Genomic DNA, 110,012 nt, shown 5'->3' on the forward strand with positions numbered 1-110,012 from the left:
ATAATTTTGTCGGATAAAATAGGATTGAACAAATCTGTCTATTGAGGATATAAAAATTGCATTAGATATCAGAGGAAGTCGGTAAAATCAGGTTCCATTTTACGGGATGATGAAATTTTATCCGTTATTACAAAATGGCCTTTAAATCAGGTGTCGGTGTAGCCCTATTTCATATTTCAGGATATAGGGATAGGTGTGTTATTAAAATAATTTAGTACCATAGGCTCTCAGGATGTCCCAAAAGACAAGTGTAAGTAAAATCAGGTTTCCCTGTAGGCGGTCATAATTTTATGTCTGATATTACAATATATCCTTATCGAGTGTCGATGAAGTCATATTTCACTTACGATAAATATACTAGTCGTATATTTCAGTATCGGACTAGGTGTGTACTTTAAAACAAAATAGTCCCACGGGCTTATAGGAAGTCACAACATACAAGTATTGGCAAAATCAGGTTTCACTGTATTATATCTGGTTTTACCAAATGTTCTTAAATTCAGATCTCGGTATGGTTTGCTTTCACTGTCGATACATATACAGTGGTATATTTCGTTGCATGGGTGTAATTTCAAATATGAATGTAAGATAAACAAATGATTGCATCTTTAACATACGGTACTAGATACAATATGCCAAAATATATCACACTGCATCATATAGCTGTTTCTTCCTCATGCGACTTGTAACATAGTCCTACTAGATTTTTTAGCACTCTACAGAGACCGACATCAGAGACTGTTTATAAAGTACACGTAGTCAGATAACACTTTTCGTCTTAACGAGTACCTTTGATTAGACAGTAAGAATGACAGTGACGTGGGGCGATGCGTTAGATCTTCTGAAAGGTTTAATCTTAGATAATCCGGTTTTACAGGCGAGGATATTTTTGATTTTCTTTTACTGTTGAACCTGTCAGTAGTATCTTTACACGAGACACACGTGATGATCCCCAGTGACAAGGAACAATGTTACTTAAACAAAATTTAATAAGCCGAAAAGGCATAGCATTAGACAGGTGTCGACATAGTTTTACAGTTGTTTGGAATGTATCAATCACATTTCGTTGTTGATTTCATAGTAGAAGCGACATTCCTTTTCATTGACGCGACATGTCGATGTTCAATAGAAAATCAGTCCACACTGGTTGGGCGGATAAATAGATAGGTACAGATTTTTATTGTATCAAAATGATAAAATAAGTATTTATCATAGTTTTGATTAAGATTCAATATTTTCCAATTTTGTTATGAAACAAGAATGGATGGTTTGATAGAGTATAAACGAATTATAGATGCCTTAAGTATGTACATTAACAAGACCTTTCCACATGCCGACTCCATAACCAAAGAGGAATGTCACATTTCTAACAGTTTATTACTTCTTCAATGATATCTCACAATTATCTAATACATTCGGTACAAAAACTGTTCGTATTTTAATTAAATTCAGTAACATGCATTAGCCGGTTTGAATGCGAAGCGCAAACGCTTCATCTCTTATAATTAGTAATGCATACTTTACTATTGATAGCCTGGAATCGGTGATACCAAGAAAACCTCGGAGAGTAAGAAGGTAACCATGAGGTAATGATCTTGTCCTCATTCCCCCTACCTATCAATTCCCCTCCCTCACATTTCTCTGTCAATAATATGAATTTCACCCATTTTTGAACCAATATTTTCTGCTATGTATATTGTTGTCTCCTTGAAAAAGGCCACCCCAGATTGGTAATAAATTGAACGATTCTTTGAATCAATATACAATGAAATATGTTTAAATTTGTTCTTGATTGATTTACGGGTTCTTTCAGTACCCCACTGCTATTGTCTGTTCGGGTTCTCTCAATATCGTTAAAAAAAGGTTTAGATTTTTCAGAGAATATCCAGTACGGTTAGCATATTAAAAGTATATTCCTTATCATAAATAGTCTAGTGACGGCTGCTGTGTTCCACCACTTGGTAATCAACAGTAACGAAGGGAAGCAATAATTACCACGCTGTTTGTAGGACTTGGCTAGAATGTAGATACGAAATGGGACCTCAATATAACATAAATATGGCACATTTATAATTGGACGTGTTCTACAATAGTTACTTCCTAGTGATAAAGATATATAAATATTTACTTCTATTTATTTAATTTTCCACTAGGTAACTATACGTAAGCTTGAATATACTCCCTTAAAGCATTGATGAGTTTATTTTTATAAAGATATAGGTTTTATCATTTGATAGGCACCTGCAATGCTTATTTTGTCTTTGTGCAACCAGAATATTCCACTACTATGGCTTGCCTTCTGGAAACTTATTCCTATTCTCTAATTTCGTGTGGGGTGCATGTCTTTCATTCGGTTTTAGTGTTCCCAGCTTCTTGTGCATCATTTTCTGTCAAATTTGAGTTCTAATTTTGATTAAGTTTACTGTTTTTCTGTCTCCTTTTTTACTATAGAAACACTTCAGGTGTATTTCTTTTCTATCTTAGCTTACATATATAACAATGAATGCAGTGAACAAATATGCATGCAATGTACAAGTAGCTTAATATAGACCTCAGTTTTGGTTCGGTACTCTGGCCGCGACAATGGGCATTTTTATCCGTAGAGTTCGTAAGCTTACATGAAACGGAGTTTAAATAGACGACAGCTTTAATATACGAAAAGAACAATAGTAATCTACGAGATATCAAAAACAAGAGGAAAGACAATAGCCGATATATTATTGTCCGTTTTAACTTTTAGATGGTAATGAACAAGGTGACTAGCATTGTTGTACTTAACTTAGGCATGGAGGTGGTACGTGGTCTTTTCCGTTTGCTTGAGAGGACATAATTGTTATTCAATGAGAACTCCTTTTGTACCAAACGCAGAAGGCATTTCAATTTTGATATTTATAATTGCTGTGTTCTTTATATCAACTTTGTATTGTTTCCTATTTTCAGATTTAAAAGGACGTGAGTATCGTTTTATGTTCTCTTCTTAATCATATTTGCTATGTAAAGGAAAGTTCGAGTATAAATCAGTTTGAATATAAATCAATACATACAAGTTACTCGATTAAATTGTTTTCTTGTTATCATAGACAATGAATTATTGCTTTGAGCTAAAATTTTAGGAAATGTGTCTTCTCAATTACCGTATCGAATATAAGAATTAACTAAAATTAAGTAGTTTACAGTATAACTCCAAAACTAAAGCCAGTCGTCTTGTAACATAAGTGAAAACTCCAATGTGTAAGAAAATTCAACAACTCATTTTCGTGATTTTTTAAAATATTTATTGATGTTCAGTGAAACCTAAACAACAGGGTAACATATCCGTAACGTATAATATAAACTGTAAACCGGATTATTTTCGTTCCGCAAAAAATATTCATCCTTACAGACGAACATTTCCCGTTTTACAGTAAAATTAAATCACAGTGGTGTATGGACATTCCACCTTTATGGGGAATGTATTACAATAAATATATACTCGATATAAAAACATAGTAAACATTATCACATAGCATGCAAATTTCTAGACAATTGAAAAAAATATCAGGGAATAAGCCACTAGTAGATGACTGAGATTACGTATTTATTCCACAACAAAAATCTTTTAATAAAATATATTGGAAATTCTTATCTCTTTCTTTTTATCGTCTAGCATATTTTGCTTTACGTAATCAATTTCAAAATAAGCTAATGGCTAATTCCATATCAATTTCACTTTTAAGAAGAATATTGTGTGTGCATTGTGTACAAAGTAGGTTTTGCTAAAAACTTTTTTTCACAATATCCATAAAATGAAGTTCTATAAACAAGCTCATTTATCAGTACATTTCGTTCATTCTCTGAATATAAATAGAATAGATCTAATATCTATATTTATTTAGCTTATAGATAAATAAATTCTAGATCATCTGTACTTTGGTTTTCAGTTTTAATTATTTCAAAAATATCACCGATATAAAAAAAAATTCAATGTATTTAAGCTTACACATTTCATACAACAAAAGCCTACAGGTCAGGTATACCAAAATATACATCAGGACCAAGTCGAAAAATTAAAAACAATTAGGCTCTGATGCTTAATATTTAATATAACCATCATACACATTAAACATTGTGATACATTCTTATAGAACAAGTATCGTCCTCATCAAATCTACATAGCAGCTTTACAAGAAGCAGTTAACATTAATTGATAATATTGTGTGCTCCATACTTAAGATAACTGTCAGCAGTGATGTAATAACATGGTAATATTCGTATATCAACTTTTAAGAAAAGATTTGCAAAATTTAGTTTTGCAATGTATGCAAACTTGGTACAACAAGAAAATAAATATCCCTTTTAATGAATCATAAAAGATGGACAGATTCAAAAGGAAAACGTTTCAAGAGGGAAAAAACTTTCTCAGTATTGCCATTCCATGTGGCTTTCTTGGTACGAAAGTTGCGTGAAAAAAACCTGGTGTAAGGTTCCCAATTTTCACTTAATATTGTAAGAAATAAAACAGTTCCAGAACTTAATATTTCACAATCACTTGATGGACCACTTATTCCACTAGATATAACATATTCTAGACATACTAGACAAAAATGGACGGAATCTTAATATAATAAAACAAATGCCTTATAGTGTTATGTCACTGGCACGACCTTGACCTGAATGGTATTTTTCGGATACTGATAAACTGTCGCATTGTTTCTACAAAAGCTAGGAAGCTTCTACGGCATCAGCCTTCTTGCGGTATATAAATGTTTTGTTCTTTGCCGCTAACTCTGCCTCTAATCTCCTGGCTTCTTCCTCGGCTGCTTTCTGTTGAATATCCTCAACTTCTACTAAAAACTGAAAGACAAGAACATTTTAAATAAAAATTATGTATATATATTCTTGCACGTTTTGAAAAAAAAACCACTTTCATTTAAAGATTATAGAGTAGATTCTAAACATGTATAATGGTATGAAATTCAGCTGCTTCGAAATGTATTCTACGATGCACGCTAGTGACTTGAGCTGTTAAACAATGGCAAACCCAAGGAACCAAACCTTCATCTTGGAGAATATTTTTGTAAGCAACTGGGTTTTATAGAATTTAAAATATCAAGAATGCATATAAATCATGAAAAGGACAGATGACGGACGTTGCGCCATTGCAAATATATCTGTCAACATGTCTAAGTCTGGAATCAGGGACAGAGTTAATTCGGGCTAACCACACATCTATCTGTCAAAATGTCTAAGTCTGGTGTCAGGGCCAGAGTTAACTCGGGCTAACCACACATATATCTGTCAAAATGTTTAAGTCTGGTGTCAGGGCCAGAGTTAACTCGGGCTAACCACACATCTATCTGTCAAAATGTCTAAGTCTGGTGTCAGGGCCAAAGAAAACTCAGGCTAGATTTTGTCCTTACAGATAATTTAGCCTAAAGTTTAAAAAAAAAATATTCGGGTATTGTGTATTTTTTATGGGAATATATCCTAAAAATGTAAAAAGTATCTCGGAGTGGAAAGTGACGAAAGGGCAAGGTTTGTGTCCATGATGACCATTAAAGTCCTATCAGCTAGGGAGATGATTCTGTTATGTGGTATAAATGTTGCACCAGCTATATGTCTGGTAAGCCAGAATTTCCTCTGGCCCCTACACCATACTTGGACATGTTGACAGATAAATCTGTTGGTTCCAAATGCATTTTGAACAGGCTGTTTACCACATGGTTCATATTTTGCAGGAATGAGCATGTTTTTCTATGGTTACCATTTCAGACAAGTACCTTAACCCTTTCACCACTGTAGACCACAATGGACTCATCTAGATAAATGCATGGTAGAGTCTACTAAAGTTGCATAGGGGTGAAAGGGTTAATGTCAACTAAAAACGATTCAGCTTGATCAGACTTCACACTAATTCTGTATATCTTGTTGAACAAGTGAACAGGTTTTTCATAACGTTAACCTAAACACTTTGAAACGTCGTAAGCTTCAAAGAAATAAACATGTAAAGGGAATTAATTACTCGGAGTCTGTGTCACACACCCCTACCGCCATCCTCGAAATCCCAGGGGTAACATTAACTCTCTGCTTGTAGGTGAGCATAACCCCTAGAAGTTTGATGATTCTACATATCAGTGACAAACCAAAGTTCAGTCATTCAATTACCCCAGCTTTATAAAATTTCAGGAAATTGTTATGATAAATGTTGTGGATACAAAGGAGTAAATGTTTTTAATTCATGTTTGCAAAAGTCTAGTGTCTTCCGAAACAGTTTTAAGGCACTTCAATGTGAGTTCATCTAGTTTTCACCGTTCATTACGACTATAACTCTTCCCCATGAAATTTAAAAAAAAAACTGGTTACATAACAGAATATTATTCAGAATGTTTTGATTTTGAAAATTGAATTATTTTTCAAAAATATTGTGGTGTCATCTTGTAACATTTTAGACAGACATTTTTTTAGTTCAAATTTCATCACCCTACTTCTCATGTTATTTAAATGAATTGCATATCAATATCAACTTGAGGTTTGTGAGTGAAATGAGTTCAGTGTCTTTGGTAGGTAAGATTATTTATTTTATTTTAGTGTAGCAATGGAAAACTAAACCAACAAAACAGCTATTCATTTTCATTTTGAAGATGTTTTCACAATCGTGGTATATTTTATTTTTTCTAAATTCTTAATTTTGAAAAAGTTCTTAATGTCAAAACATATTTTTCATGAAAGGGTTTTACAGCAAAAGCAAATCTTCAATTAAACAGCAAACAACATTTTAAATTTCATCGTAAGATAAATTTCATGAACAATCGTAAATAATGCTGATCATCATAGGGTAACACTGTGAAATCATTAATTTTCGTGTGGTTTTTATTACATTGATTTCGTGGGTAATTTCCCTCCTTGAATTGTCTGATATTAAGGAATTCTCCGTTCCCGTAATCCACGAATTCATGCACCAAAGTAATGGTATTTTTTTGCGAAACCACAAATTTAGGCTGCACGAAAATATCTGATTTCACAGTAAATAAATCCCATAAATAACTGAAAAAATCTCAAAATAGATCTAACAAACATGAAAATAACACTTGAATTCAACATTTCACCAACCAAGATCTAGAAAACTCCTTTAAGGATCTGAAAAGCATGGATTTGAGGATGACCTTAAATCATTTTAAAACTAATAATGGAAGATAAAGGGAGGTAAGTTAAATTAAAATGAATAATGTTGAAAACTTGAGTTAGATATAATTTCTTCCAAACCATTATTGTCATATTTTTAATCTATTTCGGTACAATTGCACAATTCATTTGACTTTATGTAAGATTTGAATTTCATGTGAAAATTCCCTTTTTTTATTAAATAGATTCAAAACAAAAAAGTTGAACAACCTAGCTTCAGATTCTACAAAACAAGAAACATAATACAATTTTATGTTCACCAAATGTTTTTTGTGTTAAAACCATCTTACTATCTGCTTGTTAATATGTAAATATGAGTTGTTGGGTTTCATTGCACCTCTGTAAACCTTAAAGATAATTACAAAGTTGTAGTGTCAAGGCCCACTTGTATAAAACATCTCAACTCTTGAGATTTCCTCAAGTCTAAGACTTCCCATAGACAATACATTGCTTGAGATTTTCCTTAACTTCGAGATGTTTTATACAAGTGGGCCCTGATGTATTAAACAGAAGTAAAATGTATCACAAGATTATCTCCTGGATTACATCTTGGTGAAACAGGCAAGGTCTATATAGATAAGTATTAAAGTAAAACCTGTCTAATCTGACCACTGATTATTCTGACTACTTGTCTAATATGACCCCTGATTATTATGACTACCTGTCTAATATGACCCCTGATTAATTTGACTACCTGTCTAATCCAACATAATGTTACGATTCAAATTTCCGATAAAAGTACCAAGTATGACCTGAGTATTCTATTATTCTCTCTAATATGACCGATATAGTGTGTCCCACATGATGTCAGATAACACAGGTTCCACTGCATTTCTATAAACCCATACATGTTACAGAGAAGGGAAAGATGAATTTCTAAACCGGCTAAGTTAAACAATATCACCAACATACCTCTGGTTTACGGTCATCTCTCCTGTTCATAAATTCTGTAAACGCCTTTGCTCCATGTGAAATTGATATTTCTTGATTCTGTCAGGTTAAAAACACCATACATTATATATAATTTATCTAACTAAAAAATATTGACTTTGAAAATGTTGTGTTCAGCAAGTACTGTATCACATCTAAAAAACAGCTTCATTATTTTCAGACATTTTTGCCTAACAATCAACCAATTATGCCATAATAAACCTTATAACACCCCATCCCATATAAGTGCCCCCTATCTTTATTCTGGTCCAATAATGTCATCCTTTATTCATAATTTACCAACATATATAAAGACACGTCTTTTATGGCTGTTTTTCTTATTTGAGAAATAGGGAATGTTCTGCAATCATTTTAATTTTCATAAATTGTTAAATGCCCAGGGGATTCATAGATAGTATTAATTCCTTGAAATGCCTTTGAAATATGTATGCATTATACATATGATTATTTATAAAGAAGTAGGGTTGGTATAATAATTCAACTACTATTCTTGACACTGCATTGCAATATTCTTCTTTTTTTTTTTTCGATTTTGTTTTCTCTCCAGTAAACCGCTCTAATGATTCCTAATCCAAGCTATGAGTCGGAAACCAATGTGTAGGCCATTTCCCCCTTAAATACAGTAAAAAGGCCAACACATCTGTTAATTGAAAATATGACCATTACCAATTCTTTGCTCCTCTTCTTGGCTTCAGACATTTCCATGTCTTTAATCTCTTTCGGGTCCATAAGGGGGTCGACAAATTTCCTCATTTTCCAAGTTTTAGGATCTAAATACCAAGATCCATACTTGAATTTTACCCAACTTGGTTCATATTTTCCTGTGTAGCTCTGTAAAAATAGATGAACATCTTTTTTCATTTTCATTATATATTCTGGGCAGTTTTCCCTACCACTATAATTTTTTGCACATTTGCAATATTTTTCAATTCAAGCACATATTGATTTTGTGCTACAGTTGCTGTTAACTGCTAAACTTTTGCCAAGTCAAACTTGTGCCCTTCACTGTTAAATCCATATTTGCCAGCATTAACATATCCTGCACATGTAATGAGTACAGTATGCTGGGAATAAATATTTGCTGTCAAGATGATTTTGACCATATCCAGAGGTGAAAAAAATCGAAAGTTAAACTGTGGTGAAAAATTCTTGGTATACAGTATTTTGCATAACAGAACACAGCGACTTATTATTTTAGCAGTAGCCATAATTTAGCACTTTCAAGTTAATGCAAAAGTGAAGAAAAATCGCTTACTGCTAAAATAAGTAGGCTTTCAATAGATTTTTAATTCCTATTTTTCTCAATGTTAAGTCAGTTTATTTCCCCCCGAAGATCTGTTTCTTTTTCATATGCAATTCCTGAAATAAGTATCAGAACTTTTCAGTTTAGTGTTACCTGGTAATGAATTGTCTCAACAAATCTTTAACTCACTGACCCCTGAAGTTTCATAATGAACTATTCCAACCTTTGAAGTGGAAGGGTTCAAATTCGTCTTCAGGGGTGAATGAGTGAATGAAAGTGAATTTTTGTGACTAATTTCTAAAGTCCTCTGGTGTTTTATTATAAATTTAGTGATAATAAAACTTAATGCATAATTTCAATAGTTTTACCGAGACCACTTCAACTTCTTGACAAACAAACAAAAATGAAAATTTAAAGATAAATCACCTACCCAGTTTTCTTTCTTTATCTCTGGGGGTGGTATATTTTTGTTAGTCTGTTGTGTCTGTGCTCCCGGAGCTGTGCTGCGCAGGTCCTGAGGAACGTTGGTAAGCTCTACGACGTGTATGGGCACGGATAGGGCGGGCTTGGTCTCGTAACCACTTGCAAACAAACTTGTGATAGTCGACTCCTCAATATTATTTTCCTCCCCTCCAAGGCTGGATACCCAGTCACAAAACTCTTTGGTTACTTTTTCTATGTGCTCACCCTGTAATTGGTTGCATCATAGTATGGTTTCTTGTCAAGATATTAAAGGTTTCTTGATGAGAGAATTTTACAAAATGAACAGTCAAAGTATCAAAGGATGTATGCTACCTTTCTGTCAAAGGCATCTTCCATCCGAAATAGTTCTACACTAAACAAAACCTGTATAACATCTGATATAAATGATTACTTGGGATTGATTATTTAAGATTCCTCATACCACTGTCAAAAACTGAAACAAAGTATTGGAAACTAAAAAAAATCTGGCATGACAATAGCTTTGATAATTTATTTCTGAAAAGAAAACCATACCTTGCAGGCGTTTTACGAAAAAAATAATTAAGATGAAATAATCAAAAACTATTATCTACAATATAGTGTTCTGAATGTATAACAAGTTAGCAGGATTCCACCGGGATTCCAACCCAGGCCTTCTCACTGTTATACTGTTGGTCTAACCGACTACTGAGATACCTAGTCAACGGAAGTGACCAGACCTTACTATCCTACAGTGATATCCAAACGGAAGTTTAGGGGAGGTTACTGTGTATATATAAACTACAGTGCAGTGGAACAGGGATCCTTAACTGACAAAACTCAAATAATCCCTGGTTATCAAACAAAAAGAATGAAGGGAGATAACTCTAATAATAAAATTCACAGGTAAAGTAATACCTCCATCATAAATATCTTGATATAGTGGTAATGTTCTCTCATGCTCTCATTATATGCCTTTGAAGTTTTGATGCATCTCAAAACTGCACCAATAGATATCTTTAAAGCAGATGAAGTAAATCACCTTAATCCAAGAAGGAATGTAATAACTGAAAATGAGTGAAAGGACTGGCAACTGAAACTAGAATGAGAACACCTACTCTAGAAGGGAATGACAGAACTGAAACAACACTTACTCTAGAAGGTGATCCTTGTCCACGATCAGAAGATTTCTTCTTGTCTTTCTTCTCTTTTTCTTCCTTACGAGGAAGCCATCGGTAGGGATTCCTAACCACCGTCTCATCCGTCCTGTCAGTTCAAATGAAGTTTTTGTTAAGAAGGCTCACCTGTACATATGGGAGAAACATCCTCATCCCTGAGATCAAAACCCTTGCCTTGATAAAAGTATCTTTGATCTCATTGTATTGAAATTACAGAAATCAGTTACTGCAAAACTGTTGCCTGGTTAATCCCGAAATTAATTCCAAGCAAAAATTTGTTCATTATCAGTTTTTTTGCAATATAATAATTAAGCTCAGCATAAATTGTTGAACTTATAGAGAAAACAAAGTTCATTTTGTATCTTTATTTACGGATTTTCAAATGTTTGTAAAATATATGTTTACCCCACTTTTCCTTTTATGAAACAGTCTAGCCAGAATCAGTGAAGGGGAAAAGTAGGTCACAGTGACCTACATTTGTTAAATTGGTATAAATGATGTAGAGCAATTTACAAACTCTTATGGACTGATGGGTGACCAATGGATATGGAAAACACCTACAATAATCTATAGCAAGTGTTAACAACAATTATGAAACAATTTATTTCCATTAATATTAATCACTATTGTTGGCCCAGATGTAAACATGCAGGGGCTCTTGTTGTGGGAAGAAACCAGAATACCCTGAGGAAAAACCCACGGGCAGACGATCCCATACAATTTCACATCCCATCGGGGAATTAAACCAGGGCCATCTTGGTTAGAGGCAAGTGCCCAACCCGACCACCCCTAAGTGTTTAACTCATTCACCCCTAAGACACATTTGAAATCTTACAACTTAATAGTTCATTATGAAATTTCAGGGGTGAATGAGTTAAAGGTGGAAGATTAACACTAGTTACTGGTAAAAAAATCAATTCTAATCGTTTCAAGAATCCTAACTTTGAGTTTCACAGCAACACATACATGTAGATTTTATTTTCAAATCTCATGTTTGATTCTCTGGAAATAAGTGTTCAATATATTGTAAACACGGGATCTGCTAACAATGTTATTTTTTATATGAATTCTATAAAATAATAAGAAATCTGAAATTAAGATACAAATTGCTTTATAATGAATACATTCCACACATTTATTGTTAGCGGTGCTACTGAAAAACACTGAATTTCTTTGAAATATTTATTTTTACGAACAGCTACAGTACTTTATACATATCTGACTTGAACAACAACATGTGTCCTGTGTTTGTGCCTTTAAATTATCAGAAAGATATTTAATTTTGTGACTGACTCTACACAAAACAATGTAAACACACATATTTGTAGATATTTCAATATAAAGCAATTGAAATTCAGTGCAAAAATTTATGGTATTTTTGAAATATGTGAATTTGCGATTGTATTTTACAGTAAGACTACATGAAACTAGAACTGTTGCCAGAATGCAGACTTTATACACCGGCTTGCACCAAGAAATATGGCAAAAGTTCTTTCGAGAATGTTTTTTAAACAAAGGGGTATAACTCCGTAACATTGGAGGTAACAGTAACATGTATACTTCATTCTCATCCCCCTGATGTAATGATTCTGTGCACAAGTATCATTTGAACTGGTGCTGTACGTTAAGAGGAATAGTGCAAACAACAGTTTTAAATGTAGGGAAATAACATTAAAAATAGGGGAGGTTACTTCAATTTATATACTTTATTGACATTTCCTTGATGAAAGGGTTTGGTATAACTTCAAACAAAACAAGGACTCTATATTTACCAAATACAATTTAAATCAGTGCAGTACTTTGGGAGGAATAGTGCAAACAATGTTTTTTAACAAAGGGGCATAACTCTATGAAAAGGGTAGGGGACTTAAATTTATATACTTTATTAACATTTTCAGGATGTAAAGGTTTTGTGTAATATCCCACAATGTGGGGGTTTTGCATACCAAATACCATTTAAATCAGTGCAGTCCTTTGGGAACAAAGGAATATAACCCTATTAATAGGGGAGGTTACTCCAATTTATATAATTCATTAACATTGCCATGATGTAAGTGTCCTGTGTGATATCCCACAGCGTAAGGGTTCTGTATACCAAGTATAATCTTAAGTACTGCAGTACTTTTGGAGGAGAAGTGCAAACAGTGTGTTTAAACAAGAAGGCATAACTCCATAAATGGTTTCCAATATGTCTGTGTTGTCAAATTTTTAACTCATTCAACCCTGAAATTTCATAATGAACTATTCCAACCTTTGAATTGGAAGAGTTCAAATGTGTCTTCAGGGGTGAATGAGTTAAAATAACACTGATAAGGTGACATAACAACCACACATATATGAATCACTTTACAAGTGTAGTATTTCACTATGATGGTGACATCTTATAAAAAAAATAACAAGTTACAACAATAAGAAAACAACAACATTAAATATATATCTATATATATTCATCTTCATTGTTTTCATCAATTGCAGTGTAGGTATTTTGATGTGTTTGTTCCAACATCAAGTAGAATTTAATTTGACCTTTCGTGCGACAATACTGGACAATATGTATGAGTGGCTTGACCACTGCTGTGACGTCTCACCTCATCTTGACTTTTCGGTACCTAAGTATAGGTTTAGGCCTGCGCTTAAGTTTAAGCACAGGTGGGGCATGACTTCATTGAGAAACAAGAAATCAATCACTTTTTAACCATCGTATGCAAAGTCATAAAAAAATAGAATTCTTGTTCAATAATGATACCAATCAAAAAAGATTGAAAAATTCATCTTTAATTTTCATTCATTAAGCTTTAATGAAACATTCATCTGATAAACTTTTTGATAAATTACCTGAAATGTATCTATATGTTTCAGATTCTGCAAGTGAATTCCAATTCTGATAAACAGCTATACAAATCTTAAACTGATTTTCAGTTCATATTTCTTAAATTGACTCTCTTACTTTAACTGTCAGATATAACACTGGTTTCCAGATCCCAAATACACCCTCAAAGTCAGATTTGAACCTTACCATATCAATAACTGGGCAAGTCCAGTTTAGATATGTAGGGGTTGATGAGTTAATGACAAAATCCTCATTTTTCCCATCAAAATTTCTAGTTTGTTTTTGGATACTTACTCGGGTGCTTTGTCAAGATCAGCCTCCGAAATTTTATCTCCATCCTCATCCGTCTTGGAGAAGGTGTCTTCCTCCTCATCAAAGTCCTCCAACGAACCAACTTCTGAGTCTAGGTTCATCTCAGGATCGAGGATGTCCACAATATCCTCAAAAAGCTGGGACACAAGAAATATTTGTAAACATTTTAGGGTCAACTTTCAATAAGTTAATCCTCCTATATATTGTAAAGTTTACATATGAAATAATGGTTTAAGTTTTTTGAAAGAAGAGCGTTTGAATTACTGGTAGTACTGTAACTTGCTTAATTTTTACGAACAATTATTATCATCATCTAATTTTTTGGTATGTTTAACTCGCAAATAAAAACAATGGCCAAATATACAACAAATCTGCTTGTGCCAATATTCCATTAAGAGACCACCTGTGTTAAGAAACCACTTTTAATATTCCCAATTATGATTTCATTGTGAATTAAACCTGTTTTAAAACACCACATGTGTAACCCTTTCACCAATGTAGACCATCAGGACTCATCCAGATCAATGCATGGTAGAGTCTACTAAAGTTACATAGGGGTGAAAGGGTTAAGAGACCACTTTACATATTGCCCTATAATATATATTGAGTTTATTGTGAAATGAACCTGTTTTAAGAGACCACTTGTGTAAAGAGACCACTTTTTTGAACTTCTGAAGGGTGGTCTCTTAATAAAGGTTTGACTGTACTTTCATGTGTCAAAATATATATTTGTGATATATATATATTTTATTTATCTATTAATACTCTTTGCAAATTGAAACAAAAATAAAAACAACATGGCAAATTATAGCTAATTTAAGGAAATCCAGCGTTTTACCATCAGGCTAGGGATGGAGCAGACAATTGTGACAGACATCTGATCAAGGATCAGACCTTGAGGCATACATTGTACTGTGAAGTTCTACCAGTTTCGGTTTAGCTTTTAAGCTATAGTTATTACAAAGATAGATGTAGTATATCCCAAGTTTGCAACTTGTTAGCTATCACCAAATAACAACTACTAAAGACTAAATTACTTTAGATAACTATTCTGGATCTAACACTGCAAAAAAATAAAGCCAATAAAAATAATCTTGTATTTCTGTTGACCCTCCCTACCCTAGTTTTTGTGCCTACCCTAAACATTTTATTGGCATTTATAGTGATAGGCACTATTACACTTAATTACAGGCAGAAATCCCACTCCATATAAAGAAGTCATTTTTTGGGGCCTTAACACAACTTTAAATAAAACTCATTGCTGCAAAGTGTATAGAAGTAGAATCCCAAACAGGAGCAAGGTTAATGCTGAGTGAGTGATAAATTAAAGAGGGTCCTTCATAAAAGTTTTAATAGGAAGAATGAAAAATACTCTGGTCCTTCTGCAATTTTATTCTTCCAAATGATGAAGAGACATATGTAAACTCTGAGGGTTTATAAATAAATAATGTTCATATCATATATATAATGAAAGAGATATTTTGAAAATATCTTTGTTCTCCTGCATTTCTCTTTATTTATTTACTTCAATGTGATTGAGACAGCATCAATGTGAAAACTGGCTAAAAAAAACAGTGTTTGTGAGTACCTCTGGGTTAACACTCTCCTCCAGGTGTGGGTACAGAGCCAGGGGGTGCTGAGTTAAGCCATACTCAATTTCATCAATATGATCCCTGCGCTGCTGTTGTAAGGGAGTTAGCCTTGAGTAACAGATTTGATGTTTACTGAACCGGTTCCTCACCGCTGGTTGTTTGACTACCCTGGTGTTTTCACTACTGTGCTTAACATTAGGCCCGGGTCCTTTGCTTCCCTGAAAATAAAAAAAGAAGCCAAAGTGATATACGCAATATAATCACAATTGAGGGCAGATGTCTATATATAGTTACAATCAAAGAAGTACACTAAAACCTTGCTCATTATTATAACGTCACTTGTTTTTATATTCCACCTCGCTTGCCATCAATGTGCCATCGTAGGAGCGGAAAATACACGGCCAGACCAAGGTTTGAACCTGGGACCCTCCAAACTCTAGACAGATGATCTGTACCAATTGAGCTACCCGGTCACGATGATCAACCCAGTCTAGCTCTGCTTTACTCCTCCCTCCTTTAACAAAGTCATCAACCGTAAAGACACATGAGACCATATACCATCTTTGGTGGGTATAAATATGGTAGGAGCAGAAAAATGTACGACAAGACTGGGATTTGAACCTTGGACCCACTGCACTCTAAACTGAAGCTCTACCAATTGAGCTACCTGGTCGCTAATGATAGACAAAGTCTAGTTCCGCTACAAATGTATCATGTTTCTTTTCACCTATTTTTTTTTTTTTTAGATATTCCTTACATATCTTGCTCAATACATCACCAAACCACAAAAACATCAAAATTTCAAAATACAGCAGAAATTGACAATTGGATTTATGCACCTGTTAGAAATGTTGTGTTTTTTTCCTATGGGTAGCTTAGTTTAAAAGCTGCCATTTAATTTGAGCCCTTTTTTATAAAGCAGACATATACCATACCTTGATGAAGACATCTCCTTGAACTGGCGGTGGCAAACCATCTCTAAAATCATCTAAACCGTCTTTCAGAAACAACCAATCTTTTCCCATCAAACATTTTGAAGTATCTGCTGGTTTCAAAGACTTGATGAGTTTTGTCTGTAATCTTTCTTTATACCTGAATCAGAAACAATACAAAAATAACAATGAAATGTGACAAGAATGTCAATACTACAGAACAATATCATAAAAACAGAAATGATGAGCAACAACACCACTGAATCCGGTACAATATGTAATGTTTGATTTACATCCTATATGCTGACATGTTTCAGCCAAAGGGAGGCCATCTTCAGAGCACAGTTACATGATGTTTGCAACAATGGTTCAATGACAGTATAGGTCATGTGACTAGAACAATAAAGAATAACTGTGACATCATCAAGTTGCTAAGAGTTACAGCCTGAAAGGGTGAAAAGGTTTAGCCATTTTTGATTGGTGCATAATATAATAAGTGCTAAATAATTTCAGTATGATGCACTAAAAGATTATATAAAAGTATCATAGTAAATGTGAATGTATGAGTTGTAGTATTACAGTATTTACAATGTAAGAGATGATTAAAGGAAAAGAAATAAATGATAGTAAACATAAAATTAAATATATCAAGAGTGCTCAAAAAAGCAAAAGTCTAAGGTTATTGTTCTGTCTCTTTAAGGAATGGAAATTATAATAGAAAGAATATTAAGCATGATTAAATTGTCAGAACTGTTATAAATAGAGCATAGAGTCAATTAGCGTGTGAGCACATATATGCATATCTAATCTCATTTCATATGACTTCTATACATTTATTCAGATGAAGCTACTGGCTTCTTCCTGCTGCCATTTTAAAACTGATGCCAGTTGTTCTTACATGTTAATGCAAGTAAGCCATTAGACTATACTCGGCTAATCACCTGAATCAAGGTATAGATTAGTCTTAAATAGGCCAAACAATAAGGACAGACAAACATTGAAGTTAAAGTTTTCCTTAAAAAAATATGCATTTCAGTAAGAGCGATTATGTGAAAATAATCCTGATAGTTCTCTCAAGGCGACAAGCACTATTTTGATACAAGATTCTGCTGGATGTTAAGGAAGATCATCCGAATAGCTTGCCATCAGTGTCCAGAGTTAATACTATAATCTGTGTACATTGTAAGCAATGAATATGGCAGGATGGGTTGGGGTATGTGTCATTATAACGTGGAATAATTTGAACCAACTCGGACGAGACCACAACGACATCATTTTAAATGAGCTCTCCCTTCCTTGCCGATTGATACATCAATAATATTCATGGAATATTTTGATCCTTGCGAACCACCATTATTTCATTTGAAGTATATAATTACAAGTGAATTAATGTCTCTGTATTTATTTACCATGGATGTAGTCGAACTTTCTTGTCAGTTAGCGTATTAACAAGGGCTAAATCGTATTTCCTCTCTGCCATTTTCGCTTCGACTCAACCAACCTCCATTTGTTTACACCAAATAACACAATATACCGGATACGCATAAGAGAGTCATACAAATCCTTACTTAATACAGGCTATGCAAAACAAATAAATTGTAAAATACCAAATGAATCGTAAAGACATAATAAATGTAATTTAAAAGACTATTTTATTAAAAATTCAGAAATTAACCTTTAAATCATAAAAGTTCATAACAGAAAATAGTTCTCTACGCGTACGTCTCCTTAGTTACGTGACTCTTCAAATGGAGGTGCGAATGTGGTATAACGCGGGAAATCGGAATTATTTTTTATGGTCGAAGGGAAATAACTCGTATAATGTAAAGAGGAAATTATTTTCTGTAATAAATATAATCTGAAAATAATTCATTTGTTTCAAAAGTTATGAAAGAAGGGCAAACAATTGTCAACAAAGATAAATCTTGCATTTATTTCCCGTAAATCATTGGTTCATTTTTCCTGTTCATTTTGGATACAAAGAAAATGTGTTCCTTTAGCTAGTTTTTCTTTCTTTTTAAATCATGCTTACAATATCGTATATAACAAACACTGGAAACTATAAGCTACGTCCATTTTCTTATTGAATGATATCAAATACATCGAATGTCCAGATGAAAAATGATTTATTGCCGAATTATTTCGGTACACTTATATTATCTATGTTTTGTCCTGTATATTAAAAGTATGAAGAACAATGAATAAAAAAATCACAAAGAAAAACAACGTATTTACTTTCAAGAGTTATCAAAACGCAAATTTAACACTTGCAAAATCCACGCATTCTTCTAGAAAAAACTCACACAAATATTTAAATGATAACAAATAATAAACCACAAAGTAATGACAAGAGAAACAAAATAGAGAAATCAATGAAATCAATCTAAGTTAAACAAACGGACTGACTCAATAATGGTAAAGAAAGGTACATTTCTCCGATTTCGATTTGCCAAAACTGTTATTTTTTAATGATTTTCCAATCTCTCGAGTAATCTTCTAACCGTCTAACCCCTCCCCCGGGTTTGGAATGTTGACAGCGTTTCTCCATCTGCATTGGTAGCATTTGTGCTACCCTACATGCCGAGCACAAGAAGCACATATCATCGCTGATATTTTATTATTGATATTTCATCGGTTAAGTGTAATAATTAAACTGTTTACAATGTCATGTTTGATAGTATGTTGTTACAGGTATGAATGCATGCATATCAAATACAACAGTGTAACGCTGACGCAAAATGTTCATGATTGTATACACACAGAGTTAACAAAACACATTTTTCTTTCTCGAATTCATTTTTCTCGTCTGTCTTCAAGCGTTTATATTGCAATTCCGTCTTTGCGTATTGCAGAGTTATCTCTCTCGTGAGCAGGTATTGATTGTTACGTCATTGGTTTGTGTGAGAAAACTACGTCGTTTCCTCAAAAATTGATGACGATTCTTTCACAAACAAATGACGTAACAATCAATATCTGCTCACAAGAGAAGATAACTCTGCAATACGAAAAGACGGAATATCTGAATAATGTAAGTAACATACGATCTCTTTACATTAGTAGTGTTATAAATAAATCTCAGACTACTCTTTTTTATGAAATTATTCAAGCAAGCGACTGTATTGGAAAACAAAGATCATTTGTAAACCTTTTCACGGAGGACTAAATTATGACTTTTATTTCCAGATTACCGTGTCCTTTCACCGTAAAATTTATTTCATGTTTAATTCTGTAATACTTTTCTGTATGTTAACTCATTTAAACAAACAAAACACTACCACGATCAACACAACAACAACACTTTTTTGTTGGGGGGACGGGGGGGGGGACTTATAAACATCATTATTTTAATTGAAAATCTATATACCATCAACCTAAAAAAAAGACTCTGGTCTAGTAACGCTAAATCATCACACCCAGAACACTGTTGTTGATTATATTTTGTTTGTTTGACGTTTAATTATTTCTCATAAAAGTGCCGCGAAAAAAGGAATTGATTCCCTTTCAGAAATAATTTATCAACGCCTATACCTAGTTATGCTAGAAAACATGTTCCAATACGTAGTTACGTTTTTTGAAAGCGGTATGGGGATCCTTAATTTAATAGATACACTAATAGGTCTAGTGCCTCAGAGATCTAAATTCTAAATGGAGGGGGCATGCCCCCGGCAGTCTCACCTACAGGTGCTTCGCGCTTTCGGTCGAGCATAGACTGGCTAGCAGCCCCTAAGTTTTTATGAAGAATTTCTCAACTTGTTTTAATCAGACATCTATGTGATCAAAATTATAAGAGTTATTTTTTTCTAAATAATTAAATATCTATACAGAGACATATAAAGTAGTAGATACGTCTCTGATCTGTATAATATTAGAGACGGGGTCAGTCTTGCCCGATCTGTATACACTACACAGACATAACTTTAAAAAAAAATGACCCACGTTTCATCGTTTTATTTATGCTGATTTTATACAAGATGATCAGATACACACATGAAAACTGAAATATTATTGTGAAACATACTGTAGCTTGATTTCCGGAATTAATCAACGGGGACCATAAAGTTTGTTATAATTACTCAAACGTCTCGTTGATGATGATGATCACACTTCAAAAAGATGGCGGCAGAAAAGAAAAAAGCTCATAGCAGATTCTTGTTCACCGACGACAACGGAGAACCCCTTATATTTTACATGCGGCCATGTGCCCAAAAAGTGACACTTAAACCTTTAGTAGAGGTAGTTATAAATCAGTCTTTCGTTTTAATTAATTACATCACAATAACACTAAAATATCGGACAAAATTTGATGAAGGACCCCACTAAGCTTCTCTAACATTGTTATCTGTACAGTACTGTATATATCTGTTTGATTCTGAGCGTTGTTCAATTTTGAAGGTTGGTCGTCGGACTGCTTGCTCCACTTAATCTTGCATTTGTTGCCTATCAGGTCTTTTGATGGGATGAGTACATTTCCCAATTTCATTTTGAATGCACTTTTAGGTTTTTTTCAAATCTACTGTAGAGCCACCATTTCCACTGGTTTCGGGTCGTTTCGCCCAAAATCCCGTTTGCCCCGGGTCGTTTCGTACTACGTTGAAAGAAACATTTTTAGTCCTGTTTAGTTGTGTATGGCTAATACAGTCTCATTTGAAATCTTCCTAATTTTTTTAGTTTTTTGTTGTTGTTATAAGACTCGTTAGATTCATTGTAGTCGACCAGATTTCTGCACATACAATCACGGAATGCTATCTTAGTCACCAGATATGATTGTGGATACTGTGACCAAACTTCCTCAAACACACTCACCACGAAATTTCACCCATCGTTTCAGACATTTTCAACAGCTCACTTCAAACAGGCCATGTCCTTGACAGCTCATTTAATTTGATGCTTTAAAAAGAAAAAGGTGCCAAAAACAACCCACAAAACTACCCCCCCCCCCCCCATCTCTTACATGTATACTTAGTAAAATCTTTGAACACATCCTGGTATCAAACATTATGTCACAATGTCACATCGAGATAGTCATAACCTTCTCACCCCTTTCCAGCAAAACTATCGAGCCAAACACAGTTGTGAATCCCAACTTGTTACCTTCACTACTGACATCTAAAATAACCTAGCTGATGGGAAACAAACTGATATAGCCGTTATGGATTTTTCAAAAGCCTTTGATAAAGTGGACCACCAAAGACTTATTTTCAAACTTTCTTGTTTCGGCATATTAACTGGATGAAACATTTCCTAGATAGTCGTAGCCAAAAAGTGCTTGTAGAAAATAACGAATCTAATGTCTGTTCAGTTCTGTCAGGTGTGCCCCAAGGTTTGGTTCTGGGCCCGACTGTTTTTGATGTTTATTAATGACTTACCAATTTCAATTAAAAGTCATGTCTGCCATTTTGCTAACGACACCACCATTTATATCGCCATCTCCTCTGAATCAGACTTACAAACTCTACAAAAAGACCTACAACTACTAAACTGGGAAAAGAAGTGGTTGATGGACTTCAACACTGATAAATGCGAAACTATTGGTCTCATGCAAAAGAAACCCTGTCATTCACAAATACCTGCTACACGGAAAAGAATTAAAACACACAAACTTAGCAAGGTATTTAGGCCTAAGCATCTCATCTGACTTTTTACAGAATTCACATATCACCAACATCACAAGCAAAGCAGAAATTAAAAACACCCTCAGATTTATCCGCAGAAATGTAAAAACAAACAATATCAACACAAAGAACTTGCATACAAGACATATATGTGCCCTCAACTGGAATACTGCAGTACAATATGGGACCCATGGCAAAAACATTATCAAAATCAGATTGAAACAATTCAGAGAAGAGCTGCTAGGTATGTCCTTAACAATTACAATTGCACAGACAGTGTAACAAACATGTAAAAACCACTGATTGGCCAACCCTCCACACACGCAGAAACCTTTACTCATTATTCTTGCTTTATAAAACCATTCACGGCCTAGTAGCCATTAAAAAAGACAATTCCTGATTCCCTCCCGAAATCATAAATATGTAATTCCACATTCTGTATCTAACTACCATTCTCAATCCTTCTTTCCACGTTCCATTCGCCTCTGGAACATGTTGCCCCCCGCCATTGCACTCAGCCCTGACCTCAAAACATTCAAGTCAGGACTCCAAACACACAAGCTGTAATGACCCTAAACTTTTTATCTTAAAAAATACACACAAAAAAGAACAACATTTTTTTTAACCACAAACTTTACGTTCTCCTTGACAGTGCGCCTTTGTACTATCTTCTACATATTGAAGGACACAAAGTACACTGTTGATGTTGATGCTAATTAGTCTGTGATATAATGTAGCAGTACACCAGTATTAAATTCTTCTAACAGCACAATTTGTTTGTAAAACACGAAAACATTGTTTTTAATTATTAAAAAACATTTCAACTGATATTTATAACTTTAAATATATATTTATACTAGGGCGAAACAACCTTGGGCGAACTTGGATCTAGAGCAAAACGACCCATAGTGCGAACAGGATTTAGGGCGAAATGACCCGGATCCATTTCCACTCTAGTAAAAGATACACCGTGTAATAGTATTGATTGATCTTGAATCACCAAAGACATTGCATTACAGTGGAACAAATGGAAGCTATTGACAAATAATGTTTGTTTTTATTTTCATTTTTTTTATCCACATATACACAATGCAGTTGGACAATATGTGTGAATGACTTGATGTATGTTTAATGTCCAAAACAGATTTCTCACACAAATTTTATCTTATTTTGTAATCTGAAAATTTTGCAGGATGGAGGTGGAGGGATGACGGTGAAAGTGACAAGAAAATGCATCAAGTAAGTACTCTTGTCGTGGGAGTTTTTTTCTGGTTATATATTTGGGCAAAATGTTGGCCTTATTTTCCCAATAAAAATAGAAATTTTCCTGAAAATCTAATTATTTCTTTCTTTTTACCTATAGGTAAAGATGTAACGATGATGCTGACACATCTAATGTGCTGAAACTAGTTAACGTAATTTTGATTAAATCCAGTAAACTCCGCAGAAAATTGTAATCCAGTAAACTCAGCACAAAGTTGTCATGATCATGTTTACCTATAGATAACTCTTACTACTACAGCCGGACTCGTGTATTCCTTTTGGAATCTGTCTGCTGGGTAACACAGAACTTCGCTGAACTCTTTGCAAGGACATTGGTTCTTCAAACTGTGAGGTTTTCATTGAAAGAAAGAAATTTTTAGTACAGAATTATGCAGCTTATTTCGTTTGTTCATTGCATAATATTTTGTTGTGCAGACTGGCAGTAGAGGCAGACCAAATTTCATCTGATGACTATATATCTTCAAAGTACATACATGATTGTGTGGAAAGTAATAAGCTGTTGGCTATGGACAAGTATAGGTGAGTTCTGATTGTGTGGAAGGAACACATAGTTAACTGTGAACTATAAAGGTAAAAGCTACCAATAAGTTAAATCTATATTATTACCATTGTCATAACTGTAAAAATATAAAAATCACATGTTGTGCAGAATTGTAGTTACTTGAAATTTGAATGTTTGCAAATAGAAATAAATAAATAAAAAAAGACAAGAAAACTGCAAGGGTCAAACTTTGGATATTTACATTGGAAAGCCTCTACTTTACCGATGTTGCCATGCATAAATTATACAAGCACAGCATCATAACGAGTGTCCAATTAATGGTCCGCAAAGTACAATATGATAAATTTGTCAAGGGAAGTAACTCGAAGCCAGATTCTATATAGTAAGGACATTGACACGCTGAATGAAAACCCTCCTTTGCAAATATGATTGATGCAGTGGAACACTGTACCTTAAAATATTTCTGTTAATCTTTTGTTATCTACCATAGTATGAGATGTGCTATCAAATATGCAAACAAAACATATGTAGAGTAGCGATTGGACAAATTCAGACTGTTATACTATCTATCAGCTGACAACTTGAAAAAAGGGCCTTGTCTAAGTACTTGAATGATTTACTTATTATTTAGGTACAACTAATTAGGTTTTTAAGTTACATGAACACCTGTAAATGGTTTCAGTTAAGGATCCCTGCATTATAAAACAATCAACAACACTGTCTTCAGTGTAAAAAAAATCAGCGGGGCTAGACTGAGATTGGAACCCTCAACTTTGGATTAATATGCCATCGCTCTAACCAATTGAACTATAACTGATCAGAGGAAGCATTGTGGCCCAACTGTGCAATAGTCATATCTAGACGGAAGTTAGGGGAAGGTTACTGTATATAGGAGAGATAGAGATCCTTAAAATAGAGAATACATCTGTCTTGTTGTTCATGTAACTTACAAATCCACAAAGTATGGACCCAGGAAAATTGTCAGTTTAAGTAAAATATGCTTAAGTTGAATGAATCACTTATTATTTTAAGGTTACTCCACAGGTGATTTTTTTTCTGTGATGAAACAACTTATAAAGGCTACACAGTTGAAACAAAGATTATCTCCTTGTTTTTAAAATGTATTTTGTTTTTAGGTTAAAACCTAAGAAGCGCAGTGCTGACCTTTCTGTTGACGAGATAGATGTGCCAGATGACCTCAGTCCAGCCTCCAAGATACAGAGAACAGAAGCACTTCCATTAGGGTAAACATAATCAGAATATGATTTAATATTATCTGTGAGAAAGAAGATATAGAATTATATAATTATCTTAAATCATCTGGCTGACAACTGCATGTCATTGTCAAGTTTATCATCAATCCTTTGAAAATAAATGCCTCAAGAACAACTGAAACAATTTTTGATACAAAGCATCCTTGGGCCAAGTGGTTTCTGCTTAATGTAAAAGAAGGTGGTAGTTGGTAAGTTCCACTGTAGTGATTATTTTAGGATGAATTTGGGGATGGTATAAGGCTCCCCTGCCCTAGATAAATTCTGATGTATTTTCCGCTTATCATTGCAAAAATCACTTTATTTCACCAAATTCATGTCTTTTGTGTGTGATGTTCCCGAAGTCACAAGGCACAGGCCCATGTAGAAAAGAGGTAGACCACTCACTGTACTGGGAACAGACAAGTGTGTCTTAAATTGTAAGTAAGAGTTGTTTTTCTGAAAGATTACTTCTTAAAAATAGCTTGAGATATTTATCATTCGTTGATGATACATCTTGTGTTTGTAGACGCTCCAGATATTCCTTGCAAGATGACCTGGCTATTCTGAAGCACTTTGAGAAGAACAGAGAACTTGCTTCCATGATCAACGGCCTGAAGATCTGGAAAGATATGAGTTCACTCAAGGTTGGTTTAACAATTTTATCCAGAGATTCTACTGAGTCAGCCCAATGGAGGCTGCAGGAGAAACCCCTGTAGATTTTCGCTCTTGTATACAAATGAAAACAAAATATAGGTCATATGACTCTATCATATGTAGGTATGTTGGATAGAAATCTCCCACACGAGGGTGCAGAATTTGGGACAAAAACTGAAGTTTGCCAAGGTTTTGAGATCAAATTATGTACTGGAGGGGGGGGGGGATTTTGTGATGTTACTGCAGTTTTAATCTTAAAGAATGCAGATATTGAAGATTAATTGGTAGTTGGAACCACGATAATAGAGTCTCAGCGTCTTTGTTTTCACCATATGAACAAATACTTGTATGGAAATCAGTTCCACAAAAAATGGAATCAGTTGATTTTCTTGATGATATATATTTTGACTTGATACTTATTAATTTAATTCCAGGTGACTGAACATTCAGCCGAGTCAATGAAGGACAGATTTAAGAAGCGAATTCTGCCTATCATAGATTCATACCATGTTTCCAGTAGTGTCAAATTTTTATTGACAAAGAAAACAAAATATCTTGCAGGTACCAATTCAAACAATTTTGATATTTTTCAGTTGATCAAATATTTCAAATGCAAATTTGAATGATATCTTTTGCATGAAGGTGAACTGAATGAATATTTACAAAAGTTATCAAGTAAATATCATAATAATATCGGTGAAAGTACAACGAAGTCTAGCAAAACATATTATGGAATAAATCGCAATGATATGTTTTATAACATGTGTCAGAAGGTATTGCAATCTTGGCTTAATTAAGTGGGGTTTTTTCCTTACAGTAATACAGCTTTGTCTCTGAAATCAATTATCATATTTAGATGTAGTTTGATAGTGTGCTACTTGCATCATAAGTGAATATTTAAGAAAGTCTGCATGTGGTCACAGGTACCAACGATGCATTGAGATTTGACATTACAATCTGACTAATAGTAAATACAGAGATTTAAAAGTTAGAATGTCGAGAAATTAATTAACTAAAAAAGTGTCTCCTTGCACCCTGCCCCCTAGCCTAGCCCTCATGTAAAACTCATGCTTTTGTTTAGAAAAAAAATTGTTTGCTTTGTTTCTTTTTAAATAGGCTGTATTGTTGTCAAGCTTTTAACACTTGAGGGGTAGGTTGTCCACATACTGGTCATTACTGGACAAGGTTTCAGGTACTCCCTTCCCTGTTGTCTAGTATACTGGACACGACTACAGGTACTCCCTTCCCTGTTGTCTAGTATACTGGACAAGACTACAGGTACTCCCTTCTCTGTTGTCTAGTATACTGGACAAGGTTTCAGGTACTCCCTTCCCTGCTGTCTAGTATACTGGACAAGACTACAGGTACTCCCTTCCCTGTTGTCTAGTATACTGGACAAGACTACAGGTACTCCCTTCCCTGTTGTCTAGTATACTGGACAAGACTACAGGTACTCCCTTCCCTGTTGTCTAGTATACTGGACAAGACTACAGGTACTCCCTTCCCTGTTGTCTAGTATACTGGACAAGACTACAGGTACTCCCTTCCCTGTTGTCTAGTATACTGGACAAGACTACAGGTACTCCCTTCCCTGTTGTCTAGTATACTGGACAAGACTACAGGTACTCCCTTCCCTGTTGTCTAGTATACTGGACAAGACTACAGGTACTCCCTTCCCTGTTGTCTAGTATACTGGACAAGACTACAGGTACTCCCTTCCCTGTTGTCTAGTATACTGGACAAGACTACAGGTACTCCCTTCCCTGTTGTCTAGTATACTGGACAAGACTACAGGTACTCCCTTCCCTGTTGTCTAGTATACTGGACAAGACTACAGGTACTCCCTTCCCTGTTGTCTAGTATACTGGACAAGACTACAGGTACTCCCTTCCCTGTTGTCTAGTATACTGGACAAGACTACAGGTACTCCCTTCCCTGTTGTCTAGTATACTGGACAAGACTACAGGTACTCCCTTCCCTGTTGTCTAGTATACTGGACAAGACTACAGGTACTCCCTTCCCTGTTGTCTAGTATACTGGACAAGACTACAGGTACTCCCTTCCCTGTTGTCTAGTATACTGGACAAGACTACAGGTACTCCCTTCCCTGTTGTCTAGTATACTGGACAAGACTACAGGTACTCCCTTCCCTGTTGTCTAGTATACTGGACAAGACTACAGGTACTCCCTTCCCTGTTGTCTAGTATACTGGACAAGACTACAGGTACTCCCTTCCCTGTTGTCTAGTATACTGGACAAGACTACAGGTACTCCCTTCCCTGTTGTCTAGTATACTGGACAAGACTACAGGTACTCCCTTCCCTGTTGTCTAGTATACTGGACAAGACTACAGGTACTCCCTTCCCTGTTGTCTAGTATACTGGACAAGACTACAGGTACTCCCTTCCCTGTTGTCTAGTATACTGGACAAGACTACAGGTACTCCCTTCCCTGTTGTCTAGTATACTGGACAAGACTACAGGTACTCCCTTCCCTGTTGTCTAGATACTGAACAAGACTACAGGTACTTCCTTCTCTGTTGTCTAGATACTGAACAAGACTACAGGTACTCCCTTCCCTGTTGTCTAGATACTAGACAAGACTACAGGTACTTCCTTCTCTGTTGTCTAGATACTGAACAAGCCTACAGGTACTCCCTTCCCCGTTGTCTAGATACTAGACAAGACTACAGGTACTTCCTTCTCTGTTGTCTAGATACTGAACAAGCCTACAGGTACTCCCTTCCCCGTTGTCTAGATACTAGACAAGACTACAGGTACTTCCTTCTCTGTTGTCTCGATACTGAACAAGACTACAGGTACTCCCTTCTCTGTTGTCTAGATACTGAACAAGACTACAGGTCCTCCCTTCCCTGTTGTCTAGATACTGAACAAGACTACAGGTCCTCCCTTCCCTGTTGTCTAGATACTGAACAAGACTACAGGTCCTCCCTTCCCTGTTGTCTAGATACTGAACAAGCCTACAGGTACTCCCTTCTCTGTTGTCTAGATACTGAACAAGACTGCAGGTACTCCCTTCCCTGTTGTCTAGTATACTGGACACGACTACAGGTACTCCCTTCCCTGTTGTCTAGATACTAGACAAGACTACAGGTACTTCCTTTCCTGTTGTCTAGTATATTGGACAAGACTACAGGTACTCCCTTCCCTGTTGTCTAGTATACTAGACAAGACTACAGGTACTCCCTTCCCTGTTGTCTAGATACTGAACAAGACTACAGGTACTCCCTTCCCTGTTGTCTAGATACTGACCAAGACTGCAGGTACTCCCTTCCCTGTTGTCTAGTACACTGGACAAGACTACAGGTACTCCCTTCTCTGTTGTCTAGATACTGAACAAGACTGCAGGTACTCCCTTCCCTGTTGTCTAGATACTGAACAAGATTGCAGGTACTCCCTTCCCTGTTGTCTAGATACTGAACAAGACTACAGGTACTCCCTTCTCTGTTGTCTATTATACTTGACAATACTACAGGTACTTCCTTCCCTATTGTCTAGTATACTGAACAAGACTAAGATACTGAACAAGACTACAGGTACTCCCTTCTCTGTTGTCTAGTATACTGGACAAGACTACAGGTACTTCCTTCCCTATTGTCTAGTATACTGAACAAGACTACAGGTACTCCCTTCCCTGTTGTCTAGTATACTGGACAAGACTACAGGTAATCCCTTTCCTGTTGTCTAGAAACTAGACAAGACTGCAGGTACTCTAAAAAATAAATGGTACTGATTGGCCATTTCAGGCAAAGAAATATTGGTTCCTATATATATCATGAAAAACCCCATAGTACGCATAATAGTTGAGTATAGATAATATAAAAAACAATTCATGTAAGTTTAAGTAAATTATAAAAGATTTTTTGAAATAATCTTGGAAATAATATGTTTTCTATTGCAAGAGTTAAAAAAAAAAATTGTTTAAAATTTGTATTTTAATCATTAATACCACAATTATTTAAATGTTAATTCTGTGAATGAAAACAGCTTCATATTTATAAAGTAGTTTTTGTCAGACCTGAAAATTCAAATTTCTTTGCACAGATTCAGATCACCTGATAAAAGAAAAAACACAGAAGTCTGCTCCACAAACTACTCCTAAGAAAAGATTGACTTTGAGTGACAATACAGATTCATTTGACCAATTTCTGTTGGATAGCATCGCCAATTCTCCAAAAAAGGGAAGTAACCCACCCCGAACACTACAGGTGGTGTTAAAAGATGTGATCAGTCCGAAATCAGGTAAAGGAAAGGCCTCACCTATAAAAGAAACGGTTCATGTATCCCCGTCAAAAAACAATTCAAAAGAAAATAAGGAAGCCACAAAAGAATGGCAATCGAAACAAAAACCAGCACAACATCATGACATGTTTAGTGATAAAACTGAGTCAACAAAACCAGGGTTAAAAAAACCAGCACAACATCATGACATGTTTAGTGATAAAACTGAGTCAACAAAACCAGGGTTAAAAAAAACATCACAAACATCCAACTTGCCAAAAGTCCAGTCTCCAAGGACAACAAAGGAAATTGATCAACACGGAGGGCATGCTCTAAGGAAAAGAAAGTTGACCGATACCAAGCATTCGAATGACACCGCATCACAGCTAAATAAGAATGCATCTAATGTTAGACTAAAGAAAAAACCTAAAACAGACATCAATCAACCCAGCATGGTAAGTTGGTTTAAAGTTATCTGCTTCTACTATGGAATAGTGCATTTTGAAGTAGTTTCTTGTAAATTGTCGATTCAAATATGTACAAGTAATGATTTTAGAGATCCTTCTTCAAATCAAGTACCATATTTATCAAGCAATCGGCCCATACCTTGTTTAAAAACCCATCCATATCTATTGTAGTCAAAAGATAAAAGTTATTACATTGTCCAATAATAAGCCCATGCCTGGTAATAAGCCCATCCATATATATCTATTGCAGTTCAATATGATGTCAACAAATACTTTTTCGTTTTCCTGTAATACATGTAAGCACATCTGGCTATTTTGGGTCGGAGCCCCTGGGAGTATTGGAGGCTAAATGCAGTACAAAAAATAATATTTAAAGAACATGGGAAAAAATCCTATATTTATATGATACTTGTGGAGTTTATTATAGATTGTGAATTATAAATTCTTTGTTTAGATATAGAGATGAACAATAATATCTGAATGTCAGGTAATCTATTGAACTCATTCACCCCTGAAAACACATTTGAACTCTGGGATCCTCTTATTCAAAGGTTGGAATCGTTCATTAAGAAATGTCAGGGGTAAATGAGTTAAAGACCCATTGGACCTCTTAATGTTATTGCAGATGGAATCACAGTCAGATAACAGCTTTAAAAAGAAAACACCCCCAGGTTTAACAAGGAAAAACATTTTAGATTCGAATGGACCTGATTCTACTCCTGATAAAGGTGAGATCACAATTATTGGTGTTGGCTAACAGAGCTGAGGATACACTTTGTTCTATAGCTAACAGAGCTGAGGATACACTTTGTTCTATCGCTAACAGAGCTGAGGATACACTTTGTTCTATAGCTAACAGAGCTGAGGATACACTTTGTTCTATCGCTAACAGAGCTGAGGATACACTTTGTTCTATAGCTAACAGAGCTGAGGATACACTTTGTTCTATCGCTAACAGAGCTGAGGATACACTTTGTTCTATAGCTAACAGAGCTGAGGATACACTTTGTTCTATCGCTAACAGAGCTGAGGATACACTTTGTTCTATAGCTAACAGAGCTGAGGATACACTTTGTTCTATCGCTAACAGAGCTGAGGATACACTTTGTTCTATAGCTAACAGAGCTGAGGATACACTTTGTTCTATCGCTAACAGAGCTGAGGATACACTTTGTTCTATAGCTAACAGAGCTGAGGATACACTTTGTTCTATCGCTAACAGAGCTGAGGATACACTTTGTTCTATTGCTAACAGAGCTTAGGATACACTTTGTTCTATCTCTAACAGAGCTTAGGATACACTTTGTTCTATAGCTAACAGAGCTAAAGATACACTTTGTTCTATTGCTAACAGAGCTATGGATACACTTTGTTCTATTGCTAACAGAGCTGAGAATACACTTTGTTCTATTACTAACAGAGCTGAGGATACACTTTGTTCTATAGCTAACAGAGCTGAGGAAACACTTTGTTCTATTTCTAACGGAGCTAAGGATACACTTTGTTCTATCGCTTACAGAGCTGATGATACACTTTGTTCTATCGCTTACAGAGCTGAGGATACACTTTGTTCTATTGCTAACAGAGCTTAGGATACACTTTGTTCTATAGCTAACAGAGCTAAGGATACACTTTGTTCTATAGCGAACAGAGCTGAGGAAACACTTTGTTCTATTTCTAACGGAGCTAAGGATACTCTTTGTTCTATCGCTTACAGATCTGAGGATACTCTTTGTTCTATCGCTTACAGATCTGAGGATACTCTTTGTTCTATCGCTTACAGATCTGAGGATACTCTTTGTTCTATCGCTTACAGAGCGGATGATACACTTTGTTCTATAGCTAACAGAGCTAAGGATACACTTTGTTCTATCGCTTACAGAGCTGAGGATACACTTTGTTCTATAGCTAACAGAGCTAAGGATACACTTTGTTCTATCGCTTACAGAGCTGAGGATACACTTTGTTCTATAGCTAACAGAGCTAAGGATACACTTTGTTCTATAGCTAACAGAGCTTAGGATACACTTTGTTCTATAGGTAAAGGAGTTTGGGAACAGCTTGTTATAACACATGGCAACATTTCTTAATGTCAGTTAAGTTCAATAAAAATGTTTAATTGTTTAGGACAATAACATTTCCTCACACAAACATATCCACTTTTACAGTAGGTTGATAAGGACCATAGTTCCAATCTCTCATAGGTATCATAAAGGAGGACAAAGTTCTGGTTTGTAGTTAGCTGGATCAGAGCTGATTGCTGAGTGATTACTCCAAGCTGTACGTCTAGATGAAAGTTTTCTGTTAAAAGAATTTATCATCATTAGTCCTCTCTTAGTATTGTACAAGACTGCTATAAATCTAATATTACTGTATTGTAGATGATTCTAATATTGGAAAGCTGCCTGATAATTTAGGTGATAAATCAAAAATATTTCGTATGAAGTAAATTAATATATTCATTTGTTTCAGCTAAACGGCTGAATTATGTAATGGAGAAATTCTTAGAGTCCCAAGATGGTAAGATTTTCCAACTGCAATATTTTGGTAAGAACATTTTCCTAGCTACATATTAAGTTGAAACAAACATTCAACAATCGCAAATTTGGGAATAGTAAAAAGTTTTCAAAGCAGGCTGAAAATACAAGTGAATGCTGGTGTTATTTTGTGTTGACTACCATCAAAGAGATTTATACATGATTACTAGGAAAAAGATTATTACAAATTCTTTCTTGGAACAATCTCATCTGAAATCTCATAAGTCCAAAAGTATTTTGGAAGCCAGAAAATATTTTCTGGAACAGGTGCCATTACAATCATCTTTATGATATCTGGATAGGTAACCTTTGGGTTTAAGTTTTTTGCAATAAGTTAAACAAGTTATTGAGTGAATTTAGTGAAATGAACTACCCAGCCAATGAATACAGACACAATGTAATAACAAGTATGACAAATTCATACAGTATACAGTAGAGGGTTGTGGCCATGGGGGATATTTTTGTTAAATGGCTAACCCCTGTATAATGATATGTAAAAAAAAGATAAAAATAAAACTGTACTAAAATTGGTATAAGCATGATGAAGTGGGCTATGTGAGCTTCACATTTGTAAAAAAGAAAGAAGATTTCTTTGGTTTGAGAATAAAATTTTGGCCATCATCCGAAAGGGTGCGTACACATGAAAAGCTAGCTTTACAGGAGGTAAAATTTTGACAACAGCACACGACGCAAAATTGCAAAAAATCAAGTTTTACAACTTTACTGGGACCCAGATAATTCTGCAACCAGGTAGGTAATCTTTAATTTCAGACAGAGCTTAGGAAAAAAATTACTAGTTACGGGGGTCAAATTTTGGGTTAAAAATAGCAATTTTTGCCATTTTTTGGTAATTTTTGATGTGATAACCATGGTTTTCACACAAGTGACATACATAGAAAAAAGAGGTTTATACACTTATCAGTACTTTATATGTATTGTAAATGTAATGCAGTTTACAAATATATATACATGTATACATGTTGTGTGTAGGGTAAATCCGCTGTGTTTAGATTTCCTCGACATGTGCCTTGTTTATCAGAGTCGGGCCATTTCTACTGTACACTGCTACCAATGTAATAACAAGTATGACAAATTCATACAGACACAATGTAATAACAGGTATCACAAATTCATACAGACACAATGTAATAACACGTATCTCAAATTCATACAGACACAATGTAATAACAAGTATCACAAATTCATACAGACAATGTAATAACACATATCACAAATTCATACAGACACAATGTAATAACACGTATCACAAATTCATACAGACACAATGTAATAACAAGTATCACAAATTCATACAGACACAATGTAATAACATGTATCTCAAATTCATACAGACACAATGTAATAACACGTATCTCAAATTCAAACAGACACAATGTAATAACACGTATCACAAATTCATACAGACACAATGTAATAACATGTATCTCAAATTAATACAGACACAATGTAATAGCACGTATCTCAAATTCATACAGACACAATGTAATAACACATATCTCAAATTCATACAGACACAATGTAATAACAAGTATCACAAATTCATACAGACACAATGTAATAACACGTATCTCAAATTCAAACAGACACAATGTAATAACAAGTATCTCAAATTCATACAGACACAATGTAATAACAAGTATCACAAATTCATACAGACACAATGTAATAACACATATCTCAAATTCATACAGACACAATGTAATAACACGTATCTCAAATTCAAACAAACACAATGTAATAACACGTATCTCAAATTCATACTGACGCAATGTAATAACAAGTATCACAAATTCATACAGACACAATGTAATAACAAGTATGGCAAATTCATTAACAGTTTGTAGAAGCTTGTTTCATTAAAAATTATACAAATGAGAAATGCATGATGAGAGACAAATACGAGAAGGGATATGGTTGCCCATTATGTATTAGAGGCAGAGACATTAGCTGTCAACACCAAGCATATCCGGTTTCTGTTTTAAAATCTACAATTTCTAGCATAAATTTTAAATAGGCATTTAAAAACTTGTTTTAGAATTTTAACAAACTTACAGTCACTAGCCATCACATAGCTGTTAATTCAAAATAACATCAGCCCCAGAATCTTAGAGCATCTGATGGCATCTGAACCCAAGTTTTCTGGTTCACATATAGTTTTGACTCTTTCTGTCGGAATCAACTTGAATGAAATGTCTCAAACAGAGTCCTAAATAATTGTATAAAAAGTGTTGATCTCTGACAACTCTTGGTTGATCTCCGACAACTCTTGGTTGATCTCTGACAACTCTTGGTTGATCTTACACTTACCATGTCAAATTAATTGTTGCTGTTTATTGTATAATGTAAATGGCGTAAAGTTAAATAATAATAAAAAAAACTACAACAAATAAAGAAGTTAAGAATATCTAAATATTTACGTTAAATGTTAAATTTCAGATGAGGTCACTCCACCAGAGCATTTTGTCCATGACTCAGAGAAATTAAACAGTGACGATGACGAGGATGGAGAGAAAAATGTGCAGGAGGATGAGATTGAAGACACGATCGGCTTAGTTCAGGTAAGTTCTGTATACAGGGAAATGCAATTTAATGGAGAAAGGCGAAAGTTTGACTGGGCGATACATTTCCTGGTATACAGTATTAGATGGTAATCCGATTGCTGTTTGCATTCTCACAACAGCCTTAGTCATATAAAGATGATGTCATGACACAAATTTTCCTTTATAACGCTGCTAGTCCTTGAATCTTTCTCCTTCAGTACAATTGGAGGGATTTTAACCAAATGAGCTAGGTGTAACGGCTATGGGATGTAAGGTACAGGTGATGAAGGAGATAAGTCATACTCAATCTGTGTCTCTGTTAACAGAAGCTGATGAAGCAATATCGTCTGACAGCTAAGCAGGTACTACATGCCTTCTACATCAATAATGGCCGCTGTGAGGACACTGTCAGCTGGATAGAGACCGGCCTCGACACAGCAGGTACACATTAGATTGAGGATTAATAGAGTCTATCGTATGTAGATATGTGGGATATGGACATAGAACCTGTGGTTGTATAATTTCGGTCACAACTGAGGCTTTGTCAAGGTTCTGGGCCCTGATTCTACACCTAACAGTAGAATTTCCCTATCTCAGCCTATCCCAATTTTCTGCCACCTCTTACGAAGGAAGTTTGTATATACCAACGACATCGCGAATGCAACAACAAATTTAGTAGATTTTCTAGATACTGTACCAATCAATCAAAACACTCTGTTCGTTGGGGTTTAACGTCCGCGCAACACCCAAGGTCATAAGAGGACAGTCCCAAAACATTTTTGAAAGGGCAGGAAAAGAAATTGTATACTGATGATGTTTTTTTAAAATTGAAAGAGTTTTGAAAACCATGAGGTGATATCAGATTCAGTTATATATACTACATTTTGTATGTCTATAGATATGCTTAATCTCTTCCCCATATTACATAATATTTCAAGCATGACCTTGACCCTTTAATGTGATGTACAATGGCTCGTGCACTGCAGGTTTACCAGCCTGGGATCACCGTGACGACAGGAGGCTGAGGTCTGACGATTGGAATGCTTTAGAAACACTCAAGGAAAAGTATGGTTTAAAAAGAGTCAATAATAGACTGCTATTTTTGGAGGGACTGTGACAGTTGAAAAACCAGCCTGAGCACCAATCACCAATAAGCTGTTCCTGGGGAAGTGGAGGTACATGACTGGGAAGTTTTTACCAATTGCCTTGGACTCCGTCTTCGAAATCCACAAATTCCACTCTTTATATATCTTCTCTGCTTCCCTGGAATCTGTCATTACAAAATTGAAGGCTCATGGTACGCTTTTTGATCAGTTTCAGGTATAAAAACTTTACCAATCACGAGGCTGATTGATACCTGTCCTTTGATGATGACGGGAGCTACACCTGTCGATTTTACCGTTACACTACTGCAGGGCCTTTTGATGTACGTCAAAATATCGGACCATTTTTTCTTGTATCACTGTCACAAGGTGTTGCATAAAGAGCATTCAGTTTTGCCATGACATTATCCAGGGGTGCAGAAAAGAGGTGTGGTGTATCGTTAGCAGAACCTTTAAATGTGTAGTGTAATTACGACACACACCAGAGATGCAAATTAATTATCTCAACTTAATAAACAAATGTTATGATTTAAAAAAAATCAAATGTTACTACTATTTGAACAGTTGAATACCTACTCTTGCTTGAAATAGGGGGAAACATACAGTAAAAGTGAAAAAAATCAGCGTGGGAATGCTCACATAAATTTGATATATAATTTATTTAGCATAACAGATTTCAGAACGCGAAAAAATTAAAGAGTCGGAACACACACATTTCACGCGAGAATTTCCACTTTTAAAGTAGTTTTCATGTCATTTGTACGTGACAGCTTGTCTGTATACAACTTCACCAGTTTGTGTCCAGGCCAAAGTCCACTTGTATTTTCATACAAGTTGACCTAACTTAATGTGCAATTACATATATATAGTGAAGGTGTGTCACACATAAAAACCAAGTTACAGTAAGTATAATGATCTATATTTTGTAATGCATTGAACAATAAATAAAATTTGTTTCTGAACAATTATTTCCTTGTTTTTTCTTGAAGTTCACCGTAACTCCTTTGACTGTCATATCTTGGAATGAAAGTTGTGCATCATAAATATACTCAGCAAAATAAGAAATGAACATGTTACCTTGTAGAACACCAAAATATGGTTTATTATAATTATTATAAAATCATGTTTTAGTTGTTAGTGTGTTTGGTAGAATTATTTTTCCAATAAGCTGTGTTGTAAAATATATCAGTCGGGCGTCAAATTTGGAGAATTTACATATCAAATTTGAGAATGATACCTCCATTCTGAGAAATAGCAATGACAAGAATTGTTTAAGGACAGAGGACTTAAAGCTTGCCTCTGACAAAGGGCGATTTGAATAGCCCACTTTGGTTGTGGGCTAAAAAATTCTTTAAAATGTATGATGAAGAGATGATGTTCTGGACAAGAAAAGCGATGTCTGCGCTTCAAATAATAGGAACTGTTTTTAGCTTACCTGGTATCCTCATTTAGTCTGGAGCATCCTTGGGCCATGGGGACTCAATTTTTGAATAAATGGTATGAAGCATACGGTGGGTATGACCCCACTGGGGGCAGAGAGGCGGGGCCCAATAAGGGATGTAGAGGATTGGTTTTAATTTCATTCTTCTTCAGTGGGGATGAAGGTATTTTGACCAAATTTGAACAGTAGCATTATATTTGGAAGGCAAATCAATTTTGAATAAATAGTGGGTGTGGCCCCCCTTGGGGCAGAGGGGTGGGGCCGAATAGGGGAAATAGAGGTAAAACCTTCAAAATCCTTCTCCTACCATGCATAGGGATTAAGGGATTTTATCCTAATTTAGTCTGGAGCTTCCTTGGGCCAAGGGGACTCAGTTTTGGAAGTGAAATCAATTTTGTATAAATGGTGGGCCCTGACTAATCATGTAACCATGTTTTGTCTCGCCGCCACAAAGTTGTGGAAGTGAGACTAAGGAGTTGCTTTTCAGTCGACGGCGGCAGCAGCAACGTCAACATTAAGTTTTTGTGTTTAACTTAGTTTAAGTGCTTAAGACCAACCAAAGTTTGACCATATCATCTCAACCCATGCATGAAATGCTGGATGTGCCTACCTTTCATGGTCCATTGATCACATGACTTTGTCAGCATCTCCATCAACATTAAGTTTTTAGGTCACCTGAGCTTTAGCTCAAGTGACCTATTGCTATCCGTTTTCGTCCGTCGTCGTCCGTCGTCCGTCGTCCGTTAACATTTTACATTTCAAACTTAAAGTCAAGTTCTGCTGGGCCGATTGAACTGAAAGTTGGTAGGAATGATCGCCTCATGGTCCTGACAAAGTGTTGTTATTTTTCGGGTCGATCAGAAATCCAATATGGCCGCCACGGCCGCCATTTTGAAAACCTATTTCAAACTTAAAGTCAAGTTCTGCTGGACCGATTGAACTGAAAGTTGGTAGGAATGATCGCCTCATGGTCCTGACAAAGTGTTGTTATTTTTCGGGTCGATCAGAAATCCAATATGGCCGCCACGGCCGCCATTTTGAAAACCTATTTCAAACTTAAAGTCAAGTTCTGCTGGACCGATTGAACTGAAAGTTGGTAGGAATGATCGCCTCATGGTCCTGACAAAGTGTTGTTATTTTTCGGGTCGATCAGAAATCCAATATGGCCGCCACGGCCGCCATTTTGAAAACCTATTTCAAACTTAAAGTCAAGTTCTGCTGGACCGATTGAACTGAAAGTTGGTAGGAATGATCGCCTCATGGTCCTGACAAAGTGTTGTTATTTTTCGGGTCAATCAGAAATACAATTTGGCTGCCATGGCCGCTATTTTGCTACTAAGTTCTAATAGGCCGATCTCACTTAAAATTGGTCTAGGAATGATCAGCTCATGGTCCTGACAAAGTTAAGTTAACATTATACTATTTTTTACCCAAATTGGTACATATTTCAACAACAAAAATAAATACTATAGACTCAGGTGACCGTTAAGGCCCATGGGCCTCTTGTTGTTTTTTAAGTTAGTTTCTCTGATATGTGCATTAATGGTCAAAGCGGGGCACAGGCGAGACATATCAATCTGAATGGCTTGTTTATTATTTATAAGCTGTACAGCTAGCAGGGTAAACAGGAGAAATCACTAGTTTTTTTAATCAAGGACATAAAATCTGTAAACATAAATTCTGTCAGAACAATATTACACAGATTACAACATTGTACAGATTATTTCATTTCAGTTATGTCTGCTTGTCAACCACCCATCATTTGTATGCCAATATTTTATTTGGATTGAAATTCCGAATCTCCAGCATTTGGAACTCTCCTCCGACTAATCCCTTTGTTAATAAGTTGTCAATAATATATGTTTAAACTAGAAGTTGTTATCCTCTGCTATTGATTTCGTTGCCTGCTTGATGTTTTTGTCTCAGGTTTTCTCACTATGTTACCTTGTTTTTGACATTTTTATCAACACAGTTATTGTTTTCACACAGGATGTTTATCTAAAAGGGCATCCTCGATATCAAATATTTTTTTGGAGGGGGGGGGGGGGGGGAGCACAGGGATTGTACCTTGGATATTTTAGTTGGTTGTATTTTACTATTTCCACTTTTTCTTTGATAAATTATATCCTTGATGTGTTTCATTTTTGCCGTGGTGCGGCGTCCAGCGTTTACTTCTCAATAACCAAAAGGCCCAGGATACTGATATTGGGCCTGTAGCATGCTGGGATGAAGGGCTACCAAGTTTGTTCAACCTAATGTCCTTGTTCGACATACTGTTATTCTGCCTCTAGCTGAAGATTACAAGTGTTAGATGAATACCAAGTGAGCGATGCAGGCCCATTGGGCCTCTTGTAATTTTATTCAACTGATCTGTTAAAAAAGTGTTCTATTTATATAGTATAGTAGTGTCACCTTGTGCAAACATGTTGAATGGCGATGTAACCAAACCATGTATAATAGCAGTCTTTGTTGTACAGGACTTTCGCCTGGTTCTCCAAGAGGACTCAGGACCCCGCCTGGCCACAACCTGCTCATTCAATTCCAATTCTTCATTTGTTCATTGTCTACCAGCTCAAAACTTTGATACTCACCTTATTTCCCTTAACCAGGACCGCCTTTTCCTGTTTATGGGATTAGGTAGGCACCTGGTAGGGAATCTTGAATTCATCTTCCTTCATGCTGGTAATTGCAGCCAAGACAGCCCTAAATGCAATTTGTTTGTTTGATTTTGTTCTATGTAGTATGTGTTTGCTATGCTATGTAAATTATATTATGTGTAGAACAGTGTTGTAATGTAAATACTTAGTGATTTATTTTATAATTCATTCGTAAATTTTTAAAATCTGTGTTTGTTATTGTTTATAAATGGATAGTTTCATGCTAAAATTATGGAAAGTATTTCATCAGTACAGTTGGTTTTACAAAGTAAAAGTAAGTTCAATATAGGTTATGCAGGTGGCTACTTGTGAATTCATGCGAGATTGAGTAAAGTAATGACTCTACAATCGGGTATCATAAATCAAAGTCATTCATTGTTGACATATCGTCATTTATAAGAGTAGAAACAAATTAACCTATAGGATTTATACAGTTTATTTGGTAATACACTGCGATTTCACTCCATTGGGTTATGAAAATTCTACAAACTTACAGTTCTGTAGTCTAATTTGAATAAACAATAAACGAGGATGGCGAGTCTTCCTTGTATTTCTGTTATCAGTTTCATAGCTTTGGCCTACTTTGTTTGAGGATAATATTTAACTGTACAAATAATTTTAATGTGGTTTGATGTTTAATGCCATTCTGGTCTCTGTGGTCATGTAGATAGATGTGGTTTGATGTTTAATAAAAAAAAAATATGACAAATCATTGAAAATAAACCAAAAATCAATTTTGTCAATTTGGAATAAACTGAACTATACCTAACTCTGATGTAAAAACTGCTGGATAATGTGTCCACTTTATAGACTTTATTTATACTTTATATATTTTGCTCCAGGTAAAGCTGCACACTGCAATTTTCTGCTTGTCATGTCAAGTACTTTAGTTTATGTCAGGTATGCATTCCTGGAATGTTCATCACATACTGTTATGCGTACACAAACCTGCAGATGACTTAAATTAACAAGACGCCCAGAGAGGGCCTATATCGCTCACCTGAAAATGTTTAAAATAATTGGTATGAAGTAAAGATATAGCACTCCATGGTAGGTGCTGTAAGTACATACTTCAGTACTTGTGATATAGCAAGACTAAACTTCAAACAGAGCCCCACCCCTATGCCTCAAAGGGGGGGGGGGGGGGGGGGGGGGGTCATGCCCACTGTTTGTTTATACAAAATTGAGTCCCCTTGGCCCAAGGATGCTCCAGACTAAATTAGGATAAAATCCCTTAATCCCAATGGTCGAAGAAAGATTTTAAAGGTTTACCTCTATTTCCCCTATTGGGCCTCTCCCTTCTGCCCCTAGGGGGTCCACACTTGCTGTTTATATGAAATTAAGTCCCTTTTGCCCAAGGATGCTCCAGACTAAATTAGGATAAAATCCCTTAATCCCTATGGTGGAAGAACAATTTTACCTCTATTTCCCCTATTTGGCCCCGCCCTCATGTCCCAGGGGGACCACACCCAACACCCACTGTTTATACAAAATTGGTTTCCCTTTACCCAAGGATGCTCCACACCAAATATGGACCAAATCCTTTCATTCCTACAGAATAAGAAGGATTTTAAAGAATTTTCTGTTTCCCCTATTGGGCCCCGCTCTTCAGGCCCAGACCCACCGTTTATACAAAATTGGTTCCCTTCACCCGAGGATGCTTCAGACCAAATATGGAACAAATCCTTTCATTCCTACAGAAGATGAAGGACTTTAAAGAATTTGCTATATTTCCCCTATTGGGCTCTGCCCTTCAGGTCCCAGGGGGGCCAGACCCACCATTTATACAAAATTGGTTCCCCTACCCCCAAGGAAAAATCTGCTCAGTCGTTCATGACTAGTAGCGTTTTAAAGAAAAAGTTGATGGATGGACGGACGCTACGGTATGGCATAAGCTCACCATGCTCCTTTGGAGCTAAATTTACCGTATTTGACCGCATATAAGCCCCATCCCCACTTTGGCAAATGTCCTGGGAACAGGGTGGGTGCCTGCAATTAAGCCCGTCCCTAATTTTGTCTCCATCTCAAAACTAAATGTAATCAATTTGTGTTTCTGACATAAGCAATTTAGGTAAATGGATGCAAAACAATACTACAAATATTACAAGAGGCCCAATGGGCCTGCACCACTCACCTGTAACCTCACACTTGTAACCTTAAAAGTGATAAAGCTACAGGCAAAATCTCAGTATTTATGACTATAAGTCATTCAAAAGAACCTGTTAAAAGATTTAAAAGCCATTTCACCCCTGTGACCTTAAAAGTCCAATAAGGTCACTACGTTGAACAAATTTTACAGCCCTTCATCTCAGGGTGGTGATATTTTGCAAGGTCACATTGGTCAAATATGTGTAAACATTAAAATTACCTTACCTTAATATACAAAAGGATAGGATGCAACTTGAAAAATATCACCACCCTATCCTTTTGTATATTAAGATGAGGTAATTTAAATGTTTACACATATTTGACCAAATGTGACCTTGAAAGTGGCTCAAGGTTATTCAAATTAAAATGCTTGATAGCCCTTCATCCAAGCATGCTACTTCAACATCCTGGGCATTTTGACCCCTGTGACCTTGAATATAGGTGAAGGTCATTTATTTGAACAAACTTGGTAGCCCTTCATTCCATCATGTTATGGGCCAAATACCAACATCCTGCACCTTCATCCCAGTTTGTTTCTGGCCAAATATCATCACCCTAGGCCTTACAGTTATTAAGAAGAAGTTGTTTAAAGTAAAATACTGACGTCGGATGCCAGACGACAGACGGACGCTGCACCATGCCATAAGCTCACTTGGCCTTTTGTCAATTTGTCAAATGCATATACATGTATACAAGAGGCCCAGAGGGCCTGTATCGCTCACATGTTTCTTTTGTTACATGAAACTGACATGTAGGTAACTTAAGAGCAAATTTGGTAACTAGAACACAAGACATTTTAACATCTCATAAACAGTTCTGAAGATATTGTTTGAAAGGTGGGGTCAACATTTGGCCCCCACATTGATTTCTTTTATTCTTTTGCATGATCAATAACTGCAAATATGATTATTCATAATCGCTAATGATAACCGTAGTGGACCTCCTTGCATAACACCAGGTTGAGTGACTGGGGTATCCTAACAAAACGACAGATACATCTCACAGGCGAATGTTATTTTGAAAATGAATTACGATAGTGTATAGTGTATAAAATTACTGTTTTTTTGATACTGAATAAGTCATATTGGTATACATGAAGTAAGCATAGGGAAACATGCAAAATGTTCACAAAATTTAAAATATAACCAACATTGTCAACTTGCCTATATATAGTTACAATGGCAGTGTATATTTCAAACTTCTATAAAAACTTAATATATATATATTCTGTCTACAGAATCATTTTTATGTAAAACAAGAGGCCCAGAGGGCCTGTATCGCTCACCTGAATATGTTTAAAATAATTGGTATGAAGTAAAGATATAGCACTCCATGGTAGTACATATGAAATTTCAGAAAGATCCATCCAGTACTTGAGATATAGCAAGAACAAACTTCAAACAGAGCCCCACCCCTATGCCCCCAGGGGGGTCATACCCACCAATTATACAAAATTGAGACCCCTTGGTCCAAGAATGCTCCAGACTAAATATGGATAAGATCCCTTAATCCCAATGGTCAAAGAAGGATTTTAAAGGTTTTACCTCTATTTCTCCTATTGGGCCCCACCCTTCTGTCCCCTGGGAGACAACACCCACTGCTTTTACAAAATTGTATTGGGCCCCGACTCTCTGCCTCCAGGGGGGTTAGACACACCGTTTATACAAAATTGGTTCCCCTTCACCCAATAATGCTTCATACCAAATTTGGACAAAATCCTTTCATTTTATTGGGCCTACAGAAGAAGAAGGATTTTAAAGAATAATTTGCTATGTTTCCCCTATTGGGCCCCACCCGTCGGGCCCCTGGTGGGCCAGAACCACGGTTTATACAACATTGGTTCCCCTTCACCCAAGGAGGCTCCAAACCAAATATGGAATAAATCCTTTCATTCCTACAGAAGTAGAAGGATTTTAAAGAATTTGCTATATTTCCCCTATTGGGCCCCACGCCTCAGGGGGGCCACACGCACCGGTTATACAAAATTGGTTCCCCTTCACCCAATAATGCTTCATACCAAATTTGGAAAAAATCCTTTCATTTTATTGGGCCTACAGAGGAAGAAGGATTTTAAAGAATAATTTGCTATGCTTCCCCTATTGGGCCCCACCCGTCGGGCCCCTGGTGGGCCAGAACCACGGTTTATACAAAATTGGTTCCCCTTCACCCAAGGATGCTTCAGACCAAATATGGACAAATCCTTTCATTCCTACAGAAGTAGAAGGATTTTAAAGAATTTGCTATATTTCCCCTATTGGGCCCTGCCCTTCAGGTCCCAGGGGGGCCAGACCCACCGTTTATACAAAACTGAGTCCCCTTGGCCCAAGGATGCTCCAGACCAAATTAGAATAAAATCCCTTAATCCCTACGGTAGAAGAAGGATTTTCAAGGTTTTACCTCTATTTCCCCTGTTGGGCCCCACCTCTCTGCCTTCATGGGGTTAGACAGACCATTTATACAAAATTGGTTCCCCTTCATCCAAGGATGCTTCATACCAAATTTGGACAAATTCCTGTCATTCGTACAGAAAAATTCAGGTATTTGATGAATTTGCTATGTTTCCCCTATTGGGCCCCTCCCTTCTGCCCCCAGGAGGGCCACACTCGCTGTTTATATGAAGTCCCCTTGGCAAAGGATGCTCAAGACTAAATTAAGATAAAATCCCTGAATCCCTATGGTAGAAGGATAATTTGCTATGTTTCCCCTATTGGGCCCCACCCCTCAGGACCCTGGGAACCCAGACCCATGGTTTATACAAAATTGGTTCCCCTTCACCCAAGGATGCTTGAGACAAAATATGGAACAAATCCTTTCATTCCTACAGAAGATGGATTTAAAAAAATAATTTGCTATGTTTCCCCTATTGGGCCCCGCCCCTCAGGCCCCTAGCGGGCCACACACACCCACGGTTTATACAAAATTGGTTCCCCTTCACCCAAGGATGCTCCACACCAAATATGGACCAAATCCTTTCATTCCTACAGAATAAGAAAGATTTTAAAGAATTTGCTATGTTTCCCCAAATGGGCCCCTTGGGGGACCAGACCCACCATTTATACAAAATTGAGTCCCCTTGGCCCAAGGATGCTCCAGACTAAATTAGGATAAAATCCCTTAATCCCTATGGTAGAAGAAGGATTTTAAAGGTTTTACCTCTATTTCCCCTATTGGGCCCCACCCCTCTACCCCTGGGGGCACAAAATTCAGTCCCCTTGGCCTAAGGATGCTCCAGACCAAATTTAGTCAAAATCTGCTTGGCCGTTATAATAATATAATAATATACAACATTAAATTACTCTAAGGCGCTTTACAGATAATAGTAACGGTTATTATTGTGAAAACAAACAACAAAGGCTTGCAATCACTTTCATACATTTAACAAGCAATGTGCACATAATTGAACAAATAAAAGGGTGGTATTTACATGACGTCTTTGCAAAGATTCTAAAATGCAGACGTGAAGAGGTGAGTTTTTGTGTCCCTCTTGAACTTGGCCAGGGTATTCGACTTCCTAATAGCAGATGGTAAGCTATTCCACAACGTAGCCGAAACCCTCCCAAAGCATCTGTTTCCGTAGGTCTTAGTACGAGATTTTGGGACACACAACAAAGATTCTGACTCCGACCGCAGTGATCTTGACGGCTGATACAGGGTAACAAGTTCCTGTAGGTACGGAGGAGCTGTTCCATTCAGTGCCTTGTATGTGTATACCAGAATTTTGTACTGCGACCTGTATCGTACAGGTAACCAGTGCAAGGAATAAAGCGCAGGTGTGATGTGCTCTCTTTCGAGTACGAGTAACTAGGCGTGCTGCAGTGTTCTGAACTCTGCAGACGACTAGTTAGTTTGTCAGATATACCACAGAGCAGGGCGTTATCATAATCCAACCGAGAGGTAACAAGTGAATGCACCAAAATCTTGCATGAATCTGCAGTTAGAAACTGCCGAATACAGCCGATGTTCCTGATCTGGTAGTAACAGGATTTGGTAATAGCGTTCACTTGTTTCTCAATGTTCAGAGAACTGTCAAAATATACGCCTAGGTTTTCTCATTAGTAATGAAATTTCACACTTTTCTGCTTAAAACTTCAATAAAAAGAAATTCTTTCTTGAAATAGTGTAATATTTGGTATCAAAATAACAGTTGGAATATGTTGCATATGATGACGATATAATTTTATACCCACACAGGTGTAAGTCAATGAGGTCCCATTTATCATAAAATGAATTCTGAAACTAACTTCCTGATTTAAGCTTCATATATACCTTTTTGGATTTATCTTGTTTTGAAATTCCAAGCGGGGGCCGACGCTAATGTTTAATCTCCATAGGCATTGACCCCATCTTTGAAATTTTAATTTTAAAGCTTTTAACTCACATTGACCTCTGACCCCTGACTAGCAAAGTTGACCTTTGACCTCATTACTGTAATTGAGAAAAAGATTTGCACGGCTGGTCTACATAACATACCCAAGTATCATGACTAGTCAATATGGTTCTTGGGTTATTGTTGTTTGAATTTTTTAACATATTTGACCCCTGTGACCTTGAAAGTAGGTCTAGGTCTTCTTAATGAGGAAACTTTTATTACTGTAATTTGATAAAAATATTTGCATTGCTGGTCTCCATTGCATGACCCTAGGTTCTCCAGTTCTTCAGAAGTTGTTCAAAAGAAAAAGTTGAAGGACGGACAACGGACGCCGCAGTATGGTAGAAATAAGGCACAAATTCATATTGTAAAAAATATCAGAAGTTATTATAACCTTGGATGATAATACCTTCAGTGACAACGGACGCCGCAGTACGGTAGAAATAAGGCACGAATTCATATTGTAAAAAATATCAGAAGTTATTATAACCTTGGATGATAATACCTTCAGTATGTTGTTAATTTTATAACTGTTTTATTCCAGTGTGGAAAATGAACTAAACTAGAAAATATCTGCAAGACATAAATGCCCCTGCTGCCATGTGAAAAGTTACAACCACTTTGATCTCGATACCCTGAAACATGTTCACACACAAGGTACTACACTTAAAAGTTGATTTTAATATTCATGTTTTTTCTGTATATTTTTCCCATCCTGAAACACAAGGATGTCCGAGGTATACCCACATTTGACCTTTATATGAAGTTTGACCATAATCCGTGAAACATGAGTTTTAATCAGTTGATGATTTTCTAAATATAGCAACAGTGACCTTGACCTTGGAACCCTGAAACACAACAATGTCTGAAGTATACTCATACTTGACCTTTGCATAATGTTAGTGTTTAAATTGAATCAGTTGTTGATTTTCTATATATAGCAAGTGTGACCTTGGCTTTGACCTTGGATCCCTGAAACACAATGATATTCGAAGTATACTCATACTTGACCTTTGTCAGTGTTTACATTGAATCGGGATGGGACGGGACAGGACGGGTGTTAACATGGGATCGGGACGGGACGGACATTGGCAACACTATATGTCCCCCCCCCCATTTTATGGCAGGGGCATAAAAAGGAAAACATCATGCATTTTAGAACCAATTTCATCAAGTTCATACATGACATAACAGCATATAAGACAAACAAAACAAATTTATTTATGAAAGAAAAAGATTCTGTAACTTGTTCTAGTTTACACTAACTCTTGACAATCTTAGGGGCTGCTCACTTTAATTATCTGACCTTTCAACTCAACATGCAATAAATAAATAAATAAATTGAAAGTAAAAACAAATTGCCAGGCGATCCCCAAGCTTTGAAAGCTCTACAACCTCCAGGCGACCTGAGAGGTTAGAGAATAAATAATCAGTAACATATTATATAGTCTCAAGGTATCTACTTTTATGAGTTTGACTATAGCGATAACCTGTAATTAAGGCTATTGTTCTGCACTCAACGCTAGTCTCACCTGGCCAACATGAAAATCTTACCTGTAGGTAACAAAAATACCAAATGTTGGCTAGGTGAGAAGACACCAATCGAAGAGTTTAAAAGTGCATGCAAAGGTACTAAGATTTATCAACAACATATATAAAGTATGTGATTATGTACAACATAGGTAAGCAAAAAACAACATAATTAATTTGGGGTATAATTCCCCAGAATTACATGATCGACTTATGGGGGTGTTCCCCGCCAGCCAAAATACTGGTGAACCTGATGGAGCTTAAAGACAATGTTAAGATAAACAAGACTTTAAATTACAACTTACTTACCTGGTAAAGTGAGCAACCAAAAATGTTAAACAGAGACAGAAATTCAAGAAAAGAAAATTATATATACAAGTTACAATGAACACAAATGAAAAGATGCTGCGAGCCGGCTGCCCCAACCTTTACCACATGGGTCAGGGAGGTAGGTTTATCCATTGCTCCGACCAGCTGGCCAGTGTTTTCTCACTTAGTGGCCTTATCCTAACCTAAGTACTAGAACAAGCTACAGATATAAGAGAGAAAAACATAACATAAACATGTACAAATTTGCAGCCAATATAATGATATAAATGATTGTTTCAATAGGTTCAGCCTTTGGATACTTTCAGTACTTTGATTCAGTTCATAGATTCTCCTCTCCTTCACAATTTTCCAGGCAATGAAGCCCTATCATAACAGTTTCATCAACATCACTTTTTTTCTGTTTTGTCAATTGTTCCTTAAAGCAGTCAGGTGCAATACTGCACAGAAAATTTTCACAGTCTGCAGTTTGGATACTTTCAGTACTTTGATTCAGTTAATAGATTCTCCTCTCCTTCACATTTTTCCAGGCTTGCAGGGCTTCCTCAAAGTCAAATGAAGCAACATCACTTTTTTTCTGTTATGTCAATTGTTCCTAAAGGCAGTCAGGTGTGATACTGCACAGAAAATTCCCTATCACAGTCTTCAGTTTGGAATTCTTTCAGCACTTTGATTCAGTTCATAGATTCTCCTCTCCTTCACATTTTTCCAGGCTTGTACAGCTTCCTCAAAGTCAAATGAAGCCGTATCATATCACTTTTTTTCTGTTTCTGTTCTTTTTTACAAGGTTTAGTTAGGTACTGCCAAAAAAATAGAACAAAATTATTAAAATAAATATTTTTAATTTTTGGTAGTGATATTTTGATTACTATTATAATATTATTGAAATATTATAAGCATACACTTGGATATCTTAAATTTTTCCAGGAGACATCCCATTTGCAATAATGTTAAAGTATATCATTTTTGGAGATTTGTTATAAAAACAAACCAAATCATGATTATAATAAGTATGTACATACAATAGATTAAAAAAGATAAATCTTTCAATTATTCCAGATAAGCTGTTTTTAATAACTGACCTTGACCTTAGATTATTTTAACTCCCTATTGCACATCTTTATTTCAGTGTATCACCATGGCAAATTTCAGAAAATCATTCTTTTGAATTCTGATATAATGTCCAGAAATGAGAGTGTGGGCCGACACATGATTACTATAGGGCACCTGCATCTCCGATTTGGGGCCCTAATTATGGGTGGATTTTGCTCAAATTAAAATTTTGCCCACAACTAAACGATATTAAACAAGACTCCTATTGGGCCATGGAAACTCTTTTATTAAATTTGGTTCAGATATCTTCTTCTGTATTGGATGAAAAGGTAATAATTAAGATTTAAATATATTAACCTTTAATTGGTTAAAATCCGTCCAAAGTACAGAAACAGAAGGATTTTTTGAAGATTAATCTCAATGCCCCCAATTGACTCCCCTTTGCCACTCCAAAGTAGAGAAACAGAAAGATTTTTTGAAGATTAATCTCAAAACCTCCTCTTGGGACTCGTCTCTCTGTTCCCAGGGGTCGGGGCATACAATCTTTTCAAACAAAATTGATTCCCCTTTGCCCAAGAAATGTTTATTTCTACACAAAATTCCTCTAATCGTACTCAAGCTACAGGATTTACCTCCAAATTCATATCCTCTCAATGTAAGATAAGTATAAAGTATCATTTAAATATGTGCAGTACTTTGGTAGAAGTGCTAACAATGTATAACAAAAGGGCAAAACTCCATAAACAAGGGAAGTAACTTTTTGTACTGTGTCCAAAGTATCATTCAAACTGGTGCAGTACTTTGGGAAGTGTAGCTTTTTTCTTGAAACAGATTGACAGACAGCCTGAAGCCTGATTCCAGTATAACTTTGTTAAACTTCCTTTCATTGCAAAGGAAAGTAAACCCAGCTGTTTTATTTTAGTGTCAAGCTACACTTACCTTTTTTTTTTATGGGGCAAACTTTCCGTCCTGAGGTCAGGATTTTTCAAACTTGTGTCATCTTGACAAGAGACAGACTTCCCAGCAAAGAAGATAGATGAAGCCTCAAGAAGATTTAGTCATGTCCCAACTAGTTTTGTCAATTCTTTCACAATGTATAGAAGTCCAGACACAAACAATCCTCCAGCACAAGATTTACAGAGCAGTACAACACACATGGCGGTCCATTGGTCCATCAAGCCCGACCGCACAGGCCTGACGTTCCAATCATGATGCTGTAAAGCCATACTCGTGTCAGATTCATGTCTGTATTTGGAATTAAATGCATTGTCAAAGAAGGGACAGTTCAAAGTTGAGAAATGACTAAACCAACTGAGTTCCAAATATTTCCATTGCTAAGTCATCCATCTAGAGTTAGACTCCACGCATCTGAAAACCCTGACCAGGTGACTGTCCGAGACGTTAGACAATCTCCTACAAAAAAAAAACAAGCTCAATCACATTACAATCACTATTTTTCCATCAACAATATGATTGTGGGAAATGGTTCTTTTTTAGCATTGCTTTATTTGCCTATGCAGTCAAAAATACATATTCTGATGTATATAACAGCACTTTGGTTAAAAAAAAAAAAATTGGGTTTTTTTGTTGAATGACCTTCAGTCTCATCTGATGTACTGCTATGTAAAAGGTGGTTTCCTTTTAACAATGGGAAATTGATAAAAGAAATACATATGTGACCTTGACATTTGACGCATAACTAACTGACTGAGCACTGTTACCTGGAAACATTAACCTTTTAGTAGCAGTCTTCATAACTCAAAACTTTTGTAAATTTACTGATTAACAGATGTTCATCACTGCATCAAGTGACCTAAACTTTCAAAATTCTCTCGGATGTCTTATGGAAACTGTTAAAGCTGGTCATTTTGTGACCTCTCTTCTGCAGCGATTACGTTCAAGATCAGAAGAGTGATGTATGAGATTATTAACAGTCGGAACATTTTGTTGATGCTAATTCACCCATTCTTATTTACAGTATGTAGTAATGACACTTTTCAGGAAAGACAAAGAGAAAAAAAAATCATCATTAATTTCTTTTGGTATGACTTCTTCTGAAGAATGTTTGTTGCCTGTCATAATTCCAAAATGTTGGCCAATCATACTCCAATTTTGAATCTACTACTTCGATGCTTTGCAGATTTTTATTTTACATATATATGGTAATACAGAACATGGACAAAAAAAGAATTAATTGAAAGAGGGAGAAAATTAAAAAAAAAAAGTGAAAAATGTCCAGCTGTTTTCTAAACAAAATTTGTATATTTCAGGTTACATGACTGAAAAAATAGGGTAGGTCTGGTTTTCTTTTCTTTTTGAGGGGGGCCAATTACAGAAATTACAAAAATCACCAAACATTAGGTCTTTTAAATAATAACATGGGGTTTAAATTTGGTTTTGATAGCAGCCTATGAAGTAGTAGGATTTATATACAGTTTCCTTGTTTATTCATCCATCAATTTGTTTGCATCCGATGGACAAGTTATCCAAAATAAGTCTGGATTGAGTACATTTATGCGAAATGAAATTGTCAAAGGTAGGTCAGGTACCTGAAACATACATATTTTGTTTTGTTCTTATATATTTATTTTCCAGTTTACCAATGAAGATGGGTTCTCACTACTCATTTTGTTTTGTCCTTAAATATTTCGTTCTTTCTTATATATTTATTTTCCAGTTTACCAATGAAGATGGGTTCTCACTACTCATTTTGTTTTGTCCTTAAATATTTCGTTCTTTCTTATATATTTATTTTCCAGTTTACCAATGAAGATGGGTTCTCACTACTCATTTTGTTTTGTCCTTAAATATTTCGTTCTTTCTTATATATTTATTTTCCAGTTTACCAATGAAGATGGGTTCTCACTACTCATTTTGTTTTGTCCTTAAATATTTCGTTCTTTCTTATATATTTATTTTCCAGTTTACCAATGAAGATGGGTTCTCACTACTCATTTTGTTTTGTCCTTAAATATTTCGTTCTTTCTTATATATTTATTTTCCAGTTTACCAATGAAGATGGGTTCTCACTACTAAATAATAAAAATGGCCCCTGGCAATTAAATTATGTATTTCCGGTATCCTGTATTTCACCTCTTTAGACCTATTTGTGAATACGTAATTTTGTAACGCGATAAAAATTATTGCTTTCATACTTGATAGGTAAAAACTGAGTGATTGCTCAGTTACACGATGCAATTATATGACTCATATTGTTTAAAATATAGACGATCATAAATGATCTGTAATTACCAGTAATGATTTGAGGATAAGGTTATTTTGTCGATGAATTTAATTAACACAATTTATAGACAATGGTGGCAGTGGGATCTTTATGACCAGACTATAATATCATAATTGTAATATCACTGTATCGGTCTATCATTTAGGTTTTTTAATGACATTTAGAGGTAAATATGACTTACCATATTCTACCCGGCATTTTTCCAGAACTTCTCTTGAATTTCACATCACACGTGGTATTTATTAAAATTTTAGTGTTTATTTGATAGTGGAAATAAAACCACAATGCTTTTTTGTCAGCGAGAATCCATCTTTCAATGAAAAAGTTGATCTTTCCATAAACTATGCACAATAAAGAAATCCACATACCTTCAGGAAAAGGCACTCATACTTCAGATGAGTCCATTAAAGTCGTGGAACCCAACATCGTACTGTAAGAGAAATGTACAATGATATATAAACACAATTTACACATTGATATAGCGAAACAAGGAGATAATTAAGAATTTACCATCATTGCGAAGGACAAAAAAGGCAAAAATTAAACTGCAGCAAATATTACCAGGTATACAGTAATAATATCTCTAATAACAACAGTTTCCTTGTTTCACAATAGATACAAGTGTTTTTGGCTGGTGGTGGGGATGGGTTGTTCTTTCCAAGATATAAACAGGTAGGCAAAGAAAGTTTAATTCTGATAACTTCATAGTCTTGATAGTTTCAAGGCACTATTATTTTTTATTGACCTGAAAAAACCCCATACTAAAATCATGTTTATTCAATTTGATATTTCTTAATTACCTTGCCTAACGGAATTTCCCCGCTCTACGGCGACATAGACCTGCCACTATGTCACACCCTTGGCCCCTTAGCATGGCCCTTTTGACTGCCTCCACACTGTGGCTAAAACAAGAAAAATTAGAACTTAAAATCATGAAATGTCTGTCTTTGAAAGCTCTATTGAAACTAGAAGACTAAACTTGTCAGAACGGTTTAACAAGTGTCAAAATGAGCTTGGATGAAAATTGGTACGTAAAATCAACAAAAAAATATAAATAACACCCCCAAATCAGCTCCAATTGTCATTTTCACATTTTTTACCATTGTTATTTACCTCAGTGTGAAGAAAGTCAAACCGAACGAAACATGGCAGTGTCTCAGTGCCACCTCCAGGCACGTCCCCCGTGTCCTTCATGAAAGAAAATTAAGGTAAACATGAGATTTTTCTTTCTTATGAGAGCAACTTCATTTATAGATGGGATTAAACACTCAGGTCTGAACTGAATATGATGACCAATTTTGATGGAAATTATTTTTCAAAATTTTAGCATCATTCAAGGTCAATGTTTATGGCAATAGAAATTAAGAGCAATGAACATTTTACTTCCTCATTTTTATAATTAATTCCAAGAGTGTCAATTACCTCCTATGGACCGGGGGCATATGAAAAGAGATCGGGGTGAAGGCGTCGATCTCTGCGCCTTGGACGGCGCCACCTCCGGGAGAGATCGGGAAGGGCGACGATCTCTGCGCCTTGGACGGCGCCTCCTCCGGGAGAGATCGGGAAGGGCGACGATCTCTGCGCCTTGGACGGCGCCTCCTCCGGGGGAGATCGGGAAGGGCGACGATCTCTGCGCCATGGTCGGCGCCTCCTCTAAAAATACACAACAATATACTTGATTATGTTATGCTCGATGAACAGGTACTTCATGGAATGAACTGTTTGGTAGCACTTGTCTACATTTAATCAATTTTAATAGTTTTGGATGTTTTTTTCTGAAAGTTTTCATATATACACTTTACTAAGCAGACAGTAACTAAACTGAATACATAGTACATTTCTACTTTTGAAGACCAGCTGTATAGTATAAATAACCTTTATTGAATCTTTTTTGGAGTGAATAATTATGTGCAACTAATACAGTTCGTATTTTCTAAACGTTACCAAGATCAAGATTTACATGCAGCCATCATTGATAAATTAATATTGAGATGGAATATGTTTGTAAAATATACATATGCCGCGTTGATGGAAATGGAGCCAACCAAATTTAATGTATATATCAGAATGCAAAGTCTAACCAAGTTGGTGAAGTGGAAAATACATTAAATATTTTCATAAAATTATTAACGAACTGTTTTCATGCAATTATTTACCCTCCTCCGGCGACTGGCAGGCCGTGATAGTCCGTCAGTCAGATATTCTGGACCAGATGACCTTTACCCTAGTCAGACTTTCCGACGCAAGAGGTACTGTTGCAAAAATAGATTTATTCTAGTTCAGCTGCACTCATCCATCCAGTCACAATAGAATTTAACCCCAGCTCGGAAACGACCAATATGAAGCACTTGACTCAGTATGATTAGATGTTCCCCTCAGGACTATCACGGAGGGGTACATGATATCGGATCCCCACATGTTACCATAAAGGTCCTTGTACCTCAATAAAGGTGTTCGCCAGGGTTAAAAACTTTGTTAAAGGAGTGAATTATGCAGCTGAAATGTCATAAATCTATCCAGTTTCAGATACCCCAGACGCCAAATCACCCAACTAGAGCTCAGACCACCTTCCTAGATATATCTGACCAGGGTTCTGTCCACTTACAGTAAGACAGTCCTGTAAGAAAAAAATAAAATCATATTAGCATCATTTTGGTAAATTTGACAAAATTGGTAGAAGGAAATGAAGAAGTTGTAAATTTTCTTTGTAGTCTTTTGCTGGTTTTCCCCTACTGGGCCCAAACCTCTCATTCTCAGCCCATCTGTAGTATTCCAGATTTATCAATGGTGTAAATTAAATCTTTTACCATAGATAACACACAACTAAATGCAAAGACTTTAATGAGGATGCTTTAACGGCTGCTGGACCAGGAAATGTCAGCCACATTTAGGATCAGTATCTGATCATGATCTTAAGTAGCCAAGATGAAAACTATGGTCCAGATTTGGTTGGTCTCATCATTTGAAGTTGCACCCTTTGCCCTAACAGTAATATAAATATGGTACAGCTGAACAAGTTGCATTACAACATCCCACTCATCAACATAAATATGTAGGTGTACCGCTGTCCTATCCCTCACAGATCACCAATATTTTGCTCCAAAAATATAAAATTAGTTGCATTTGAAAACGAACTCATTATCTGAATTATTGTTTCACAGTTCACAGCCTCATGGGACGAACACATAAACTCATACTCAAAAAGTAGGGGATGGGCTAATAACAGGACAATAAAACTACCATAGATATGGGTAGTGGGTTTATTGCCAGATAAAAATGATATCTCTTGCATGCCCCTCAGAGAGCTACCCTTTTTATCAATAAGAATAAAATCGATCTGTGTTTAATTGAATCCATTCATAATCTTTATTTCTCTCTGTCCATCTTTTAAAACAATTTTTCAATTGAGTATGAAATTAATTTTTCAGATAGTAATAGCACATTCTTTTTTATGAATTTTCATCTTGTATTCAGATGACATTGCAACAGCTAAATCAATAATAAAATTATCTTTCATAAATAAGAATATTTAAGTCTTTTAGATGATACATTGTAAGGAAATGATCTAAGAAGGACAGAAAAGTGGCTCTACGAATATCAATATGAGTAAACAAATGTTGAAACCAGTGTTTCATGTACGTTGGTTTCTATTTATACACCCCGCCGATATTATCCCCAATTCAGGGGCTTTTTACCCAATTTAACCATCAAAAGCAAATGCCGAATGCCATGTAGCTATGCCTGACCGGGGAGATTTCCCTATTCATAACAATTTTATGACGTCACGTCAAGAATGCATCATCACGTCAAAAATGCATTAAGCTTAATTGTAACATTAACATCACATTTTGTATATGATACACAATGAGGTAACAGGGTCAGAGAAAAAGAATCATTCGCCCCCTTGAGGTGAGATTGGTAATCTCAACCCTTGGGGAAAGGTTCTTAAGTTGCCAAACGCATGACAATACTCATGATTGGCAACTCTAGAATCTCTCCCCTCTGGTTGAGAATCCCTTCTCTCACTCCCAAGGGGGCGAGGGATTCCATAAGTCTTTTGGATTCTAAGGTTAGGACCTTACCTTCCACGCTCTATTTTTAGCAGCAGTGACCTTGACCTTGTACATTTTTTTGACACCTATTACACATCTACATTTTTTCAGTTTATCACAATGTAAAAATTTCAGAGAGATTCATCTAAAGTGTTGATGGATTAACAGATGAACACTGAATAGGCATGCTCTAATTCATCAACATTTATTAACTCATTCACCCCTGAAATTTTATAATGAACTATTCCAACCTTTGAATTGAAAGAGTTCAAATGTGTCTTCAGGTGTGAATGAGTTAATTTGAAATAACTAAAGAAAAGTAATTGTTAAACAAAAGACAATTGCAATAGATCACACAAGACTGATAACCTAATAATGTGCAAGTACCTCGCATCGTTAATTCATTTGGTATTAAAGGAATTAATAACCTTTACATATTTGTATGTATAGCAAATATTTCTAAAAATGAAAATTCATGCGCACAATGAAGCACAAAACATGTAATGAAACCTTTGATTTGCATGGATGCTTGAATAGTACCACAGATTAATTAACACATACATGTACAGACAAGTGAATGAAATAAGGTAACTAATGACAAATTTTGAATTGCAGGACACATGTTGAAATTGTACTTTTCATAAAATGCTTGTTAACACAAACAATTGTACATGTACATAACTGCAACACGTTGGTCATGGAGAGTGAATTGAAATTCTTAATATAGACAGGATGCATACAGCTTAATAAAACACATCAATGTTAGTTGATAAAAGGCAGAACATATTCACCTGTCGGTCTGGGGTAGTTCTCTTGCGACATTGGGTCACAGGTCGGCTGCACCTAATGTCCATCCTGCAAATAAAAATAATATGTATGCATTATTATCTCCCTTGAAATGTGAGCAAAATTTGCTTAGTTGGTAATTACACTTGAAATAGTCGACTCTAAAGCATAAAATCAGATTTAAATATGGCATTACATCAACCGTGAACTTTTCCTTTTTGTAATGTACACTTGTATGTTAATCTAAAAATATTTGACTAAAATCAATATTTCTTTTATGTTATCTAATGGTATATCAACCAACGACGAACAAAATAGACAAGTTCATCTTGTAGAACTTTAAAATAGCTATTTATCTGGTAAATAGTGAAGTCTTACAATTGATCACCTATCAACTGTATTTAAGACACTGAAGAACCTGTAGATTATTGACAAGTTACGATTACACTTTTCAAAACGATCAATACCCACAGGGTTAACATAATCAGGAATAACATGTACATTAATATACATACCAGAACCGCCGACGGATTTCCCTTGCTGTTCTCATGGACGACGCTGTAAAGAAGAGCAAAAAAATAAAACTCAAATCTTTTGGTGAATGGGGCCTGTGATTTTTGAATTAGAAAAATTGTGTACGTTGCAGTAAACCAAATTATCGGCGTGTTTCCCAAATTACAGTATAGCCCGGTTATACCTCCACCTTCTGTCAATTGATATTTTGGCAGTACAACGAGTTCTCCCATTAATTGACAAGTGATCTACGTATACATGTACATACACATATTTTTTGTTCAGCCGTTTCCTCTTAGGAGAGGCCATGGTGTGAATGATGAAAACATAACAGAGGTAATATATTGGTGAATTGTATTCAGGTGTTAATCAATAAGGCACACATACTACATTGTATACGTAATGACAACAAACAAAACTGACCCACGGGGCTCACTCAGCTGTGAAATCAACGANGGGGGGGGGCCTCTGGACAACAAGAAATGTTATGCCAGGGGGAAAAAAATCAGAATTGCAAAGGGCTAATAACTCTAATAAATATTGATGCGGTATCCTGATTTTAAAATCCTTAACCTCCTGCTGATTTAATATACATGTATAACTATGGAAGGAAAATGTATATTTATACAGAGTAAAATCATACACCTGTAGTTTAAGGAGCTGTGTAATGTTTACCAAATGTTATGGCTTTATGAGTGTTGCTGAATGTTATAAATTTATATTCGTCTCTGAGGCTTTTATTCCTTGTGGGACTAGTTGCACTCAACTGCAAATTTAGGCCATATTGTAACTCTTGTAAGAATTGACACAGGATCCTGCATCTATAATAAGCATATTTTCATATGATACCTGTGACACATACAAACTTTGGTAACATTTGTGTGAAAACTGTAGGATGCACACAAGAAAAAGTATGTTTCAAAGGACTGTAACTCTTGTAAGAATTGACACAGGAACCTCAATTTATAAGTATATCTTCATATGATCCTCGTGACAAAATTGTGTTCAATTGAAAACTTGAAATAGTTGCAATCACAAGGAACATTTGCCAAATTAAAAAAAGGTTTGTATCGCTTATAAAAATTGATGCAGTATCCCGCTATTATGCAAATCTTCATATGATACCCTATTGACTCTTACAAAAGTTTCCAAGGGACATAACTCTTGCAAAAATATATGTAGTATACCGACTTAATTATATGCAAATCTTCACATGATTACAATTACCATGGGGGGGGGGGGGGGGCGCAATTCTGAGATCTCCCGCTGAGCTTTTATTCGTCAAGAGCTACTTTCACTAATTTACAGGTCTTTTGTTTTAAACAAAATAGGTGTTAAAACTAGATAAGTTGAAATATCGAAAGTACATCTAATTATGGGAAAGTCCCTCATCAAGGGCGTCCAAAAGAAGCCATACGTCTATATATTATAGGTATAGGTATAGTTATAATATTAATAGAGCCAAGATCGTATAATCAGTTAATTGAAAGCTAGAAGTCATTTTGATGTACACGAGAATTGGTCACTCAAAAAAGTGATAATTCGCTAAGAGATGCATAAAAGGCAATCAATATCGAAATTATTGAATCAGAGAATAAACCTAAAGATCAGTATTGATTTGACAATGTGATCAACGCATATTTTGCCGAAATACTGGCTTACCCAAATGTCAGTCCATAAGAGTCCACAGCGCGGGAAGAAGTGACGCGAACTTCGAGCTCGTTCTATATCTATGTGCATGTGACCAAGTGCATTTTCATTGGCCGAGAGGTTAGCACGAACTCAGTTTTCACATGCCGGGAACTAGGGGTCATTGGGGGGTGCAGTTGTGAACAGGTACCTATACTGAAGGAAATTTTACGAAAGATTACTTAGTGAAGAAACACCGAAATGAGTGTCTTTTCTACAAGAAATATCAACCGTGTTAATGTCTTGTTTTTCCCCTCCTACATGCAACTTTGCAGACGTTGTGTCCCTATGCGAACCCCAGCTAAGGTTTGATAATTAAACTTTTCGTAACACTCATCACAAACCATCTTTGACTATATATTCCTTTCTATGTCTACGTTTTTAACAAATCCTGAGAGACCAATATAGTAAATTGTTTAACGTCATATATTTCACCACGGAATTAGATTATCGCATTTTTGTTTTTCAAAAATAAGCTGCCGAAACATGTTTGGACCTGTCCCCTTACATGAACAAAAATGTGTGTCGAGGTGTCGAGAAAAGCAAAACTGAGTGTAGAAGCTCCCGTTTTACATGTAAAAATATCTCGAACATATATTTCTCACTCAAAGTGCTATTTTGTGTTCATTTGTTATTTAACGAAATGAAAACGTGGTAACTAAAATCAGAGACGTATATAATCTCTGTAATGTATACGTCTCTGCTAAAATCAAGCGTATAGTTATTAGTTATCGAGTATCTGAAAAACGTACATGTAGTATCACTATGGGTAATATTTGATGTTTAACGGAATTAACGTCGAGCGGAGCGAGACGACCTTTTTGTATTTTGCAAAATGCTTTTCACATATTTTGTTTCATGCCAATTGCTTCGTACTGGATGAGAGAAACACGTTTGCCAAATGTGATTGTGTCCACGTGATTACTAAATTTTCGCGGGAAAACGCCTGACCGTGATACAGGTTTTTTTTACTAGAGATTGATGAAGAAATTAAAGATGCCCGGAAGATGAGTGCGACACAATTTTGGCCGGTAATTCCAATTTTTGCCATGGCTGCGGTGAAAAAGTTAAATGTTGACCAAATTTAAATTCTGCCCATCCTGTGCCCATAGTGCCCGTCTTAGGCCTGAGCGAGATATACCTCAGATGGCCCTAGGACACCACGGGAGATCGGGTGTGTTGTATACCACGTTAGACATGGAATAACATTACCCACAGGTCTCTGTAGTTATAGAATTATATATAAGTACATGCATATAGTTCGTTACCGGACCCTGTCCCGGTTCAGTGAAATGGTTGTCACCGATATACATCAGAGCCCTTGTCTATGAACGAAGAGGAGACATCAACTATGCAAAAACAAAAAGTAAATATTGGGAACTTCCCCAAAAATAGGACCAAGTCCTCGCTCTCTACACCCTGTCATAGCAAAACTGAAGGCACGAAGATAGCTGTTTGATTGGTCTCGGGTAAAAATTTCTGACCAATCGCTAGGCTGATACCTGTCCTTTGAAGATTACAAAGGAGAGACGCCCGACTTCAAAGGCTGTCAATTTTTACAGTTACGTGACCAAACGATTCTTTAATATACATCCAACTAGTCTTCTCGTTTCATCACACCGAGCCTTACATTCTGCTACAATTGTATGACATGAGCGGAACCCCTGGATAATCTAACATCGTATATGTGGCTAACATAAGACATGAGCTCTATAGAGCTATTATTACGACGAAACCTCGTAAAAGTAACAAGAAAAAAAAAAGCTGGGTTACATTTAAAACATGCTACATGTACCAAAATCTTTGAGACACCAAACTGAAGTCTGGTATTCGTTATTTTTTTTGTAAAAAGAAACCCAATACCACACATGGTTAAAAGATTTAGGGTAGGTAGGTTGTTGAAAAAAATCGTTTTTAGAAAAAAATATTTTTTACAAGGGTTATAAAGGAGAGTGGTCATGACTTCCAGTACTTACTTGAAAATAACAATAAAAAGTTTGGGGTAGGCACAAAAATAGGGTCGGAAGGGTAACAAGAAACAAACAATATTTTTTGTTATGCGTTAAAATGATTATTTTGTTATAACTATTAGAGGAATAAAATTGATTGGAATCCAACAAAGTCTAACATTGTCAAAGGGCAAGGTTATTGGGTCAAAGTCACAGGGGAGTTAGTAATGAATAGAAAATATGTCCAATAAAGGTATAATGAGCTTATGACATGGTGCGGCGTCCGTCCGGCGTCAACTTTTTACTTTAATCAACTTCTTCTGAATAACCAAGAGGCCTTGGGTGATAGTGTTTGGCTAGTAGAATGCTGGCATGAAGGGCAACAAGGTTTGTTCAAATGAATGACCTTGACATATATTCAAGGTCACAGGGGTCAAATATGTTTAAAACCTTTAAACGACTTTTTCTGAATAACCAAAATGCCTAGGATGATGATAATTGACCAGTGACTTCAAGGATGTAGGGCTACCAAGTTTGTTCTAATAAATGACCTTGAATTATGTTCAAGGTCAGAGAGGTAAAATATGTTTAAATCTTTAAACAACTTCTTCTGAATAGCTATAAGGCCGAGAATGTTGATATTTGGCCAGTAATATGCTTGGGTGAAGGATTATTAAGTTTGTTCAAATGAATGACCTTGACGTTCATTCAAGGTCACAGGGGTCAAATATGTTTAAAACTGTTAAACAACCTCTTCTGAATATAAAAAAAAAGATATTTGGCGAGTAACATGCAGGGATGCAGGGCTACCAAATGTGTTCAAATGAATGACCTTGACTAATGTTCAAGGTGACAGGAATTAAATATGTTTAAAACCCTGAAACGACTTCTTCTGAATAACTAAAAGGCCAAGGATGATGATATTTTGCCAGTGGAATGCCAAGATGAAGGGCTACTAAATGTATTCAAATAAATGACCTTGACACATATGGCAAAGTTACAGTAGTCAAATATGTTTAAAATCTTTGAACAACTTCATTTGAATAACAAAGAGGCCTAGGGTGTTGATATTTTGCCAGTAACATACTGGAATATAGGGCTACCAAGTTTGATCTAATGAATGACCTTGACTTATATTCAAGGTCACGTGGATCAAATATTTTTAAACCATTCAAGGACTTCTTCTGGAATGAGATATTACTTCTTTAGCAATAGGTCACCTCACATAACCTATTCTATGTAATGTTTTTTACCTGTGAACTTTCAACATCTTCAAAATTACCCGTCCGCCTTAACTTGATTTTGTGTGCAGATGCAATAGCTTTCACATTTGTTTAATATATGCCAACACCCGCAACAAAGTTAGACGGGAATTATCTCGTCTGTTTGTGTGTCAGGGGACACTGTTTGTCCGGACAAGTAAGTACTCCTGTAGTTATTGACCAATTTAAATAATATTCAACACATAAATGTATATCATGTACTTCAGTAAGTTGTGCACCTTGATATTATGTTTTTATTCAGACCACTTTTTACAGTGTGTCGCCCCTTTGTCAAAAAACATGACAAATGTTGTTCGGACAAGTACTCCTTTAATCACATACACTACACGCATGCATCTTGCACACAGGGGAGGCCGTCCTTAAATGACCTTAGCTGTTAATAGGACGTTAAACAAAATCAAACAAACAAACAAACAAACTCCTTTAATTATTTCGTTTCCAGATTATATCTATGATACAATTTGATGTAGAATCATCAATGTTTATGTGTGGATACATCGTGGCTAGATTCTGTGTCACGTATGAAAAGTAGAACACTGTGACCTATATCTTGACCTCTGCTCATAATAAAGTGAAAACTGTTTCCGGAGCTTTAAAGTGGGTCTGACATCAAACTATCTAGGGAAGTTGGACATTCATTTTAAATCGTGTGGTTGAATTTTTGAATAAATCTGTACAAATGATTTCTGGTATTCTGCGTTTTATACGGCATAAATCAATCAATCTATTGAACAGAAAGTATAAACATTTATCCCTCCTTGATGTTCCCGCCATGAAATGGGGCAGGGCTATAATGGGTATTGTGTTATCTGTTATATACGCATCTGTCGGTCACCAATCTTTTGTGTCGCCTGATGTACAAGGCCACATCAAGTTGATGGGTTGTTCTTCGGAAATCAAAATTTTAAAACAGGACTGACAGCTAGCAAATGTTATAATTCACAAAATTTCTTCTCTGTAGTTTATTGGTATATTAACAGAGTTCAGTATTTTATTGTAAGCGAATATGTTCATCCCAGAATTTAAAATTATTGAAATTTATGTATAATGCCATTTTTATGGCTTGGGCTAAGAATGAGTTTCCTATCCCTGTCCTGGGCAGTCCCTTATATCACACATAATATATTCATATCTTTATTTAAGTTCCTTTTAGACCCCTACGGAATTGTTTTTTCGTAATCAGAAATGAGAATAGGATGGAATTTGCATTTTACATATTTGAGAGAAAACCAAATTTTGACCTGATAGCTACTTTACATAATATGTTACAGGACAGTGGGATCAAAAGGAAATGTATTTTTAAATTGGCAAAAATATTTCGCTGAATCAGAATTGATAAAAAAAATAATTCCTAAAGACTTATATGACATGGTTCATCCGCTCACTATTGCCTTTAAAAATTATTCCCTGTGTCTTTTACCAGAAAAGGGCTTCTGTATGGTAAACAAACAGTCTTTCCTTCAGCTAATTTAGGCATATATAGGAGAATTGCTCAAACGTATGCGAATTTGCGAGGTCATTTTTTTAGTAATGTAAATAGAAATGTTTTCAATGTACACAGCTCAGAGTTATAATAACTGGCAAGAAATGTCCCGGATTGTAACACTAACATAGGCGTTCTCTATCTAAAGTTCTATGCTGTAAATAGTTAAGATCAATTCAGAAAACAAGACATATGCACTTGAAACTATCCAATAAATGCCATATATTTTCTAGCAGAACGTTCAAAGCCCATTCCCTGAATACATCATCAGATCTGAAGTTGGTGTGCGGATAATAACATACAGCTTCACAAAGTGCATCTTCAGTGGCATTTACGGCTTTCCCTTGTTCTGTGACATCATGATACGCAGGATAATTTAACAGAAAAAAAACATGGTATGCCAGTAGGACAGGTTGCATTTTCCATATCAATGTATACAAGTACAGCTCCTTACATAGAACGATCATAAAACAACATTTCAGACATTTACGGTGAACGATATTAACAAGAATTCCTCATAGCTGATCTTTGAAAAGATCCTTGCACCAATGAAGAATTGCCCGTCTACAATACCCCCACCACCGATCAATCCTTTGGTTATGACAGACTTCCGTGGTTATGATTAGAAGACCGGTACATTTCAGTTGACCTGACGAGGTCTTCATAACATGATAAACGAAATAGCATTTGGCAATCCGCAACTCCTACATTTCCTGTTCCTCTGTCCATCCTCACAATCCTTGGTACCAAGTGAAATTTCTCCGCAGTTTCAAAAAGGTATGTACATATCAGATTTGGGTCTTCGTTTATACATTAAATCAATAACAAAATAGAGCTAAAATATACACATTTTATTGGTATTTCTAAGAACACTTTATTCCATGATGGCAAAGTATCACTGACATGCGTAACTTCCTGGAGACACACGGCCGTTGTATGTGGTTAATATACAACTGTGCATTTATGCGAACCAATCGATTCATCATAGCATACTGGTACTTTAGAGATCAAGTTTAAGGGACCAGCAAATGTTAATGCCTGTTTTGAAAGTCTTTGCCAATGCTCGCATAAAACAACACCAATAACTTAGTCCGCCTCTATTTCATAAGCGTACAATTCTGGTTTATCCATGTCCAACTGTTTCGAACGGGATAAACTAAAACGGCCCTGTACTTATATATGGTCATGTTTAAGTTGGTACCTTATCCCTCAAACTGGTGACACCCGATGAAATCAATGCTAAGCAAGTTCTATTCGTCCTGTCTTAATACTGTATACTACACTAGTGGTTAAATGAGATCATTTTTTAAATCTGTTTTGCTTTTTTTTCAGTCTGTCCCAGTGCCTTGTGTATTTCTCTTTTCGTATCTTTTTGTTTCTGCTGTTTCTCCGAGTCTATCATTGCCTGGTTTTTTTCTGGTGGTTTGTAACGCGCTGCCGTATCGATGATCTATCCATTTTCTTTTTGTGGTCGTGCAGGGTCTTCCCTGAAAACCACGACACGTTTCACAGGATCTTTCTTGGCCCGTGGTAGTTTTGGTGTGTCCTTGAACGGAAGATTCTTCTGTAGCTCCCAAGGAATTGTGCTCATCCGCTGAAATATCAAAAGAACTCTTCATGTACAATATATTTAATCTAGTTTCAAGAGAGGCAAAATCACCTTTTTACATAAAACATTAGTTTACAAACGTGCTAAAAAAAAAAAAAAAAAAGGTCTTAAATGAAGTTTTTATGTTTTCCTTGGAAAAGTTGACAATGTATTTCAACATATTTAACGCAAATTAAATGTTAAATGTTACTGATCTTAATTTTAGATAATAATTATTTCGATAAAAGGACTTTGTTTAACATATTGAGACATCAACGAGGTTGACACAATTTTCAAACATTAAAATACATTTAATGTATCATTTACAATACTTACAACACTTGCCCAACAAAATATTTGAAAACCTTTGATTAAATAATGTGACAGGTAAATGATTAAGTGACCGCTGAAGTATCAGCTCTGTGTTCCTTGTAGAGGGAATCCTTATTTTGTGTAAGAGTTATTCCCCTTTCCCATCATAGCTGGCCAACAGTTTTCATGCCAATCCAAGCTGTCTTCTGTTCATGGGGGAGCAGCAGTGACGTCACAGGGTTATAGAACTGTGGTACCTCCACTGGGTACCACGTTCGCAGGAACACAATGTCTGTACAGAGTAGAAGGTAAATCATCTCAAGATATACACGTATCTCACATGCTTAAGAATTATGACAAATATTAGCTGGTAAGTTCACTCATTCACCCTTGAAGACACATTTGAACCCTTCCAATTCAAAGGTTGGAATAGTTCATTACGAAATTTCAGGGGTGAATGAGTTAATGAGCATTATCACCTAGAATTTCATCATCAATGTAGACTGTTATTTTTGTACATTTTTTCGGATGGCCAAGTCAACCATTACCAGAAAAGTTTTCATTTTTACAGCTAAGGTGCAAATTCGAGTTCTCAATATTATGTAACAGAAGTCACTATCTTTTCAAAGCTAGGAGTCAAACCTGTGACCTCTGGTTTACTAGTCCTACACTCTACTGAATAACCTTAAGAGAAATTCTCTCTAGCGGAGTCGGTAAGAAGCGGCTAGTATTCTACCAGTGTGACACACTCCCCCTCAAGGAAAGAACTCGCCCAATTTTTCAAGGGGTCATAGCGATTCTTGTGAAAGTATCGCTGAGTATATTTGTAAATATTACTCAAGTCCCTACATGGGTGCTAATGTATTATAAGTCATTATTTTGTCAATACCCCCATTAGGAGTTGAACCCGGGACCTCTGGTTTACTAGTCTTACACTCTACTGAATGAACTTAAAAGAAATTCTCCCTAACCGAGTTGGTAGGAAGCAGCTAGTTTTTTTCGAGGGTGGCAATTATATCTGTAACTGTAAATAATCACATGATATGTGATATAACAATGTCTACCCAGAGTTTGGTTTCAACAAATTTTATTGAGCTAACCCAGAGTTGTTGTTTCAAACACTTACTTATACCTCTGTCAATGGATAAAAAGTAGTCTGAATTATAGTAAGCAACTGATCATGTGACCATTTGGTCATGTGCTGTCAAACGGTACAAAATGGCGTCGTTGGACACGATCTACTATACTAGTATGATTTTTTGAGACCAATATTATATTAAAAGCAATTTTAATAATGTATCAATTTTTGTGTTGGTCAAATTTCAAAGATCCATAACACAAACAAGTTTACTGTTAAATACACATTGAATGTCAGTGATATGAGAAGTAACAGTTGGCGGACTTGTGATTACACCATTGAATGTCAGTGATATGAGATGTAACAGTTGGTAGACTTGTGATTACTCCATTGAATGTCAGTGATATGAGAAGTAACGGTTGGTGGACTTGTGATTACTCCATTATTCTAATTTAACTGCAGCATGTAATTCTACATTTATCTTTTTCCAAACAGATGCCAGATTCTATTTTATATTTTCTTTTAACATACCACTGTGCAGTATTTTGTCTTCATATTGTGGCCCTGAATGCTCCCTCTGGTGTTCGAACAGCTTTCTTCACCTGGCCATGTACACCACTGACAGTCTTTATTTTGGCAACCTCAAATTTGGTCACTTCCAGGCCACTGTTGAACATTCCCTGTGAAGAACACAACAACTGGTATATATGCTTGTATAGGTTAGTGACAGCATTCATAGATTTGCCCTCAATGACTTAAATTGGTGATGGGTCATAGAACAATATAATGGTTGTATACAAGTGTGTGAGGTATAATAAACGGGAACATGAACATCGAGATTCCAGTCATCCGGAAAGCTATCGCCTAAATTTTGGGATATTGAGTAGCGAGGAACTCCTTATTACTCCAAGCACTTTGAATTCCAACCCAAAGCATTTTTTTTCATAATAACCAGATTGAAATGCTTTTACTCCAAAACAATAAAGTGTTTGGATTAACGAGGATGAACTTTACATTCTTTAATCGCTCTAAAATGTGTCCAGACTCGATATTGATCTACGTGATCTGCAATGTGGGCATGCATATCCTGAAGTGGTATGTGAAACATCACCTCCCATCCTACATATATCACCTAAATTTCACTGAGCTATCTTCAGCAAGTCAGAAGTTATGGCAGGGACAATGTATTTGACACTGAACTCAATGTGACCATGATCTTGGGCATACAGACCGAATTATAATTTCAACACTCCGCATTGTCATCTTACATTTAACCCTAAGATTTCACTGAGCCACCTTCAGTGAGTCAAAAGTTATGACCTGGACAATGAATTTAACTTTTGACCTCAATGGAATTGGGACCTTTACCTTGGACATACAGACCCAACTATAGTTTACAATACACCACCTTGCCAACCTATGTTTGTCCCTTAAATTTAGCGAGTCAAAAGTTACGGCCTGGACAATGAATTTGACTTTGGACCTCAACGTGACCTTGAACTTAGGTGTTATGAGTGGTATGTGATGCCATGACTTGCCATCCTACATATATCCTAAAAATTGAATTAAGACATCTTCAGTGGGTCTAAAAATTATGGCCCAGACAATGAATTTAACTTTTGACCTCAATGACCTTTAATCTTGGGTGTACTGTCCATACAGTGGTACACGACACAAAGCCTTGCTATCCTACATCTGTAAAATCTTATTGAGCTATCTAGCAAGTCAGAAGTTACAGTCCAGACTAGCAATTCAGAAGTTACAGTCCAGACTAGCAAGTCAGAATTTACAGTCCAGACAAGCAAGTCAGAAGTTACAGTCCAGACTAGCAAGTCAGAAGTTACAGTCCAGACTAACAAGTCAAATGGACAAATGCATGGTCAGACAATGGCCGTTATGTGCTTATTTTTCGCAGAGCATAAAAAACAATTACTGATTAAGGTTATCCCTTCTCCAATACTAACCTGAATGAATGCAGTTTTTTTGTATATTTTCTGTGGTGTGCCAGTAAGCTTGAGTTTCTTCACAATGTCCAATTTCTTGTCCATCTCCGGTTGCAGCTATTCGAAACCCAGGCTGAACAACAAACATTACATATTGAACTTACTGGATGCTTTGTTCATGATTGAGGGTAAGTGTGACATCATTCAAACTTTACATAAAATATGTTAACTTGAAGAAAAATAAGAGGCCCAATGGGCCTGCATCGCTCACCTGCTATTAATCTCGCACTTGTAATCTTAAAAGTGGACTAAAATACAACCACAGGCAGAATATCAGTGTTTGATTCATAGGAACCAATTAAAAGATTTAAACATATGACGCCTGTGACCTTGAATGTTGAACAAGGACATTAGGCTGAAAGTGGGTCAAGGTCATTCATTAGAACAAATGTGGTAGTCATTCATCCCAGCATCCTACAGGCCCAATTTCAGTCTTTTGGTTATTAAGAAGAAATTGTTTGCAGATTTTAAGACATTTGACCCCTGTGACCTTGAAAGTGGGCCAAGGTCATTTATTTGAACAAACTTGGTAGCCCTTCATCCCAGCGATGCCACAGGCCCAATATCACTACCTTGGGCCTTTTGGTTATTAAGAAGATGTCTTTTGAAGATTTTAAGACATTTGACCCTTGTGACCTTGAAAGTGGGTTAAGGTCATTCATTTGAACAAACTTGGTAGCCCTTTATCCCAGCATGCTACAGGCCCAATATCAGTACCCTGGGACTTTTGGTTATTCAGAAGAAGTTGAGTGAATATTTAAGACATTTGACCCCTGTGACCTTGAAAGTGGGCCAAGGTCATTTATTTGAACAACCTTGGTAGCCCTTCATCCCAGCGATGCCACAAGCCCAATATCACTACCTTGGGCCTTTTGGTTATTAACAAGATGTCTTTTGAAGATTTTAAGACATTTGACCCTTGTGACCTTGAAAGTTGGTCAAGGTCATTGATTTGAACAAACTTGGTAGCCCTTAATCCCAGCATGCTACAGGCCCAATATCAGTACCCTTCGAGCCAGGTGATCTAATAATGTATCTAGTGATTATTAAAAACCATCTATGATTCAACACGATAGTCGTTACCCTAGATCTCAATCCCCTTATAAGTCCTGTTTCAAGACCCCAATTGCAATTTAGCATTGGGATTTAGATTATGTAATTTGGATATAATGGATTTATCCTTAAGCAGCTTAAGAACAAGAGGCGGGGAGGGCCTGTATCGCTCACCTGAATATGTTTATAATAATTGGTATAAAGTAAAGATATAGCACTCTATGGTAGGTGCTGTAAGTACATATAAAAGTTCAGAAGGATCCATCCAGTACTTGAGATATAGCAAAAACTAACTTCAAACAGAGCCCCAACCCTATGCCCCTTGGGGGGTCATACCCACAAATTATACAAAATTGAGACCCCTTGGCCCAAGGATGCTCCAGACTAAATAGGGTAAAAACCCTTAATCTCGATGGTCGAAGAAGGATTTTAAAGGTTTTACCTCTATTTCTCCTAATGGGCCCTACCCTTCTGCCCCCTGGGAGACCACACACACTGCTTATATAAAATTGAGTCCCCTTGGCCCAAGGATGCTCCAGACTAAATTAGGATAAAATTCCTTAATCCCTATGGTAGAAGAAGGATTTAAAAGGTTTTACCTCTATTTCCCCTATTTGGCTCTGTCTCCAGGAGGGTTAGACACACCATTTATACAAAATTGGTTCCCCTCACCCAAGGATGCTTCATACCAAATTTGGACAAAATCCTGTCATTCGTACAGAAGAATAAGGTATTTTAAGAATTTGCTATGTTTCCCCTTTTGGGCCCCTCCCTTCTGCCCCCGGGGCATATAAGAAATTAAGTCCCTTTTGGCCAAGGATGCTCCAGATTAAATTAGGATAAAATCCCTTAATCCCTATGGTAGAAGAACGATTATAAAGGTTTTACTTCTATTTCCCCTATTGGGCCCCGCCCCTCAGGTCCCAGGGGGGCCACACCCACTATTTCTACAAAATTGGTTCCCCTTTACCCAAGGATGCTTCAGACCAAATATGGACCAAATCCTTTCATTCCACAGAAGAAGAAGGATTTTAAAGAATGATTTGCTATGTTTCCCCTATTGGGCCCCACTCCTCAAGCCCCTAGGATGCTAAACCCACTGTTTATACAAAATTGGTTCTCCTTCACCCAAAGATACTTCAGACCAAATATGGAACATATCCTTTCATTCCTACAGAAGTAGAAGGATATTAAAGAATTTGCTATATTTCCATTCAAATCCTTTCATTCCTACAGAAAAAGAAGGATTTTATAGAATTTGCAATGTTTCCCCTATTCGGCCCCACTCCTCAGGCCCCTAGGGGGCCAGACATATGGCTTATGCAAAATTGGTTCCTCTTTACTCAAGGATGCTTCAGACCAAATATGGAATAAATCCTTTCAATCCTACAGAAGAAGGATATTAAAGAATTTGCTATATTTCCCCTATTGGGCACCGCTCCTCTGCCCCAAGAGGGCCACATCCACCGTTTATACAAAATTGAGTCCCCTTGGCCTCATGATGCTCCAGACCAAATTTAGTCAAATTTTGGCCGTTAAGGACTAGTAGCGTTTTAAAGGAAAAGTTGACGGACGGACGGACATACGATGGACGCTACGGTATGGCATAAGCTCACCATGGTCCATCGGACCAGGTGAGCTAATAAGAAAACGAAAGCAGAGTGACCTAGATTGATAAATGAACTTTAAGTGATGGGCTGATGATAGATTATAATCGAAAATCGATCGGTTTGACCTTTCCAATTCTAATTATCGATATAATCGGTTCTTCATTGAAATCAAAGTGTTAATGTTTTCAATGTAAAGAATGTATTGAAAGTCATATATTTATATTCTTATGTCTTTTATTATATGATTGGTAAAAGTGCATAAAAATTGCTTGAAATCCATTCATTATAAAATAATGAAACTTAATGTATAGTAAACAACTCTGTCTATTGATGTAACAGTAGTGTATAGCAAACAACTCTGTATATTGATGTAACAGTAGTGTATAGTAAACAACTCTGTCTATTGATGTAACAGTAGTGTATAGCAAACAACTCTGTATATTGATGTAACAGTAGTGTATAGTAAACAACTCTGTCTATTGATGTATTAGTAGTGTTCTTACTTTATGTGGGTATGCAGTCCCATTCCACTCTTATGGAGTGACTGATACCGCACTATGCTGGATAGTCTTACCTGATTGAACGACGACAGTGTGTTGCCATCGGATCTTCCACCTCACAGGACAAAGTACTAGTTTTCGGGGTTCCTCAAGGACCAAGAAAATATTGTATGTACTCGAAACCAGTTGGAGAGATTTGTCGTCGCCATAGCCTTCGCTATCATTGCTATGCCCATGGCACACAAATTTACATGGTCATCAAACCACAGGACAGTTGGAATTCAGTTTCAGAAAGTCTGGAAGCTTGTCTGACAGATATCAGTATCTGGATGAACGCCAACATTCTTAAGCTTAATCAGGAAAAGACGGAACTAATTGTATTTTCCCCAAAGTGTCAGCAAACAATGGCTCTCCAGCTCAAGGTCGGTGCCAGAACTATTGAGACTGTTCCAGCTGTTAAAAACCTAGGGGTATTTGATAGTTCACTGAACATGGAGAAACAAGTGAACGCTATTGCCAAATCCTGTTACTACCAGATCAGGAACATCGGCTGTATTTGGCAGTTTATAACCTCTCGGTTGGATTATGGTAACGCCCTGCTCTGTGGTATATCTTACAAACTAACTATTCGTCTGCAGAGGGTCCAGAACACTGCAGCACGGCTAGTTACTCGTACTCGAAAGAGAGAGCACATCACACCTGTGCTTTATTTGTTGCACTGGTTACCTGTACAATACAGGTTGCAGTACAAAATTCTGTTGTACACATACAAGGCACTGACTGGAACAGCTCCTTAGTACCTACAGGAGCTTGTTACCCTGTATCAGCCGTCACGATCCCTGCAGTCGGAGTCAGAATCTTTGTTGTGTGTCCCAAAATCTCGTACTGTGACCTATGGAAACAGATGCTTTGGGAGGGTTACGGCTTAAATGTATAAAAGTGATTGCAAGCCTTTGTTTTTTGTTTTCACAATTATAACCATTCCTATTATCCATATGTTATAAAGCGATTTAGAGTAATTTTACAAATTATATAGGGCGCTATATAAATGTTGCATATTATTATTAAATTAAGAACCGATTATGCAATCGATCATCAATCAGTTAACTACTTCCGATTACAAACCGATTGTCGATTATGATTTCAAACCGATTGCCCATCACTATGAACCTTAGATGATGTGCCATTTCATAAAACCTATAGAGTTATTGATGAGTTAGAAACACGTTAAAATCACTGTTACGAGAATGTGGTTTATGTTTTTAACATGTATAGATTTTTATAACAGCACTAAATATTTAAATATAAAAAAATGACAATCATTATACTAGCTATAACACGACGAGTCGTCAAGGGTATAATAATGAATATACATTGTCGTGCCCCAACGGCATCACCGTTCTACAGACTTCATTTCTTATCTGTTTGTTATTATAAAACTTTACACACTTGTTCACAAATATGACATCTTGTACAAGTTCATGTTTCAACATTCTGCAGTCCAAAATTATGTCATTGCTACTATGAATAGAATTTACTTAAATGTTTGATGTCGTCTGCTACAGACTTCATTTCTTATTGCGTTTTACTGTCGAGCCTTTTACAATCAGTCTTATATTAATAATAACACTAATATCTTTCAGCAATTTTTCAATTCACTTTATTTTTTTATTACATTATATGATCTACTATTCATATATGATGTTTTTTTTCAATTAGTCATTTTCATTATTCCTCCACACTTAATTTCGAGAATTTAATTTTGTGAAAGAAACAACAGCTACATGTTCCTCATTTGTCCGAATAAATACTCACAACATATTTTTTATTCAGTTTATTTTTCTCCCAAATTCACACAAACAGATATACATTTATTGTGATTTATTACACCATGAACCACACACTTTCTTTTTAACCAACAATGAATTGCACTTGCCCCAATGGTGAATCAGTACGGATCATAGATATTCTAGTTTACCTGTTTGGACCATACCTATTTAAACTTACCTGTATGGACCAGATATATCCTAGCTTACCTGTATGGACCATAAAAATGCCAGCTTAATACCTGTATGGACCAAACTGATTCTAGCTTACATGTATGGACCAAACTGATTCTAGCTTACATGTATGGACCAAACTGGTTCTAGCTTACATGCATGGACCAAACTGATTCCAGCTTACCTGTAGGTACCAAATCTATTCTAACTTACCTGTATGGAGCATACATTTTCTAGATATGTATGTACCTTACATGCTCTGTTTTGATTACTTAAGGTACATGATTGTCTTTGCAACACAGCAAATGTAATTTTGACTGGATACATTTCACTCTTCTTTAAATGAGGAAAATCTAAGCATTTTAATTGGCCTTATCTTCCTCATGGAGAATACAAATCTAAAGTTCACAAATTTAAAAAAAAATCATATGGAGACACAACACAGTCAAGAGCTTGTAGATCCAGGACTAGAATTTTTCATCCGTAATATCATATCTTTCAAATATACAACCATGTAAATTCAATTCCAACTGGACTATTAAAATAAATATAATATTGAATTAACAAGAATAGATATTAACCCTTAAATAGAAATGATTTGATAAAAATTCATCCGAAATTCAATATCACTTTTTGATAATAAGTAACAGTCAGACACTGATATTTCAATAACAAACTTTCAGAGAATCCTCTTGTTTGATTAATTAACACATAGGAAATTAGTTTTTAACATCAATCAATAACAATTTATAAAACTGATATGTCAATTTGATTGGCTAATATATTCATTAATTACAATAAGGGCTGTGCTCAGTTTTCGCATTATGAGACGGAGCTTACCTTAGCATTCTCTTGTTTTCTTGTTGGTAAACATTAGCAGAGTTCTTAAGGGCCTTCACTAAACTTTACAAGTTAGCCTGACTTCAGAAACGGCAAATACTTCTACATTTAAATGTAGAGGTATTGGTTATTTTGAATAATTAAATACTCCAGGACTTTTTCCTTCTGAATTTTGATTATATTCAGAGCAGACTTCATTAATTTACAATATTCAGTTAATTACAAAAAAAATCTGGAATCACAATTTTTGATGTAAATGTAACAAGCTTAATTTGTCATTTATAATTAATCTAACTCTTAGTTATAAATGTCCAAAATAAATTAGTTTCTGAATGCCGATGTGAAATGCCCAAAAAATGTTTTTCTGATATAAAACCCCTCACTCACTCATTCCTTCCAAATGAAAAGAGGCAGAATTACGGTTCTGCTAAATATCTGCAGCTATTAACCAGTTCTGCCTCTAATCATTGTTAATTAATTAAATAAACGTAACTCTCCAACATACACACACACACATTACATAAATTCATGTACGCACAACACTTTTACATAGATATACACATGCATTGTACATAGAAAGTACATCACAAAATATCTATGCACACATACATGCAAAACACACATGCATATGTACAAAACACACATGTACAAAATATTTGTAAATATATAATTACAGCCAAACATTAATATTATTATTTAGGATAACTTTCATCCTCAAAATTCCAGGGACTATGTTCTCTTTCATTCTCTGTACTCCTGGAATATTTATCATGATACAATCACAGGCACATGGTTTGTTATTAGATTGATTTCAGGTGGAAAAATAAACACCCTTTCTCCAGGCAATACGTATCCCTTGATTACAGATGACAAAGGAGCAAAATCTGACTTCCAGGCTTGTAAATCCTACCATTACATTGCTCTGCGATTCTTTTAATGTACATCAAAGGATCAATCTTGTCTACTTGTATCATCCCCAAGATAGCACATACAGAGCCTATAATTTCTTCATGACAAATTCCAGCAATGCACAGAATGTAAAAGAGAGAGTACCCTTTGAATGTTGATGACGGATAACCTTAAGTAAACAGAGGTAATAGTCTTGTATCAACCTGTCATAGATTTGAATGAACTTTGTAGTTTGTAGCCGAGAATGACAAGAGCCATCATGAGCACCTTGTAGACAACCCTAATGACAATGGATAGAGAGTAAAATAGGCCATTTGAAATCTTTTCGGAATAATGTAGTGTTTTTGTAAGTGTTAGAAAGCCTACATTATTAGGAAATGAAACAGTGTTTTGCTAGAAGAAAAAATTATAAATTTTGTTAAAATTTTGTACATATTTTTTTTTCTTTACCATACCAAATTTGAAGAAAAATATATTAATATCATTTGGAATGGAGCAAATATATGCAGGAAGTCCATTAGAAACTTCTAAGAATTTACGAATTTACAAATGCAGCAGAGCAATATTTGAAGTTCATTTGCCAGGTCCAGAATCACAAATTCCGTGTATTTTAATATAAAATGCACAGCAAGAACTTGGAACTCCTTTTCTTTCTAGTTAATTCTTAAAAACTGAATTGTTAAGGTAAAGGGTACTACTGAATCAGTTATAATCCTGGAGAAGAGTTCCATTCAAAGGTTTACTGACTTACAGTTACTTCCCCTTGTAAAACTTTCAAGGTTTTGAGGCCAATACATTTAAATTGACACTCATTTTGAATAATTCAGTAAAATGCATGGCAACATGTGATTTTGTATGGAATACTTCTTTTGAAAAGGATTAATAGACAAAAATTCACAATAGCGACAGTGGTAATGATACATCTTGTTGGTACCCTTTTTACCTTAAAAGGACATTTTCTATCAACTACTTAATAAAAACATACAGCACATATGTTCGTAATATGATATTAACAATGAAATAACAGTCTCGTTGGTGTTAGCAATGAGATAATATTTTTATCCTTATAATTGAAATAAATAATTTAGTAATAACATAATTATATATCAACAAATGATTGTAATTATTACAATATCCCTTGACTTCACATAATAGCACATATATATATATGTTTAATCAGAATTATGAAATGTTGCACCAGGTAACATTTTAAGTTCGACTCATTTATCATATATATATATATATATACACACATTAGTATTCAGTTGGCCAGCCCTCACAAGGCATACACATAGGTACGCCGTAGTGACGTACTTACATACATTAGATATACTAACATTTACACCGGTACACCGAAGTGACATACTTTCATACATTAGATATACCTACATTTACACCAGTACGCCGAAAGTGACATACTTACATAAATTAGATATACTAACATTTACACCTGTACACCGAAGTGACGTACTTACATACATTAGATATACCTACATTTACACTGGTACGCCGAAGTGACGTACCTACTTACATTAGATATACTTACATCTACACCTGTACACCGAAGTGACGTACTTACATACATTAGATATACTTACATTTACACCTGTACGCCGAAGTGACGTACTTACTTACATAAGATATACTTACATTTACACCGTTATGCCGAAGTGACGTACTTTCATACATTAGATATACTTACATTTATACTGGTACGCCGAAGTGACATACTTACATACATTAGATATACCTATATTTAGACTGGTACGCCGAAGTGACGTACTTACATACATTAGATATACCTACATTTATACTGGTACGCCGAAGTGACATACTTACATACATTAGATATACCTACATTTACACTGGTACGCCGAAGTGACGTACTTACATATATTAGATATACTTACATTTACACCGGTACGCCGCAGTGACATACTTTCATACATTAGATAAACCTACATTTATACTGGTATGCCCAAGTGACATACTTACATACATTAGATATACCTACATTTACACCGGTACGCTGAAGTGACGTACTTACATCCATTAGATATACCTACATTTACACCGGTATGCCGAAGTGACATACTTACATACATTAGATACATTTATGTATACCTACATTTACACTGGTACGTCCAAGTGACATACTTACATACCTTAGATATACCTACATTTTCACCTGTACACCGAAGTGACGTACTTACATACATTAGATATACTAACATTTACACCGGTACGTCGAAGTGACATCCTTTCATACATTAGATATACCTACATTTACACCGGTACGCCGAAGTGACATACTTACATACATTAGATATACTAACATTTACACATGTACACCGAAGTGACATACTTACATACATTAGATATACTAACATTTACACCTGTACACCGAAGTGACATACTTACATACATTAGATATACCTACATTTACACTGGTACGCCGAAGTGACGTACTTACTTACATTAGATATACTTACATTTACACCTGTACGCCGAAGTGACGTACTTACATACATTAGATATACTTACATTTACACCGGTACGCCTAAGTGACGTACTTTCATACATTAGATATACCTACATTTATACTGGTACGCCCAAGTGACATACTTACATACATTAGATATACCTACATTTATACTGGTACGCCGAAGTGACGTACTTACATACATTAGATATACTTACATTTATACTGGTATGCCCAAGTGACATACTTACATACATTAGATATACCTACATTTATACTGGTACGCCCAAGTGACATACTTACATACATTAGATATACCTACATTTACACTGGAATGCCCAAGTGACGTACCGACATACATAAGGTATACTTACATTTACACTGGTACGTCCACTTGATGTACTTACATACATTAGATATTAGATATACCTACATTTACACTGGTACGCCGAAGTGACGTACCGACATACATAAGATATACTTACATTTACACTGGTACGTCCACGTGATGTACTTACATACATTAGATATACCTACATTTACACTGGTATGCCCAAGTGACGTACCGACATACATAAGATATATCTACATTTACACTGGTACGCCGAAGTGACGTACTTACATACATTAGATATACTTACATTTACACCAGTACTCCCAAGTGACGTACTAACATACATTAGATATACTAACATTTACACCGGTACGTCCACGTGATGAACTTACATACATTAGATATACCTACATTTACACTGGTACGCCGAAGTGACGTACTTACATACATTAGATATACTTACATTTATACTGGTATGCCCAAGTGACATACTTACATACACTAGATATACCTACATTTACACTGGTACGCTGAAGTGACGTACTTACATACATTAGATATACTTACATTTACACCGGTACACCGAAGTGACGTACTTACATACATTAGATATACCTACATTTACACCAGAACGCCCAAGTGACGTACTAACATACATTACACATAAATACAAGTACACCAGAGTACCTCACATACATACATAAATGCAAAGCCAGGAACCTCACCTACACCAGACATTTACACATGTGTATAGTTGGCCAGCCCTCACATACACTATATGACTAGACATACACACATGTACACCTGGCCAGCTAATAGGTTGTAGGCCATCCCATGTATACACTAAGCATACACACATAAACACTTCATAAACACTTCATTGAGGGGACATTCATGTTAAACAGTAGTTGAGGCTAGGTCAAAATGCATGTTTTAAACGTATTGATTGCAGTAGAAAAACTGAAATGCATGTTTTAAATGTGTTGATTGCAGTAGAAAAACTAAAATGCATGTTTTAAACGTATTGATTGCAGTAGGAAACTGTCACGTTCATCCTATGAACAGACTGGAATATTCCATCCGACTTTCGATGACAGTCCTATCGCACTCATTCTTCTACGTACTTGACTCAACAAAGTGACCAATGCATATTAGGGATGTCACAATATGACTGCAGTGAATCACGCTAGTATATTGCAATACAGAAGGAATGTGTATTGCGATACCTATCCCGATATATTGTTTTTTCTAAAAAGAAATTGTCGCCAGAATTTTATCGAACCGTATCTTACATCATATGGATATTAAACTATTTCCTTTTTTCTTATAATATCAACCATTGATAATGAAATTTCACCTGATTTCAACTACTACCAATAACACTGTTTATGATTATTGGCATATCTGTTAGAATGTGTCGGAATTGGCGAATTTACAACACAAAAATTGCGATACAGTGATATTTCTTATCTGAATTGCAATACAATACAATATGCCTATGTATTGTGATATACCGGTTTTCAAATATATTGTGACATCGATATCCCTGCTGCATACGCTGTTCTTATCCGTGAGATGAGAACTTTATCAACCAGGTAGCAAAGACAACATTAACGTTCATCTCACAACCGACTTTGATAAGATGCTGTACCTGGTGCGATGTCAATGTCAACCAGTGTGTCGTCACTTTGACTGATCTCCAGCACTTACACAAGTTAGTGTTACAACACGAGACCAATCACACTGTTATAACGATGTGCTGGCAGTTGACAGTCTTCCGCCTGGTCCAACCATTCTATGAACTGGTTTAACAGGTGAAGGTAAGTTTCTCTCCTCTCAACCACTTTGGAACTGTCACACTCATAACCTTACAGTCAGCACCCCCAGTGTTTTTCACACAGAGGGCAGACATCCATAGGTCACTGGAGTGAAACACGATTCAATAACTATGCCATTTTTTTGAAACCAGTGTCTTTACCGTTGTCCGTGAGGGAAACTGTAGCTGACTTGCAAGCCCCAAGTTACACCATACAAGAGACACAGTAAGCCTCTTAAAACTTGGCCCAGTGATATAAGTAGTCAAAACTTATTTTGTGACCGCAACAAGTCTATGGAGTGTAGCAGGGTCATGTGAGTGAGAAACCAGTACTAGATGTGCCATTGGAAAAGTGTATCTCGTTGTCCTGCTGAAGGAACTGCAACGGAATGTACTGTTGTTGGTCCAGGGCCGACTGTACAGGGGTGTGCAGGGCTGGCTGGAAGGTGAGTGGTGCCTGAGTGGACTGGGCCGGTACGCTTGTCATCAAAATGCCTGTACAAATCCAACATTACCAACAATAAGTCATCTTTTATCTTAACATTACTGATGGTGTACTTATTAAAAACAAAAGGTACAATGGACCTGTATTGCTCACTTGTTATTTATAGAAGATGCAGTCAAAAATATATTTAAACAAATCTGTGTACCATTAAATAACAAAAATCTTCTTTAAATATTACATACTATTTAAAACTAGAACACTGACAGGTCAGCAAGGTCCCCGTCATGTGTCTTAACGTAAAGCCCTATTTTTACTAACAGGTACCCTTTATTTTGACCTTAAAACTTGTTTAATCCCTATTGTATATCTATAAATCACATTGACAAACATATTTGACTTTAGGAGTCCGACATAAGGATTGTTACCCAACAGTCTATTTTCACAAACAATGACCTTGACCTAAACATCCAATCAGGGGCTGAATAGGTAAACATGTTAACCGTCCCCCTGACTGCCTGCAGTATTAGTGCTATTGGGTGAATTGTCTGTATGATTTTTGACAGCTGACTTGACTTGATTCGGCCCACTGGGGCTTAGTGTCAGAGTTGTTTTCAGCGGTTTAGAATTGAGACACCGGTCATTTACACTCTTTGCTTGATAAAGGAAACAGACGTTTTCGAAAGCTCGCAAAATAAGTTTTTAATTCCTGTTTGTGTTCAAAACAAACTAACTGAGTCCTTATTATTCATATCAAACTGATGAATCATATTCTGTTTATCGCAATAAGTTTATGGTCAGTAGTTTAAGTATACCTGGCATTGCGGTGACCGATGCGATGGAGGCTGTGACAGGGAAAACCGGCAGCACCGTATGCGGGAATAGGGACAGCTGCTGGTTAATAAGCTGTAGCTCTTCCTGCTGCTTCAAGATAGCCTGCTGCAGGAGCTTGTGTTTCTGTAGCAGTTGACTGTGGAGTTGACGCTGGACAGGTGTCATTTGTACCTGCTGAGCCTGGATAGCCTGAAACAACCAAATGTACAAGTGACGTTTATCACACAAAATAAACATGTTAAGTTCATCTGACAAAGATGGTAAAGTTCTTCTGACATATAAAACTGGCTTGTAAGGTCATCACACTTACCTTAAACATTTTGTCACAAAAGAACTTAGTTTGTCGCACAAAACAGATCAGAGAAGTTCATCAGACAAAACAGACTGATAAAGTTTACCTGACAAACAAAAAGACTCCATCAGAAAATATTAATGTGAGCAAGAAAAGTTCATTTTAGAAGACAGATAGATGAATATCATCAAACAAAAAAGACATTTTAAGATTTTTAGTTCATCAGACAAAAAAACTAGTAAGTGTATTTGACAGACAAAGCAGACAAGGACATTTTATTGTACACAATATCTTGTGAAGATGATACTTACTCCTGAAGGCTGTTCTTTGGGGGTCAGAGACATGAGTGATATCTTGTTCTGTGGGGTCAGAGGGCTGAGTGATAACATGTTCTGTGGGATCAGAGGGCTGAGTGATAACTTGTTCTGTGGGGTCAGAGGGCTGAGTGATAACTAGAACACTGACAGGTCAGTAAGGGCCCAGTCTTGTGGCAATATATCCCCCATAATCATCAAGAAGCAATCTGCCCATATAGCTGAGCTTGACGTTTGATATTTGGACTTCAAAAAGAATCGCAAGGAAGCAAAATATACATTTTACATGTACTATGATGTGAGTCTTGTTTCCTTCCACCTCCATATTTGCTTGGCTAACAGAAATGTAAATACTGGTGCAATACTCATTTGTTAGCTTTGATTTGTTTTATTTCACCTTATATACCTCCTCAATCAACAGCCAGGGTCAAAGTCAGAGATCCACTTTGTCTTTGACCTTTGTACCCAAATGAGCTTGACCATTGACCCAGTGACCCTGCTCTTTGGTCAGTTGACTTATTCTTTAATTCCGACCAATTTTGCTTCTTAATATCATAACAAAATGTTCATCAGTGAAAAATACAAAAACTTGACCTTGACCCTTTGGACCCCGTAACCTGGACCTAAGGTCAGTTCACTCTGTGTTAAGTTCTGAACAACATTGTTTCATAAAGTCATAACAAAACGTTCAGCAGGGAAAAGGTAGAAAATTTAACCTTCACCTTTGACCCAGTGACCTTGACCTTTGGTCAATTGACTACTTGTTTAATTCTGAGCTACATTGCATCAAAGTGTCATAGCGAAATGTTCACCAGTGAAAAGATACAAAATTTAACATTGACCTTTGACTCAATGACCTTGACCTTTGGTCAGTTGACTCATTGTTTAATTTTGATCAACTTTGCTTCATCATGTCATAACAAAATGTTCATCAGTGAAAAGATACAAAATTTGACCTTGACCTTTGAATCTAATGACCTTGACCTTTGACATCGACTTTTACCTCAGTGTGTCTCTTTGTGAAATTCCGAACAACTTTGCTCCATAATGTCATAGCGAAATGTTCACCAGTGAAAAGCTAAAAAAAATGACCTTGACCCCTGACACGATGACCTTGACCTTTGGTTAGTTTACTTCTTGTTTAATTCTGATCAACCTTGCTTCATAATGTCATGGCAAAATGTTCATCAGTGAAAATATGTAAAATTTGACCTTGACCTTTGAACCTAATGACCTTGACCTTTGACCTTGACTTTTTACCTCAATGTGTATTTTTGTGAACTGAACATCTTGACCAATTTTCATGTACATCGGTCAATAAATACCAAAGTTATCAGCCAGGAACAAAATTTGTGGACGGACAGACAGACAGACAGACAGACAGAGTGATTACTATATAGGGCACCTGTATCTCCGATACGGGGCCCTAACTAGTTCTGTGGGGTCAGAAGGCTGGGTGATACCTTGTTTTGTGGGGGTAAGAGGGCAGAGTGATAAATTGTTTTGTGGAGGTCAGAGGGCCGAGTGATAACTTGTTTTGTAGGGTTATAGGCTGGAGTGATTTTTGTTGGGGTCAGCCGCTGTCTGGGGGCTGAATGACAACTTTTTTTGACGGATCTGAGGGCTGGGCGATATCTTGTTTTGTGGGGGTAAGAGGGCTGAACAATAACTTATTTTGTGGGGTTAGAGGGCTGAGTGATAACTTGTTTTGTGGGGTCAGAGGGATGATCGCTACCTTTTGAAGAGGATTTATATCAGGGGAGGCTGAAGGGTGTTTTGTAGGGTGAGGAGCAATGTGTTATTTGTTAAGAGGATACGTACCGGTGAAGGCTGTTTTGTAGGGTCAGGAGCAATGTATTATTTGTTAAGAGGATACATACCGGTGAAGGCTGTTTTGTAGGGTCAGGAGCAATGTGTTATTTGTTAAGAGGATACGTACCGGTGAAGGCTGTTTTGTAGGGTCAGGAGCAATGTATTACTTGTTAAGAGGATACGTACCGGTGAAGGCTGTTTTGTAGGGTCAGGAGCAATGTGTTATTTGTTAAGAGGATACGTACCGGTGAAGGCTGTTTTGTAGGGTCAGGAGCAATGTGTTATTTGTTAAGAGGATACGTACCGGTGAAGGCTGTTTTGTAGGGTCAGGAGCAATGTGTTATTTGTTAAGAGGATACGTACCGGTGAAGGCTGTTTTGTAGGGTCAGGAGCAATGTGTTATTTGTTAAGAGGATACGTACCGGTGAAGGCTGTTTTGTAGGGTCAGGAGCAATGTGTTATTTGTTAAGAGGATACGTACCGGTGAAGGCTGTTTTGTAGGGTCAGGAGCAATGTGTTATTTGTTAAGAGGATACGTACCGGTGAAGGCTGTTTTGTAGGGTCAGGAGCAATGTGTTATTTGTTAAGAGGATACGTACCGGTGAAGGCTGTTTTGTAGGGTCAGGAGCAATGTGTTATTTGTTAAGAGGATACGTACCGGTGAAGGCTGTTTTGTAGGGTCAGGAGCAATGTGTTATTTGTTAAGAGGATACGTACCGGTGAAGGCTGTTTTGTAGGGTCAGGAGCAATGTGTTATTTGTTAAGAGGATACGTACCGGTGAAGGCTGTTTTGTAGGGTCAGGAGCAATGTGTTATTTGTTAAGAGGATACGTACCGGTGAAGGCTGTTTTGTAGGGTCAGGAGCAATGTGTTATTTGTTAAGAGGATACGTACCGGTGAAGGCTGTTTTGTAGGGTCAGGAGCAATGTGTTATTTGTTAAGAGGATACGTACCGGTGAAGGCTGTTTTGTAGGGTCAGGAGCAATGTGTTATTTGTTAAGAGGATACGTACCGGTGAAGGCTGTTTTGTAGGGTCAGGAGCAATGTGTTATTTGTTAAGAGGATACGTACCGGTGAAGGCTGTTTTGTAGGGTCAGGAGCAATGTGTTATTTGTTAAGAGGATACGTACCGGTGAAGGCTGTTTTGTAGGGTCAGGAGCAATGTGTTATTTGTTAAGAGGATACGTACCGGTGAAGGCTGTTTTGTAGGGTCAGGAGCAATGTGTTATTTGTTAAGAGGATACGTACCGGTGAAGGCTGTTTTGTAGGGTCAGGAGCAATGTGTTATTTGTTAAGAGGATACGTACCGGTGAAGGCTGTTTTGTAGGGTCAGGAGCAATGTGTTATTTGTTAAGAGGATACGTACCGGTGAAGGCTGTTTTGTAGGGTCAGGAGCAATGTGTTATTTGTTAAGAGGATACGTACCGGTGAAGGCTGTTTTGTAGGGTCAGGAGCAATGTGTTATTTGTTAAGAGGATACGTACCGGTGAAGGCTGTTTTGTAGGGTCAGGAGCAATGTGTTATTTGTTAAGAGGATACGTACCGGTGAAGGCTGTTTTGTAGGGTCAGGAGCAATGTGTTATTTGTTAAGAGGATACGTACCGGTGAAGGCTGTTTTGTAGGGTCAGGAGCAATGTGTTATTTGTTAAGAGGATACGTACCGGTGAAGGCTGTTTTGTAGGGTCAGGAGCAATGTGTTATTTGTTAAGAGGATACGTACCGGTGAAGGCTGTTTTGTAGGGTCAGGAGCAATGTGTTATTTGTTAAGAGGATACGTACCGGTGAAGGCTGTTTTGTAGGGTCAGGAGCAATGTGTTATTTGTTAAGAGGATACGTACCGGTGAAGGCTGTTTTGTAGGGTCAGGAGCAATGTGTTATTTGTTAAGAGGATACGTACCGGTGAAGGCTGTTTTGTAGGGTCAGGAGCAATGTGTTATTTGTTAAGAGGATACGTACCGGTGAAGGCTGTTTTGTAGGGTCAGGAGCAATGTGTTATTTGTTAAGAGGATACGTACCGGTGAAGGCTGTTTTGTAGGGTCAGGAGCAATGTGTTATTTGTTAAGAGGATACGTACCGGTGAAGGCTGTTTTGTAGGGTCAGGAGCAATGTGTTATTTGTTAAGAGGATACGTACCGGTGAAGGCTGTTTTGTAGGGTCAGGAGCAATGTGTTATTTGTTAAGAGGATACGTACCGGTGAAGGCTGTTTTGTAGGGTCAGGAGCAATGTGTTATTTGTTAAGAGGATACGTACCGGTGAAGGCTGTTTTGTAGGGTCAGGAGCAATGTGTTATTTGTTAAGAGGATACGTACCGGTGAAGGCTGTTTTGTAGGGTCAGGAGCAATGTGTTATTTGTTAAGAGGATACGTACCGGTGAAGGCTGTTTTGTAGGGTCAGGAGCAATGTGTTATTTGTTAAGAGGATACGTACCGGTGAAGGCTGTTTTGTAGGGTCAGGAGCAATGTGTTATTTGTTAAGAGGATACGTACCGGTGAAGGCTGTTTTGTAGGGTCAGGAGCAATGTGTTATTTGTTAAGAGGATACGTACCGGTGAAGGCTGTTTTGTAGGGTCAGGAGCAATGTGTTATTTGTTAAGAGGATACGTACCGGTGAAGGCTGTTTTGTAGGGTCAGGAGCAATGTGTTATTTGTTAAGAGGATACGTACCAGTGAAGGCTGTTTTGTAGGGTCAGGAGCAATGTATTACTTGTTAAGGGAATACGTACCGGTGAAGGCTGTTTTGTATGTTAGGAGCAATGTGTTATTTGTTAAGAGGATACATACCAGTGAAGGCTGTTTTGTAGGGTCAGGAGCAATGTATTACTTGTTAAGGGAATACGTACCGGTGAAGGCTGTTTTGTAGGGGCAGGAGCAATGTATTACTTGTTAAGGGAATACGTACCGGTGAAGGCTGTTTTGTATGTTAGGAGCAATGTGTTATTTGTTAAGAGGATACGTACCGGTGAAGGCTGTTTTGTAGGGGCAGGAGCAATGTATTACTTGTTAAGGGAATACGTACCGGGGAAGGCTGTTTTGTATGTTAGGAGCAATGTGTTATTTGTTAAGAGGATACGTACGGGTGAAGGCTGTTTTGTAGGGTCAGGAGCAATGTATTACTTGTTAAGGGAATACGTACCGGTGAAGGCTGTTTTGTAGGGGCAGGAGCAATGTATTACTTGTTAAGGGAATACGTCCCGGTGAAGGCTGTTTTGTAGGGTCAGGAGCAATGAGATATTTGTTAAGAGGATACGTACCGGTGAAGGGTGTTTTGTAGGGTCAGGAGCAATGTGTTATTTGTTAAGAGGATACGTACCAGTGAAGGCTGTTTTGTAGGGGCAGGAGCAATGTATTACTTGTTAAGGGAATACGTACCGGGGAAGGCTGTTTTGTATGTTAGGAGCAATGTGTTATTTGTTAAGAGGATACGTACCGGTGAAGGCTGTTTTGTGGGGATGACAGTCATCACAGGCAGGTTACAATGGGGGGACGGCACAGACTGTGTCTTTACTTGTTGAGTGAGCTGTAATTCAAAATATGTGACGACATTACCAGACTACGGAAAATGTAGTCTCTTAACCAGACAAAGTCGAAAGAAATCTTGTTTGATACATTAGGCACCGGAACAAACATCAATAACAACAAGAGTACTGCGGGGCGGAACAAAATACGCCCTTTGAATGCCATATAGCGTTATATACTTTCTTACATTGAAATAGGATCTGCATCATTCTAAGAGTGGTTAGCTTATATGCTATAAAAAATGTAGGAGAAAATCTTCAGACAAAAAATCAAATACTGAAATGAACAAAAGGCAATAAATTTTGCAAATATCGTCGAATCAAAATTCTTTTAAGGGAGACACAACTTCATATCATGATTATCATGTATACCAAGTTTCAAAGAGATCGGTCAAAAAAAAGGAGGAGATTGCCGGACAAAGAAAGTTTACGCCGGACGGACGGACATCGCCAAACCATAATACTACCGTCAAATTTGACGGTCGTATACAAACTGTGTCTATTAATATGTCTACACTTTAATGATATCAGTTGAAGGTACATGCATTTATGAAATTTTCATCATGATAAAACCCAAGCCATATGCTCAAACCATCTTTCTATTTGTAACTTGCCAATCTATTATGATGGGATCAACAAGAAAACTCTCATATTAAACTGTAATTGCAATAAGGTTTAGGCAAAGACCATTTATAATATTACGTCATTTCTGACTTGAATAGGAAATGAGCCAGAGCAGAACATCTGAGCTTCAACATGAGATTGGTTTGATGAATAATCATGAATGTTTATTTGCATTCATATCTGTATCTAAAGATTGTTTGAATGAATAACCATGACAACAATGAGGAGCATTTACCCCCAAGCCAGATGGAAGGTTGGTGAAGGTGGTGACCTTGCCAGCTAGGAGACCAGTCACCAAGCTAGGCTGGGGAAGCAGTTGAATCTGTGTAGACAACTGTTGCTGCTGTTCAAGTGCCTTTTGCTGGTTGATACGTTGTTGAAGCAACTGCTGTAGCTGTGGCGTTACAGATCCTGTGGGATCTTTGATACTTGTTGAGTGTGGTGCGTTGTCCAGATTGTCTTTGTCAGATGTCTTACCTGGAAAATAATGTATTTGGTTTGTTTTTATTTCCCTTTCCCTTCTCAACAGTTTAGCAGCAGAACACATGTACCACTTGTCTAGGTTTTGTATTCTTTTCTTCTCAAAGCTGACAGTGCAAGTTAAAAAGCTTTAAATATTAATTGAGATTAAACAAATTAAAAGGTATTATTTTCTGGTTTTAAGATGTTCCCTCCCCAGTGACTATCTCTTCCAACTATCATTTTTGAGGAAGCGCCAACATTTGACTTTGAGCTTGCTTAAGATATGTTCTATTTATAGTAACAGGGATCTTGACCTTAACCTTAGCAACTTGTTAAAAACTTAAGCACATCTTCATATTACAATGTCACACATTATGAAGGTTCAGAAATTTCTGACTTCCGGGCCCCTTTGGTGTATCCAGTTCAACCAGCTGAAACGGTTGAACCTGAAAGAAAACGACAGGCACAGATCTGAACCGAGGCTGACCTCAGGAATAATGAGCACATGCAGATTGAGGGGTCCAGATGTGCCCGACCAAAACTTAAATGCTCACTATTGCTAGGTTGCATTTCTTTATAAAACAATGACAATCCAGTTGCAGATTTTAAGATATGTTACATAATTTAGTGGATACGTGAAAGAAGGACATATTATTTTTGATACATTTTGTATATTGTTATTTCTTCTCCGAAACTGTGCCTTTCTTTGCTCTGCCTACAGTTCAGTGCAAGTGTGTTCGTTTATAGAAGAATAAGTTTGCGCCACCTGTACCATTTCAACCGGGATATGCGAATGCGACCCTGCAAAATAGGATTCTAAGATAATCTCCTGAAAGGAAAGTAGACAGACAGACAGAAACTGTGGTAACTAAAGGGCACCCGATTCTCTGATGCAGGGCCCTACTGAAAGTACGTACCCGAGTGGCTGGAAAGTACCGAGGTCACAGATGACATTGATGGACTCTGTGTCCTTTTCCTGTTCTCTGGAGCATTTTGACCTTCCTCACCATTTTCTTTTCTCACATGGGCACGAACATCGGCATAGCTAGTTAATAGACATATGATTATCAGCCAACTTGTCAAAATGATATAAACACCAGTATAGCCTTAGTTAATAAACATGTAAACATTAGTGAACTAGTCAAAGTTATGTAAACATCACAGTATCCATTATTTCAAATGTTTTCAGATGAAGAAACCACATAACAAAATCTAATGATGTCAAAAAAATACTTACAATGATATATCAATTATCATATTTATAAAAAAAATAAGTGACTTTGTTTCACTGATTAAAACTTAGCCAGTAGGGAATGCTTTTGGTTTAAAATGTAAAGAAAGTGAAAATTCATAAGTTTCTTTCCAGAATAAAGCGACTTTAATAGCAAGTATGATAATATCTGTATTTCTTAGAACTTTAAATCAATATCACCACAAAGCTATCTAATAATAGATAAACACAATATCAAGCTTTAAACAGACACAACAAACACAGATTTGTAAGAGGAAGAATAGCTGTGGACAATATGTATACTGTATACCGGGAACATTTTGCTGCAGCTTACATTTTCGCCTGCCATGATAAGGGCAAATTTATCAAAACAGCGAACATTAGTAAGCAACAAAATATGCATAGCAGTTAAATGTGAAGGTCGAAAATTAACACTGGGTGAATAGGAGTTATTCTGTCGAAGGGTGAAATTTGACTGAGCGAAAACATTCCCCTGGATACAGTATGCCAATAGGTTATCATTGGTGAAATGATATGGAATGTTTGCGACTGATCCAACATGTATACTACATGCTGCGATAGATTATAAACACTGATTTCTCTGTCGCCTTTGGTTTGGAAACTTTAAAATACTGTATTTATCCTACTATAAGATCAGTTCAAGAATGAGGTGTGCATATTATAGCACAATGAAATAACACTTGTTGGCATTTCATCTGAACTGCATATGATATGGGTGGGCTTATTACCAGGCATTGGCTTATTGCAGGACAAGTACGGTACAGCCGTGTCGTTAATTACCTAACAACCGTATTCGTACAGACGATAAACTCGGGTTTGGAGTTCCATTGGTGATAGGTGATGTAGTAGCGTGATTTCAGCCAAATCCACTGTTGTCCTTTGGTGAGAAACCGATAGAAACAGGACATCCCCTTCCCAATCTGCATCACTGCAACAGAAACATTTCTACATTTAAATGTCTAAGGAAGACAAACCAACAGAAACATTTCTACATTTAAATGTCTAAGGAAGACAAACCAATAGAAACACAGAATACCCTTATTTATCTGTGTTACTGCAACAGTTTGCAAATAGCAAATGAGTATTACAGGCCAAATATTAATCTGATCTACACCATTTTATAAAACTTTTTTCATTTACAGCAGAACTGGTCTCGGTCTATCGCCTGTAACCAGGTTGCTTAATTGACTAGTGTCCATCTAGAGTTTGGAGGCCTGAATATCATTTGAGTATTCAACAGAATCAACATCATTTAGGTATTTCCAAGGAGCTGCCTTCCTTGTAGTCCTTTGGCACCTGGCTAAATACCTCCACATGTGTGCTAGAGCATATTAGTGTTATATTTATGCTTTCATTGGAACTTTTTTCACAGACCACCCAACGTGCTACATGTTTTATTGCAGAACTTTGTTTAAGCAGGAGCGAAATTCTTTCTATGAAAATCGATTCTTAAACAAGTTTCGGGATTGGATCCTGGTAGTCTGCTTAAAACGCTCGCATGTTAACCAGTCAGCAGACCTGCCTATAAGGCGTGCAGATTTAAAAAATATCTAGTGGCGTTATAAATTACTGTTGACAAATATTTTAATATGTACAGGTCTTTAATTCTACTTACACTGTTCATGACATTTTACTAAAGGTTCAAGGTCGTCTGGATGATAGTAATCAAACCCTGAGGTGCCGAGTACCTCAAAAGGGAGATAACCAATGATTGGGGATGCCCTGAAAAGAAAAAATACCATATACAGTCAGTCGTGTTTTTGCAATCTTACCTCAAAGTTAAATAAGAAAACTGGATTAATTCAAAGTGTGGGCATCACGGATACCCCTTCTCCAGCTTCTGAAATATGCTCCTGAAACCACAGTCAGCACAGACACACACACACATGGATAAAGTGAATACTTTGTAACGACTTTGTTGAAGGAGGAGTATAAAAAAAGATTATTCATCACATATTTTAGTAAATAAAGTAAGACAAAAAATTCTTTTGCAGCAAGAAGTTATGACAACAGTAACATGATTTGAACTTTGAACTTCATACAATCCAACACCTGGTTTTGATTAAATGTCTCATATACTAAAGAAATTATGATCAATAAATTCATGTACCTTGACTTCCATTTATGACATTGATTTTGGAATAACAATTGGCTGTGATGCTGTTCTAATGCATAACACTTTGAGGTGTCATACCAAAACCCCGGGACATAAACCAGGGGTTCTTTTCAATTTTTCTGGGGTCTTTTTGGGATGATTGTCAAATTGGAGTGACACCAAGGGGAAATCTCTCAAAAACCAAGGGACATTAATTTATATTACATTACATAGATTGTATAGAGGGAAAAACAGTGTTTCAAGGAAACATGATTTTTTTTATATTAACCAACAAGAGATCCTAGAAGGATCTTGGCACCCACCATCAAAGAATCATCATCAGATCTACAAAAGATGATCTTGAACCTTCTTTGCTCTTAATTTTCCCTACAAGTATTATTTCCCAGTCTCGTGTTGGAAATCCTAAAGGGGAATCTTCTACATTAACTTAAACCTCTTATTGTAAAATGTTATTTGCTACTAGGACAAATGTTAATGTAAAAGAATTGCATAACTATAGACAAAATGCATAAAACTTCTCCCCTAATTAGAAGTGGTGTCGATGAGGGATGAATTGTCAGCAGTGCCAGGTGTATTTTTATTAAATAAATTGAAGACAGATAATGTAATGCCATAAAACGTAATATTTCAATGGGCTTATAAATGCAGCAGTTCATAGATTTAATCAGTCTCACCTATGATCGAGAAATAAAAACTTCCATTCCAGACTGTGACGAGACGTAAATTCGGACTGAGATTCATCAATAACCGCCATCTCCCTTATGAATTGGGAGCTCTTCAGTCGTACTGTGCAACAAAAACAATTGGTAGGAGTCGGCGCTCTAGACTGGGAGTCGTCGTCGTCGTCGGTGACCACTACAAAAAAACAAATATGCATTTTTTTAATTTTAAACTTCTTTATTTTGATCAGTGTTTGTGCTTAGCGATAGACCCATAGACAATCACCATGAAAACAATGTAGGTCTATGTGAATCAATCAGTTCATAGACCAAATTGTCTATGAAGTTATTTTCTAATAAGTGTATGATTCAATAAGTTTATCAGTGACAGGAAAAGTGTTCTGAATGTTCCTTTTCTTCACATGCACTTCATTTCCTTCATTTCAAACTCAAGCTCTAAATTTACATGTAAACTGTTCTGGCATCAGGTCTAGTCTATGAAAACTTGAGAACGCCTATTAAACATCTATATCTCATAGACCTACTGTCAATCATGCAGTGTTTTTTCTGGGGACATTTTTTGGCCGATAATGGACCCAATTCCCAAATGAAACTATTTCATATTTATGCCTTTTTCCCAAAATTTGCAATTTACCCCTGAACATTTCCTTCCCGAATGGTACATTGTCTTTCCAAAATGAGATAAAAAGGCCCCATCCAAAATTAATGAAAAAAAGAAAATGTAATGAGTAAATTATGATTAACTTATGTAAGATTTATCTATCTTATTTACTGTCAAGACCAGTTTCTGTAAAAATATTTACCTACTGTTTACATGCCAACAACTGGTGAAGAAGGGCAACATGACATTAGGTACATTGAAACACATTTTACATATATTGCATCAGAAGAAAGATGGCATTTCACTTTTGAAGTGACACTTCGAAAATTGTCTCAATCGAAATTAGACCTTCTAAAAAACAATTATCTACAGGTCCATATAATATGCATATCAAGCAAAGTCAAAATTAAAATACAATAGCTTTAAGGAAAACATTATGCTTCAATTAACTACTATTTACCATTCCAGTGCTGGAATCCAGTAAAAGTGACAGACTCATAAACATCAGTTTCTTTTGCTGTTAAGCTACCTCTTTGAAAATGGCAGCTAAAATTCAGTTGGTTCTTCTCTGTAAACACAACACATTATTTGACAGAAAAGTTAAATACATGTTCAAATGTAAAATAAAGTCATCCTATACATTTTACCAGATGATAAATTTCCCTATATTAACGACTTCAGGCGAAAAGGACAAAACTTTAACATTGCAAAATAGTATACGTTATTTTGTGCCCAGTACCAGAATATATATAAATTAATTAAAATTTCAAACCAGTAGACAGAAACAACAGGGGGGTGGAGACCCAGCATCCCTGCAAGGAAGTCAGTTCCATAGTGGCGGTAGGGATCCTGGGGTGGATACCTTAATGGTATTCAACAGTGCTCATCAGGGAAAGCAGAGCAAATGAAAATAGAAATGATGAGCAACAACACCAATGAATCCGGTACAAAATGTAATGTTTGATTTACATCCAAAGTGCTGAAGTGAATGTAAATCAAACATTCATTTTGTACCGGATTCAGTGGCGTTGTTGCTCATCATTTCTATTTTCAGTAGACAGATTGTTTGAAGATGAACCAACCTCATAGACAAAGAGTTTGAAGATGAACCCACCTCATAGACAGAGAGTTTGAAGATGAACCCAACCCATAGACAGATAGTTTGAAGATGAACCCACCCCATAGACAGAGAGTTTGAAGATGAACCCAACCCATAGACAGAGAGTTTGAAGATGAACCCAACCCATAGACAGAAAGTTTGAAGATGAACCCGACCCATAGACAGAGTTTGAAGATGAACCCATCCCATAGACAGAGTTTGAAGATGAACCCAACCCATAGACAGAGAGTTTGAAGATGAACCCAACCCATAGACAGAGAGTTTGAAGATGAACCCACCGTTCTCCATCTCCTCTGGGGAGAGCATGCTGAAGTGGAACAACTTGTTGTATAGATTCTGTTTCTCATTCTCGTGTATATAGCTGTATACATATTTGTTGACCAGATCATTCTGCAAAAAGGAAGGGAAACAAAATGTTTTATCTTCAAAACCATTTTCTTCAGTATCTTCAGTAAGGTTCAGTTCATTAATCTGAACAAAGTTGATAGCCCTTCATCCAAGCAACAGCCTAAATACTGTTACTTCCAGCCTTATGGCTATGTTTTTAAAAAGAAGTTGTTTCATAATTTTAATACAAATGACCCTTTTGACCTTGAAATGAAAATGAATAACGAAACTTTGTTTTAACAAATAACTAAGCCCTCCCCCCCCCCCCCCTTTGTTTTAATAAATAAATTCAATATGACACTCATGTAAGATCCTCTATGTACTTACAGGTAAGTGGCCTAGGAGGGAAGTTATACTTTCTGACACATACAAGATACTCCCTTGTTGTGTGAACACAAGCAAACAGCTGTCCAATGCCTGCAATATATATGGTTATCTTAAAATCTAAGTGATACATTAACAACACCAAGAACTTCAAAATATACAACAAACTTGTGTTAATATATATTTATAGTGAAAATTTGACTTAACCAATATCTGCAATATCTGTCAGAGCTTAAATATGGCTCCAAAGACGAAATATTTGGATTTTAGCTGCTCAACTAACACCAGTGTATATTGTAACTGCTACTTAGTACATATACCGTAAAAACCCATGTAATTTGCGCACTTTTTTTCCAGAAATTTAATACACAAAGTGGGGGGTGCGTATAAGCAATTTCAATTTTTTTTCGTCAAAGATCGATGATTCTGGCAGACCGTCATCTTGGACAAGAGATAATCTCCCTTGGTACACGGAACTCAAAGACAAACGACGATCAACACATTTATTTATGTCAAACATCAATAAATTATACAATTGATATATGCTGTGTTGATACCCGAGTTTATGTGAAAAGTATTATTAAATAGGTAACTGTTAGCAAAGAAAGTTTAGCCAAATTCCTGTCTATGCCAGAAAATCGCTGATCAATTTCGTTTCGACATCTCGGTGCGTTTTCCCCATACTATTACGAAAATGTAGTTGTTCAATTTAAGCTCCGTTCCATGTAAGTTCTGTTATCTTTTTTTCAAATCCCCTGTGCGAACAGCATGGGTTTTTTCCCCCGACTCACTTTCATGTTGATCTCGCGTCTAACACTACGTAAACACGTGATTGATAATAACTTCGTGAATTATTTCAATATTTGTTAAATGAAGCATCGTAAAAATAGTCTGCTTTGATTTTTTTCCCCTTGGAGTAGATTTGAAGAGGATGTATTGATTATCCATGCTTCTAGTATAAACATATTCTTTTATTATCCCTAATCGGTCCAATCAGTCTGTAGTTATTAAGACAATGCAGTAGGGCTTCGTAATTCACACCACGTGTTGGCGAATGAAAAAAAAAAAAACATGGTCTGTCGACCGCGACTGCAAATCATTTCAATTAGCAGAGCTATTGTTAACGGGTAATCACAGATATAGTGTTAGCTAATTACTGCATTGTAATTTGTATTGACTGTAGTGTTGAGAAGTTTCTCTAATTTACGCTGCAGCATGCGATCCTACCTGGCCTATTGTCCGGGACCAAACGATGTTTTTGAAGTTATGCCCTCCGGTTAACTTACCTGTTAATGTCGCCAAACCAGCAGTCATGACCACAGATGACCGATTTTAATAGTTTTACAGTAGGTAAAAATTGTGTGGCCAAAAAATATCGCTGAACTGTGACATGACCTGGTTTGAAGTGACGCTACCCAAGCCGCCATGATGAGCCCTTCTCACTTATCGTAATTATGGTAATTTTAAAAAAGGTATCTAATTATGTCTTTCACCAGGAGATATGCACCAGCTGTTACAACACAATAACACTAATTAATTGGTATGTTTTTGTAAGCAAGTAAACGTTTTTTGTAAAATGTAGCTAAAATTAATTGATGAACATGCCGATATGCGCACACTTGTGTGTTATGTGTAATCAGATAATCAAAAGAAAACAAACAACAAAATACACATTTTACGTAGTTTCTTCTTGGTTTATAATATCGTTTTACGTCAATGACAAAAAATCATAAGAAATATATTTAAAAAAATTACAATTTAGAGATCGATTTTCGGAACATCGTTTTTTCCCCATTTTTTTGGGGTGCGCAAAATATTCAAGTAGAAGCTTTTTTCCAGATTTTCAGCCTCAAAAAGTACCTGCGCAAATTACATAGGTGCACAAATTACATGGGTTTTTACGGTATATGGAAGTTTCCAAAAAAAGGTTTTGGGGAGGGGAGAGAGAAAACACTACTGATGCACTGTTGTATCTGACCAAATGATCCAGTAACACTGTTGCAGTTGTTAGTAAAGACAGGTTTTAATGTACATAAAGGTTACTTTAAATGTCCACATAAGAACATCCTTGATAGTCCAGGGGTTAAACTCACTTTCACTCTCTGCACCCCTGGATTATGTCATGGCAAAAACGAAGGCTCAGTGTGCACCACCTTGTGGATGAGACAAGAAGACTAGTTTGATCATTTGATGTACATCAAAAGAATCTCTTGGTTGCATAACGGTATAATTGACAGGCTCTGAAGTTGGTTGTCATTCCTCTGTAATCTTCAAAGCACAGGTATATTGGCCTCGGGATTGGTCAGAGTTTTTTTTACCCAAGACCAATCAAATACCTAGCCGCCTGCCTTCGATTTTGATATGACATATTCCAGATGTGCAGAGATCAAAAGTGAGAGAAAATCATTGAGGATCGAAGATGACATAAGGAATGAAAAACTAATATTATCTCACCTCCAACATCAGATGTGTAAACTCATTATTGGACAGAAATGATGGCTTCCAGTCCTCCTTGATCTCGTTTGCCTGTGCCTGCTCCTCTGTCTCTGTAGGATTACGAAATGTGATACTGTCATCACAGCATAATACATCTACATCAGTCATTACAACATGCTACAGCAAGTGACCGCCTTTACAGTATGTTACAGCAACAGATTACAGCCATCCTAAGTCATAACAGAAACTTTTCAATGACAGTAATAGTAATAGAAGCTATTTTGTGCCCTATACATTTTAATACCAGAAGTTATAATTACCTTTTGTGCCCTTTCAGTTGAGAAAATATTGCAAACTTTTGTGGGAATTATTCATCACACCAATCACAAATAATGTAAATATCAGGGGTTTCTTTCCCATCTGTGAACTACAAGTACAATGAATATGGTTTTCTAGGTGTAATTTCAGAAACATTTACATACATCTACATATTTTTTATATAGCCATTTTGCACGGTTGGGTTTAACATCTTCGTAACTGTAAACACCATATGATGATAGGCTACATACCTTGGTAATTTTTTAGGTAAGCAATGGTGGACTTCAGGACCGTGGATTTGTCCATTTTCTTGTTGGTCGTAGAAACCATAGAGCACAACTCGTTGACCAGCACATTGAACTGGTCACGCCTCTTCTTCTCGCTCATGTTGCGATTAACTCTAAAGGATGTCAAGTTGTGTAAGTTACAGGATATGCAATTCAGTTGTAGAGTGATACATATAAACAAAGTTTGAAAGAAACATATCATAAAATCATCAATCAATCAAGGGCTTGTCGTTTTTTGCCAGTTGGTAGCGTTATTATGGAGTACCGGGTAGTGAGTACCTTTCAGAAACATTCCGACAGAAAATTTCTGAGAAGAAAATGTGAACTGTAGATGTATTATTATTGATTACATAAATATATCTCTTACTTTACCATCAATCAATTCAAACTACCTGAAATATATCTGAAGGTCAAAAATATTCAACTCAGTTTCCAATGCAACCTTTTTTAAAACATGGACCAGTTTGAAAGACCACTCAAAAACTTGGACTGAAATTTGTTTCATTTTGTTTAACGTCCTTTTAACAGCTAGTGGCATTTAACGGATATGCCCCATGTGTGTAATGTATGCCTCTATGCATGTTAAGTATGCTGGAGCCTGTATATAGCGCAGATTTGCATGGTGCCAATTTTGTAGTGCTACCTCACTGAAATACCAAGCCGAAGGCACCTAGCATAGCATTCCAATTATACAATTACATTATACTTACAAGGGTTAACCATATGTTGCAATTACCTTAAATGCAGAGCATTTAGCAGAGATAAATAATGGGAACAGTTAAACTTAGTCCAGTATACGAAATAAATATTTCCTAAGGGGAAAACTATAATGGCTGTGAGATTCGAAAATAGTACAGCCATGTCGTAATATTCTGCGCATGAACTTATTTCTACGAATGAAAGTAATTTTCAACATAATCTTTCATGAAAAATTTATTTCCATTTTTTTGTTACACATTAAAGCAATGGTATTTTATTAAAACAAACTATAGTTTTTACATTTACGGCCTCTCATGGCTTGCTTCATTTATGATACCTCTAAGTGATAAATGTGCAACGCTAGTGCTGTTATATATATAGTATTCAATATAAAAGACGCCAAAAATTATACTATGAGTTTTATAGAACACATGGTTGCCTATATTTGAGTGATAATTTTACCATTTAATCAGCAAACATAGTCTTGAAATTTGAGTCAACTGAAAGCCAAAAGACCACTTTACATTTGTAAACACACATATTGGAAAATGCTCTATGGATTATTGGAGAGATTAAATTACAAGTGCTTGGGTACACTGACAGCTCTGTAAATTCTAGTCACCTCTTTTTTGCCAATTAGATCTAATTGGTGAAATGGAAGGCTTTTTATATAAATGTTAGAAAATGCATTAAAACCTTAATGATTTGGTTTACCTCTTATTGTTTTTGTTGTCATCATCAAAGTCACCGAAGACATTGTCACTGAAAAAATGATAAGCAATCATTCAAAATCTTCAATCATGTAGTCATAGCGAAATGAAATATCTTCGTTTCTTGACTTGTGAATGCGAACGAGACGTATAGTGTTTATGACTGGCCTGTACACTTCTGTATACATTTTTTTCTGACTTGAGAGGATTTTTAAGCTACGACTTGAGAGGATGCATTAGAGTTCCACTACGTCCTCTCAAGTTACTGAATTCTGAACTACAGTAGAGATGTTCCCTACTTGCATAATCAGGTTTGGCACAACGGCTCATATGGGTAATAATCCTGCATTTGGGGAACAGTCACCCATTTGAGTAAAAAAATACATTACTGAAATGGGGAAGAAAGTGAAATAAAAACACACGAAGTTCTTATAAACACTTGGAGAAAAAAAAGGGGTTATTCCTCCAACTTAATCCAATAAATAACACAACTAAGTACATTTGTACACAAAAAGTTATCAATTCTGATGTCTACTGTAACTTTTGCTAAAAATGACAAACCGTATCACTGATTTTGTTCTCCATTGACTTCAGTGTGTTGTTGTCAATGGGATCAACCAGAGCAAATGTGACAGGTGAGCATGATGGTTTCTGTGTTATTGTATAGCTACGTACTCAACAACACACTATAAGTAATGGAGGTGATACCATTTGTCATTTACACAAGAATGACTGAATTAACATTTTTTTGCACACAATTGCATCTCATTGTATCATTGTCATTAAAAGAACGACGCTCTTTTTTTTCTGTTCATAATGTTTCAAAAAACTGCATGTGTTTTCATTTCATATTATTCCCCATATCAGTAATTAAATTGTTACTCAAATGGCTAACTGTTACCCAAATGCAGAATTATTACTAGTACCCATATCATATTCATGAGCCTTTGTGCTCAAACTGATAATGGCGAATTCATCCAGCACCGACACATTAGGTTACATAAAAAAAATCACACACACACACATCAACAAAACATATTCGAGACAATGAAAGTACCCAACCGTGTCATCTGTCATGAGAAAATTTGACGCCATCACAAACCTTTCAAAGCTGTTCTGTGAAACGGTCGTCATTCTGGAACTTGGTCGCGACAGTTTATTCATCTTTCCGAAATTCATATCTGTAATAGGATACTATATAACAAATAGAAAGATAAAAGTCACCACGGATTGCTGCGCCATTACAGGCATTCCCACAAGTGGTGGCAACGTAAACCCTTTCTACAGAGAACGTGTAAACAAGAGGTACGATATATAGACACCGCCATATTGAATTCGGAATGTAAAAGTAGATATCCAGCAGCTTTAATTTTGCTCGGCTACATAAGCCACAGTTGCGTATTTTTCAACTGGAAATGATAATCTTACTTTAACACAAAAAATATTAGTTTTGCTACTTAACTATTCCATAAATACTTGAAATTATAGCTATTCGCACTTAAATACCACTCAAGTACATTTATGCATGCTTGAATTCCGTGTAAAATAATTTTCCGAAGGAAACTCGAAGGTCCAGAACTATATTTCGCGCCAAATGTCAGATTCTTTTAACAAAATCTGAAGTAGAGACGAATGTCTCTGTCAGAAGTAATTTCAAAAATTGAAAAAAATATAGTTCAATGTGCATACTGTAAACTAAAGAGTATTTCTGACTTAATTCTGTTCTGCACTGCAGCGTAATCAGTAATTGTGTTAGTGGTTATATATCTTTGGAAGCAAAAAGCGAATAAAATTTGCTTAGATAATCTAATTCCGTGGTAGCTGGTGAAAGTAAAAAACAGTGGCGTAGCATACATGTGAGCTTGTATGCTTTAGCATACACTTACAAATTTAAAAAAGATTTTTTTCAATCATATATTTTTTTTATTGATTTCTTGTTTTTAATGATTAATAAGAAAAATCTCCTTGAATTTATTTTAGTCCGAGTATATATGCATACTGTGATCTCACTTTATTATATTGCGAATTGTAGGGCAGCGGTAATACGGCTGGTAAAAATGACAACCTCTAATCTCATAGTCAAGTTAATTATTTTGTACCGTCTTTTTTCCCTCTTTTAGATGATTTTTTTCTATTTTTCCCCTTTTCTTTTATAGAAACGGCAACCTTTGATCTGACCGCCGACGATCGACCCAGTCAAGTTCCGCTACACAACAGATAGTGCTACGGCTTTGAAAAATAATCCATGTACCTTCTATAATAGTAGGGTACTAGTCTTATTAACTATGTATTAACTTTTGATACTGTTATTGAAGATATTATCAATTTTGAAAGTGGGATACTTAATGCTTTCTCAGACCAATCCCAATGTGTTACTTTGCGTTCAAATGTTGTAAATTATGTCCAGGAACAAGTTGGTAATCAGAATCTGACACGTATAAGATGGAATGATAATAATACAGAGATTTTACGTCATATTTTAGAAAGTAATAGAAACGAGTTATCTTATAGTTGCGACAGTAATGATGTGAGCCAAATTGGTTTTAATGAATGTGTTAAAATTTACCGATCTTCTGAAAGAACTGTTATTACCTCTAAGTGTATTTACTCATCCTGTACGTGATCATAAGAAGAAAAAGATAAACCCTGGTTCAATGAAATTTGCAAACTTCGCTATATGGAATATAAGAATGCTTTATTTATGTTCAATTCATGTAAGAACGAAGAAAATCATGATACACTTGTTTGTAAAAAAACGCAGTTACACTATAAGAAAATGGAACTTAAGTTGAAGAGGCAGTACAAAACACACCAAGGTGACATGTTGAACTTAAGTTGAAGAGGCAGTACAAAACACATCAAGGTGACATGTTGAACTTAATTTGAAGAGGCAGTACAAAACACATCAAGGTAACATGTTGAACTGAAGTTGAAGAGCCAGGACAAAACACATAAAGGAAACATGTTGAACTGAAGTTGAAGAGGCAGTACGAATATAAGAATGCTTTATTTATGTTCAATTCATGTAAGAACGAAGAAAATCATGATACACTTGTTTGTAAAAAAACGCAGTTACACGATAAGAAAATGGAACTTAAGTTGAAGAGGCAGTACAAAACGCAGCAAGGTGACATGTTGAACTTAAGCTGAAGAGGCAGTACAAAACACCTCAAGGAAACATGTTGAACTGAAGTTGAAGAGCCAGGACAAAACACATAAAGGAAACATGTTGAACTTAAGTTGAAGAGGCAGTACACAACACATCAAGGTGACATGTTGAACTTAAGCTGAAGAGGCAGTACAAAACACCTCAAGGAAACATGTTGAACTGAAGTTGAAGAGGCAGTACAAAACACATCAAGGTGCCATGTTGAACTTAAGTTGAAGAGGCAGTACACAACACATCAAGGTGACATGTTGAACTTAATTTGAAGAGGCAGTACAAAACACATCAAGGTGACATGTTGAGCTTAAGTTGAAGAGGCAGTACAAAACACATAAAGGTGACATGTTGAACTTAAGTTGAAGAGGCAGAACAAAACACATCAAGGTGACATGTTGAACTTAGGTTGAAGAGGCAGTACAAAACACATCAAGGAAACATGTTGAACTGAAGTTGAAGAGCCAGTACAAAACACATAAAGGAAACATGTGGAACTTAAGTTGAAGAGGCAGTACAAAACACACCAAGGTGACATGTTGAACTTAAGTTTAAGAGGCAGTACAAAACACATCAAGGTGACATGTTGAGCTTAAGTTGAAGAGGCAGTACAAAACACATCAAGGTAACATGTTGAACTGAAGTTGAAGAGCCAGCACAAAACACATAAAGGAAACATGTTGAACTGAAGTTGAAGAGGCAGTACAAAACACATCAAGGTGCCATGTTGAACTTAAGTTGAAGAGGCAGTAAAAAACACATCAAGGTGACATGTTGAACTTAATTTGAAGAGGCAGTACAAAACACATCAAGGAAACATGTTGAACTGAAGTTGAAGTGGCAGTACAAAACACATAAAGGAAACATGTTGAACTGAAGTTGAAGAGGCAGTACAAAACACATCAAGGTAACATGTTGAACTGAAGTTGAAGAGCCAGTACAAAACACATAAAGGAAACATGTTGAACTTAAGTTGAAGAGGCAGAACAAAACACATCAAGGAAACATGTTGAACTGAATTTGAAGAGGCAGTACAAAACACATAAAGGTGACATGTTGAACTTAAGTTGAAGAGGCAATACAAAACACATCAAGGTGACATGTTGAACTTAGGTTGAAGAGGCAGTACAAAACACATCAAGGTAACATGTTGAACTGAAGTTGAAGAGCCAGGACAAAACACATAAAGGAAACATGTTGAACTTAAGTTGAAAAGGCAGTACAAAACACATCAAGGAAACATGTTGAACTGAATTTGAAGAGGCAGTACAAAACACATAAAGGTGACATGTTGAACTTAAGTTGAAGAGGCAATACAAAACACATCAAGGTGACATGTTGAACTTAATTTGAAGAGGCAGTACAAAACACATCAAGGTAACATGTTGAACTGAAGTTGAAGAGCCAGGACAAAACACATAAAGGAAACATGTTGAACTTAAGTTGAAGAGGCAGAACAAAACACATCAAGGTGACATGTTGAACTTAGGTTGAAGAGGCAGTACAAAACACATCAAGGTAACATGTTGAACTGAAGTTGAAGAGCCAGTACAAAACACATAAAGGAAACATGTTGAACTTAAGTTGAAGAGGCAGTAAAAAACACATCAAGGTGACATGTTGAACTTAAGTTGAGGAGGCAGTACAAAACACATCAAGGTGACATGTTGAGCTTAAGTTGAAGAGGCAGTACAAAACACACCAAGGTGACATGTTGAACTTAAGTTTAAGAGGCAGTACACAACACATCAAGGTGACATGTTGAACTTAAGTTTAAGAGGCAGTACACAACACATCAAGGTGACATGTTGAACTTAATTTGAAGAGGCAGTACAAAACACATCAAGGTGCCATGTTGAACTTAAGTTGAAGAGGCAGTAAAAAACACATCAAGGTGACATGTTGAACTTAGGTTGAAGAGGCAGTACAAAACACATCAAGGTGCCATGTTGAACTTAAGTTGAAGAGGCAGTAAAAAACACATCAAGGTGACATGTTGAACTTAGGTTGAAGAGGCAGTACAAAACACATCAAGGAAACATGTTGAACTTAATGAGAACAAAATAATCCAAACAATTTTATAAATATTTCAATAACAGAAAGAATAATGTGAAGTCTTCACTTGATGAACACGATTTTTACCTACATTTTAGTAATTTGACATCCAAGAAACCTTGTGGAAATGAGGCTGTAACCGATTTTTGAGAAATTATGATGCCACTAATGATATACCTAAAGTTATGTTTTATGAACTTGACATTGACATTTCTAAAGAAGAAGTTAATAAAGTAATCAATAACTTATACACAGAAAAAGCATGTGGCCTTGATTTGTTAATTAATGATTTTTTTTATCAGAGGTAAAGAGGTTTTATTACCTTGTCTTGTTAAATTATTTAATAAAATGTTCAAATCTGGTAACTATCCTTCCATATGGTCAATAGGTAATATTATTCCCTTTTTTTAAAAACGGGGACAAGAATGACACAAATAATTATAGAGGAATTACTCGAGTTAGTTGTTAAGCCAAACTATTTACAGCAACCTTACATAATCGACTGATGGAATTTGATACCGCTTATTCTAAAATAAGTGACGCTCAATGTGGTTTCAGAAAGCATATGTCAACCATAGATGCTGTGTTTGTCTTGCAATCGTTAATTAATAGAACTTTGAAAAAGAAGCTATATTGTTGTTTCATAGAATATAAGAAAGCTTTTGATTTTGTTAACAGACAGGATTTGTGGTTTAAACTAATTAAGGAAGGAGTAGAAGGTAAACTATTAAATATAATACGTTCTTTATATAACGATGTAAAATGTTGTGTTAAATTCAACAATTCAATGTCTATTTTCTTCGAATGCGGGAATGGTTTGTTCCAAGGCGAAATATTGTCAACGATTTTATTTTCGCTTTATGCGAATGATTGTGAGATGCATTTTTTAACTGATAACTGTCCTTCTATAGAACTCCAAACTATTAACTTATTTCTTCTAATGTACGCAGATGATATGGCTGTGTTAGCTGAATCGGCAGAGGGATTGCAGAAAATGTTTGACACACTGTTACAATACACTAAAAAATGGAATTTAACTGTCCATGTTGAAAAAAACTAAAGTCATGATTTTTAGAAATGGTGGTAAGTTGAAGGAGGAAGAAAAATGGTTTTATGATGATAATGTTTTAGAAAATGTTGATAGTTTAAGCTACTTTGAAATTCTAATGAAATTCAATGGTAAATTTAGTGTTACACAATAGAAATGAGCAGAACAAGGTAGGAAAGCACTATATGCTGTATCCAATGTTTGTAAAAGGAAATATTTCAATATTGAAACCCAACTTAACGTTTTTGATACTTTTGTATGCAGTGTCCTAAACTACGGAGCTGAAGTTTGGGGCTTTCAATACGCTCCAGATATTGAGAAAGTGCATTTGAATTTTTGTAAACGAATTTTTGGGGTTAAGAAAAGCACACCTAATGTTATGATTGATCAAGAATTAGGCAGACTACCTTTACATATAATAAAAAAAAAAATAGAATTTTTAAATATTAGCTTAAACTTAGGATTTCGGACAATTGCGTTTTAAAGGCTTGATTGTTACGATGAGATGATTGAAAGGGGCAGAGACTGGAAAAATAACATACGAAATGAATTATGTAGGTTAGGTTTGGGATATTTATGGCAAACAGAGGGTAATGAAGGTCAAATTCTGAATATTATTAAATGTAGAATGCAAGACATTTTTCAACAGGAGTGTCTAGATTTAATTAATTCACCTGCTAAGTGTTCTCTTTATAAATGGATTTGTGGTATTTTTTGTCTTAAACAGTTTTTAGTTAAATCTATTGGATTACAAAATATAAATAATTGCTAAAATTCGGTTGTCATCGCATACGTTGAATATTGAAACGGATCGGTTTCATGGTTTAGAGAGAAAAGATAGAATTTGTAGCACTGGCGATATTAAAGACGAATATCATTTTATTGTTAAATGTAGTCATTATAATGTTTTTAGAAACCGTTTCATTAAACAAGAGGCCCAGAGGGCATGTATCGCTCACCTGGATATCTAATCAATCATGGCAAAATATTCTCGAAAAGGAGATCCAAGGGAATATGCCAGACCCTAAGGCCAATCCAGGATCAATTCTAATATCATGACTGCATTCGTCTCTTTTTGCCCAGCATTTGTATTTATAGTTTTGGGATGGGGATCACAGCCGTTTCTAAGTTATGACCCAGGGGTTAAGTCTGCAAAGGTGGGACAGACCCTGGAATCAATTCTAATATCATGACTGCATTCGTCTCTTTTTGCCCAGCATTTGTATTTATAGTTTTGTGATGGTGATCACAGCCGTTTCTAAGTTATGACCCAGGGTTTAAGTCTGCAAAGGTGGGACAGACCCTGGAATCAATTCTAATATCATGACTGCATTCGTCTCTTGATGCTCAACAATTGTATATATAGTTTTGGGGAGGGGATCTCAATCGTTTCAAAGTTATGACCCAGGGACTATGTCTCCAAGGGTGGGGCCAGACCCTAGTGCCATCCTGGAAACAACTGTGCATTCTTCTCTTCATACTCAGCAATTGTATCTATGGTTATACGGTGGGGATCTCAACCATTTCCAAGTGATAAACTTATTTGCCCCACCCCTTAGCCCGGGGGTCAGCCCCAAAATTTGTACAATTTTGAATCTCAACCACCTAGGGATGCTTCCAGTCAAATATGGTTGATATCCAGCTCTTAGTTCGAGACAAGAAGTCGCTTAAAGCAATATAGCCAAATTGCCTCCTTTTGGCCCCGCGCCTCAGCCCCCTGGGGGTCAGCCACACCATTTGTACAATTTTGAATCCCCACCACCTAGGGATGCTTCCAGTCAAATATGGTTGATATCCATCTCTTAGTTCCTGAGAAAAGTCGCTTAAGGCAATATAGCCAAATTGCCTGCTTTTGGCCCCGCCCCTCAACCCCCTGGGGGGTCAGCCCCACCATTTGTACAATTTTGAATCCCCATCACCTAGGGATGCTTCCAGTCAAATATGGTTGATATCCATTTCTTAGTTCCAGAGAAAAAGTCGCTTAAAACAATATAGCCAAACTGCCCCCTTTTGGCCCCGCCCCTCAGCCCCCTTGGGGGTCAGTCCCACCATTTGTACAATTTTGAATCCCCACAACCTAGGGATGCTTCCAGTCAAATTTAGTTCAATTCCAATAAGTGGTTAAGACGAAGAAGTCGTTTAAAAGAAATAGTTGACGGACGGACGGACGACGGACGCAACAGTATGGCATAAGTTCACCTTGGTCCTTCGGACCCGGTGAGCTAAAAATATAATCATAAAAAACCTAGGGCATTTATTTTTAGATTCGATGACAACAAGAAATAATAAAGAACTGTCTAATTTAGCAACATCTCTGAGGTAAAGTAAGAAAAGGAGATGCAATACTGTTAAAGCTGAAAGGAATCACTCTCTACACTATCTCATGTATGCAAGGTCGGAGTGTTGTATAGATATATGCACTGTATTGATAAACTGCAAGGTTTAAGCTAATAAAGATTGAATGTTGCAATTAAGTCAAAAGTGTCAATTTGATCATTGAACCTCGCTGATGTTTTAAAGGAACACAGGCGAGGTGTTTAATTCTTGCGCAATTAGCGCCATTGTTCAATGTCTTAAAAGCAAACGCGTGCGGTACAAAGAATGTGGCGTCCCTTACCAAA

The 110,012-nt window shown here is 36.3% G+C and overlaps 3 protein-coding genes and 1 long non-coding RNA gene across 13 annotated transcripts; 1 reads left to right on the forward strand and 3 right to left on the reverse strand.

Annotated features, from left to right (window-relative positions):
- Positions 1-3,960: 3,960 nt before the first annotated feature.
- LOC110459251 (protein FAM47E-like) lies at positions 3,961-18,190 on the reverse strand. Of its 3 annotated transcripts, XM_021511420.1 has the most exons (10): positions 18,050-18,190; positions 16,644-16,800; positions 15,705-15,926; positions 14,099-14,253; positions 10,951-11,062; positions 9,786-10,043; positions 8,779-8,943; positions 8,074-8,151; positions 7,090-7,116; positions 4,747-4,833 (listed from the first exon to the last, which is right to left on the reverse strand). In XM_021511420.1, exons 1-9 carry the CDS (start codon positions 18,118-18,120, stop codon positions 7,096-7,098), a joined length of 1,239 nt encoding a protein of 412 aa, XP_021367095.1. In that variant the 5' UTR covers positions 18,121-18,190; the 3' UTR covers positions 4,747-4,833; positions 7,090-7,095. The 3 variants fall into 3 exon arrangements, with proteins under 3 accessions (XP_021367093.1, XP_021367094.1, XP_021367095.1); XM_021511418.1 differs by lacking the exon at positions 7,090-7,116 and having other exon boundaries at positions 3,961-4,833; positions 18,050-18,188; XM_021511419.1 differs by lacking the exons at positions 7,090-7,116; positions 18,050-18,190 and adding an exon at positions 16,934-17,032 and having other exon boundaries at positions 3,961-4,833.
- A 2,551-nt stretch (positions 18,191-20,741) lies between these two features.
- On the forward strand, positions 20,742-37,528 carry LOC110459269 (telomeric repeat-binding factor 2-interacting protein 1-like). 3 transcript variants are annotated; one of them, XM_021511449.1, is made up of 13 exons: positions 20,742-20,873; positions 23,445-23,491; positions 23,951-24,055; positions 25,175-25,282; positions 25,818-25,935; positions 26,380-26,506; positions 30,010-30,324; positions 30,388-30,641; positions 31,279-31,381; positions 33,126-33,200; positions 35,648-35,769; positions 36,078-36,192; positions 36,738-37,528. In XM_021511449.1, exons 1-13 carry the CDS (start codon positions 20,754-20,756, stop codon positions 36,866-36,868), a joined length of 1,740 nt encoding a protein of 579 aa, XP_021367124.1. In that variant the 5' UTR covers positions 20,742-20,753; the 3' UTR covers positions 36,869-37,528. The 3 variants fall into 3 exon arrangements, with proteins under 3 accessions (XP_021367124.1, XP_021367122.1, XP_021367123.1); XM_021511447.1 differs by having other exon boundaries at positions 30,010-30,641; XM_021511448.1 differs by having other exon boundaries at positions 30,010-30,641; positions 33,126-33,173.
- Positions 37,529-51,319: 13,791 nt separating this feature from the next.
- On the reverse strand, positions 51,320-60,686 carry LOC110459206. Its single transcript, XR_002463871.1, has 9 exons — positions 60,637-60,686; positions 58,977-59,019; positions 58,467-58,530; positions 55,780-56,240; positions 55,046-55,276; positions 54,737-54,811; positions 54,424-54,525; positions 53,992-54,053; positions 51,320-51,792 (listed from the first exon to the last, which is right to left on the reverse strand). It is a non-coding gene; the product is annotated as an uncharacterized LOC110459206 (long non-coding RNA).
- Positions 60,687-75,181: 14,495 nt separating this feature from the next.
- On the reverse strand, positions 75,182-102,471 carry LOC110459218 (circadian locomoter output cycles protein kaput-like). Of its 6 annotated transcripts, none has more exons than XM_021511371.1 (17): positions 102,231-102,471; positions 101,133-101,180; positions 99,684-99,832; positions 99,133-99,224; positions 96,682-96,771; positions 96,246-96,357; positions 95,308-95,415; positions 94,241-94,421; positions 93,066-93,172; positions 92,231-92,378; positions 91,116-91,243; positions 89,972-90,213; positions 89,025-89,114; positions 83,161-83,368; positions 80,183-82,398; positions 79,460-80,071; positions 75,182-78,877 (listed from the first exon to the last, which is right to left on the reverse strand). In XM_021511371.1, exons 1-15 carry the CDS (start codon positions 102,305-102,307, stop codon positions 82,214-82,216), a joined length of 1,965 nt encoding a protein of 654 aa, XP_021367046.1. In that variant the 5' UTR covers positions 102,308-102,471; the 3' UTR covers positions 75,182-78,877; positions 79,460-80,071; positions 80,183-82,213. The 6 variants fall into 6 exon arrangements, with proteins under 6 accessions (XP_021367046.1, XP_021367048.1, XP_021367045.1 ...); XM_021511373.1 differs by having other exon boundaries at positions 75,182-75,558; positions 75,591-80,071; XM_021511370.1 differs by having other exon boundaries at positions 75,182-80,071; positions 80,495-82,398.
- Positions 102,472-110,012: the final 7,541 nt, after the last annotated feature.

The sequence above is a fragment of the Mizuhopecten yessoensis genome, unplaced genomic scaffold, assembly GCF_002113885.1.
Source record: "Mizuhopecten yessoensis strain PY_sf001 unplaced genomic scaffold, ASM211388v2 scaffold9987, whole genome shotgun sequence".
In the NCBI taxonomy this organism is placed as follows: domain Eukaryota; kingdom Metazoa; phylum Mollusca; class Bivalvia; order Pectinida; family Pectinidae; genus Mizuhopecten; species Mizuhopecten yessoensis.

Excerpts from the sequence above, each read along its gene's own strand:
- LOC110459251 (XM_021511418.1), bottom strand. The coding sequence starts at position 18,120 with ATGGCAGAGAGGAAATACGATTTAGCCCTTGTTAATACGCTAACTGAC. Across the intron at positions 15,927-16,643 it reads AAGGAGATGTCTTCATCAAG|GGAAGCAAAGGACCCGGGCC; the intron begins GTATGGTATATG and ends TTTTATTTTCAG. Across the intron at positions 8,152-8,778 it reads AGAAGAGGAGCAAAGAATTG|AATCAAGAAATATCAATTTC; the intron begins GTAATGGTCATA and ends TTAACCTGACAG.
- LOC110459269 (XM_021511447.1), top strand. The coding sequence starts at position 20,754 with ATGGCGGCAGAAAAGAAAAAAGCTCATAGCAGATTCTTGTTCACCGAC. Across the intron at positions 26,507-30,009 it reads GAAAACAAAATATCTTGCAG|ATTCAGATCACCTGATAAAA; the intron begins GTACCAATTCAA and ends TTCTTTGCACAG. Across the intron at positions 36,193-36,737 it reads GACCGGCCTCGACACAGCAG|GTTTACCAGCCTGGGATCAC; the intron begins GTACACATTAGA and ends CGTGCACTGCAG.
- LOC110459218 (XM_021511370.1), bottom strand. The coding sequence starts at position 102,307 with ATGAATTTCGGAAAGATGAATAAACTGTCGCGACCAAGTTCCAGAATG. Across the intron at positions 92,379-93,065 it reads AGTAAAATGTCATGAACAGT|TGATGCAGATTGGGAAGGGG; the intron begins GTAAGTAGAATT and ends TTTCTGTTGCAG. Across the intron at positions 89,115-89,971 it reads ACCTTCCATCTGGCTTGGGG|CTCACTCAACAAGTAAAGAC; the intron begins GTAAATGCTCCT and ends TTTGAATTACAG.